Here is a 144,179-nt window from a genome sequence, read left to right on the forward strand (position 1 = left end):
GGGGCTGGAAGAGATTGACCTCCAATGTTCCTTCCAGTCCAGAGACTTTTTGAAGCTGTGTCTCTGTGAACGGATGATGGCAGGCACCAGCCTGGGTCCTGCTGTGTTAAGAGCCTGCCCCCTAAGCCCTTGGCACACTGCACCGCAGGCCTTTCTCTTTCCTGAGGGCAAGGGGATGCACCGAGCCCAGCAGATGGACCACAGGGAAACAGCAGCCCTGACAGATGTCGGTTCTCTATGATTTGCAAACAAAACTGAAGAAAACTAAGGCCCCCCTGGAAAGTCCTCCCTTGGGCATGTCCCTAGGTGTCTCCATGGAGGCTCTTTTCTTCCACCTTGTTCTCAGACCTCAGTTCAGAAAAAAAGTATTCCTAAACCACCCGAATTCCCAAGGAAGATGCACAAGGGTGTTCTGTGACCCTCATCCTCCAGGATGGGATCAGGTCCATCTGGAGGCTCCTCGGGTCTTATCTCATCTGCCTTTGCATCCACCATGAGTGTTCAGGCCCCCACACCCCCTCAGCACCACTGTTTGGTCCTCTGTGTGCCAAGATGAGCTCTGCCTGTGCCATGATTGTCCACACTGGCCTGGAATCTGAACACTGACCCCACTGAGTGGTGTTAAGACAAATTGGTTTTCATGAGAACCTTCCCAAGGAAGCTCACTGTCCCTGGAGAAGGCACTGGTGGGCAAGGGAAGTTTTCCAACAAAAAAAAAAATGGTTTTAAGTCTGCCCTCCTACTGCCTTGAACACGCTTGATCCCACATGATCTCAGAAGCCAGGCTGGGCTAGACCTGGATGGGAAACAAAGGCTGATTTTAATAGAGAATCAAGAGAGTGCCCCGTCACCCTGTTCCCCTCTAGAGACAGCGTGGCGAGTGCTTCACTCCCGGGACAGAGTAAAAATAGCTCTTCTCACCACAGTCAAAGAGAGAGGCTGACGAGGGCCCATAGAGAGACTCTCCCCACAGTTGAATAAGCAGTGAGCAGCACCTGTAGATCAGGCCACATAGCAGTGTCTCACAGGCTGCCTTCCTGTGGTCCCCCTGGACCAGCAACAGTACTGATCACATCTTTAGGAGCACCAGTTAGAGCCAGCACTGAGTATTAAGAATGCAGTGTCCTGGAGGCGATGTCCGTGCAACACAAAAGGCCAGCAATCCGGACCAGGACGACAGCACTTCAGCCTGAGGTGGGATGCAGCAGGAAGCTCCAGAGCACAGGTCTCCTAGAGAGTGTGCAGATGCCAGGGACCGCGGCAATAGTCCTTAGGATAATCAACAGGAGACATCACAATCCACGGGCCCTCTGGCCACCCTGCTTTTGTACATGCTGTTCCCTGTTGTGCTAACACTCTCCCCTCCCTCTCCCCTGGAAAAGCCTTGTCTGGTCCTCAGCCATCCTCTGTGTTCACATCACATTTGTGACTCAGAACTCTGCGTGACTCAGTGATGAGCGAGTATCGGAGGTTCCAGTGGGCTGCAAATTCATTTTTTCTCATACATTTTTATTGAAAAAGTATTTTTCATACAATATATTCTGGTTACAGATTCCCCTCCTCCCAGATCTTTCCAACCTCCCCATCCACCCACTTCCACACCTCCTTTTTTTTCTTACTTTTTAGAAAGCAAAATGGCAAAAAAAAAAAAAATTAAAAAAGAAACACACACAAACAATAAAAATACAAAATTGGAAGCCATGGTATACAAGCAGACCAGTAAGACAAAAAAAAAAGAAAGAAAGGAGAGAGAGAGAGAGAGAGAGAGAGAGAGAGAGAGAGATCCAAAGCAAGATGGGACAAAAATGTCTACAAAAGTACCATTGAGTTTGCTTTGTGTTGGCCATCTACTGTTGGGCATGGGGCCTACTCTTAAGTGTGGTTAATGCACCCAGTAGGGCTCCATTGGAGAACATGAATTTTTCTTTTGCAAGAGGGTATCAATTGCAGATGGCTTCTTGGTTGGGTACAGGAGCCCTCATCCATTTCCCCTCCTCAGTACTGTGGATTCTTAGAACACACACTTTGCTTCTGGTTTTTGGCACCAATTAGGTGTTTGATAAATGCTCAGTAAGTGTTTCCTTGGGAAAACCGAGAGGGCATGTGAAAGCAGGTGGGAAGCCACAAAGCTGCCAGCAGCCATTCCCACAGCATTTGTAGGAGAGTGTTTTCATTTTCCCGGGACTGGCCCTCATGGCTTTACTCAACTCTGCCTGCCACAGCCTGGATAGTGAGAAAGAGAACCCAAGATTCTCAGGAGAGGATCCCAACCCAGGGAAGGAGAATAGCTGACTTGGGGACCACTGAGGGGTGATGATCTTCACAGACATGAGTGACCCTTTTACCAGCACCAACCTCAGTTTATCCTTGAGGCTCTTTAGAGGCATACACCGAGCCTGATCTACAGAGCAACCGCCAAGGCTGCACAAAGAAACCCTGTCTCAGGAAAAAAGAAGAAAAGAAAAAAGAGGGTGTATGCTACATCTGTAGAATGTCACTTGAATGCAAAATTTCTATGTGACAAGAGAAAGGTGATCACCATCCTGGTGACGGTAGGCTCAGGGACTCCTCAGCTGTGAATGAAGTTGATGTTCCCAGATCTAACTGTGGCTCTGGTCTGTTTAAAGGAGATCTGTAACATGAGCTTAATGCTCCTGTTTGACCCAAAGTAACACAAACACACTAAGGCTCCCCCTGTTAATTGCACCCTCACCCACTCAAACAGAGCTCAACCCACAAACCTAACTTCAGGAGCATCTCTCAGGCCCCAGGAGAACCTATTATCTTGTGAAAAAGCTGCAAAATGGCAAGTTTTACTAATTGGGACTAAACGGCACAATGTTTTCTACTGGCAAGACAGGAGCGTGCTGGACTGTCACAGAAAAAACTCATTATCCCTCTCCCTGTCCCCACTTCATATCCCTCTCTGCAGATGTATGCAGCATGCATTTGTGTATGCATGTTTGCATGTGTGGGGACACGTGTGGGGGATGCACATGTGTGTACATGCATGTGTGTACATGCATGTGGAGACCCCAAGTGCACACTGAGTGTCTCCCTCAATCACTTTCCACTTTATTGAGGCAGGGTCTCTCAATAAAGAGCTCACTGATCAGCTATTGTAGATAGACAGCTTGCCCTGTGGGTTCCCCAGCCCTGTCTCCCCACTTCTGGGACTGCAGGTACCTGCTCAGCTTTTTCACAAGGGCCCTGGGTAATCAAACTCCGATCTTCAAGCTCGCACTTTGTCCACGGGGCTGTCTCCTCATCCTGCTTGTGGATTTTTTTAAAAAGAGGGTTGCTCTTGGGGTTGAGTGGGACATGAACAGAAAGCTTGGTTGATTTGGTGGCCAAGGTCAGCAGTGAGGGTCTGGCTGTGAAAAGGAGACCTGAACAGGTCCACAAAGACACTCCACCTGTCTGGGACTCGGGAGATGGCTCAGTCAAGTGTTTGCTATGCAAACATGAGGAGTTTGATCCCCAACATCCAATGAAAAGGCCAGGTGAAGGGGTACCAGGGAGGTAGAGATGGGCGGAGCTCTGGAGCTTACTGGCCAGTGAGCCTAGCCCAGCTGGCAAGCCTCGGGTCCCATTGAGAGACCTTGTCTTAACAAAAAGGTAGATGGCACCTAAGGTTGACTTCCTGGTACATGCTTGTCCAGACACTCACATGAGTAATGTACATATGCAACACACACACACACACACACACACACACACACACACACACACACACACATGCACAAATGTTTCCTCTCTCAAGCAGACTGTAGACATTTGAACATCACTGCCTGGACTAGGTTTATGAGGACTCTCAGGTCTCCTCTGAGCTTGTAGGAAAAACCTCCTGGTGACCAGGGATCACAGATTCTGGATGGGAAGGGCTGTTTGCACATATACACCAACCCTGAATAATAGCCAGCAGGAGCCAGGACCAAGAGAGTGAAGGAAATTATTCAGTGTCATGGGGGATGCTGGCTCCCATTAAGTCACCCACTGCCTGAGAACCAGCTAGAAACCAAACAGTAGATCCCTCAATGCTCTGGCAGGCTCTTCATAGCCCTGGGCTCTGGGAAAGATCCATGTAGCATCCCCATTTAGGGTACATCACTCCAAAGAGATATTAAAATGTTCGAGCCAAACTCACTGGCTATCGCATCTCAGATTAAGCATTGCCCTGTATTCAGAGTGAGCAGCGATCTGAAGTGAGTATTGAATGGTCATTTCAAAATGAAATAGCAGATTACTGTGTTGTTTACATGGTTGTCCAAAGAGGCTGTTACAACATCCTAAATAGTCATTTCCTCCTTGCTCCCAAGTAAGTCGAGGAGCAGATGCACAGCCTTGCCCTGTGCTGCTCCCATGGGAATTGAGAGAGAGCTTGCCACCTGGCTCATGGTGCTTACCTCCAAGAAACAAATCGGGGCTTGGGCAACCGATTGATGCATCCTAGGGAGCCCTTCTTCTCAGGGAATTCACCTGTCTGGAGCTTTGCCAACATTGCCAGATGACTGCCTCCATGACACAAGGAATCAGCCATCATGTTACCCTGGCTGTGCCGGGACCCTGGCAGTGACAACCCCTGCAGCATAGCGGAATTGTAGAGAGGCTTAGGGGAGAGGAACAGAAAGGCAGCCACAGCTAGAATGGCTAAGAACAGCTGTGCTATGTGACCAAGGACAGCAGACACCAGGAGAAAGGTACCTGTGTAGCCTTGCTGTGGCAGAGGGTTGTGGTGAGAGTGAGTGAGGAGGGTTTTATTTAGTTGCTGTGGAATAATCCTCTTATACACTGTATAGATTTGTCACTCAAATTGGTTTAATAAAATGCTGATTGGCCAGTAGCCAGGCAGGAAGCATAGGTGGGGCAACCAAACTAAGGATGATGGGAAAGAGAAGGGCAGAGTCAGGAGTCACCAGCCAGATGCAGAGGGAGCAAGAGATGCTATGGATATCGTTCTGTATAAATAAAACGCTGATTGGCCAGTGGCCAGGCAAGAAGTATAGGCGGGACAAGGAGAGAGGAGAATTCTGGGAAGTGGAAGGCTGAGTGGGAGAGACACTGCCAGCTGCCGCCATGATAAGCAGCATGTGAAGATGCCGGTAAGCCACGAGTCACATGGCAATGTATAGATTTATAGAAATGGGTTAATTTAAGATATAAGAACAGTTAACAAGAAGCCTGCCATGGCCATACAGTTTGTAAGCAATATAAGTCTCTGTGTTTACTTGGTTGGGTCTGAGCAGCTGTGGGACTGGCGGATGAGAGAGATTTGTCCTGACCACGGGCCAGGCAGGAAAACTCTAGCTACAAAGAGATGAACATGCCACGCTAATAAAGGTACCGCCACATGGCAAAGCATACATAGAAATACGGGTTAATTTAAGTGTAAGAGTTAGCTAGTAACAAGCCTGAGCTATTAGCCAAGCATTTATAAGTAATAATAAGCCTCTGAGTGATTATTTGGGACCAGGTGGTAGGGACAGGAAACATCTTTTAACTGAATGTGACAGCACATACTGTAATCCCAGCACTGTAGAGATAGAAGTAGAGACAGAAGGAGTTGGGGGCCAACCTGGACTAACTTCATGGACAGATAGCGAGGGATGCGGAGAGGGGAAAGATGGCTGCAGGGTAGCAAGTTGCCCACTGAACACTTTGCCAATACATTCTCATGTATGTGAACACCAAAGAAACCTAAAAACTGGTGTTGACCATTTTGTTACCTAATAAAAAATGAACTGAAGGGCCATCGAGATGGCTCGGTGGGCAAAAGTGATTTCTGTGCCAGCCTGATGACATGAGTTCAATCCCTAGATCCCTCATGGTAGAAGGAGAGAACCAACACCTGATAGTTATCTTTAAACCTGCACATGCGTGCTGTGGCACAGCCACCTGAACTCACACACTTCATAAACACACACAATAGTAATCAATAGATAAAAATCTTCAACCCTCCACATACATGCTGTGGCACATCCACCTGAACTCACACACTTCATAAACACACACAATAGTAATCAATAGATAAAAATCTTCAACCCTCCACATACATGCTGTGGCACATCCACCTGAACTCACACACTTCATAAACACACACAATAGTAATCAATAGATAAAAATCTTCAAACCTCCACATACATGCTGTGGCACGTCCACCTGAACTCACACACTTCATAAACACACACAATAGTAATCAATAGATAAAAATCTTAAATGGAATGAAGCCATTCCCCTGGAGGCACTTGGAGACTCACATTCCTCCATGACCTCGGTAGCCCCTTCCTGGAGAGGGCATGTGTAGGTACCGCACCTCCTTTATACACAGTGTCATGAGACTCAGATGGCATGCCATACCTCCCAGGAGGAACACCAGGAGCAAAGTGGTGTTAACCTGTTGTAGGAGTAATCCCCTCAGGTGATAAAAGCTCCACTTGACGTTTTTTAAAGCTCAGCGAGAATGTGAAAGTCCATTTTGAAAAGACGCCAATGATCGTCTTTCCAGGAAGATGGCCTCTTAGTTCTCTGTCTCGCCTGACTGAAAGCCGCCTTGTGCCATCAGGAGCCATTAGCAGATGATTGAAGCCTCGGGTATCCCTCTATAAACATTGATTTAACTCAGTGAAGAATTTTTGGTTCCCACTTATCCAGCTCTGGCTGGCCTGGGCTGTGGCCAGATTCTGTTTGCCAACAGGCAGGAATGCATGAAGGTGAAGGGTGTACACCCCAAAGTGGGTTATTCTGCCCCTGCCCCCAGCTCAGCCAACTCCCACCTGGCCTGGCAAGATCCAGACCCTCCCTGGCTGTTTTCTCCTCAGAGGAGTGAGGAAAATCATTGCACCTACTGTATAGAAGTTCTCAGGAGGAGTGAATGAGTCAATAACTCAGGAAATGACCAGCAAATCCCTAGCACAGTGAGTATGTGGGTCCCTAACATAGTGTCTCAGTTAGGGTTTCTATTGCTGTGATGAAACACCATGACCAAGAGCAAGTTGGGATGGAAAGGGCTTATGCTTTCACATCACAGTTCATCATCAAAGGAAGTCAGGACAGGAGCTCACACAGGGCAGGAACCTGAAGGCTGGAGCTGAGGCAGAGGCCATGGAGGGGAGCTACTTACTGGCTTTCTCATCATGCATGGCTTCCTCAGACTGCTTTCTGATAGAACCCAGGACCACCAGCACAGGGATGGCACCATCCACAATGGGCTGGCCCTCCCCTATCAATCACCAATTAAGAAATGTCCTCCAGGCTTGCCTGCAGCCCGGTCTTATGGCAGCACCCCTTAATTGAGGTTCCCTCCTCTGATGGCTTCAGCTGGTATCAGGTTGACATAAAACTATCCAGCACAACTGACCCCTTGTCATCTTGATACATGAACACATCACCATCAAGTCACAGTTTTTCCCTTCCCATTCATCCCCAAGATCTCACATTTAAAACATAAATTAACTTTAAAAGTTCCACAGTCTTGACAAATTCAAACACATTAAAAGTTCAGTCCCTTTAAAATGTCTAGTCTCTTTAAAAATCCAAAATCTCTTTCAAAAGTTTGAAATCTCTCAGTTACGGGCTCCTGTAAAAAATCAAAATTAAGTTAAATACTTTCTTACTTCAGGAGGGAAGAACCAGGGCACAGTCACACTCTGGGCAAAGCAAAACCAAACTCCAATAGTGCAAATAACTCAGTGTCCAATATCTGGGATCCACTCACCATCTTCTGGGCTCCTCCAAGGGGCTTGGGTCACTTCTCCGGCTCCGCCCTCTGCAGCACACACAACTTGTCTTCGAGGTTCAGGCCGGCTCCACTCCACATCTGCTGCTGTCCTTGGCAGCCATCCCATGGTACTGGCATCTCCAAAGTGCTGGGGTCCCTTGCTGTCACTGGACTGCACTTTCACCAATAGCCTCTCGGAGGCGCTCTCCAGGGTCTCCAGCCCTGCCACACAGTGCCAAGCCTCAGCTGTTCTCAATGACCCCTCATGCCTTCAAAACCAGCACTACCTGGGTGACTCACACTCAATTTTGCTTCCAGTACAAGGTCCAACCTTGACCACCTCTGGAACACTGCCTTTGCGTGCCGACCCTGAGAAAACACTTTCCAGAAGATTTCACCTCAATGATAGTGGTCTCTTCTTAATCACAGCTGATTTCTTCAGCCCCAGCTCACCAGAACCACAGATTTTTAACTCAAATGGCCCCGTGGAGTCTTTGCTTCCCGCTGAAACTTCACAAGCCAGGCCTCCATCATTTGTACAGATCTCGACATTTGTATCTTCCATGAGCCTACAGAACATCCCACTGAGCTCTCAACACAAACGGCTTGTCTAGCCTAAAGTACTAAAGTCCTTTCACAACCCTCCCAAACACATGGTCAGGTCTGTCACAGCAATGCTCCACTGTGCTGGTACCAACTTATCTTAGTGAAGGTTTCTATGGCTGTGATGAAACACCATGACCAAGAGCAGGCTGGGGAGGAAAGGGTTTATTCAGCTTACACTTCCACATCACAGTTCATCATCAAAGGAAATCAGGACAGAAAATCAAGCAGGGCAGGAACTTAGAGGCAGGAGCTGATGCAGAGGCCGTGGAGGGGTGCTGCTTACTGGTTTGTTTCCCATGGCTTGCTTAGCCTGCTTTCTTACAGATCCCAGGACCACCAGCCTAGGGATGGCTCCACCTACATTGGGCTGGACCCTTCCCCATCAATCACTGATTAAGAAAATGTCCTACAAGTTTGCCCTACAACCTATCTTTTTTCAATTTTGTATTGATTCTCTGTGGATTTCCCATCATGCATCTGAATCCCACTTATCTCCCCACCTCCTCACTTCCTCCCTCTGCCCACATAACCCCCCCCACTCAAAATAAAGTAAATAAAGGCAAAGATTCTCATCATGGAAGCTGTAATGTGGCCCGGTGATTCACACAGTTTAGCCTTTAGTCCATACATCTTTACTTGCAATTGTTCATTGCTATGACTCATTGGTCTGGTTTGAGGCCTCTGGCTTCAGCTACACTATTGATAATGGGCTCTCTCTGGGGCCCCTCTTGGATATCCTGTTGCTGTCACATGTCATGGAGGTCCTGCTGCTTTGGAACTGTAGGTTTGTCCCCTTCACATGCTCCAGCAGTTCCCAGATGTGGTAGATGTTGGGGTGGGCCAACTCATAGCCCTGGTTCTGGGTCTCAGTGGTAGCTGGGCTGGTCAGCCAGCCAGCTCTCCCTCATTATCAGGCCAGAGAGAGCTCTCCAGCACAGCCTCAGCTGGCTTGCTCAATACTGCCTGCAGCAAGGGGCGGGGCCAGTTCTCCCGTTCTCAGATCTCCACTCACACTCACACCACCAGGGTCGATTCCACTGTTTTGCTCAGGTGAGGTGCAGGGCTCTCTCTCCCAGCTGCTGCAGTGGGTATATGAGGTTCAAGATGCGGGGAAGGATCAGCTCTCCTGCTCTCACGCCATCAGGGCTGGCTCATCTGCACCCCGGACAACAGGGTCAGCTCTAGTGTGCTGTCCAGGCAGGGTGCAGGGCCCACACTCCTTCCTGTGTGCTGCAGCTGGTGAGGGGCAGGGTGACCCTCTCATTCTTATGATCCTAAGGCCAGTTCTCTCACCTGCCAAAGATAGCAAGGGGCAGAGTGGGGAAGGACATCTTACCCTCGCCCATGCCACCACATGGCAGACGAGGGAGATGGGGTCAGCTCTCCTGCTCTCATGCCCTCAGAGTCGGCTCACCTGCATATGGACGATAGGTTCGTCTCTAGTGTGCTGCCCTGGTGAGTTGCACACCTATGATGTGGGGTGGGGCCATCTTTCCCCAGTGTGTGTCGGAGGAGCAGCTCTCATGCTGCAGTATCCAGAGAGAAGCAGGACCATCCATCCCAGAGTCATCAAATGGGTAGGGCTGGCTCAGCAACACCTTTGGATTTCCACTCATGAGGTTCCTATGACCCTCCCACCCACCCCCCGTGCTAAAACTGGCCATGAACATTATCACAGACCCCAGCTGCAGCAGGACCATGAACCTAGATATGGTCCTTGGCAACAGCTCGGGCCCAGAGGTCACCATGGCCCTAGTAGCAGCACAGGCCATCCAGATCAGTATGGCCCTGGTGGCCGCATGGCCCTCGGACACCAACATGGTCCCAGGTGGCTGACCAGACCTTGGGCATCTGCAGAGCCCTCAGTGGTAATAGGAGCCCTGGACATCACCCCAGACCCTAGCCACTGCAGGCAGCGGCCCAGATGTCTTTACGGCCCCAGGTGTCAGCACAGGCCACCCAGATCAGTATGGCCCTGGTGGTAGGATGGCCCTCAGACACCAACATGGTCCGGTGGGTGTCCAGACCCTGGTCATCTGTATGGTTCTCAGTGGTAACAAGAGCCATAGACATCAGCTTAAACAGCTGTAAGGTCATGGACCCAGACATGGCCCTCGGCTGCAGCCCTGGTGACAGTGCTGACAACTCAAGTCAGCATGGCCCCAGTGGCAGCACAGGCCCTGGACACCATCATGGTCACAGGCTGTGCCTTAGACCTCAGGTACCTTGTGGCCTTTAGTGACAACATGGGCCACTGTACATCAACACAGATCCTGGCTGTGGCAAGACCACGGACCCGGACATGATCACCGGCAGCAGCCTGGGCCCGGATGTCACCTTGGCCCCAGGTGGCATCACAGGCCACCCAGATTGGCATGGCCCCTGTGGCAGCATGGCCCTCACACACCATCATGGACCCAGGTAGCAGCCCAGCCACAGACCTCTGCAAGGCCCTCAGTGGCAACAGGAGCCACAGACATCAACGCAGGCCCCTCAACTGCTTCAGAGCCTCGAACCAAGACTTGGGTGGCCCTCAGCAACCCACTGGACTGGGGTGGCAGGCAGGCCATTCACATAAGCCTGTTCCTCAGCACCCTCACCACTTCAGATATGCCTCTCTCCCCAGCCCATCAACAGTTCTGCCTCTCTCTTCCATTGCCCCACCCTGTACTTGCTCACTATAGTGGTCCCCTGATGCCTGATGGGCTCCTGGTTGAGTCATAGGTGGCACTTGGTTGAGTCCTGCCTGCCCCAGCCTCAAGGCATGGTGCACAGATGTTGCTTTTCATCTCCCGAGTGCCAGGGCCTAGAAACCACAGGCTTGGTATGCTGGCTCCGGGATAGTTGTGGTCCCCCCAGACCATGATGTTGGTGAAGAGTCATGTGTGTCCTCTGCCACACAGGCCTGGAAAGTGCCAAGCAGGGGGTGCCTCCAGCCCAATCTTATGGAGGCAATTTCTTAATTGAAGTTCCCTCAGATGACTTCAGCTTGCATCAAGCTGACCTAAAACTATCCTGCACATGTAGTAAGTATGAAGTATGTCAGACAGTTCTGCGATGACATCACAGTTGTCACACATGAGAGCTAACAAGATGGCTTTGCAGGGTCTACTCTCCCCAGGACCTGCATGAGAGGAGAGAACCAATTCCTACAAGTTGTCCTCTGCATGCCCTCTGTGCCTTGAGTGTGCTCTCACACACATACACACATGCACAAGAATACACACACACACTAAATGAGCATATGCAATCAACGCTTTAGGTCATTTTTTCAAAAACCCCAAGGTCTGTCGTCCCTCAAAAGAATCAGAGCACTCAGAGGTCGGGGAGACGTCTCAGTTGGTAAAGAGCTTGCAATGCAAAGCAGAGGACCTGAGTTTGGATCCCCAGCACCCATGTAAAAAGCTGGATGTGGCAGTCATCTATAACCCCAGTGCTGGGGAGGTAGAGACAGAAGGTTCCCCAGGGCTCACTGGCTAACCGATCTAGCCAATCAGTGAGCCCAGTCCCAGTGAGAGACCCTGTCTTAAAAAATAAGGTGACGAGCGATTGAGGAAAGCGTTTGACATCACTCTAACCCCCACATGCGTGGGCACACCAAACAGCACTTCCTCGAAGGACAGCAGTGAGCCCACCAGCTCTGGGGGCTCATTTGTCACACTGCAGTGCCACCACATTCCAGGTGCCCCCACGTCACCTCTTCAACTGTGACTGTAGTCCGAGGGTCCTAGAGCCTGGGGGGAAGCAACTGTAGTTACTCAGACAAGAGGGCCAAGGAGCAGAAGGAAAGAGAAAGGGAAGAGAAAGGGAAGCTCCCACTCGGCCTGCAAACCAACTCTTGAAAGCACATGAAGGGCTGGGGCTGTAACACGGTGACAGAGCATTTGCCTCACATACATAACACCATGACACCCTACGGCCAACCCCAGGACTGACAAAGGAAAAGAGAGGGAAGGAAACAACATGATAAAACTACTACCCAAAGATTAATCGATGGCTAAATAATCATGACCTGATTCTAGAGGGAGAGATCACCCAGATCTCTGATGCCACTCAACTCCCCATATCCGGCCACCTGGTTTATATCTTCCTTACAAAAACTAGACTCCTGTTTGAGAACACAGACCACCCTAAGAAAAGGTGTACACATACTATCAGTGAGTCCTAAAGGTGAGGACTGAGTACCTCTGGGAAGCCTACACTCACACACACATTCACATGTACACTCACACACACATTCGCCTGTACATTCATACATACACGTTCACAAACACCTACTCATATGTACTCAAACTCACATATAAACACACACTCAGACATAAACTCACACACATATACAGACTCAAAAACACTCATGTTCAAAATCTCATGGTTTGTAAAAATGGTATTTGGAGTTGTTTAAAACTATTTTTCATGAATTCTTTGGTCCTTCTAATGTTCAAGTGATAGAGCCTGGGGGCTGGAGTGAGAGCTTTCCCTGAGAGCATGAAGCCTGAGTTCAATCCCAAAGTACCCACATTAGGGGGAAAGAAAGAAGGAGGAGGAGGAGAAGAAGAAGAAGGAGAAACTGAGAGCAGTTGTGCGTGCTTATCATGGAAGTACCGCAGAGGTGGAGACAGAAGACCCCTGGGGCTCATTGACCAACCAGCCTAACCTGATCAGAGAGGTCCAGACCAATGAGAGACGGACACACAAAGAGCAAGGTGGCCAGTGTCTGAGGAATGACAGCCAACGTTGACCTCTGGCTTTCCCATGCATATGTGCATATGCCCCCCCAAACACATTCACACACACACACACACACTAGAGCTCAATCCCCATGCTCTTAAGTGGGCACTATATACATAAGGATTCTCTTCCAACAAAAATGTGGCAGAAAGCTAATATGGGACACTCAAGACGGAGACTCATGAGAGCTTCCCCCTGCTTCTCTCTCCTATATCTTTCCCCCAAGCAAATAGGCACCACGTTGGAAAGCCCCTCAAGCAGCCCTGTGAACAGGGTCAGGAACTGGGCCCTCCTGCCAGTGCCACCTCACACATCCTCCTCAGAGTCCACTGCTCTAGAGCTTCCTAATGGCACCTCATGAAGTCAGAGCCACCAACTTCATCCAGTTGCTTGATTCCTGGCTCATAAAAATCACAAGGTGGGGCAGGAGAGATGAGTCAGTGGTTAAAAGCACTGGATGCCCTTCCAGAGGACCTGTGTTCAGCACCTACATGGCAGCTCATGACCATCTGTAATCCTAGTTCCAGGGGATCTGATGCCCTCTTGTGGCCCCCGTGGACACTACACACACAAGGTGCACCTCCATGTAGATAAAACACCCATGTATGTGGAATAAAAATAAATCTTTAAAAGCTCATGTGGTGACAAAAGTTTATTGTTTGAATACAAGAAGTTTGGGGAGCATTTGTTACACAGCCGTAGATAACCAATACCGTACTTTCACAAGTGAAAGACCCTCTCAAGATCCCCAGACATGAAAAAATGTCTGACTTAACAGTTTAAATTCCCTATGATATTTGAGTATGGTGGTGGATGCTTGTAATCCCATTTCTGGGAGGTGAGGGCAAGAAGGATAAGTTCAAAGCCATAGTAAGACAGTATCTCAAAAGAACAATGACAAATAACCTGTGGCACACAGAGAGCAGCAGTGAACACAGACCCATTCAAAATTCCTAAGGATGAGTGCCAGAACACCAAAGACAAACCAGGCCTCCCAAGAAGCAATAGGACCAGCTCTCTGGGAAGGACCAGGAATGGAACAGCTCATGCTTCACAGCTCGCCAGAAGTAAGAGGACAGTGGTCTCTGCCTTCAATGCTGCCGGAAAATGATATCCAACCTGGACATGCAGCTGAAATCCAATCAAAGATGAGACTAGGATTAAAAACATTTAGAAACATTCAAAGTCTCTAAGCAAATTGACCTCACTTGAGCCATTTCTCTGACGGAGTGTTTCATCCAGTGAGGGACATGGACCAAGTGATACTACCCCTGAAAGGAGGGCCGCCAGGAACTCCTGGGACACTGGCAATGAGAAATCTGAAAATGAGGGGGGTGTGGCTCACAGGCCAGGGACAGGAAGATAGTCTGAGAGATGCATCACCACTATATGGAAAGGGGTCCTTAAAGAGGCTTCCTGATACAGGGGACAATACTGAGAGGCTGTGGAGTGCAATTGAGTTTGGGGAATGATTTGTGAAAGGTATGCAGAAAACTAAACCAATGCTAACTCAGCAAGGAAAATATGAACCAGGAACTGAATGTCATCACAATGCACGGTATGTCGATATTTACATTATAGTAATATAAATGCTGTAGGCTGATGTGTTAGATAGTTTGGAAGTCTGGTAACCCTCCCAGCCCCATTCTTCCTTCCCCCATCTTGTCTCTGAAGGGCACAGATCTCCACTTCCCAAGGAAACAGTAGGTCACAGTAGTCGGGTGTGTGGCTTACTAACCGTTTCTGCATGTGTCTTGCTATAGTTTAGATGCTCTGGTAAATGGTCTCAACCTTTATGTTGGTTTTCTCATTGTTTGTTTCTAGTCTGTAAAATGAATTTATTCTTGTGAATGGACTTTGTATCCAGTGAGCTTCCTAAATGACCTTCTCAACTGTTCACAGGTCCATAAGGAGGCCCTGTTGGGCCTTTCTGCACACAGCCTCACGTTGCCTGAGAAGAACTTCTTCTTCCTTCTTCTCTCGTTCTTTTGTTTCTTCCCCTGTCTGATTGTTCCAGGTAGATGTGATGAAGACAGTAGGTATCTGTTCCATGCTTCCTATCTCCGTGTGTTTTAGGGTGAAGGAATGCAAAACTTGTATGTCTAGAATAAATTCAGCCAGGTCACAATATATCATTGTTCTTATACATCACAGTTTGGTTTAGTTTTGAGACAGGGTCTCACTCTGTAGCTTTGACTAGCCTGGAGATCACAACCAGGCTGGCCTTGAGCTTACAGCAATCCTCCTGCCTCTGCCTCTTAAGTACTATGAGTGCAGTCTTAGGCCACCATGCCTGTCTTCTATCATGGGATCTGATTTGTTGATGATTCAATTAGATTTTTTTTTTTTTTTTTTGGTTTTTTGAGACAGGGTTTCTCTGTGTAGCTTTATGCCTTTCCTGGAACTCACTTGGCAGCCCAGGCTGGCCTCGAACTCACAGAGATCCGCCTGGCTCTGCCTCCCGAGTGCTGGGATTATAGGCGTGCACCACCACCGCCCAGCTTTCAATTAGAATTTTTAATCTACACTCACAGGAAAGATTGGCTCACAGTTGTCCATTTGCAAGGCCCTTGTTGGACTCTGTGGAGGTTATGGTAACCTTGAAAGTGACTAGAGAATTGCTGGAGAGCCCATGAGGGCTTTTTCCCTCCTTAAATGTTTAGAAGCATTTGTTGGTGAAGCCACTGGAACCTGTGGTTTTCCTTGTGGGGAGATTTTTCAATTAAAAATCAATGTCTTTAAATTACAGAAGACCTTTGGCATTCTCTTTCTCTATGTGTCTGTTTTGATGTGCTGTGTTTTTGAAGGATCATCCATTGGACTTCAATTGTTCTATTAATTACACTAGTTCTTTGTTCGTTTTTGTTAGTGTCCATAGGATCAGACCCAGTCAGAATCATTGTTATTATTATTATTATTATTATTATTATTCCAGATTTTGCTGATTTGTGCTTTTTCCCCCTATTTGCCCTTCATTGGTCTGGCCAAAGTTTAGCCAGTTGCTCCACAACTAAACATGGGGTGCAGACACCACCACTGAGTGCCGGCTTTCATTCCTTCTAGAGCACTAGCTAGATCATACGATAGCTGCGTTTTAGTGTTTTGTTTGCTTTTATTTTGATTTGAGGCTGGGGTTTTTCTTGTGTTTCTGTATGTGTTATGTGTGAGTCAGGGTGGGTGGGTACCACAGCGCGTGTGCTAATTTCAAAGGACCACCTCAGGTGTCCATCCTTGCTGCCGCCTTGTTTGAGCCAGGGTCTCTCTGATGTTACTTCATGCTCCAGGCTGGCTGGTCTGTGAGTTCCTGAGGATTCTCTGTCTCTGGCCCACCCTCCCCAGTAGGAACACCAGGATAACAGACACACCCTGCTACTCCTGGCTTCACACGGGTTCTGGGCATCCAAACTTAGTCCTCACGCTATCATGTCAAGCGCTTTACCAATGAGCCACCTCCCCAGACCTCTCTTAGTGTTTTTGAGACAGGGTCTGGCTGATTACCTAGGTTGGTCTCAGGCTCACAGTCCTCCAGCTTCAGCCTCCCAAGTGATGGGACTTTTACCACTCCTCTGCAGTGCGCCAGAAACAGGCTGTAGCTGAGCGTTCTGAGGAAACGCCATACTATTTCCACGTAACTGTGCTCTTTTCTTTTCCCACCAGCTGTGTGCAGGGTTGTTTCCGCCTGAATTCTCACTGGGATTTATTGTGTCCTTGATGACGGCCTCTGGCTGGGGTCAGTTCGAATATCACTGTGGCTCAGCACTTCACTAATGACTGAGAGATTAAACATTCGTCCATACCTATAAATACATTTACATGCATGAATAAAAATACATACATATATATATGTATATATATGTGTGTGTACATATATATATTATATATATATACATATATATATAATATATATATATATACTTTATATACTGGGCTTTTTGAGCCTTTTAGGAAGCTATCTGTTTGGTTCTTTTTTTCCTGTGACAGTTTTTGAGTTCTTGGTAAATTCTGGATGCTCCTCTCCTGCCAGATGATTATCCAACAGAGATATTATTCCATCTTCGAAGCTTTCTCCACTCTTCTGTTCCCTTTGCTGAGCCCAGCTTTTTACTCTGTTGAGATCTCACTTCTCAGTTCTTTTTATTACTTCCTGAACTCTTGGGGTCCTATTCGGTTGAGTTGGTGCCTGTAATTATACCTCTAACTTTCCCCAGAGCTTTCTTCTAGTAGTTTCAATGTTTCCCATCTTACATTAAGGTTTGGGTTAAACCTGAGAATCACGAGGAGAAAAAAAACAAATCCACAATTGCCCAGTTAAAGCAAGCTGTATTTTGGGGTGCACCTCGGACTGGCCAACTGGCTGTCTCACCCCAAGTCTGGATTTGAGAGAGCGGCCCCTGCCAGCCTCTTGAGGCTCTTTATATAGGAGAGATAAGGGTTCACAGAGGGAGACCGTTAGCTGTTACACGCTGTTAGAAAAATAGAATGAAAGGGAAGGATCAAGGCTAAGGATATATGTCATATGAAGGGGGTCCCAAGCAGTTTGCATCAGAGCTAAGAAAGAGGAGCTTATTCTTAATTACAAATAAAAACCTTAGCTTGCAAGAACTTAGCACAGGACAAACAGGAATTTATCCTTTAACTACAAACAGAACGCTTAACCTGCACAGGACAAACAGGAACTTATTAACTGTATAACTGCAAACAGAACCCTTAACCTGCAAGGTCTATTTCTTCTGTTTTGGTCTCCCCCATTAATTTGCAAGGTGTGTTGTTCTGCTTTGGGCCTCCCACTTGGATGTTTTTAGTTGGCTTTGGGGCAGGGTGAGAGACAGGAGTCTAATTTCAATTATCCAAATGCGGATATCCAGTTTTCATAGCACCCTTTGTTGAACAGGCTGTCTCCCCCACAACATGGGTTTTCAGTACCTTTGTCACGGATCAGATGGCTGTGGCTACGTGGGTTGATTTCTGGATCCTCTGTTCTATTTTGGCGGGCTGCGGGCTGCGGGGGGTGTTGGCGCTGGCACCACGCTGCTTTTGTTGCTGCGGCTCTACACAGAGGAGCCTACAGGACTACGACACACACCCCAGCGTTGCTCTTTTCGCACAGAACTGCCGTGGTGGTCTGCGCAGTTTGTGGTCTTCTGCGCTTCCCTGAGACTCCAAGGAATACTTTCTAGCCTGTGAATAACCGCATTGGTACTTTGAATAGGGATTATTGAACCTGGAGACTCCTTTTAGGAATATGGTCATCTTAACACGATTAATTGTACTGGGCCCTTTGCACGGGTGATTGTTCCATCTTCTATTAACCTTTTCGGTTCCTCTCTCAGTCGTTTTTAAAGTTTCATCAAAAGGTTGTTCACTTCCACATGCTTAGACTTATTCCTGGCTCTGTCCTTGTTTGTTTAAGGCTATTCCTAATGGAACTGTCTTCTTGATTTCTTTCTCCAAGAGCTCATTATGGATTTCTAGAAAAGCTACTGAATGACAATTGATGATTGATTGGTTTCATTGATTGATTCTTGGTTTTCACGTGCATATCAAGGGTGTGCTTTTTTTCTTTTCTTTCTTTTTTTTTTTCTTTTTGATAGCATCTTTCTATGTAGGCTGTTTTAGAACTCGCAATGTAGACCAGGCTGACCTTGAACTCACAAAAATCCTCCTGCCTTTGCCTTAGGAGTGATGGGATTAAAGGTGGGCACCACCATGTCCAGCCTATGAGTTATCTTTTCTCTGGCGCCTTCAACTTTGTTTTCTGAGATAGGGTCTCTCATTGGGACCTGATGCTTACAGATTAGCTATAGTGGCTGCAGCTACCCATCGGGGCCATCCTGTCTCCATTCCCCCAGTGCTAGGACTACAAACACATGCCCGGAACTCAAGTTGGAAGAGGCGAGTCCGGTCTCAAAATGGAGGGCCATGATCCAAAGGAACCAGAACAGTTGGGGAAGCTGTTTATTGGTGGTCTGAGCTTTGAAACCACAGATGATAGCTTAAGAGAACATTTTGAGAAAGGGGGCACACTTACAGACTGTGTGGTAATGAGAGATTCCCCTCGACCAAAACGTTCCAGGGGCTTTGGTTTTGTGACCTACTCTTGTGTTGAAGAGGTGGATACTGCAATGTGTGCTCGGCCACACAAGGTTGATGGGCGTGTGGTGGAACCAAAGAGAGCTGTTTCTAGAGTGGATTCTGTAAAGCCTGGTGCCCATTTAACCATGAAGAAAATTTTTATTGGTGGTATTAAAGAAGATACAGAAGAATATAATCTGAGAGACTACTTTGAAAAGTATGGCAAAATTGAAACCATAGAAGTTATGGAAGACAGGCAGAGTGGAAAAAAGAGAGGATCTGCTTTTGTAACTTTTGATGATCATGACACAGTTGATAAAATTGTTGTTCAGAAATACCACACTATTAACGGGCATAACTGTGAAGGGGGAAAGGCCCTTTCTAAACAAGAGATGAAGTCTGCTGGATCACAGAGAGGTCGTGGAGGTGAATCTGGCAACTTTATGGGTTGTGGAGGAAACTTTGGAGGTGGTGGAGGTAATTTTGGTCGTGGCGGAAACTTTGGTGGAAGAGGAGGCTATGGTGGTGGAGGTGGTGGCAGCAGAGGTAGTTGTGGAGGTGGTGATGGTGGGTATAATGGATTTGGAGGTGATGGTGGCCACTATGGTGGTGGTCCTGGTTACAGTAATAGAGGAAGCTATGGTAGTGGTAAACCAAGATATGGAAACCAAGGTAGTGGATATAGTGGTGGTGGAGGAGGATATGATGATTACAATGAAGGAGGAAATTTTGGTGGAGGTAACTATGGTGGTGGTGGGAACTATAATGACTTTGGAAATTATAGTGGACAAGAGCAATCAAATTATGGGCCCATGAAAGGGGGCAGTTTTGGTGGAAGAAGCTCAGGTAGTCCCTATGGCGGTGGCTATGGATCTGGTGGTGGAAGTGGTGGATATGGTAGCAGAAGGTTTAAAAAAAAAGCAGAAAAGGGCTCCAGTTCTTAGCAGGAGAGAGAGCGAGGAGTTGTCAGGAAAGCTGCAGGTTCTTTGAGACAGTCGTCCTAAATGCATCAGAGGGACTGTAAAAATCTGTCACAGAAGGAGCGATGATCCATAGTCAGAAGAGTTACTGCAGCTTAAACAGGAAACCCTTCTTGTTCAGGACTGTCATAGCCAGAGTTTGCAAAAAGTGCAGCTATTGATTCATGCAATGTAGTGTCAATTAGATGTGCATTCCTGAGGTCTTTTATCTGTTGCAGCTTTGTCTTTTTCTTTTTCTTTTCATTACATCAGGTATATTGTCCTGTAAATTGTGGTAGTGGTACCAGGAATAAAAAATTAAGGAATTTTTAACTTTTCAAAACAAACAAAAAAAAACCCACATGCCCACATGCTTTTTCTGTGTTTGGGGTGGGGGTGGGGGTGGGACAGAGCATTCATCATGCAGCAAGAACTTTACTGACTAAGCCATGTCCCAAGCTAGTGATTTGTGTGTGTTTGTGCGCACACATCCTGATGCTTTGTGACTTGGACAGATCTAAACAATTTCTAGTGAAGCCTTAGGATCGTCTAAGCAGATGATGGTATCATCTACAGCACATAATTTCTTTTCTATTTGTATCCCTTTTTCTTTTACTTGTTTCATTGTTCTAGCCTAAATTTCAAGTGCTGCACTGAGTAAGTGTGGTGAGAGTGGGAATCCTTATCTTCTGCCACATGTAAGAGGAAATTGATTCAGATTTTCCCTGTTCAGTCAGATGTTGGCTATGGGTTTGTAATGGAGTTTTAGTATGTAGAGTCATGATCTACCTATTGGTGTAGGACTTTTTTCAGGAAAAGATGTTAAATTTTGACAAAGACTTTTCTGCATCCATTGGGATGATCACATGAGTTTGTCCTTAACTTCCCTCAAATAACTATGGTTGATGTATCTTACATATTCTGCTATGCCGTATCTAATTTTCATTCATTTTAGGACTTTGAAAAATCCCTTCCCTGATTTCCCTAGTCACTGCTTATTCATAACTGGACTGTTTGGGGTCCATGTGTGCTATAGACTCCTTTCCTCTCTCTCGCTGCTGATTTCTGGCTTCACTCCAGTCACATCTGATAAAGAAATGATTTCGGGCGAGGGACCCATTCCCCCACCCCTCGGTGGAAGGGAAGGAGTACAAGAGAGTCCAGATGAGGGCCAACCTTCAGCTTAGTGCTGCCCTCCCCATGGGCAGAGATGCTTCTGTTTCCGGTGGGCGGTAGTTAACGCATCACTGACCAAAGTGCTGAGAATAAATGACCATGGAGTATTCAGCTTTAAATGGAACATCTAGAGCACCCCCTCCAAAACCCAGGGAACCTGACAGAAGAGGGCTCAGGGAGAATGGAAGAGTCTGGAAATGAGAAGGAACACTATGAAAAACTGTCTTCTAGACACAGCATGAGTGTTTCACTCAGGAACTCACAACAGCCGTGTTTATCTGCACAAGACCGTGTGACACTGGGCCCAACAATGTCGCATTGTACATGGGGGCGGGACTAGAGGTGATTAGTGGTTACTGGAGGAGGAACCACAGCCTTCGTTGATGTATTCACTAGTAAGTTGTCCTAACTCAGGTAAATAACCGCCACTACCATGTTTATGTAGGCAACCCTAATTGAATGCATCAAAAGGCATGAAAAGAGAAGACTGACTTGCAGAGAAGACAGGCTTCAGAGAGCAGGAGGAAATAAAAGAGGATTATGTGGGGATTTTAATCAAAGTACAAAATATATGTATGAAATTGTGAAGCTTTAAAAAATTATTTCGGGGCTGGAGAGTTGGCTCAGAGATTAAGAACACCGGCTGCTCTTCCAGAGGTCCTGAGTTCAATTCCCAGCACCCACATGGTGGCTCACAACCATCTGTAATGAGATCTGGCGCCCTCTTCTGGCCTGCAGGGACACATGCAGGCAGAACACTGTATACATAATAAATAAATAAATCTTTAAAAAAATTATTTCAAGTTTTAGGGTTGTTTCTATATTTGCTCAATTTTGCTTTAGAACTTAAAATATCTGTTTGGGAGTAAGTTATGTGAGTAGCTGAAAAGAATGTGTGTCTGTCTCAGTTCTTGTATGGGATGATTTATAGCTGTCTGTCCACTTGATCTACAATATACTTTAACCCTGACATTTCCTTGCTGATTTGGGAGATATTGGAGATACTCATTATTAATATAAATCATGCCCAGTAGTGTTTATAAAATTGAGTGCCCCAACACTCAATGTATAAAAATACAATACACACACACATGCATATACATAATTATTATAGTGTCCTAATGGGTTCTTCACTTTATCACCATGTAGTGACTTTCTTTGTCTCTCCTCACTAACTCTGGCTTGAGTTATACTTGGTCAGATATGACAATAGCCACTCCTGCTTGCTTTTAGGTTCCCCTTGCTTGGAATGTCGTATTCCCTCCCAAACTTTCAGTCAGTGTGTCTATGTCATCACTGTAAAGTAAGTTTCTTGCAGACAGCAACTACTTGGATTTTTTTTTAATTCAGTCAACTATTCTATGTCTTTCAATTGGAGAATTAAGACCACTTACATTTACAGTTATTATTGAAAGGTATGCATTAGTTTGTGTAATTTTGTTCTTCTAGCTGTAGAGAATATTCTAATGCTCTTATATTTCACCCTATTCACCTTAGACTAGTGTTTACTACATCAATAATCTTTGATTCCTCCGATTCTTATCTGTTTATCTGCTCTTCCAGTGAGATTTCTCCTTTACTGAGATCTCATGTCTTACTTCTGTCTGTGTGTGGGATTAAGTATCTTATACTTAATTAACTAAATTAAGTATCTTATACTGAAATCATATACTGGCCTAATGGTCATGAATTCTTTTAGTGTACGCTGATCTTTGACAGTCTCCATTTCTCAACTGATCCTTAAGGATAAGTTTCCTGGACATGGCTGGCTAAGTTAGTAGTTGTTTTTTTCCTAAGGCCTGAAAGATTATTCCATGCATTCCCACTAGACCTTTACAGTGTATGCTAAGGAATCTTTAGCATCTCTCTTGCATCTTTCAGGGTTTTTTTTCCTTTGTTCTTGACAGTTTAACTATAATATGATGTGAAGAGGCCCTTTTTTTAAAAACGGAGGGGGCTTTTAAATCAATACTAACAATTGCTTAACTACATATACATGACTGAAAGTAAGAAATCTACCCAAATGCTCAGTCATGAAGCTGAAAATCCCCGCTCATTTCCAGACAGACTCATGAAGTTCATTCCCAGCGGCCAGCAAGAGGGGCCAGCACTCCCCAGTGTATCCAGTGTGGCTGAGAAGGGAATGCAATCTCGAGCTTGCTTGATCTCCTACTCCCAGCGAAGACCATGATCAGAAAAGAAGTAAGTGGCTCCTGTCAGTGTCTTTCTTAGACGAGGAGTACAGTAGGCTGCTGCTTCTCACGTCCTCCATTCACAGTGGGATCAAAGCCTTCAGTCCAGCTGTGGCCCACTGTTTGTTCAAGGGAAGGTACTGGTGGCTCTTCTGCAACCTTCAGGCTGTACTGATCAGCTGTGTTTGGCTTCTCTGTCATTTTGATCAAAATACCAGGAGAATGTGAGCTCCAACAGGAGATAGGACCAATCAATCCTATATACTAACAAGTTAGACATTGAGGGAGTCATTAAGATGGTCACATCCTGCCCCTTCCTCAGTGGCCTTCTGGAAGTTGAGGATCTCAAGCCATGTATACACAGGCCAGCAGGTGGTGAGTAGCACTTGAGCCTCTCCATACATCTCACTATACTGGTGTGTCTGCCAACAGCTTCATGTTTTATACATCCACAGCAGAACACACTCATCATAGCTCCCGTAGCTAGAATATGCTCCCATGGGGCTGCTCTGGATGCTACTCACATCCATGGAATGTCTATAAGCAAAGGGAGGTCCTCAGGCAGAATCAAAGGGGCTATGCCCAAGCTCTGAGCCCAGGGCCAGCTGCCTTTCACTAGTGGAAACAGACACGCCAAGCATCCTGCTGTCCAGCCTCTCAGAAGGCTATTACTTCCCCCTCACATTCCACCCAGCAGAGCAGCCTTACAGCTCCACCGGCATTTGCCAAGCCTATAAAATCATGGCCAGCCACTGGGCTGTGGCATTTCATGTCCAGGATGGCAGAAGTATCCTTTTTTTGGATCTCAGTCAATGGATTGGCAGCATTGTCATAATTGAAACTATACAGGTAGACTTAAATTTATTGGTAGACTTAAGTTGCTAATATTTCATTAATGGCTTTTGCATTTACATTCTTCTTTATTTATTAATTTTTATTTTATGTGCATTGGTGTTTCACCTGCTTGTGTATCTGTGTGAGGATGTTGGGTGTCAGAGACCAAACATGGACCATGGAAAAGTATTAGCTAGGCCAGAGAACAAGCCCCTGCCCTAAATCAGATGCCCCCAAAGATAAAGAACAGGTCAGGCAGGTCAGGTAGCATAGCAACAGAACAATGGGCCCTGACCAGTGACCTTACCACCTAGCAGCCTCACGATTTGCACGTAGCCCTTCACCTGCACGTACAGCATGTCGTGCACCCCTTCCCTCCTTCCTGCCCCCTCCCATGCTATATAAGCCTTGCTGAGGAGAATAAAATTTGCAGCTTGATCAGAACACACTGTCTTGCTGTCTTCTCTCGTGTCTCCCATCCCTCTCATTCTCTCCCACAGGTGGGTCGCCCCCGTTGACACCCCACTGGCCGGGGCAGTTGGGTCCCCTGGAACTGGACATTCTTGAAGGATACATGTCAGTAAATTTTCTGTAATGTCTCTGTCAGTCTAGACTGTTCTTAAAAAAAATCAAAAAGGATTCTTTCTTGTTTTCTAAAAGTATTGCATTATGGTTGGTATTTTTGAGTGTTTTTAAAAGGTTTTTTTGAGATATAAATTATAGAACATAACATTTACTTTATATATGCATACCCTTTGCCATTTTTATAAGTTCTGTATAGTTACTCCACCATCCAGTTTTAACACATGCCACTTACCCTGTAAAACTTGCCCAGACTCATCTCTTACTCCAGACAACTACTAATTTAGAGATTTACTCTCTAGAAATTGTACACATAGACTCATGTTATCCATGACTTTCAGCTTCTGTTGCTTATTTAGTATGGATTTTCTTAGGTTTATCCATGCTGCAAAATGAACCAGCAGTTTGCTACTCTGCATTGTCCTATAGTGTTGCCCTGGTTGAATATAGTATGCATTTAATTCACCAGTTGATGGATGCTTAGATTGTCTCTGGGTTTGGGCTATTATGAATACAGTTATAGACATTCAATGTCTTTACATCAATATACATTTAGAGATCCATGTTTCCATTTAAATTTGCAGGTCCCTAGAAGTAGAATTGCTGTATTGAATGCATAAAGACCTTTACTCCTTCTTAATAAGAAAACAAGCAACCCAATTAAAAAAAATGCACAGAAGTTTTAAATATACATTGCATCAAAGAAAATAGAGCATGAACATAGCTAATAAACCTGTAAAACTGTACTCAACATCTTCAGTCATTAGTAAAATGCAAATTAATATCATAATGTGTGTTAGCTTTCCACTACTATACCAAAATACCTAAGATGAACAACTGTAAGGGGAGGGGGGAGAGTTCATTTGTGCTCAGAAGTTTCCACATGTGGTAGATCAGCTCTGTAGCTCTAAGACTATGGTGAGGCAGAGCTGGTGGGGAGCAGGTCGTTGACCAAAATTTCTCACTTCATCATAGCTGAGAGGCCAAGAAAGAAGGACTACAGTCTTAATGCACCCTTCAAGGGCTCATCACCATGACTCAACTCCCTGCAACTAGTCCACACCTCATGAAGGCTCCACCACCCACTAACAGCAGTGAGGCTGGGAAACAAGGTTTTAACATTTAAGACTTACTTCTGTAAATCTTACTCTTATTCTGTGGCTTGCTGTGCAGCTGAGAGGCTGGCCTCTGATGTCCTCCTCCTTCCCTGGCTAGGTCGTCCCTTGTTCTTTCTCCCAGATTTCTCCTTCTATTTATCCTCTCTTCCTGCCAGCCCTGTCAAACATTTCTGGGCCCTTGCAAACATTTCTGATCCAAAGGATGGCAAAGAGTTACCATGCTACACACACACACATTATGATGCCTGTAATCAGGAAGACTGGTGATATTCAAGGTTTGGTGAGGATGGGGTTAAACTGGAACCCTCAAATGTTAGTGGTGGGCAAGTAAAATGGCTTAGCCATTTTTGAAAACAGCTTGGTATTTGAAAAGGCTAAACATAAACCTGGCAATTCAACATGTCATTCTAGGGAAAGTACAGAAACGAAATCTGTTTGAACCCAACCCAACCCCAGGGCCTAGGAGTGACCTTGGCAGCTGCCTTGGCGGCTGCAGGTTTCATGTGTGGTGTAGTTGTTTTTACCTCTGATGACCCACAGAGTTATGCAGCTTGTGGCTGTGATGTGTGAACACCTTCCTTACCACAGCAGGTGCTTCTGAAGACAGAAGAGGGCTTAGAAAGGCCAGTTTATGCTAATCTTTTATTCTGTGTTTTGAGCGTATGATAAAATGGTGACATTTCTTAAGTCCAGGGAGAGGACGCATCTGTGTCTCTATCTTAAAGAATCTGCCTAATTCAAAAGAACAAAGTTTTTCTCGTTTTTTTTTTTTCCTATAAGTTTTATAACTGCGGTTTGCAGGGGCGGGGGGGGGGGTGTATGGGTTTGTGTGTATGTACCCATGTATGTGGAAGCCAGAAGTCAAAGTTAATGTGTTGTAGAATATTATTTTAAGGTGTGTTACCTTTGTTTATGTTGCAGTTGTTTAACTCTGTGAAGCTGTGTTACTGTGTCTGTCTAAAACACCTGATGGTCTGATAAAGAGCTGAGCAACCAATAGTGAGACAGGAGAAAAAAATAGACAGGGCTGGCAGGAAGAGAGGATAAATAGAAGGAGAAATCTGGGAGAAAGAACAAGGGACAACTAGCCAGGGAAGGAGGAGGACATCAGGGGCCAGCCACTTGCTGTGAGCAAACCACAGAATAAGAGTAAGATTTACAGAAGTAAGAGAATGGCAAAAGTCCAGAGGCAAAAGGTCGACAGGCTAATATAAGTTAAGGAAAGCTGGCAAGAAACTAAGCCAAGCTAAGGCAGGGCACTCATAATTAAGACTAAGCCTCCATGTGTGATTTATGTGGGAGCTGGGTGATGGACCCCCAAAAAGAGCAAAAAAACACCACAACGTCTTCCTCAGTCTCTCTCCACTTTATTTTTGAGACAGTCTCCCTGTATCTGGAGTCAAATTAGATAGATGGCCAATAAGCTCAAGGAATCCTCCTGCACCCACCTCCCCAGTGCTAGGATTACAGGCATGCAGCATGAAAAAGACCTGGCCTTTTATGGGGGGACCCAAACCCAGGTTCTCATGCTTGCGCAGTAAGCACATTACCAACTGAGCCATCTCCTCAGCCCCTAGCTTTTCAGGTTGGTTTCATTTTTTGAGATGGGACCTTACTATGTAGCTCAGATTGGCCTTTAACTCCTGCCTCAACCTCCCAAGTAGTGGGATTTCAATCATGTGCCACCATGGCTAGTTGCCTTAGCTCTTAAAGGAGGTCACTGTATTGTGAAATAAGCCCCATTCTTCCTGGAGGATTGAATGAGCATGAGGTAAATGACTAGATCCTGTGGCTTCAGTGTCCCCCACCCCCAAAGCACCATGAGCAAAAGAAATGGCCTCCCCTGCTGCCTCTATTCTCCCTTTCCTGGGGGCCTTACCTGTGCTGCAGGCTTATGGTCCCAAACCACACTTATTGCCGTATTAGGACTATTCGGGCAGAGAGTGAAGACCCTACTTCTTACTGATGTTAACTGGTATCAACATTTAAAAATAAGGAATATGGCTTAAAATCTGACTGGCCATCTCTTCCTGAGGAGCTTGTGAACATCTCTGTGGGGAATCCAATTGTGCTGTCACCATCTGGCTGATCTGGCTCTGCGGGGCACCTCATACCTGTCCTTCTGAAGGTCTCCCAGACCATGCAGCTGGTCAGCTGCCTGCACTGGTGATTCCTGCAGCTGCTATCTCTCCGATTGATGTTCCCTGCAGGGTCTCATCCTCAGCTCTCCAGTTCCTATCCCTATTAAGCTTGTGACAGGCTTGATGAGTTAGGATCACAGTATGCACTCTGAATATGAAGATTCTGCCCAAGGGCATACAGCTGCTAAGTGGTGAGCTGGCTTTGAGGCCCTCTCTCTGCCCTCAGATTCATTTCGCTGGGCCCGAGCCCTGAGCCTGGAGGCTGTCCTCAAGCATTGTTGACATAAACTGCTGAGGGCGCAGGTGTATCATTAGTCCCACCATGCACACTTGTCAGAGGTTCTAGGAGCAGTAGAGGAACTGGCACCCATATTCCCTGTGTTGGCATCTTCAGAGGCACTCATCTTCCGAGATGAGGGCTGTTTCATTCATGTTTGGAGGAACAATTAATAAATGGGTGGACTGTCATCTGGGCAGCTCTCACATGGATAGTCATTAATCAAAACAGATTCAACCACAGAAACAATTTGGCTGAGGCATAAAGGAAGAGGAGGACTGGCCAACCAAACCAGAGCCGGTGGTCTTACCATCACAGTCATGTCTTCTAATGGCTGCACACTGAAGGGAGAGCCTTCTGTAAAAAGCCTAAATAATGTTTGAACAGCCATCAGAGGTAAATCTTCTGCAGAGAACTGGAGGAGACCTGTGGTGCTTTGAATGAGAAATGTTCCTGCAGGCTTGAATATTTGAATACTTGGTCCCCAGCAGGTTGCTCTGCTGGATAGTTTTTATCAATTTGACACACACTCAAGTCAACTGAGAAGACAGCCCCTCAACTAAGAAATCACCTTGAGCAGACTGGCCTGTAGGCGTTGCTGTTGGGCATTTTCTTGATTAATAGTTAATGGGAGAGAGTCCAGCCCACTGTGGGCAGTACCACCCTTAGCCAGGCGGCCCAAGGTTGTATAAAAAAGATAGTTGAGCTGGGTGGTGGTGGCACATGCCTTTAATCCCAGCACTCAGGAAGCAGAGGCAGGCGGATCTCTGTGAGTTTGAGGCCAGCCTGGACTACAGAGCTAGTTCTAGGACAGCTAGGGCTGTTACACAGAGAAGCCTTGTCTCAAAAAAACAAAACCAAAAAACAAAAAAAAAAAAAGGTAGTTGAGCAAGGCATGGGGCCAGTAAGTAGCACTCCTCCATGGCCCCTGCTCCATTTCCTTCTTCCAGGTTCCTGACTTGAGTTTCTGCGTTGGTTTTTCTCGATGATCCACTGCAACCTGTAACCAGAAACAAATCCTTTCCTACTACAAGTTGTTGTCAGTTAGTGCTTCATTTCAGCAACAGAAAATCAAACTAGGATAGTGGCACCATTCGGGGAGGTTACGGAACCTTTAGGACAGATTTGCTGGACGGAGTACGCCACTGGGGGCAGGCTTTGAGGGTTTAGAGCCCTGTCCTACTTTCTGCTTCCTGCATATGGCTAAAGTTGTGACCCGACTGCTGCCATGCCTCCTCCACCATTATGAGCTCTCCTTCTGAAACTATAAACCAAGATAAATTAATCCATGAGTCACTTCTGATTGTGGTATTTTTTCACAGCAATAAACAGTACCTAACACAAAATTCACATGAGCTACAGCGTAAACATGGTTTGTCCTCTTGAAACTCAATTGAGGGTCATATTGACAGCTCAAGTACAAAGTGATCCCCACTCAAGCATGCGAACCTGAGTTCAGATCTCCAGCTTCTCTGTTAAAAGGGGGGTGCTGCAATGCATATCTGTAACCTCACACTGGGTAGACAGAGACAAGAGGATACTCAGTGCTCACTGGCCAGCCAGTCTAGCCCAAATGGTAGGCTCTTGGTTCAGTGAGAGACGCTGTCTCAAATAATAAGGTGGAAAATGATAAAGGAAGACAACCCTGTGTCAATCTCTAGCCTCCACACACCTATCATATACACACATACTAACACACAATGCATGCACGCACACACAAATGCATATGCATGCAAACATCATGCACACACACAAAAAGAAAAAGTCATATTGAATTTTGCCATTAGTGGTGTTGGAAGGCAGAACCTTTAACAAGTGATTAAGTCATTGAACAAAATGCCACTCTCAGATTGCATTAATTCTAAGTTCTGGAGAGACAGCAAGCTCTAAACTCTCATGAGGCTACATCAGTTGAGTGGAGTAATTCTAAAGCAAGGCTGCCCCCATGTTTACCTCCTTCTCATGCAATCACTTCTTCCCTCTTCCTGCTGTGCTCAGACAGTACCAGAAGGTTCTTATGGGTTGTACTTATCCAATCTTGAATACTCAGCCTCCAGAACCACAAGCTTAATGAAGCCTGTTCCTTTATAAATGACCTTGGGTGGTAGTTTGAGCAAGAGATGTACCTCATAGGCTCATGTAGTTGGGCTGCTGTCTGAGGAGATTATAGAACCTTTGGGAGGTGTTAGTTGTTGGGTTTTGGTTTGTTTGTTTTGCCAACTTGACACAAGCTAGAGTTATTTGGGAAGAGGAAGCTCAATTGAGAAAATGCCTTCATCAGATTGTCAGTAGGGCATTTTCTTGATTAATGATTGATGTACCACAGTAGGGTAGTGCCACCTCTGGGCAAGTGGTCCTGGGCTGTAATAAGAAAGCAGACAGAGCAAATCACCAGGAGCAAGCCAGTAAGTAGCACTTCTCCAGGGCTTCTGCTGCAGTTCTTGCCTCCAGGTTCCTGTCTTGAGTTGCTGCCCTGACTTCCTGATTTCTCTCAGTATTAGGAGTGTGACCTGAGAGTTGTAAGATGAAATAAACTCTGTGTTGGTTTGCATGAGAATGGCCCCCATCGGCTCATGCCTTTAAATACTTGGTCCCTGGTTGGTAGAAGTGTTTGGGAAAGATTAGGAGGTGTGACCTTGTTAGGTGTGTCACTGGGGCTAGGCTTTGAAGTTTCAAAAGCCCACACCATTCCCAATCTCTCTCCCTACCTACCTCTCTCTCTGCCTTGTGCTTGTAGATTGAGATGTGAGAGCTCTAAACTGCTTCTCCAGTGATACGTCTGTCTGCCTGCTGTCATGTTCCCTATCATAACGAGCATGGACTCTAATCCTCTTGAACCATGAGCTCCAAACTAAACTTTCTTTTATGAAGTTGCTCTTGATCGTGGTGGGTTTTTTTTTATATTTTTGTTTTGTTTTTTGTTTTTCGAGACAGGGTTTCTCTGTGTAGCTTTGCGCCTCTCCTGGAACTCACTTGGTAGCCCAGGCTGGACTCGAACTCACAGAGATCCACCTGGCTCTGCCTCCTGAGTGCTGGGATTAAAGGCATGCACCACCACCGCCCGGCGATCGTGGTGTTTTATCACAGCAAAAGAAACCCTACGGCAGGAGGGGAAGACTTGTATGCCACTGGGGGCTTTGAGGCTTTATGGCCTCACCATACTTTCTGTCATCTCAAGGCTTCCTGCATGTGGACAAAAATGTGGCTGGCCAGCTTCCTGCTCCCACCTGCCACAATGGCACCCCTTGCTATGAGAAACTCTATCCTTCTGGAGCCATAAGCCAAAATAAACTCTTAAGCTGCCTTTGGCCATGGTATTTATCACAACAACAAAAAGATAGCTAATGCACCTTGCTCCAGGAATTCTGATATGTTGTCAGAAAATGGACTAAGACAGTATGAGACAAATTTCATTACATTTTCTCTGAAATGTGTAATTACAATGAAAAATCCACACAAGAGGAAAGGTATGTAGTTTATAAGAAACCTTTCAATGGAATCTTTGAAAGTTTTTTTTTTAAATAAAAACCCTGACCTTTCTTGAATTACTTTTTATATTAGGATTTATGTTTGAAACAATACACAATCTCTATCGAGATATTTTTAGTGACAACATCTTTAAATTTTTCATAGACCACATTGATAAGACAAAAAAGTGTTAATTTTCTTTGCAATATTCATTCAGAAATCTTAACAGTATAGACTTACACAAAAATGCAATAACTGAGATTCCTCCTCTTTTTTTTTTTACCAAGTTTATTTCTGAGCTTTTAATAATATTATGCATAGATTGTTAAACCAATCAAATATTTTTTTAGACCTAATGTTTAAAAAAAAAATGAGATGCCATGATGAAACCCATTGTCTTGTAAGCTAATCTTAAATATTAGTGACAAACGCTAATTTAAAGAACTTGTTTCTTGTGAGGGAACAGACACCCTGGGCTTGGGGTAGCTAAGGACACCAGCAACAGACAAGAAGAATTATCTGATTCATGTTAAACAATACTCTTAGCCTTGCTTGTAGAGGCTGCATAAAGATTCAGAAACCTGTGTGTAAAGGCAGATTTGGGACCACTACCTACACCCCCCCAGGCTTTGCCTTGTCTCGCCGTGCCAACCATTCCCTTGCCTCCCCTGCCTCAGTGCCCAGGGGAATGCACTTGGACATTGCACAGTTCTCTTGGGGGCCCACAGAGCAAGTACCAGCCTTTCCAATCATGCCATGTGCTCCTTTTCTACAGTACACAGTAGACCTCTCTGCTATTCTGTCAAAACAGATGACCAGGGGGTCCAGATTCTCTTTGATTACCACAAGGACTTGAGTTGTTTAGCCACACCTAACTTCTTCCAAAAAGACCCTGAAGAGGAGTTCCAGCTCCCTGGGGTTGGACCTGGCTGTTGATACCCTTAAGCCTTGTGAGGCCTTGGAATCACCTGCAATCCAGGCAGGATGCTCCAACCTAACAGATGCAGGACAGTTCTCTCAGAAGCTCAAATGTGCTGCCTTGAATTTTTAAAAAGTACTGTTGCTTTGACAAGTTGGTTTGTTATCTCAGCCCATTTGAGAACTTGTTCTTTTTTTAATAAATATTTTTATTTTATAATTAATTTAATTTTACATATCAGCCACAAATTCCCCTGTCCTCCTTCCTCCCACCCCCCAGCCTTTCTCCCCAATCCACCCCCTATTCCCACCTCCTCCAAGGCAAGGTCTCTCCTGGGGAGTCAGCCCAGCCTGGTAGATTCAGTTGAGGCAGGTCCAGTACCCTCCTCCTTGCACCAAAGCTGAGCAAAATGTCTCAGCATAGGCCCCAGGTTCCAAAAAGCCAGCTCATGCACCAAGGACAGGTCCCAGTCCTACTGCCTGGGGGCCTCCTAAACAGTTCAAGCTCATCAGTTGTCTCCCTTATCCAGAGGGCCTGGTCCAGTTCCATGGGGGCTCCTCAGCTATTGGTTCACAGTTCGTGTGTTTCATCCCGAGTGAGGTAACCCAGACTCAGAAAGACTCACTCATAAGTGGATACTAGATGTAAAGCAAAGGATAACCAGACTGCAACTTACAACTCCAGGGAGGCTAACTAGCAGGGAGGACCCTGAGAAAGACACAGGGCTCACCCAGCGATGGAGAAATGGATGAGATCTACATGAGCAAACTGGGGGGGGGGGGTAATGGAGGGCAAGGGTCAGGGGGGAAAGCGAGCTTAGGAGAGCGGGAGGTCCCAGCTGGATCAGGAACAGAGAACTTGTTCTTAAGAGAGATGGCCCCCCCAAGGGAGTGGCACTATTAGGAGATGTGGCCTTTGGAGTAGGTGTGGTCTTGTTGGAGGAACTGCATCACCTGGAGGCGGACTTTGAGGTCTCCTATATGCTCAAGTCACACCCAGTGAGACAGTTCACTTCCTGTTGCCTTTGGACCAAGATGTCGAATTCTCCAGCACCATTATCTGCCAGCACACTGCCATATTCCCAGCTGCCATGCTCCCAGGCAAGAAGATAATGGACTAAACCTCTGAGATCGTAAGCCACTACCTCAATTAAATGTTTTCCTTTCTAAGAGTTGCCGTGGTCATGGTGTCTCTTCACAGCAATAGAAATCCTAACTAAGTCGTGGCTCAGGGGTTAAGAGTACTGGCTGCTCTTCCAGAGGACCCAGGTTCAATTCCTAGCACCCATGCAGTAGCTTACAATCATCTATAACTCCTGTTTCAGGGCACTAGGCATACACATGGTACACACACATACATTCAGGCAAAACACTCATATACATAAAATGCATTTTTTAAAAGGTTTTAAGTACAAATACTATCCCCCTCTAAACAAGTGAAATATCTCCAAGGAGCCAGAGTAAGTGAAATATGGGTCTCTGAAATCTTAATCTGGAGGCCACAGACGGCGCCAGGAGCTTAGAACCAGAACTCAGTCTAGAGCCCCATGAACTTGGGCCTTCTACCTGAAATGTGCTGTTTTTTTCCACTGTGACTAGAGGCCATAACCCACAGTGGTGCTGCAGTACCTGTAGCTTTAATTCCGACAGAAATCACAGACGTTCCCACAGCTCATTAGAATTGCTGCAAACATCCCAGAATATCCTATGCACGCATGGCTGCTTCAAGGCACCGTGGGTGATAGACCACTAGGCCTTGTTATTTAATGAGTTAATAGAGAAGCACACAGAAGACAGTATCACAAATTTGCTTTTCTTGCGTTTTGGTAGCTCAGTGTCAATGCAATAGCAATAGTTCTCTTTAACGCTATGTACTTTATTTCATGCACTAAATTAGAGAAGTTCTAAGGCTTCACCACAGTGTAGGCAGAATCCTCAATACCAAGGCTACCAGCTCTCTCTCAATCCATTTGGAAAGCAATGAGGAAGGTGGGGGAGGGGAATCCTGGCTAGTGGGAGGGGCTGACCTGCACTTGGGCTATCTTGTAGTGCTTCCCATCCTGGTTTGGCAATTTCTTTGTCTGTACACATGTGTGTGTTCATGTGTGTGGGTGTGTGCACAGATGTGTGTGTGCTAGAGGCACATGCTTAGCAAGCGCTTTACACTGCGTTGTCTTTTTCTACCTTGCCCAGTTGGGCTCAGAAATATCAGAGGGACTCGCCATGCAGTCTGAGGGCATGGATCCCCTATTTTCAGGAAGTGGTCTGCACCCTTCTGACTAGTAAAAGCAGTTGTCTATCCATGAGGCTAATGCCAAGTGCTCTGTAGCCAAAAAACCACCTGGCAGATCCTGCAGGAGCTCCTTCTGTACCCTGGAAACTGCTCCTCCAGGGGGAGCAGCACCAAGACCACACCCACTGCAGAGCTGGGGCTGCCCAAAGACCATACCCACTGCAGAGCTGGGGCTGCCCAAAGATCACACCCACTGCTGAGCTGGGCTGCCCAAAGACCACACCCACTGCTGAGCTGGGGCTGCCCAAAGACCACACCCACTGCAGAGCTGGGGCTGCCGGTCCTAGGTGCCTGGCAAATCCCTCTGAGCCACATTACCTCATCTGCTGATAAGCAACCACAGAAGCAACCACTCCTGAAGTTCTACCATCCACACTCTTCGACAGGGTGTCACTGCTCCACAATATGAGCCAGAGCAGGAAACGTCAAACTAATTTCACCATAGCACATACCAGAGTTTCCAGAATATAAACTTGATGTTATCTTTTTCAGTGTTGTGTTGAATCAGTTTTGGGGGGAGGAAGTTACAGATTAAGATAAAATTCAGAATCTTAGTGACCCATACCTATTATCCCCAGCACTTAAGAGGCTGAAGCAGGATTAATTGCCATGAGATCAAGGCCAGCCTGGACTACAAAGTTTTTTGGGCTACAGAGTGAGATATCTAAAAAAAAATAAATAAAAAATGAAATTCACACATCATAAAATTCAGCCATTTGGGAAGGGTCACAAGAGTTCACCCCTATGTGAAGATATATGGGCAGTTAATGGTTGCTGGGGGAAGGGAAGAGTCATATTCCTCAGTGACATAGTCACTGGTAAGCTCAAGTAGACAGCTCTCTACCCATCCAGGCAACTCTAAGTGCAGTAGGCACACACACACACACACACACACACACACACACACACACACACACACTCACTCTCTCACACACACAGTAGAAAGAGGACTTGTGAAGGGGTTCAGTGGTAGGGGAAGGGAATAAAATAGTGTGTGGGGGGACTATTATCAAAGTACATCATACATATGTATGAAACTGTGAAAGAACTAAAAGAAAAAACCTCACCCATCTGAAGCATGCAAATCCAATGTTAGTTGTGTTGTGCTCAGAGTGGGACAATGGTCAGTGCCATGAGCTTTAGAATATTTGTAATTCCGAAGATAACTTCCACATTCTTCAATTAGTTCTCCTTCCCCCAACTTCCACCAAGCCCCCAGCAACTCCTGGTATACTTCTCACCTGTGTGGATTTGTCTGATCTGGGCACTTCATATAAAGAATCGCACTTTTTGTGATATTCTGTAGCTGGCTCCCTGTTAGCATGGTGTTTTCCAGGTACTTCCTTGTTGCCTAAGGTGCCTTCTGATTGGTTTAATACAGAGCTAAATGGCCAATAGCTAGGCAGTAGAGAATAGGCGGGACTTCTGGAGAGAAAGCAGACTCTGGGAGGAAGAAAGGCAGAGATGCCAGCGAGAGGCAGAGCAAGTCGGACAAACAGAATGGAAGAGAGGTAAAAGCCATGTGGCAGAATATAGATTAATAGAAGCAGGTTAATTTAAGAGCTAGTTGGGAACAAGTCTAAGCTAAAGGTCATTTTTTCATAATTAATAATAAGTCTCCATGTCATTATATTCAGGCTGATGGCCCAAGAAAATCCAATGAGAAAGCTTACTACGCTTCCTTTTCATCGCCAGTACACTCCAATGCATGGCTAGCCACATGCTGCACATACACTCTTCAATTGTAGACATATAGGTTGCTTCCACTGTGGAGCTGTTGTGAAAAATGCTACTGTGAACATATGTGACTAGCTTTTTGCATGACTTGCTTTCATTCCCTTGAGCATGCCTGGGACTGATGTTGCTGTTCCACAGGCAACTCAACACTTACTTCCTGAAGAACCATCATCATCTGTTTCCCAGTGTCTGCACCATCCTTCATTCCCATAGCAACATGAGTACCCCATTTTCCTCACTGCATCATCAGCACTAATCAGTGCCCATCTTTTCCAGTGGCTGTACAGTGGTATCTCAATGTGGGTTTTAATCTCATTTCCTGGGAGCCAGTGACGTTGAGTATCTTTTATGTGTTTTATTACATGTCTGTAATATATTTTCTTTAGAAAAAGATCCTTTGCTGATGCAATTTTTGTATGTGTATGGTTGTTATGAGCCTCCGACTCATACACTCTTCAGACGTAGACGTCTTATCTCAGCTGAGTACTGAGATGATGTGCACCACTATGCTAGTTACTTTGCTTATTTTTAATAATTTGGGTGTCTTTTTATTACTGAATAGTTTTTATTCTCTACTATACTTTAATACTTAACCCAGTAAGGAGAATTTATGTCCCTCACCAGGAAATAAGGTATTACCCCAGGGGCACTTAGTCCTGAAAGCTGTGGCTCTGAAATCTCTTTTTGGTTCACATATATCTTTAAGAATCTTAACAAAAACCAAATTCCCTGGCAGAAAACCACATGTGTACATGTCTCTTTTTTTATCTGATACCTAAGAATTTCTGGGCTTTCCACTGTTAACCATCACCTGGACTGGGTGCTTTCTTTTTCCAAAAAGATTGTAAACCCACTTTTGATTAACTGTCAAGGGGGGCTGCTGTGGGATGGTCTTTTTGTATGCTGTGAATATGTGTTGCTCTCATTGGTTGATAAATAAAGCTGTTCGGCCAATGGCAAGGCAGAATAAGGTTGGACGGTACTATCAAACTGAAGACAGAGATGAAGAAGGGCAGAGTTGGGACAGATGCCATCAGACACCGAAGGAACAAGATGCCAAGCACCAGTAAGCCATGGGCCACATGATACAAAGATTAATAGGAATGGGTTAACTTAAATGTAAGAGCTAGTTAGTAATAAGCCTGAGCCATCAGCCAAACATTTATAATTAATGTAAGCCTCAGAGTGATTATTTGAAAACTGCTATGGGACAGGGCAGGACAGAGTAAAGCCTCCATTCTTGTGGAGTTAAGTGTCAGCAGTGTGCTGAAACTATCAACATTTCTCTTAGAACAGCATTTCTCTTAGAACATGCTCTAAAGTCTGAAGGCCATCACCCCACCCACACCCAGATTTCCTCTTTGGTCCAGCTTCACGCCCTCATGCCCAGGACCCTCTCAGAACCAGTTCTGATCACACTTCAGCCCTATGCCTTCAACCTGCAACTGTCAGGAAGCAAAGCAGATTCTTTATCAGTTAGGAGAATATTATAATCTCCCCCAACACCTGTCACCCAAACAAATGTTCACCAGGCCCCAGGCAAGCTCAACTTACATCTGCTTCAACCTCGGAGGCACAGAAGCCTTTAGAGTGTTTTCTCCTCTGCCTCTGCTGACAACTCCCTTCTCTTGTCTCTGTCCTGTGTTTCAATGCTCTTCATGACAACTGTTTGTGTCACCCATGTCCTCGGTGATGGACAGCTTGTTCTGCGGTATTTTTCTCACCTGTAACTTCTAATTCTGGACTCAAGGGTATTGTGCAAACAGAAAACCCCTTGCACAGCTCTACCAGATCTTCCTCGTCACTAGGAGTGGGGAGGTGGGACTTGGAGTCAGGAAACCATCACAGAGCAAAAGGCTAAAGGTTATTTCCCACTCAAGACACTTCCATAGTATGCCGTGCCAAGCAGGATGCTGCGTGCTTTACAAATATTACTAAGTTCATTTTCACAAGAACTCTGAGGTCTGCCGGGCAGTGGTGGTGGCGCACGACTTTAATCCCAGCACTCGGGAGGCAGAGGCAGGCGGATCTCTGTGAGTTCGAGGCTAGCCTGGGCTACAGAGTGAGTTCCAGGAAAGGCACAAAGCTACACAGAGAAACCCTGTCTTGGGGGGGGGGGGGGGACGACAAGAACTCCAAGGTCGGCACTCTTTTTACTGCTCTATCTTACAGATGATAAAACTGAAGTGCTGAGAGATTAATTGAGTGGCTCAGGGTTACCTAGCTAAAATGCACTGTGCTAGCATTAGGAGGAGGGTCATCCATTGCTCAGAGTCTATGCTTCCTCTTGGCTCTGCTAGAGGGAGGGCTCCAGGACCCTCCACAGACCATTTTAACTTCCTTATAAAGTGGGGGAAATTACAGCTTCTTAGAATCTAGACACAAATTCATCAGGAATCCAGGACAAGAGGGATGACATAACTCATCTGACAAAGCAGTATCTATAAACACTGAAGGAAGACTTCATCCCCAGACACGGTGGTGCTGTGATCCCAGCACCTACGACAGGGGAAGGCTGCCCCTAGCTACACAGGATATTCCAGGATAGGTTGGACAACATGAGAACCTGACTCAAACATCAACAGCAATGACAGAAAAAAAAAAAGGAAACTTCATCCCTCATCATCTCATTTGGGAACCCTGACCAGTGACAGTTTATAAAACCTGCTAAGAAACAAATTCACTTACTTTGGACAAATTTGGGTAGTAAGAAATCTTCTGAAAAACCAAAGTCTAAGGGACTAAACTACAATCAAAATGTTCTGACAAATTTACACAATAGACTACTTAAGCTTTTACAAGAACACAGTGTAATTCTAAGGAAATTCATAGACCTTCATGAGTCCCTGTGTGTTCCCAGGGACTGGGCTGTCCTTGCTCCTGCCTGTTAAGACACATGGAGACCTTTCATCTGAAGCTTGGAGACTCTGAAATTCCAAAACCCCTTCAGACTAATCTACACAGTACAGCATCTTCAGAGCCTGAACAGTCCCTTTAGAAATATATCTTCACTGGGGGGTGATGGCACACACCTTTAATCTCAGCACACAAGAGGTAGAGGTAGAGGTAGACAGATCTCTGTGAGTTCGAGCCTGGTCTACGAGTGAGTTCCAGGACAGTCAGGACTGTTTCACAGAGAAACCCTGTCTCGAAAAAAAAATCAAAAGAAGAAAGAAAGAAATATATCTTCAGTAACTCCTCTTAACCCCAGTAACATTACTCTCCTCCTACCTAAGTACAAAGGAAGGCCTATGGTCATCATTCTAACACCCACGATGATTGCCCAGTTCCCCCTGTACAGCAGCACACTGTTCAGCCCTCAGGAACAGAGAAGAAGGAAGGCAGCAGAGTAAGGACAGTGCTGTTGGAGGGACATGCTCAGGATGCTGTGAGAGGAAGAGCAGCTCCCTGCCCCTGACCAGTGCACACCACACAGGTGTAGTTGAAAGTTTTCCTGGTCCTGTCTGGCTCCGCATTTTATTAAACCAGTGTACAAAAGCATCATCCCACAGCACACAGGTTAAGACAGCCAAGCCACTGGGTGCTGTGGGGCAAAGCAGCAGTGATAGATTGTGGGAAGACGAGACTAAGAGGAAAGCCTGTGCAGCAGCAGGGGGGCAGCATGTGGGCATCTGAAGGACGACATTTATCACTGGCTCACCACATCTGAGCACCTCCTAGAAGATGGTCTTGTGCAGGGTGTGAGGACCCCACCAGGACCAAGGTAGCCAAAGGTCCTGTCCCCAAGAGGTATAATCCAAGTAACATAGCCTTCTCAGAGGAGGAGCCTACAGAGAAAATCCTTTAGGAAACCTCGGATGAGCAGCTCGCTGAGGGTGGCCCAGTGAGTGTCGTGTGCAGGTCCAGACCATGGAGGCTCTGTGGGCACGACACGTCATTTGGGTTTTATTCTGACTGCAGTAAGAATCCTCCTTAGGTTGCAAAGGAGGAAGCAGTGGCATTTCATTCATGGTCTGAAAGCAGAGCTCTGGGCACGCTGTGAAGATGAATTATTGGTGTCAGGTGTTGGAGTGATACCAGGTGGGAGGCCACACCCAGATTCTAGGTGAGAGTCTGTGCAGTCTGGAACAGGCTTGTGGCAGCAGAAGAGAGCAGTGCGTGGATCTGAGAGAAGCAGAAGCAGCGGGGCCTCCCAATAAACTGGACAGAGGAGATGGCAAGGAATCAAGAGCAACACAGAGGAACCAGCAAACACAAGCTCTGTCCTGAGTTCTCTGCTGAAAATGTGAAGTGTTGGACCCTTCTCAGACCACCAAGTAAAGACATCTCACCAACGCGGAGGCAGCTCTCACTCCTTGACTATGGAGTACACTGGCCTACACACGGTCATAAGAGCTTGAGAACAGAATGGAACATTCTAGAGAAGAGTACGCTAGGTGAGGAAAGCCATCTAGAGCCCTCTGACACACAAGTTAGAAGAGGAAGAGCCAGTGACGGCGAATGAGGTGGAGAGGCCAGGCAGACAGCAGTGGCAAAGGAGGAGGAGAATGACGTTCAGATTAGGTTGTTAATGACCTCCACGGCAGGACAGTAGCTTTTGAGTAAAGAGGGCTCAGAAGAGAGGAGACAAACCAGAAACCATCACTGCAAACAGCTATTTGTGGAAATGCTTGCTGAAGAGGAGAAAATATCTAGAGTAGATGGGCAGCTTTTCTGTTTCTTTTTTTTTTAAAGATTTGTTTATTTATATACAGTATATATAAATACAGTATATATATGTATGTATGTATGTGTGCGTGTGTGTGTTACATATATATATATATACAGTGTAATGCCTGCAGACCAAAAGAGAGCACCAGATCTCATTACAGATGGTTGTGAGCCACCATGTGGTTGCTGGGAATTGAACTCAGGACCTCTGGAAGAACAGCCAGTGCTCTTAACCACTGAGCCATCTCTCCAGCCCTCTGTTTCTTTTTAAAGGAAGAAGAAACACTAGAATGTTTGTGTGCTGATGGGAAGGACCCACTAGCAGGGGGGAATGGAAGGAGCTGGGTCCTTGAGCTGGCAAGTACAGTACATGCCCTCTCCTTGATCTAACTGCATGCTCCACTTCCTGTACTAGTCTGGCTCCCATGATCCTCTGCTGCCCAGAACTCCACTCTCCTCTCAATACACCCTCCTTGTGGCTTCAAATCCTGTCTCCCATCTGACCCTCTCTCTCCTCAGTGTGCAAATGCTAAGCATTCACAGCGGATGTCCCAGGGGTCCCACACACTAAATCCAGCTCTAACCCTATGCCATCCTCTCTTCAACTTCAGAATGGGGCAAAAGCCTCCATGCCAAGGACTTCACCATGACCCCTTCATATACTTCTAGCCAGGCTTTGCACTTAACATGGGAAGAAGTGTAAGAAGTCAGCTGAGCAACTTTAGAGCCCAGGTTTCCACTACATACTTCCTTTGAGGGAAGCTCTGTAGTTACTTTACTTTCAAACTGTATTTAAAAAAAAAAATCTTTATTTTATTAGTACACAGCTATTCACATTTAAGTCAGAAAGAAAAAGTTTTGCTTTGTGGTGGTAATAAATATTCATGTGAGAAAAGTCTGCAAAGTGGTTTATTCTCACAAGTTACCGCTGGAAGAAGTCCTTCAGAGAAGCCAGTGAAACGACCTAGGTGCAGGTTCTTCAGCGCGGCTCTGGCCAGCACCATCTCTAGTGTGACTGTATTCCGAGTCTTCTGTTTGTGGCGGTGCAGGGCTACCCGAGGGCCGTGAACTGCCTCACGGTCCTCTCGCTTTCTCGTCTCAGTTCTTCAATGTGTGCGTCCAGACGCTCTAGAATATGGTGAGACCGTAGCTCCTCCTCCTCCAGAAACCTGGTAGCTATCGATCCCAGAGGAGAGACGGGCAGCGAGCACTGGCAGAGGGACAAATCATGACATGTGTTAGGAAGCAGGGATGAATGCTCTGACACTATTTGTGATATTTTCTGCCTAGCCATGCTAAAAGGGGAAATGTTCCTCTGGAGAGATATTTTCATGTCAATGCCGAGAAAGAAAAAAGGGTAAGTTCCGAAAACACTACACCACAGGTCTCTTTCTTTCTGACCCAAGCAGTGTCCGTGTAAAGTGTGAACAGGTGTAGGAAAGCTTGTCACTAGGCTGAGACTATCTCCGCTCAGATCTGAACGCCTGCCTGCCATGCAGAGGACAACAGAGCCAATGCCTGCCACTTCAAAACTCTGGCTGTCACTCTCGCTTTAAAGCACTGAGAGTCTGCGGAAAACAGATCAGATGCCAGTTAAAAATCAGTATTTTTCCCTTTCTTAAAACTCCACCCCATGGTCTTTGATCTGCAACTCTCGGTTCTAGTAACGTTTCGGATCTCAGATTTTTGAAGGTAATACAGGAAATCTAGCGTATGTAGTTGGCCCTCATTTACAGTTAGGTTTTAGAAGTGACCCTGAATGCTGAGTTAGCACAAATCCCTGTCCTCAGGGTAAATAAACACACACAGTATAGACATACATACAGCCCGGGAGAGTCTCTTCTCTCCATTGGACAACACAGAAACGACTTTCCCCAGGCTACCAGCACACTAACTGGTACTGGAATTAAGGCTCTTACACTACAGGGTGCTACCTGCCATCATCACATGGACACTGCAACAGGAACACGGACAGAGCCCGCCCTGTGCGGCCTCCAGTAGGAACGTGTAAGTCAGCTCCCCTGCTTTGTGCGTGTCCACATGGGCACAGCAGGACCTCAGTAAAATCTAGTGGGCAGGCAAACAGGCCACTGCTGAATAATCAGGATCAACTATGCTGGCCCCGTAGAGTACTGGCACCAACTACTAAGTACTTCTGAAGGAAAATACATGGATGCTCACACTACTCAGAAAAAGTGACATCTATAAAATTCATACCATCACAGGTCAGGAAAGATGTGCTGCCAAACTCAGGAAGAAAGTCACTTTTCTGGGCATTGAGGGTTTTTTGTTTTTGTTTTTAACTACATGTAAGTAAGACAGACATTTATTTTGAAAACTAAAGGGAAACCTTTCCATGGAACTGCTGGCACATTTTTAAAAACTCAAGGGTACTGAACTTTCACAAGCATGTGATCACAGCTGACAACAGGCAATGAATGGCCCAACACAAGTGCTTCCCTACAAAGGGCAAAGAACGTGGAGCCTAGTGGTGGGGACAAGGGGTCAGCACAGCATCAAAGATAGCCTCCACCACCAGGGCCATCGCAGGCCCCCAAATCACGCTCTGCGCACCTCAGAGGCACCGCCCTCTGCCACCTGCCACCAGCCCCTCCCCAACAACCCCCCTCTTCCTTTCTCACTATCCATGCTTTGGGGCTCCCCTGGCATTCAGAAACAGTCCTCGATGCAATTCCTACAACACAGAATCAGCCTTCTCTGGAAAAGGCAGTCAGGAAGGTGCAGGCTAACGTCAGTGACTACCTACACCACAGTTCAGAACTTGAGTTTGAAGTCATGGTGGCTGAATGTGCCTTCACAAGTAAAGCTGCATGGTAGAAATGCGTGGGAATCATAAAGAGTACTGATTGGGACCCAGTAAGAACAAAACAAAACGAAACACCCTCTTCACCTCAAAATTAAAAATAAAAATAAACGTTAACATCAGAATGTTTCCATACCGCAGACACAAACTCTTCTTGGTCATTCATACAGTCAGACAGGATGTCAGAGAAGTTGGCATCGTTTATATCTAGCACTGAAGGCAAAGAGTGAGCATGGCACAGAAAGTTGGAAGGCAGAGACACGGTGGAGCTGTCAGGGCTGGTGGGAGGACTTGGGGGGCTAGGGCCCCTGGCCATGGGGTCTACGCTATCCAACGTTTGTTCTCGAGGCGAGTGGTGACCTGTTTTGTACTGCTCAGTCTGTATTCCATCATGTCTGTGATGGCCATGGGTTGGCCTGGATAGCAGATTAGAAGACAAAATAAATGAAAATTTGTAGCAACTTTTCTTTCCAATAAATGCTGAAAGAATCATGCTCATTTGAACGTTAAATAAGAAGCTAAGCAGCGAGGCTCTATCACTTAGAAATGAGCAGCCCACTTGGAGACAGGTGTTTCTCACTCATTCAAGCTCTGCTCTCATGCTTCCCGCACAGCAGAGGCCAATCTAGCCGCCACTGTGATTCAGAGTGGGCAGGCAGGGCAGCCCCATGCCCAGAGAAGGCACATAATGTCACTGTGGGTGAGAGTGGGGGTGAGGTGCCACCCAAGGCTTCTGTTAGGAAAACACATAAGCTACATAGAACAATGAACTGAAGCCATTAGGCTTCTCATTGAATGGATCTTTCTTATGGTAATAACCTAAAATTAATTGACCAAAAATACAATGGACACTTTTTCTAAGAAGCCAAGTTTTACTTCTTACGGAACAGGTGGGATAAAGGTGGTGGGAGGCAGCCTGAAAAGGCTCAGGGGAACAAGGTGGCTTTTACCCCTACATCCAGAGTGCACAGAACAAAGGCTGTAACCACCTGGGCCGCTTGTGCACACTGCAGTCGGAATGAAACCCACAGCCTGTGCTGACTGCACTTCCCAAGCAGAGGAAATCACACTGCAGCACATACATTTCAAAGAGACTTTTAAGAAACTTTACTTAAACTCTGTGTTCTTGAACTCGGCTGCTCTGCTGCGTGCTGGTTTAAAGATCCTGCCATCTTTTTTTTTACACATGTGAGTAGCATGCTCCAGCTGAGATTTGGTGTCCATCAGATCTTTCTGGAGTTGTTGATTTTCAGACACTAATTTATTTAATGCCTCAATGTAATTCTCTTGAAGGTCTGCTAGTGAAATCTCTTTTGCCTGATAAAGAAAGAATACTAAAATCACTCATGAGTTTGAGGGTACTTATGATCAATCTATAACGGTGCTGGCTGAAATAGTTTCTTTTTTAGTTTTAATTAATATGTAGCTTCACTTAGAGAAATTAAGATTTGTCTTTAGCCGTGTTAAGAAGAACACAGAGAAAGCATCAGTCTGACTAGCAGGAAGGGAGTGGGATGGCTTCCTCCTGTACATGGACATCCAAGAGATGGAAACAGGAGAGGAAAACTTCAAGAATCAGACACAGGGAAAATCAAGAATATAACAGCCATGGCTCTTAAAGGAGAATGAGGGGCTCCCTTCCCACCCTACCCCCACTCACACACAGAATACCTGTGGAAGGAAATCAAAAGAACTAATTCAAAGAAAGTAATTTAAACACAAGGCTCTAAAAAGAATTCTGGCCCTAAGGGGGCTTTTAAATAAGTACCCTCTCATCTTAAGCACTTTTGGCACCTAGGTGTACATAAAGTTAGACGACATAAAAGTAGGGCTCAAATATATGGCAGGAATTACTACCGGGATCTAGTCTTAGCTCAGGATAACACATCTTATTTCTTGATAATACAGGTCTACTTTTTTTGAGATCTATTTTAAACAGCATTCTACAAAATTATGGTGATCTTTACAGTTTAACATTTCATTTTCTGTAAAGAAAAACTATGAAAGCAAGCTGATCAATAAGTGTTCTGATAAACATAGTTTACCTGTCAAGTCACAAATGTGTAAATACACCTGTAAACTAGGAATTATAAGATCTTTCAGTAGCTGCCCAAGTCTGACAACATCTCAGGCATATTTGCAGGACACAAGGCTACACTGTCAACTGCTACCCATCTTTGTATTTGCAGAGCATGGGCTACCCTGTCAACTGCTACCCATCTTTGTATTTGCAGAGCATGGGCTACCCTGTCAACTGCTACCCATCTTTGTATTTGAGGACATGGGGCTACACTGTCAACTGCTACCCATCTTTGTATTTGCAGGACACAGGGCTACACTGTCAACTGCTACCCATCTTTGTATTTGCAGGACACAGGGCTACACTGTCAACTGCTACCCATCTTTGTATTTGCAGGACACAGGGCTACACTGTCAACTGCTACCCATCTTTGTATTTGCAGGACACAGGGCTACACTGTCAACTGCTACCCATCTTTGTATTTGCAGGACACAGGGCTACACTGTCAACTGCTACCCATCTTTGTATTTGCAGGACACAGGGCTACACTGTCAACTACTACCCATCTTTAAAGTATCCAATATTCATCAGAGCTACTGCTTTCATTAACATAATTAGATTAATTTGAAAAAGTAAATTCACCTTCCTAGGTGGTAGCATGCAAAAAGCACTTCCTAATAATTATGTTTTGATAATCTGTACAAGATATCCACACTGTATGTAAGCCTGAAACCACAGAAAGCTAAAACTGACAGGATTTTTACCACTTTGATGTCTAAAATCATTAAATTAGAGTTTCTCAACTGGTGGGCTGTGACCCCCTTTGGCAAACCTCTATGTCCAAAAAATTTATATTAACGATTCATAATAGTAGTAAAATTATAGCTATGAAGTAGCAATGAAAATATTTATGGTTGGTGGTCACCACAACATGAGGAACTGTAATAAAGGGTTGAAGCATTAGGAAGGTTGAGAACCACTGCACATACCTAAAAAAAAGATAATACTTATCTTTGCATGCATCTTTCTGAAATTGCCAAGACTTATTGGTTTACTAACAACTACTCCAGGTCCATGAATGGTAAAGGTAGTATGACAACTGGGTAGCAGACATGTACTTAGCAGGGTAAAGAAGGGTCAGTGTTCCCACTAGGATTCAGAAGTTCAGCTGCACAGAACTCTGGACAGAGTCTGGCTGTGACATTGTGAAAGCTCTCAATTCTGAATGTGAACAAGGAATCACTGTATCACATAAGGGTCCCTAAATCTTTAACACTGACAAATCACACGTTCTTATACGGTTCTGTAGTATAAATCAGATTAGTTCATGAATTACCACTTACTCAGTTTTAGCTTTATCAGGGCATACAAAGTCATTTGGTCCATACTCCCACTCAGTTACCTATCCACTCATCCATTAACCAATCATCCACTAATTCACCCATTTATCGTCCATCCATCCAGTCATTAAGCCAACTAGCTTATTAGTCAATTGGCTTCCCAACCCCTGCCTCCATCCATCTTCCACCTCCTTTATAAAATGATTAGTTAAAGGATTGAGAAGATGGTTCAGTTGGTAAAGTACTTGCCATGCAAGAGGACCAGAGCTCAGATCTATAACATCATGTAAATGCTAGCTGAGTGGACACGGTGGACTGCCTATAATCCCGATACTTGGAAAGAGGAGGCAGGAGCTCTAGAGCAAAGTGGCTAGCCAGATCAGCCAAGTCAGTGACTTCAGGGTTCAAATGAGAGACCCTGCCTCAGTACTTAAGGTAGAGAATGATAGAGGAAGACACTAGTACCAACTTCTAGCTTCCATACATGCATACACATACACACATGTGCCTACACACACAGAAATAAAAGCAAACATGTTTTAAATGTTTGGTTATTGTCTCCTCTTCTATTTTCCCCCCATCCACATGGGTTTGTGCTTTAAAAAACAATTTTCATTATACTATCAAAGGGATGTGGAGTAGGGGCAAAACTGTATGAGTATTTCCATCTGCTGTATTAAATGAGAGCATATTTCACAGTATAATCATAAGTCAACCATTTTAGTAACTGGTTTATTTTACAATACTGCTGTGCCCACTTCTAAACATTTACTCCTACAAGACGGGTTCTTGGGAATGCAAATGCTGAGGACACTGAAGAACATGACTATTAATATCACTGATGTAAATACCCAGGTGTACTTGGGGATGTATGTATTTACAAGCTTGATGTTCATGACTCAGCTGTCCTGAAGGCCGTATCAATATGCATGGCAGAGCCTGTTCTCTAAATACTTGCCAACAGAGGCCATATATTCAATTTTTAAAGCATTATCAAGCTCATTAGAAGAGAAATTTTGTTTTTAAAAATTCTGGTTATTAGGGAAGTTGACCAGCTTCTCTTGCTCACTTGAACTTACATTTCTAGGAAATATTTACTCTACTGCATCTCTTCCCTATTACTCTTGTAGGGCATTCTCATTTGCTGATACTTTATGTCAGCCCGTGTCTTAGATTACTTCTCCTTGTCTCTTCACTTGTGTTTTCCTTCTTTTGCGGTGTGAGGGATATCAATTCAGAGCCCCACGCTAGACAACTGCTCTCCTTCTGAGCTTCACTCCCAGCCCTTTTGTTGTTATTTTTATTCTGAAACAGGGTCTTGCCCAGTTTGGCCTTGAAATCTTGGACCTTCTGCCTAAGCCTCCTGAGTAGCTGGGATTATAAACATGAACTGCCATACCTGGCTTCTATTATTAGCCTTTTTAATGGAGTCTTTTGCCATCCAGAAATTTTACATTTTTATGTTGTAAAATCCTTTATGGCTTCATGATGCTTAGAGACTCTTACCCATCTGAAAGATTACAAAACAACAGTCCCCCATTTTTCTAGTTGAAATTAAGTGTTTTTCTAGCCTTTTGCACCTTCTCCCATCTAAGCCTCCATGACTGTGAAATTGCAACTACTTGGGAGCAAATAGGGAGGCTTGTGTGACTATGCATCTTTCTGGAGGCAGAAAACTCTCTGGAAGTTCAGAAAAAAAGGAGTTCAATCTTCAGATATTTGATCTACATTAAAAAAAAAGATGGGTCAGAATAGATGTGTCATTTTATAAATGATAAGAATTTTATAATAAAATGCTTAAAGAACATCACACTGCCTGTAAACCAATCTTGTTCTCTGATTTCACAGTAGCTTATATATATTTCTCATGGTCTCTACTAAATTACTGTAATGACTTTAGAGTCAAAAATTTGATTATTCATCCTGTGTTCATTCAATCTAGCACTTACTATTCTAGATTTTTTGACTAAATGCAACAAAACTGAATTATTTCAAAGATGACAAACTTTATAGTAAAAAGACACTGTGAGCACAATAACACAGTAGAGCACCGGCATCCATGTCATGCTTACTAACCACACTGTGTTGAACCCTTTGCAGATACTCGACTTGCTGAGAACACAGACTATACACCCATCTTATCACAAACAACAGAAGACTGTCCTACTGCTGCAGCAACCCTCCTCTGGCAGTAGGATATCTGCATCTCATTTGAGACTGTACCTACCACGGGACTGTCCCATTAGTTTAAGTCTAACTCCACCTAATGTCAACATTAACAAAGCTACTTTCAAAGGCTTCACAAGTACAAAAGCTGAAGTGTCTATGTGTGTACCTCATGCAAGCCCAGTTCCAGCTTCATCACTGTTTCAGAAAGACGGCGATTTTCTAACTTGAATGATTCCAGCTGACTCAGAATCTCCTGAAAAAGGAAAATCAAGGCAAAAAACCCACATAAATCAAATATATCTTACAAAGCTTTTCCACAGATAATTTTCACTAGTCTAGCTATTCTAGTCTACATTCTCCATTCATAGACATACTTTTTAAAAGTGTGTACATATAGTCTGTGTGTGTAGTGCGTGCACATGAGGGCACAGGTGTGCCTGCCGTGCATGTATGCAGAGAACCAGAGCCATCGAATTCTCAGAATCTGCCTATCTCTGCTGCGCACCCCGCCCTACCCCTGCCCCCACAATGCTAGGGTAACAGAACAGAACATGCAGCCAACTTGGCTTTTTATGTAGGTTTCTGGGAATCTGAACTCAGGTTCTCATTCTTGCAGAGCAAGTGCTCTTACCCACTGAGCCATTTCCCAGGCCCCACACATCCTTTTTAAAAGAATGTGTCAAAGGTGTTAGCAGGTAAACTGGTATGCACGTGACTAAGTGTCACTCTCAATGATGAATGGTCACAGGCAGACCCTTAGCCACACCCTGCCTCTGGCCCTGATCTTTCCTCTTCCCACACCACATGAAACCGCACTTTCATACACCGCTCGTTTATTTTCAGTCCCCGTGTCCTGCTGAGCTGTGCTGCTTGACTATCTTCATGAACAGACTCCTGCCTTCTTTTGCGCCTTCTTCCTCGGCAGAAGAGGCCTGCAGAGCTTCCTCAGCGCTCCTTTTTGAAAAGCTCCAGCCCACTGTCTTTTATACCAAATTGAGAACTATCCGAAGTCTGATTCAAGTCACTCTTGTGCACACCCTGTTGTCTTTCCATGATAGCCACTATGTCTGGGGAAGCGGAATTTCAAATGTCAACTTCCTGCAGGGACTTCCAAAGCTAAATGGCTAACCCTTGGATACCAGGCTTTCTGTGGAGCTGGCTAACCAGTTTATCTATATAAAAGTCCAGGCTTTCTCTGAAATCAAATGTGCCACACCAATGTCCCTCCACTAGCTTCCCTATCATGTGCATATCTCAGAGACATGCATCATCCTCCCCAACACTTGGACTATTTTCTGTCTCTTTATAGAGCACTATTTGGCTGCCCAAACTACTTCCTCAGTAACAGCTTCTTTCCCTGTTGCTCGGCTATCCTATCAATCACAAAGCCTAGCCGACCGTACCAGCCAAGAGTCCCTAGAACCCATCCACTTCCCTCCACAGCCCTTGCTCACTACTCAGGCCACATGTTCTCACACCTGCTCCACGCGGTTTCTTCCACCCTTACTCACTCTCCACTTGCAGCAGTAGAGATCTTTAAACTGGGAAGTCCCTGGCTGTGCCCAGCACCTTGCCCACCCAGCACTGGGGTGGCCATTTTCCTCATCCGTATCCATCAGACCTCCCCACTCACCCTCACTACACTGCTGGCTGACCAGCCCCAAACAGGGGTCTACTCAGAGTTCACTGAAGTAAATGTGGAAGATACTCCTGGAATGAATTCATCCTTGGAAAACACAAGGGAATACAGAGGAGAGAGCTCGGGTGGCCTTTACCTTATGCTCTGCTGCCTTTTCTTCTGCCTTCTGCATCTCTGCCTTCAGCTGCTTCTCCATGTCTGAGGAAGAGCACTTGGCAGAAGCAATGGTGATGTCTCGCTGGTGTAACTCCCGAGTGAGCTGGGAGATTTCCATCTTCATTCCTTCCAGTGCAGAGCTGTAGGTCTGATCAGCCTGCAGAATCTGTTCTTTCAACTACAGAGAAACACAGAAACACCGAAAGTTCAGAGCAAGTACTTAGAATTCAAGCATGTAGTACATAAAATACACCTCAAAAGTTGTATATATCTGTAACCCTAGCATGGAGAAAGTGGACACAGGTCACCTTGGAATCACTGGCCAGCTAGGCTAGTCAACCAATGAGTACTGAGTTCAGCAAGAGCCCCTGAGAAATCCTGTCTCAAAGAGGAGATGAAAGTGCAGAAATAGACAGCAACAGGCAGACACCCAACATCTACTTCTGGGCTCTACGCACACATATGAACACATGCATGCGTGCGCGCGCGCACGCGCACACACACACACACACACACACACACACACACACACACACACACATACACACACTGACAGGAACTAGGAACCATCTCAAGAAGTAATGAAAAACAGCCGGGCGGTGGTGGCGCACGCCTTTAATCCCAGCACTCGGGAGGCAGAGCCAGGCGGATCTCTGTGAGTTCGAGGCCAGCCTGGTCTCCAAAGCGAGTTCCAGGAAAGGCGCAAAGCTACACAGAGAAACCCTGTCTCGAAAAACCAAAAAAAAAAAAAAAAAAAAAAAAAAAGAAGTAATGAAAAACAAATTAAGCCAAGTATGGTGACACACACCTCTAATGTAAATACTTAGAATTCAAAGGCCAGAGGATCATGAGTTTGAGGCCAACCTGAGCTACATAACAAGACCAAGCCTCTAAATAAGCAAGTAAATAAATGCCAACAAAAAGGGAAGCCAGAGTCCTTTATTAATTTAGTTTGGTATTTTGAGACAGTCTTGTATAACTTTGATTTCCTGTGTCTTCACTTCCCAAGGGCTAGGATTACAGTGCACCAGCACACCTGGGGACAGGACCCTTTAATAAAAATGCTCTGAATAACTCAACAGCCAGTGAGGACACTAACTACATCATCACAAAGAAGAAATACATATTTATCTTTAGCCAATGAGAAAATATAAAATGGCAGGTCACATGATATCTTTTTATAAGAAACAGTATAATTGTTTGGAAATCATCATGATGTTTAAAATAAAGTTTTAGAGTTCAAAGTGAACAGATTTCAATCATATTTTTAATTTACTGTTTCTTTCACAATTTCATATATATACTCAGTGTACTTTGATCATCTCCCCATATCCTCTCTTTTTTTTTTTTTTTTGGTTTTTCGAGACAGGGTTTCTCTGTGTAGCTTTGCGCCTTTCCTGGGACTCACTTGGTAGCCCAGGCTGGCCTTGAACTCACAGAGATCCGCCTGGCTCTGCCTCCCGAGTGCTGGGATTAAAGGCGTGCACCACCACCACCCGGCCCCCATATCCTCTCTTATCCCTTCCTTCTCCCACTGAACCTCTTCTTCCCAGCCAGACTTCTCCAGGTGCTTGTCCACTCCTGAACATCAGTCTTCCTGAAGAAACTTCCCTCACTGACCGTCTCCCAGCTCAGCCCTCGGTCCACAAATACACTGGATTTTGTGACCCGCCCAGGCACCCAGGGTTTCACCTTCTTAATCTCGGTCCTGTACTCATTGTTATGCCCCTCCATTCTCTTCAGTTCTTCATATTTTTCCATTAGTTCTTGGCTCAGCTGTTTACATGTTGCACTCACAGATTCCAAACTGCATGGCAGAAATACAACCACAAATAAATACACAAAATTCCTGAAATCCATAAGATGGATTATCGAAATATACCTTCTTGATGCCCAAGGCACATCTTCCTGATACCGTAAACTTCATAGCTTCGTTAAAAGTCACTTCCAATTCCCCATCCCCGGTGCAGCAAACCTTTAGGTAGCTTTGACTTCAACGTTTACCTCTACTCCTTCCCCTTGACTTAAACTTAACTGGTTACAGAATTATAAAGAAACCAGCAACTTTACTAACAGTTTTACTATAGCGCTATGATTTTTCTCTAACTGTATGAGAGTGGGAAAGCCACCAAGAACTGTCATGACAGGTGCAAACCTCATCACCTCAGCGACACATCCTCAAGAACAGCCTTTAAAGTCCTGACTCATTATTCTCATTAAGAGCCAGTCCTGAGACATAAGAGCCACGGAGGCAACGTGCCTCTCACCCCACTGCTCTTCTCTGACAAGATCTTTTTGCTCCTACATGCTAAACTTTGCTGTCTGCCATGGGCCATCTGCTCCACCTGCCTCCTTGTGTCTATACACACCATCCTTTCACCACAGAGCACCTCCTCCCCCACCCCTTGGTGGCCAGTACCTTCCCATGAACTAGATCAGATCCACCTGATTACAGTCACCCCAGTCCTCATTCCTATAATCACTTTATGTAATTCAAGTTCAATTTTGATAACTTGAAGGTAAATTTTTCTAGAATTTTCTACTTTAAATGTGCTAATTGAAATTCCTCAAGTCCTTTAACATGAATATTTTATCTCTGAAACTAAAATTTCTATGATTAAAATATTTTACTTCTTACTCCTGCCAAACTTAGCCATTAGCCCTTAGTCCTCCAGCACATGCTTCTAGACTGTTCCACAAATGCTTAGTATTATATTGTTTTGTAAACAAAGCCAACTTGCCAGATAACTTATTCAAAAATATCATCTTTGTAGTACAACAGCACAAAATCAATCCCCCCTTTCCTATTTTAGGTGCTATTTATACAACTAAACACCACAAATTATTTACAACAGTTCTTTTGTCCTCTTGGTTTTTCAAAGAAAAAATTTAAGCCATTATTACTGAACACTGTTAATTATTAATCCTAATTTTATTTCCAGAAATTCTAGACTTTTCATTGATTTAGTATTTGTTATATGATTACCATGTGCTAAACACTAAGGGTAACAGAGGAGTAAAGTCAGAGGTCACATCTCCTATACACCCATAGAAAGGCAGGGCCTAAGAGGCAAAAGTGTTCAATGTACAGCAGGAAGTCAACCCAGAGGAATGGCTTCTGAACCTGACAAGGGGCAGTGGCAATTATCAGAAAGGCAATCAGGGAAAAAAAAAACTATGCAAAAACATACAGTTTTATTCATTATCAAAAAACTAATAATAAGCTTTATTTAGCTCAGTGTGATAAGTGGAGCACGCCTTTAATCCCAGTACTTGAGAGGCAGAGGCAGGTGGATCTCTTAATTCTAGGCCAGCCTGGACTACAGAGCGAGTTTTAGGACAGCCAGGACTACACAGGAAAACTTGTCTCAAAAAACCTAATAATAATAATAATAGTAATAATAATAATAATAATAGTTAGTAGTAATAGTAAGCTTTATTTGACTCAGTCTAAAGCATACACATACACCTCAATAGTGATCACGAGTGTCTCACATACTCCAAAAGGAGTAAAGCAGAGGGTGTGTACGAACAAAGCACACCTAATACTAGTGCTTTCCAGAAACAGCCAAGTGAAAACAAAAGGATGGAATGTATAAAGGCAACCTAGAAAGTATAGAGTGGCATTTCTTCTTGTTCTCTGTTTGCCTAATGGCTAATAATTTACTTAAGTATTTCACCTATCCTTTGCACACACAAAAAAATTAGTATATAAGCAATTATGATAAATGAGTTTAAAACAAAATATCAAACTCTTACCAGTAAAAAACCTTCACAAATATGACAAACTAAACGTTTGTAACTATGGCAAAAATAAGCATCACCTGCTACACTATGCCATGCTATGCTACACTATGCCATGCTGTGCTACACTATGCCATGCTGTGCTACACTATGCCATGCTGTGCTACACTATGCCATGCTGTGCTACACTATGCCATGCTGTGCTACACTATGCCATGCTGTGCTACACTATGCCATGCTGTGCTACACTATGCCATGCTATGCTACACTATGCCATGCTACACTATGCCATGCTGTGCTACACTATGCCATGCTGTGCTACACTATGCCATTCTGTGCTACACTATGCCATGCTACACTATGCCATGCTGTGCTACACTATGCCATGCTGTGCTACACTATGCCATGCTATGCTACACTATGCCATGCTGTGCTACACTATGCTGTGCTACACTATGCTATGCTACACTATGCCATGCTGTGCTACACTATGCCATGCTGTGCTACACTATGCTGTGCTACACTATGCTATGCTACACTATGCCATGCTATGCTACGCTACACTGTGCTATATATAACAAATAAATACCACAGTACACTATACCATTAGCCAGCATTCAATGCACAGCCAAGAAAATCTAAATCATACCATAGCAGAGAAAGAAGGAATAACACATGCCCACTGTGTCCTCTCCAAGAACAGTTTAAGTGAGGTAGTGGAGAGAAAAGCTGAACTGAAGGGGACCTAAAAAGGTAAAGGGTAAAGTGGGGGCAGTCAGAATACACAAATCTTGAAGAATTTAATTTTGAAAAGCAGAGAAAGAGGAGATTGTTTAATGTAGATAAAAGGGTTAAAGGGGGTTTAACTGTTTTCAAAATGGAAGAGATCACAGAATACTTTCTGTCCATATAAATCATTCTGAAGAAAGAGCCCAGAGAAGAAATCAGGGCAGGAGCAATGATTTGAGCAATGATTTCAGACATTTCAGCAGACCACAGGCCCTGAGGCAGGTTCTCCTCTGTGTTTTCAATGAATTAGGAAGTGAAGCCATTGCCAATGCTAGAGGGGGAAACCAACTTTATTTTCTACTACTGTATTATTTTACTGAGTCCACATAAAGATCAAAGTTCATCTTAACAACTTGAAGTTTTAAATGTGTAGCTAATTATCTACCTGCCTTCAAGACGAGTCACCTCTGCCTGCAGGAGCTCCTCACTGGTGTGGCTGAAGTCCAACTGTGACAGCACATTGTCTAAGACTCCCTGCCCTGGAGAGGGGTAATTCCTTTCCACCTGACAATCCTCCAGCGGCCTGAGGAGACAGGAGAAGAAGGGATCAGGTCTCTTATTCTGGCAACAAAAACAATGCAAGGCCAGCATGCTGTCCCGACTGCTCCAGTAAGTAAGCTCCTTAGAAGCTCTTAGTTTGTGGTCTGCTTTATGGGGGAAAAAAGGAATCTATACCAGGAGAACAATCCAGGGTCAGCAGCAATTTAATCTTTACTAGGATTTGGCATATTTTTCAAGGGTGAAAGCCACATAAGATAGCAAAACCACTTTGCTGAAACTTGATTCCTAACTGAAAAATTACAAGATGGTCAGGCAAGATGTCTGACTTAAACACAAGTCACTCTATTATTTTTACTATAAACCTGCCCTAACAATAAAATACATTAAAAAAAAAAAAAAAAAAAAAAAAAAAAACCCCAGGGCTGGGGATGTATAGTTTAGCTGATAGAGTACTCCCATACTCCCATGGCATGCATGAAGCCCTCAGACTGGGTTGGTCACACACATTGGTAACCCCAGCACTTGAGAAGCAAAGGCAGGAGGATCCACAACACAGTAATTTTGAAAGTAGCCTGGGATACATGAGATCCCATTTAAAAACATAACAACAATAATAATAATAATATAAAAAATCAGTTCTCAAAAGGGCTAGCTCAGTGGCAGGCTGTTACTGATGACAAGTAGCTACTCCTCACCATGCCCTGGAATTCTAAGGCATGGAGGTTCACCAGACTCAATGAGGAGAGAATAAGGAGTTCCCAATTTTATGATCCTCAGAATCTTAGAGATGCAAATGAAAAGGAGACAAAGCCACCCATACAAATTTTATGACAATGAGAATCTAACTCATAAATTAAAACCAAGTCAGACAAGATGATCAAACACAAAAATGTAAATATTCAATATTAAAATCAGCACTCAATGCCAAACCTTCAAATGGACCAAGAGAATAATATTTAAGACTCAAACAGACCTCATGCTTTCTACTGAGTGATGAGTGTCAACTGCCTTTAATTTTGTTTGTAGTTTCTCCTTTTGCCTTTTTTCCTCAAGGATGAAGTTTTCTTGAGATTGAAGACTTGCCTTCAACTCTTTCTGTTCTTCCTGCAGAGCCTGCAAAACACTCAAGAAAAAAGTCAGATATTATTACAACTTTCCTTCAGCTCTCTCTTTTTCCTGCAGAGCCTGCAAAATACTCCAAAAAAAAAAAGAAAAAAAAAAAGTCAGATAACGTTACAGCATTTCTATTTCATGAGAAAAGCAACCAGGGAGGCTGACTGTAAGTTTTATGACAAGGACAGTATTAATACAGCTATCAGCAGCTGAGCCATCAGCCTCAGCTCAAGGAGGAAGCTCAGCATCCTGGGACACAGTTCTAGGTCAATCAGTCTCGAAAGACTCGCATACACACGTTCCCTAACCTAGACATTATAACACACACCTCTAATAATTTTTCAGACTCTCTCAGTTTCTCCTCCTTTTGCCGCTGCTCCTGCAGGATAGTCATATTGGTCCCCATCAGGTCGTTGACCCTCATATTAAGGCGCTCTATCTCCAGCTCGTTGGAACAGATGGTATCCTTAGCCCGCTCCAGCTTACTGCTCAGGTGCTGGATTTCAGACTGGCTGGACAGTTCTACAGACTCTAATTTCTGTTTCCGGTTAGTAAGCTGAGCCTAGAAAAATATGAATTTTTTATTATTAGGAATTATTATTATTAGGAAATAGGAAAAGAGAAATGATAAAAGAATAACCAATAATTGTACTCACTAAGAAAAAAATACCCATAAGAAGAACTGGTACTATCAGTAGTTTTTGGACACTTTCTAGCTGACAGATTAAACCAAATACAGCACATCTGAAATTAGTTCCTTTCAGTGGCATTATCTATCAAAGTCTACTCAAATAAAACCATTTCAGCAACTGTGCCACAGGCCTGTGGTGTGCAGTGCCTAACCTTACAGCTCTGCATGCCAGTTGGAGTATTTTGCCTTCCCAAAGTCTGCTTTTCTCAAGTTTTAATTCAGTATCCAGACTGGGTTTTCATCTATACATTCAAAATGGACATAAAGGTAAACTTCCCTTACTTTAAACATCTGTTAAGGAAAAGACATACAATTTTATTTTAGAAATTCAAACAGAAATATCTCTGTGGAATTCATCTGCTATAGATTTAAAGGTTCTACTGTATATAGTACAGGACCAAACTCTTATACTTTATATTATGGTGACACAATGTAGCTGCTGAAAGAGAGAGAGGGAGAGAGGCAAAGACACAAACAATGTCTGTGTAAATGAGAGCTCAAGGCTTTAGTGTAAGGCAACTGTTTTGTCTTTTGACCAGATCCCTAGAATGGTGTGTGTGTGACAGAAGAGTCAGCCCAGGTTGACTGCTAACTGCTATGCATGCAATTGTCTCCATACTTTCAAACACAATCTAACCTTCTTCTTTCCAAGAAGAAATCTTACACAGAACTCTCTGAAGAATAAGTAAATGCAGAAATTGGTTGAGAGTAGGAAGGAAAAAAGACTGTGGTTCTTAGCTGAGCCTCAGCTCACCCCAGCCCTACCTATCCACCAGCCTGGAGTTCACAGACCCAGATGGAAACCTCTGTCCAAATGAGCACTCTGGAGGACAGACAACACAGGAAAACTCAACACTGTGATCACTATGAAACACTGTGATCATTATATATAACATCCTGTAATCACTATGTTACACTGTGATCCCTATGTAACAATGTGAGTGTTATGTAACACACTGTGATCCCTATGTAACACTGTGATCAATATATAACACTGTGATCATTATATAACATACTGTAATCACTATGTAACACTGATGGCTATGTAACACACTGATCACTATGGAATCCTGTAATCACTGTTACACTGTGATCCCTATGTAACAATGTGATTGTTATGTAACACACTGTGATCACTATGTAACACTGTGATCAATATGTAACACTGTGATCATTATATAACATACTGTAATCACTATGTAACACTGTGATGGCTATGTAACACACTGATCACTATGGAATCCTGATCACTATGGAACACTGTGATCATTATATAACATACTGTAATCACTATGTTACACTGTGATCCCCATGTAACAATGTGATTGTTATGTAACACTGTGATCACTAGGGAACACTGTGATGGCTGTGTAACACACTGTGATCACTATATGACACACTGGGATCGCTATCTAACACTGTGATCTGAAAGCAAATTCAGTACTGGAGCTTTAGCTGTGTTAAGTAACCATGTAACCAGTTAGTCTAGATTTGTTACTTTAAAATTAGCTTCTCAGTTTTGAAAATTAAGTCTTCTTTTATAGATCTACTATTTCACTCATGCAAAAAGACTGTTTTCATTAACTAGAAATGATACCCCAGGCTGTACTGTGCACCACAGCAGTAAGGGTCACATGTGGAGACTGAGCACTGAGCTGTGGCTATTCTAATTTGAGAAATGCTCTAACTGTAAAATAAACAGGGGGTGCCAACGACTTAGTTTTAAAAAAGCATGTAAATTTTGAACTGATGATATTTTGACATACTGGGTTAAATAAAATATATTAATTTCTTTTTACCTTTTTAATCTAACTACAAAAAAAGGTAAATTGTGCAACTCACATTATACTCCTACAGTGGCACTAACTTCAAGAATACCTCTTCCAATACTAAGCAAGTCAGAAAATCACAGAAACAACTCCTAAAATAATCATTACTTCTCCTAAACAGCTGGCTTTAGAAGCATTTAAAGGTAAATACATTAGAAATCTTTTCATGTACAAACTACTTCAAGAAACCAGAAATTTTCCTTATTCACTAAGCATTCAGCATTCTTTTACTGACTGAAGGGTGGAGTCATCGCAACTAGGCAAACGACAGGGAAAGTAAAGAAACCATTAAAGGCTGCAGCACATGCCTTTAATCCCAGTACTCGGGAGGTAGAGCCAGGTGGATCTCTGTGAGTTCAAGGCCTGCCTGGGCTACAGAGCGAGATCCAGGAAAGGCGCAAAGCTACACAGAGAAACCCTGTCTCGAAAAACAAAAAACAAAACAAAAAATTAAAATTAAAATAAAAAATAAAAAGAAGGCCATTCACATTAGGGAGACAGAAGGCACCTCAAGGCCAAGTGCACTGGGCCGTAGACACAGAAGGGTTCGAGGTGTGCACTGAGCTCAGAGCTCTGTGGGCTCTTCAGGCTGCCTCCTGGGATGCCATGGCCTGCATGGACACATCTGGAGGTGACCCTGATAGGGAGACAGGTCAGAGGCTGGTGCTGCAATGATGATTCCCTAGAAAACCAAAGCCCTTCCAACCACGTTGTTCTTAAGCAATCTCCCCCTCCGTAACAATGGTTTCCTTGAAGCTCCAAAACTACATTTAAAAAAAGAAAGAAAAGAAAAAAAAAAGGACACAGAAAGGATGTTCTCATTTTTCTAAAATGAGCATGGAGTATAGAATGTTAATAGCTGAGTAGAAGAATTCAAGCAAATACATGACTCGAAGAGCATGAAGTTATTTTTGAATCTCGTTTTTAGATGTTAAAAATACTTAAGAATTTTTTCTCATAAGATTTGCCCAATCTCCCAGATTTTCTGCTTTCCTACATATCAACTAAATGCAATGAGTCAAGCTCAACCAGACTCTACTTCAAATAGCCAACTGTGAAAGGCTGATTTTTAGACACCTGGAGAAAACTGTACAGACTGAATATAAAATTGCTATTATTTAATCCTGTTAATGTCATCCTGTCATATTGTAGGGATTTTAAGTCCTTACCTGTTCTGAAATGAGATGATCTCATTTGCTTTGAAACTTTTTTTTTCCCTTTGGTTTTTTGAGACAGTGCTTTTCTGTGTAGCCCTTGGCTGTCCTGGAACTCTCTCCGTAGACCAGGCTGGCTTGCTCAAACTCACATAGATCCACCTGCCTCTGCCTCCCAGTACTGGAACTAAAGGCATATGTGCCACCACACCCAGCCTTCTCTTTAACATTTTAATAACCAAAAATAAAGAGTAAAAGTGTACCCCAGTTTTAGTTTTCCAAGATGTAAAGAATCGGGCTGAAGAGGTGGCTCATTGGATAAGAGCATGGGCTATTCTTCCAGAGGTCCTGGATTCAGTTCCCAGCACCCACACAGTGGCTCACAGAGATCTGTTCCAAGGAATACAATGCCCTGTCCTGGCTCTGTGGCACTGCACAACAGTGGTGCATATACATTAAGGCAAAACACCCATACACATAAGTAAAAGGAAATAAATCAATTTTTAATGCCATGTCTCTCTTGAAAACAAAGAGGGGAAAAGTTCCAAAGAACAACTGCACAAAATGTACTCATGTTGTTAACACAAACGAACTGCATACAGAAAGCCAGTTTAGACGGCCTGGGGTTCAGCTCACTGGCAAATGCTTGCCTAGCATGAGTGAGGTCACGGGTTCAATATTACACTGAAAAGAAATTTAGGTACAATTTCTGTAGTACATTTCTAAGGCCCATTCATACACAAGATTGTCAAGATGATGACAACTATTAACACTAGGTAATGGGCACACAGAGGTTTAATTAAATGTTTAATAAAGATAATCATACAGCATTGACTGACACAAACTGAGTCACAGGAAGCTTTAATTCTTGCTTAGTTTGCCAAAGGAGAAAGAGAACTAGATTTATAAGTAATACTTTTAACTAATCAGATAACTTTCTTTTAAACAAAACTATGAGAAGAATTATTCAAACACCTTTAGTGGGCACAACAGATGTCAGCTCTTTAAAGGTGTCTTATTGTAGCTCCTGTCAAGTAAATGGTAAATAAAAACTCTATTTTTACTAACAATGAAGTTTGAATTACATAGAATTAATCACAATAGTAATTTGATAGCAGTGGCTTAAAGATGATGTAATCAATAAACAACATGAATAAAATGAGGACTGAAAATAAAAACTCAATTTGTTCTTTCCCAGTCTAAGGGCTATAATTCAAATACAGCAGTGTATCATAGTCTTTAAGAACACAGAGCTTCTCAATCAGGTTAAATCCTCACCCTTATCCCACTCCCTCCCCCAATGAGGACTTCACTGTCCCATTTTGGCTGGTAGCTTCTTGATGATGACAATACAGTCTTTATTCTGTGGGATATAGGGCCATCCTGCAAGTCTCAGTGGAGTTACTCATAGCAAAACCATTCACAATAATGTATCAGACAGCTGGTATTTTAGGGGAACAAAGAAGATGAAGGCTTACAAGAAAAAACCAAACGTAGCTCCCTCTAGCTCTTTGAACTTACCAAGTCTGTCCTGGCATTCTAGAAACTGAGATAACTACCAGTGTAGACAGATTGTCATACTACAAATAATATATATAACTGATGAGCATCCAACAGGTAACAGAGGGCGACTATACATACCCCACTCCCTCTGCTCATTCCTCCTGTTTTCTTGATTTTTAAAGGAAAAAGGCGAAGGAGCTGGCTATGTCCCAAGAAGAAGTATCCTAAATTCAGTGTCTATTTAGTTTTTGCTGAAGTCATTAGCTTTTTACAAGTTCCTACCACTATACTAAAAAAGCATGTCTGTAGCCATGAAGACATCACTTTCACTAGGGTGCACACCAGTGCAGTGAGATTCTTTCCGAAGTCAAACTAACTGAGCTCCCTAGCGGAGGCACCTTAGCCAAAGTGCTCAAGCTGTCATGGAGACAGACAAAGCAGAAAGAAGTAGAGCCGAAAAACCAATGGCAGAAGCAGAAAGAAATAGGGAAGCAGACAGACAGAGGGCAGAGGCGTGAGGTGGGGTGAAGAGCAAGGTTAGGAGAGTGAAGACAGTGTGGAAGAAGGGTGACATGGGGAATCTGAGCTCTAGATGCCTAAGAGCTGAGCCACAGTAGAGGAAGATGGGCTTAGCTCACAAAGGTTAGCAGAGACAATCCAAAAAAGACAATGGTGACCGACCATCAGAAGGTTCATGGCAGTAGGTCAAATTCAATCAAAACCCACCTGTCAGACAACTGAGGCCTACCTGGATTATCTCTGACTGTTCAGCGAGAGCCTTCCTCTGTGCTTCCAGAGAAGACACCTGTTGCTGATAGACCAAACGCTGCTTCTCCCAGTCCAGAGATTTCTGTCGGAATTCCTGAGGATGCAATGAAGGTACTTAACATCTAAGTGCTTCCTGGACTGTGATGACTTCTCACTTCGCTTTCCCAGCCCCCCACTCCCTGGGTACAGCTGCACCCTTCTCCTCAGCAGGAGTTCCATTACTCCCTTAGCTGACTGAGCTGCAGAGGAAAACTGAATTTTGCTCTCACTGTGCCTCTGGATGTCTGTCTTTCTAAATTTAACACCCTAATGGTGAAGAGGAAACAGACCCATGGCAGTGGGCTCAGGAGCTTCTTCACAGATCTGCTGCCACCTAAGGGTTATTACTATTTTGTATAATTTTTCAGAAAAATGATGCTAAAATATTTCCCTTGCCATCTAAATTCCTGACATCCAAACCCAGAATTGAAGAGATTCAAACAGATTTCCAAATCAGTAACTCAATAACCCAATTCTCACTTCAAATTCTGCTAAAACAATATTTTTGATAGCCAAAGTTTTATTATTTCACAGAAGAATTGTAAAAGCTTCGAAAATATGCACCACATTTTAACAAGTATTTATAACCCAGAGCCAAATAGTTCAAAAGTCATGGTTAATCAACAGCAATTCCAAATTACACTTCATGAAATGAGCCCGACATTTCTGACAATCAGGCAAACCAAAGGAAAAGATCCTCAATCTTCCCATCTGTCCTCCAGGAATCTTCAGCTTCAGATTGCTCCTTAGATTGTTATCAGTCGGCTTTCTGACAGTCCAGTCAGTCAGTCTGTCTGTATGGCATTCCATCATATGTGCCAGCACTGATTTAGGAAAGTTTTTAATAAATAAACCAAAACTGGCCCCACTGGAGGGTGATAGACATGGCATGCACACTAAATGAATGAGTAAATAAGAATATTAATTGAAATCAAACAGGACATAAACTTTTGAAGGAATTCAAAGAGAAAGCAAACAACCACCTGAATGAAATAAAGTCAATACAGAATAGGAAAGAGAAATTCAATAGAGACAGAAACACTGAAAAAACGTAAATGAAAATCTCATTGAATTAAATAAAAACTCAATGGAAAGCCCCTCTAATAAATTAAATTGAAGACAGAGTTTTAGGGCCTGAAAACAAAGCGGATGAATTAGAGCATTCGAACAATAACAAACATAATAAAGTCGGGACTGGAGAGATGGCTCAGTGGTTAACAACACTGGCTCCTCTTCCAGAGGACCCGGGTTCAATTCCCGGTACCCACATGGCAGCTCACAACTGTCTGAAACTCTAGTTCCAAGACTATAACACCCTTACACAGACATGAATGCAGACAAACACCAATGCACGTAAAATTAAATTAAATTAAATCTTAAAAAAAGATAATAAGAAAGTATGAAGGGAATGTACAAGATCCACAGGACACCGTTACAAGACTAAATATAGATGGCTCAGTACGTAAACATGCTTGCTATGCAAGCATCTAGGCCAGCAATCAGTAGAAAATCTGGGCAAGGCAGCCCATGTTTGAAATTCCAGTGCTAAGGAGGTATTAACAGAAGGTTCCCTAGGCTTATAGGTCAGCCAGTCTTGTTGAATCTGGGAGTGCCAGGTTCAGTGAGAGATTCTGTCTCTAAAATAAAGGTATAGAGTAATGAACACTGACCTCTAGCCTACACACACACACACACACACACACACGCACTCACATGCATGCATGCTCATACATATGCAAGCACACACATAAACAAAGATCAAATCTGTGACTCATTGGCATAGAAGAGTGAGAAGTTCAAGATAAAGGTGCAGAAAATACACTACCATCATAGGTTAAAATTCCCCAAATATAGGGACAGAGCCATCAAGACACAAAAAACCTTTAGAATGTCAAGACCAGAAAAGAACCTTTCTACATCATATTATAGCTAAGACACTAAACACACAAAACCAAGAATACCAAAGCTGCAAGAAAGAGGTACAACTACATACACAGAGGTAAAGCCATCAGAATAAAGGGTTTCTCAACAAAAGCTCTAAAAGCCAAGAAAGCAGGAAACAATGTAATTCAAGCTCTGAAAGACAATACTGCCAACCCAGATTATTAGAACCACTGCAATTATTTGTGCTAGCTGATTTCTATTAATTTGACACATACTAGACATATGTGGGAAGAGGGAATCTCAACTGAGGAGTTGCCTCCATCAGACTGGCCTGTGCACATGTCTGCAGGGCACTTTCTTGATTAGTGACTTGAGGGAGCTGCCATCCTTGGGCAGATGGGTCTGGGCTGTGTGAGAAAGGTGCTTGAGCAAGTCCAGGAAGCAAACCAGAAGACAGCATTCTTCCATTGTCTCCATTTCAGTTCCTCCTGCAGCTCGTGCTTTGAGCTCCTGCCCTGGTTTCCCCTGTTGACAGACTATAAGCTGTAAGCTGAAATAAACCCTTTTCTCCCCAAGTTGGTTTTGGTCATAGTGTTTTACCACAGCAACAGAACGTTACTAAGACACTATTCTTCAGAACTGAAGGAGAAAGAAAAATTGTCCTTGATAACCACAAACTGAAGGAATTCTTGGCCTCACTGTAATAATACTGAAGTAATCTACACACTGAAGAGAAAGCTCAACATCCATGATACGACATGGAAGAACAAACTCTAGTGAACAAATGAGGATTAGGAAAACACCGGACACTAAGAAACAACAAAATGACAGACAGGAACGATACCTGTCATTAAGATCTCTGAATAGTAACGCTTTCAATTCTCAAACCACAGGACACAGACTAGAGCTAGGGAGGTGGCTCAGGAGGTAAGACTGCTTGCTGAAAAAGCAAGAGTCCCTGAGTTCAAATCACCAGCACCCATGTAAAAGGTTGAGCATGGCTATGTGTACCTGTAACTCCAGTGTTTGGAGGAGGAGACAGTAGGATTCCAGGAGCTTGCTTAGCCAGTCACCCCAGCCAAAATGGCAAGTTTCCAGTCTACTGGGAGACCTTGTCGCAAAACAAACTGGAAATTGACAGAAGAAGACAGGCAATTTCTCCCTCTGGCCTCCACATGTGCTCATATGGGCACAACTCTCCCCCCCCCCAGACTAGTTGATTGGATTAAAAAATAGGTGTTGGTGGCGCACACACCTTTAATCCCAGCACTCAGGAAACAGAGGCAGGTGGATCTCTGGGAGTTCGAGGCCAGCCTGACCTACAGTGAGTTCCAGGATAGCCAAGGCTGTTACACAGAGAAACCCTGTCTCGAAAAACCAAAAAAAAAAAAAAAGGATCCATCTATTTTTGTTGCCTGCAAGAAACACACCTTACTAGCAAACACAAACATTGCCTTAGAAGAAAAGGATAAATCATTCACTATGACCAAGTATACATCATTACAAGGATACAAGGATGAGTCAACACACACAAATATAATGCATCATATTGACAGATGCAAGGACAGAAATCACATGATCCTCTTAATTGATGAAGAAAAGACTTTTTATAGAACCCAATAGCCCTTCATTATAAAAGCCTTGAAAAAACTAACAGTAAAGAACTATAGCTCAATATAATAAAGGACACATATGGCAAACCTATAGCCAACATATTAAATGGGGAGAAGCCCAAAGCACTGCCCCTAAATGAGGAATGAGAGGCAAAGACATATACTTTCTCCACCGTTATTCAACAGTCTTTGGAGTCTTAGAGCAAAAAGCTAAAGGAAAGAAAAGGGATATTAAATAAAGGAAGAAATCAAATGATCCTTTCTTTAGACACAATGATCCTGGACTCTAATCCCACCACGAGACAGCTTCAGGAACTAATAAACACCTTCAGAAAAGGAGCAAGATATATGGCCCCCACACAAAACTCAGTAGCTTTTCCATAACCAATAATGGACAACCTAACAAAGAACTCAAGAGTAATCTCATTCACAACAGCTTTAAAAATACTGCAGAATTAAATAAGTATACATATGCACACACATACACATACTGTGGAATAACACAACCAAGGAAGTAAACGACAACGAAAACTTTAAAACATCAAAGAAAGAAATGGAAGACATCAGAGGATGGAAAGGCCTCATGGATTGGCAGAAATAATATGGAAATGGTTATATTATTGAAAGCATCTCATAAAGGCAAGAACTGAGGAATGCTGATAGGAATAAGTGAATAAGACGATCAAAACAGCTAGACAAGAAAGGATGCTAAGAAATGCCAGAGTGTGATATGTGTGATACACTATGTCTGTGGAGGAAACTCTCGAAGATTATGATGAGAGCAATATTAGAGAGGATAATAATGAGCTGGAAGTGAAGTAACCTGGACCAGAGGATAACTTCTGAAGCTCTGTGCTCGTGGTTGGTAGTGTAGGTTGATAAGGATGTGAAGGGCTGGGAGGAAAAGGTAGCAGTGAAGAAGGCTGGAGGGGAAGCAGTATTTGTGTGGTCCTCTGATTCTAAGTTCTAAATCTATAAAAATATTAAAAACAAAAGGACACTAAATATAAAAATTACATTTCCAGACAGTAAAATATACTGGCATTTGTGTGTGACAGAAAAATTTTAAGTAGTCACACAAAGTTGCTGAACAGTATTTCTCAAATTGGGTAAAGTGCAGATTCCTAGATCCCATGCCTACTTCTAGATCAGACTCTCTGAGGTCCCAAAGCACCCCAGGTGACTGTTACAACGCACTGCAGAGCTCAAAGAGAAGAGAGGGAACTCACTGCCTCCTGTCAGTAATCATGGAGTTATAGAGCAAATACAAATTCAGCAGAGGGAGGCAAATCCTTTGTAACGTCCACTCTATCTAAATGGGAACTGAAACTAAACCTCCTGATGTGTAGAGTACTCTCTGCAAGACAAAACCAAGAATTCCCCACATTCACTAACACATACTCAGGTGTGGAGACACAGGATGCTGCTACTAACTTATGGTCACTGTTCTCAGAATGGGGGGTACTGAATACTAGGATCTTCTCCAGGATATAGTCCCAAGCATGTTGGCTACCCCTGCTCCCTGTACCCTAAATGCTAATTTCATGCTCCATCATTTTAACAATAACAACAAACGAACAAAACAAAACCTCCATACATTTCCAAGTGCCCTGTAGGGTAGAACTACCCTCTTGAGAATTATTGATGGCTTAGAACCCCACCTGCCACAGGCAAGCAAGTGTTGATGGGCTGTACTGTGGATCACCCACCCACCACTGAGTAGCTCAGTGGCAGTGCCTTCCCCTAGAAGGCAGGAACTGGCTTCAGGAAAGAGCTCCCCTGGAAACAGCATTTTTCTACGCATCAGCTGACAGTGGCAACTGGGACTATTGCTGTGAACATACCTCTATTTTTCCAGTTAACCTTTCAATCTCAGACCGATCCTCCCGCAGACTTTTTTTAGTTCCTTTAAATTCTCTTAGTTGCTTTTTCTGCAGCTTTTCATAGCTTCTCTTCAGTCTGCCTAACTGTAAAAACAGTTATTTATTACTTAAAATTTAAGAATTAGTAAATTGTGGTGGTCAGAAAAATTGGGATTATAAAGCAAAAGCAGTGCTAAATTATCCTATTGAAAATAGATTGGCAGCATGTTAGAGTTGCAAAGCAAAATAGAAACCCTAAAACTTATAGATAGGGCTGGAATGTAGCTCAGTTGGTAGAGTGCTGACCTAGTAAGCACTGGGCCCTGGGAATCCCAAGTACCACATGAACAGGGTGTGGTAGTAAATGCAATGATCACACAATTAAGTGGAGGCAGGAAAACCAAAGGTAAGGTCATCTTCAAATACATGAAGAATCTGAGGCCAACCTGAGATACCTTATCTCAAAGTACATCCCTGCTTCTATGTATATGTATGAAAAATAAATGCTAACAATGAAATTTCCAGGCCAAAAAAAAGAAAACAAAAAAAAGTTAGTTTTATTACAATTGCCATGCATTCATAGACCCCATGATCCACTCCACAAAGAGAGGAAGCAGTAACTGTTCCCCTCTAGGCCAGTGGTTCTCAAGACATACTCCTAAGGGCACTGATGCACAGTAAACAGGAGACTGACTTCAACAAAAGCAATTTTCCCCAAAGTTAAAAAGTACATTGAATACTATAATAAAATTTTCTTCATTTTAAAGATTTTATTTTTAATTTCTAACTATGTGTGTTTGTCTCTACATGGGTATGTAAGTGCATGCAGGTACAGATGCCCATGAAAGCCAGAAGATGGTATCAGATCCCTCAAGCCAGAGTTATAGGTGGTTGTGAGCTGAATGGGGTCCTCTGCAAAAACAGTACACTCTTAACTGCTAATGAGCTATCTCTTATCTCCCAATTTCCTTGCTTAAAAAAAAAAAGTTTTAAAACATTCCTTTATTTGTGGGAGGTGGCATGTTGGGGTGGGGAGGTGTGTGTACACTACAGCCCACCCAGTGGAGGTCAGAGGACAGCTTGCAGGAGCTGGTTCTCTCCTTCCACCATGTAGGTTCAGGGATCAAATTCATGCCATCCGGCTTAGTGACAAGTGCCTCTACCCAATGAGCCTTCTCACAGCACTTGCTTTTCTTAATGCCAAAATATTTCTAAGCCTTTTGTTTCTTCCAATATTTAAAAATCAGCAACTGAATTAATTTAGAAATGAAAATATTAAGTTTTCTGGTCTCAAGACTTCAGTATTCTACAAATAGAGCTCTTTTTCCTGTAGGTGCTCAGCCAATTGCTGGTTTAGGTAATAGCAAGCATATTCTTTGCCTAGATTCAAGGTCAGAAAGATAGATTTCTACTGCATACTTCCCACAGGGTACCACACAGGCTGTGCACTTCCCACCATATGAAGTAGAAACCAGTTCTCAAGACAACAGCCGAGGACTACAGAGAAAGAACCACCGCATGTCACATCACAGAACTAAAGCCTCACTTCCTCCTGCAGTTTCTTTAACTCCTGCTTATACTCCATGGCCATTTGTTGTTTGGTTTTTTCATGTTCTTCTATCTGCTGATGCAACATTCCAACCTAAAAGCAGAAAAGATAATACAGTTCAATATTAGCATTGAAATGATATCCCTGAGACATAAAAACAGAAAATAATCCTTGTACTTACTTGCAAACTAACGTTCTCAGTGTATCTACATGGTTAGCCTTCTTCCCAGGAAGGCAAAAAAATGGCTGAGTCAATAATCTACATAACAGCTAAAAACATGACCAATTCTTCTACAAATTTAAAGTTAGTTCAAGACTCACACTCTTTGTCTGATTTATTCTCCCCAACCCTTTGGTAAAATAAATAATAAATCCTCACAAAAATAGCAGATACAAAATTTAAATTTTTTGATCATCAAAAAATTTCATTTTTAGAAACCTATAAAACTTGAACAGTAATTTCTGCACATAAAGTACAAGTCAGTAATCTTTGAAACAGGCTGGAAGACAATAGTGGCTCCTACTTACTTCATAATTCCTCTGACCACCCAGGGTAAGGAAGTGAATCCTAATCCATTCTTCAATGATTTGGTCCCAGTGACAACAATCTCATATGTAGCCCTCAACTCTAAGTAATACCCAGCAGTATCTTCCTGACAACCAGTTAGAATTTAACCAGTACGTGGAAATAGAACGGAAGATATCAGGAGTCCAGATAGTCGTGTGTGTGTGTGTGTGTGTGTGTGTGTGTGTGTGTGTGTGTGTGTGTGTGTGTGCGTGCGTGCGTGCGTGTGTGTGTGTTCGTGTGTATGTAGGTGTGCATGCACATGTATAAACATGCCTGTGGAGACCAGAGGTAAATGTTGGGTGTCTTCCTCAATAATTTTCTCCCTATTTTCTGAGCAGGTCTTTTACTGAACTTAGAGCCTATCTGTCCAGCTAGACTGGCTGCCAGCAAACCCTCGAGACGCTGCTGTCTCTGGCCCTCCAGTGCTGATTACAGACGTATGCAGTCATACCTGGAGTTGACATGGTGCTGGGGAATGAACTCAGGTCCTCATGCTTGGGGGGCACACAATTTACCCACTTACTGAGTCATCGTCCCAACTTTTTCTTATTTCTTAAAACAGATATTTAAATGACTGATTTTCAGCCTTCCTATAGTAACATATCTGGAGATACAGATAGATAAAATGCTCTTTAGGCACCATGTGAGGCGCATCCTGTGTTGTTTTTCTGTTTATTTTGGTTCTGTGCTGGGGATTGATCTTAGGGCCTCTGCACATATAAGTACACATTCTGAGCCGGCAGTGGTGGCACACACCTTTAATCCCAGCACTTGGGAAGCAGAGGTAGGTGGATCTCTGTGAGTTCAAGGCCAGCCTGGTCTACAGAGTGAGTTCTAGGACAGGCTCCAAAGATATACAGAGAAACCCTGTCTCGGAAAACTAAACAAACAAACAAACAAAAAAAGTACACACTCTACCACTGTACCATTAATCCAATCCCACAAATATCGATCCACAGGCCACTGAACCCAGGCCTTTGCATGTATAAGCACACTCTCTGCCACTGTTCATTTACCTGACCCCACAAATGTGAACCATAAAAAGTTCATTATCATTCATTATCAAAGCATATTCTAATTTTCACTGTGATTTCTTCATGACTTAAAGGTACTTGGGAGGGTGAGGAGCTAGCTCAGCAATTAAGAGCATTGGCTGCTCTTACAGAGGACTGGGGTTCAGTCCCTGGCATTCACTCAGTGATTCACAATTGTCCGCAATTCCAGTACCAGGGGATCCAATGCCCTCCCTCTGACCTCCATGGGTACCAGGCACACACATGGTGAACAAAGATATATGCAGGTATAACATTCATATTCATAAATAAAATAAACAAATCTAAAATAAGGGTCCTTTAGAAGTGTACTGTTTTTCAAGTACTTGAAAGGTCTTTTAGAAGTATATCGCTTAATTCGCAAGTACTTGAAAAGTTGTCTTTTATTGTGTTGAGTTTTAGCTTAAAACTACTTTGTTACAAAAATACATAATTTAATCTGTGCAGCTGCTTGACAGCAATAAAATACTTCAGTCACTTAAAAAGAACATATTTAAGATTAATTAGGTCAAGTTGATTTTAATCAACTCTCTACCTTAACTGCCTTTCCATGTGCTTGTTCTATTAGTAGCCAGAGAGCTGTGTTAAGACTTCTACAGTTTCCATGAATATAATTTCTCCCTAAATCCTGTGTTTGCTTTGTACATTTTAAGGCTGTTATTAACTACTTACAGCTGGATTATTAGAGTCCCAGAGTAGAAGTCAGAGGATAACCTGTGGGAGTTGGTCCTCTCCCTCCACTCTGTGGGTCCCAGGGATTGAACTCAGGTCTTCAGGCTTGGCAGCAAGCATCCTTACCTGCTAAGCCATCTCGCTAGGCCAAGTTACATCCATGTACTTTTCAAAGTCTTTTCATGGCACAATATTTCCAAATTCTTACTTTCAAATTTTGGTGTATATTTTTAAAATGTCCTTCCTCTAAATCCTTTGGATTTAACAAGCTCTCTTCCTAAACCCCTGAAATAAATCACCACCTATAGATTTTCAACCTATCTTCTCCTGATACTCTTATGCCAATAAATTGTCCTCTTCGATACTATCTGCATCCTGCAACTCCGATTACAGTTCTATCTTGCATTCAAACTATTTTATTTCTATTATGACTTCTCCCAGTCATTCAGAACTTTACTTCTTAATTTCCAAATACACAGATTTTTCAGGGTTACCTTTTTCTAACTTGTCTCTGCTATGTAAGAGAGCTAATCTATGATTTCAAGCCTATGTTTATGGCAAAATGTACTTCATAGCCCAGTACAGAGTCAATTTTGGTAATCATTCAGTTTGTGCTAGAAAAGAAATGCACACTCTGCAGTTCTCTCATGTTGTGTGCTATAGTTATAAGCTGGGTCAAGTTTGCTGATCAAGCTGTCCAAATCTGTATCTTTATGAATGTCCTCCATCAGTTACTAAGAAAAATGTGTTAAAGCTCCCAAGCATGACTGTGGCTTCATTGTTTCCTACTGACAGCCCCGGTACCTTTTGCATACATATAAGAAAGGTTAAAACTATCTTACTGTATTATTGTGTCCTATTTTGAGTTTTCCTAAAAGTACAATCTGAGATGTGGATTTCTGGATAGGTAACTGGAGTGACCTTGGAAAGCACAGTGAGGGGACAGGAAGGAAGAGCCATACAGGGTCTATTCCTGGACAGATGACCACAGTAAGCTGCCGGAGTTGCGTTACTGGGAACCCACTAAGGAAGCAGATAGATGTGTTTCAGAACTGTCTCTATGAACAATGGGAAGCTGCTGACCTTTCTCACCCTCACCCTGCTGAGGTTTGTCCTGGAAAAGTCAACTACCCCACAGTTCTAGATTTAGGGTGAGCAGCTTCCTGAGGTCCTGAGAGGAGCAAGGGCAGTAGGATGCAGATAACACAAAGAGCCATATTTAATGGCTAAGAATGAAATTGGAGGGAAGGAACGTGGTACAGAATGCAAACAGTGTCACGATAATTGCATGTCCTGAGACTGTTACTCCCTCGTGATGAAGCATTGCTGTTCCCTTAGTAATGCTCTTCCCTTCTGCTTCAAGCATGCTTTTTCTAGGAGGAATACAGTTACAGTATCTTTCTCTTCGAGTGTCTGGGTGGCAGGCATTTTTATTTTACCTTGTACTTTCAACCTCCGTGTGCTTTTACAATCATTAAAAATTGTGGTTCATTATTTTCACCTCGTTGGCTAATTTTGGTCTTTTAATTGAGTCAGTGGCTGCATTTACAATTGATGGACTTACCTGGATTTAAGTTTACTATCTTATGTGCTATGTATACTTAATAAATCCTGCACCTTTTTTCCTTACTGCTTGCCCTCTTTGAACTGACTCCTTTCTCATCATTCCATGTTCTCCTTCTACAAACCTGGAGGATATTCTCAACCAGTATATACTTTAAGGTTCCCTCAGACTGACATGGGGATCACTGACATAACAAGTCTAATGTCAGTTGGTTGCCTTTCCAATTCCCTGGTAATCCTGAGACTAAACCTGTAATTAAATTCCACTCATCTCCAAACTGACTTAACTGTGCACATAATACTAAATGTATGATAAGCTGCTATATCTGACCACTATTCACTTAGATTTTCTTCCTGGAGTTCTGGCCGTCTATCTAGATCTCTCATTAATATCTAAATGATGTTCTTTTTTAAAATTGTTTATTTCATTTATTGTGTGCATATGCATGCCATGGTGTATGTGAGGAACTCAGTGGAAAGCTTGCAGAAGTCAGCAAGCTCCTTACCACTGAGCTATCCCCAACCCTCAGTGGTCACTTTAAATATCACTTATTTCTATCAAGGTGGTCTCAGTATTCACAGCAATACTGGCATAGGGGTCATGTCCCCACTTTGTACATGATGAAGCAGGCTGAAGTTTCTTGTTCAAAAACTTTCAGCTGAAAAACACAAAAACATGAGCTGGAGAGATGGCTCAGAAGTTAAGAGCATTGGCTGTTCTTCCAGAGGTCCTAAGTTCAGTTCCCAGCAACCACATGGTGGCTCACAACCATCAATAATGAGATCTGGTGCTCTCTTCTGGAGTACAGGCATATTGTATACTTAATAAATAAATCTTAAAAAAAAAAAAAAGAAAGAAAGAAAGAAAGAGAGAGAGAGAGAGAAAAAAAAACACAGAAACAGGGCTCTAAATTCTCACTTGTTCCACTAGGTCAACTTGTCCCACGGGGAGTTAGAGACAACAGTGGCAGAAACGCCATCAAAATCAACCCTATCTCAACTCTCCAAAGAGAAATACATTAGCTAGCAAAATGACTCTTACACTGGTTCTCCTCCAAGCATGGTCTGCAAGCAGCTAGTGCCGGCCAAAACCAGCAGCTCAGCATGAGATAAGGAGCCTTCGACAGGGTGTAAATCAGTCATCCATGAAACTCAAGCTTAGTGTAAATGACATCCACACACAATAAAACATTCTCACCAAAGACGCGGTGCACAGATTCACACTCTGCCACAAGCTTTCCATCTCATCAGGCACCTGTCCTTTGAGGAGCACAACTTCTGCCTGTACCTCTCAGACAGAAGACAAAAACTTAAAGAACTATTTTCTAGTTGTCACAACATGTGAGATTATCAACACATTAGAAATAAGTGGGGTTTTTTTTGCGTGTGTGTGTGTTTTCTCATATGTGTGGGTGCACACACAAAACCTGCTAGAACACACCATGTGGAGCCCCAAGATTGACATCAGGAGTCTTCCCCAACTGCCCTCTACTTGACCAGTGAAGAAGGATCTCTAGGTTGAACCCAGAGTTTGCCATACAGCTTAGTCTAGCTAGCCAGCTTGCTCCAATGACCCCATCTCTGCCTTCCAAGAGCTAGGAGGGCCACCATGCCCACCTGGGATTTAAGTGGGTTCAGGGGATCTGTACTCTGGTCTTCATGCTTGGACAGCAAGCACTTTATCCACCGAATCATTACCCCAGTCCTAGAAGTAAGTGTGTTCATGAAACAAGATTTCACAGACTCTGGACTAGAGCCCATTATTGATATTTGACAGAAGTACATAACGTCTAGAAACTAATCAAGGAAGCAGCAAGTCAACTAGACATCTGCAATTCTAAATTTCCTGGATATCCCATGCCAAACTCGAGATCTTAAAATCCTTACCTAGGAACCTGCCATTCAGTCCACTTTCTCTTTGAAGCAATTACGTAACGGTAATAATGCCCGTGGTATGAAGACTAAGTAAGCCAGAGGATTAAGTTCAAACTCAGCCTCAGAGTGAAGAAATAGTCTCACGATCACAAATGTGAGTTTCTTTGGTAGATTTTAACAAAATAAACAACTTAGAAATCAACATATACTGTGGTTTTCTGAACCAAGAAACCACTGTCACTTCAATGACTGAGTATAACTGCTCCATCTTACCCCAGGAGAGGTGAAGCAGCCACGGTAGTTCCCAGGAAAGGATCATGGGTCTACTCAAATTGTGTCATTTGTTTGGTTGTCTGTTTGTTCTTATACGTGTATGGGTGTTTTACCTGCATGTATCTGTGCACCACACGCATGCCTAGTGCCCATGGAGGCCAGGAGAAGGTGTCAGATCTCCTGGGACTGGAATTACAGACAGCTGTTAGCCACCATATGAGTGCTAGGAATTGAACCTGGGTCCTCTAAAAGAGCAGCCAGTGCTCTTAACCACTGACCTATTTCTCCAGTCCCACCAAACTGCTGGGGGAGGAGGGTTGTTGTTACTTTCGTTAATCCAGTGTGACTGTCATTTGGTGTTCTTTCTCATCACCTTCCCTGTCTGTGTGTAAACTGTGTTCTTAAAATCAATCTACCTAAGCTTTAGAATAAACTCTAGATTGGCAAATACAATTTGCAGAAATCTAAATTTGATAGAGCCGATATACTTAAGTGATATTGACTCTAAGTGCAAATGGCCAACCACTAGGAGATAATTTTTAATTCTTTGAAAATTTCATACACGTATACAGTATCTAAAGTCACAATTTCATGTTGCCAGTCTTGGCAGTATACAGGGCATAGCAGCCAACTCACCCCGATGAGGGCAAATCCCACGTAGGCAAGTCTGGCCGAATGAGCATGAGGTTTGGGGTTAGCATCTACCTACAGCTCTTGTCCTTCCTTCCCAGACTAATTGGTATGGAACGTAGAGACAATGCTTCCACCTGTAATGCTCCTGCTTCCCTTCCAGTATTCAGTGTCCTTCTTCCATTGTACCCCCGGTCCTCAACTTTGTTTTTTACCTAACCTTACAAATGAAGACAAAACCAATCCCTATTAAACTTGGTGATGTTCATACGGACATGTAATATGATGAAAGCTATGCAGACACTCTGTAACCCTTCTTCCCCTTTCTTTGTGTGCTAGGTTACAGAGGTAACCACCACTCAACTTTATTACATGAGCTCTGGGGATGCAAACTCAGAGCCTTAGCTTACACAGTAAACATTTAACAAAGCCATATCCCCAGTCTCCTCTGACGTTCTCTTACATAAGGTGTGTATTACATATAGTGTCCAAAGTAAAATGGTCCCTGAAATAAGTATTAATATTATTACACTTTCATATTTTCTCCTAAAGGAAAGAATAAATATTATAATAAACACAAAAAAGAAAAAAAAAGAAACTAACTTGGTGAACAAATGCTTTCTTTTAACAAACACTTAAGAAACATGTTTAGTACAAAAGATTCAACTATCAAGAGTGAATCAAGGGTACTGGGACATGGGGTTGCTCCAAGTGTATCACAGTCAAGCCTGAACACGCTCGAACCCTGCATAATTTAAAAACCAGAGGTGACAGTAGCAGGAAGAGTGAAGCAGCCCTTTACCTCTTTGTGCTTCATATCCAGCTGACTCCTCAGAGTCTTCAGCTCTCGATCACGAATGTCCAAACAAGTCTCCAGGGCGTGCGTCTGCCCCTCCCACTCAGATTTCTTATGAGCCACCATTATATCGATCTGTTTCATGAGCTCTTGCAGTTCTGCTTCACAGGATGTTAAAAATCCCCTACAAACACCAACAGACCAAACACAACTTATGCCTAAGTGCCTTCTCCTCTTTCACAGATAAAAATATCACAGACTGAAGCTATCTGAAGAACTGAAACACCAGAGGCAAAGAGCAGGACATCTGCGCCTTGCTTTTCATGCTGTTATATACTATGGCTGCTGACTCCACGGAATATTTTGCTCTCCTCTAAGGAGTAACCTAAAGCTGAAGCCACTTGGTGAAACACAGATGGATGTTTTACATCTGGCTCTCCAAGTGAGACTTTCAATACTACTAACCAAGTCTTGTGGAATATTTTAGGGACACTTCTGGAAAATTCAGGCAAGCCTAGGTCATATCTCTTTCAGCCAAAATGAATGGCCTTGGCAGCAAATGGGCTATTGTGCAGGAAAAAAATACTATTAAAAAAAATAAATAAAATAAAAGCTGTTTCAAGAACTTCATCCTTGAGCAAGATCTATTGCTATTTCTTCCAACTGAGCAAGATCTATTGCAACTATTTCTTCCAACTGTTATTGGGAACACACTGTAGCCTACCTCACTGCTCTCAACCTACTGATGCCTTCTGAGCTGCAGGAGAAAACTCAGGCTAGGATAGGAGCAAGAGTACACCCTGGTACTGCTAAGCCAAATGATGTAGGGAGGGATGCCGTCCACAAATGTGTGGTGGCTCAGCTTAGTATCTGCTTAACAGAACCAGATAAGCTTTTAAACTGCACTGAGAAGCTCACAGTCAAAGGCAAACTTACCCACTATGCCCCCGATTTTGTATTCCTTCCAACAAAGCCTCCATCGCCAAATCTCCTTTGTTTTGGCAACTGGGGAAAAAAAAAAGAAAAGGAAAGGTGAAGAGAGAGAAAAGTCACTGTTCTGAATTCCAACATTCCAACCTAATGTGAGTGACAGCAAAGAGTCACAGTGAGAAAACACAGAGCAGCGTAAGATGGCTGTACAAGCAAGGAATATCATTTAAGAAATGCTAGCACCAAATACATTCTAAAAGAAAACAAAATCCTAATTGCTTCTGACACTACCCTGCAAAATCAATGAAACATCTCATTATTCTAGGCCTTTTTATTTATTGTTGGATTTAACTTAATTTTTCAGACAGGGTCTCATTATGTAGTCCTGGCTGGCCTGGAACCAGCTATGCTGTGTAGACCAGACTGGCCTTGAACTCAGAGAGGTCCACCTGCTTCTGCCTCCTGAGTAGCACCACCACGCCTGCCTTTCTCTCTTTTGTTGTTTCTGTTGTCAAGATTTATTTTTTTTTAACTATGTGTGTTTTTACATAGGTGTGTACACATGTGTTCAAGTGCCCACAGAAGCCAGAGGCACTGGAACCAGTAGATCTGGGGGCTAGGATCCAAACTCTGATCATCTTCAGAACAGTGCATGCTCTTAACTACTGAGCAGTCCCTCTAGCCCCTCTATGCTACTTCTTGAAGAATGTAAGGGCAGAAAGTATTTTCTCTCAAGGGACATTTACACAGACCTCTTGACAGAGCGAGAGGAGTCAATTGGGACACCGACGAGAGGAAAATGGTTTTCACTCACACAGCACAGGAGGGGGCGGGGGGGGGGGGGGTTTGTTTGTTTTTAAGCATATGTTTCTTGATTTTCAAAACTAGAACCATTATAACGAGGTCAAACTCCCTGGTCAGGAGTTGGAGAGATGACTAGTAGTCAAAAGCACTTGCTGCTCTTGCGGAAGACTTGGGTTCGGTTCTCAGAACCTACATGGCTACTCACAGCTGTAGCTCCAGTTCCAGGGGCTCCAACACCCTCTTTTGGCCTCTGCAGGCAGCAGGCATGCACATGATGAACATACATGCAGGCAAAACACCCATACTCATAAAACAAAATAAGGAAGTCTTTAAAAAAATTAAGCTCCCAAGTCAGCCACAGACCCCACTGACTCTAAAACAGAGAAAACTTCCTGCATCATCCACTGTTCCCTGAAACATAAATACAAGGTCAACAGCACTTCACAACTCCTTGTCTTTGACACACACCCCCATTCTTCACCCCAAATTACACAGAATTTGAAAATAAAGGTTTTGCACTCTCCTCCTCCTCCTTTCTAGACCACTGGTCTCTCGAGGACAGAAACCCAATGTGATCATCTCTGCAGTGGAGCTGAGACCAGCGTTTCAATGTGGCAGTGCTGCAGGCCTTGGGCTGACCCCCTCTCCCCTTCCCCCATCGTGCAGACTGTGACAGCCCAAGGACTGCCGAGAAGGACAAAGGGAGGAGACAGAAGAGAGAAATTCACACAAAAGAAAAAGAAAGACCCTTAAATTCAGAAGCGTCGTGAGTTGTGTGTAAGTTTCTCTTCTTCATAAATCCTCAAAATGTGGCTTGGCAAACCACCTTTCATTCCTTAGAAAGTATCCTATTGGGCAGGAGAGAAAGCTTCATGGTCAAGAGCACTTGTAGTTCTTGCCGAGGACCCAGGTTTGATTCCCAGAACCCACATGGCGACTCCTAACTATCCATAACTTTAGTTTTAGGGGATTACTAGGCACGTGTGTGGTGCAGATAAACATGCAAGCAAAAAGCTTATACACAGAAAATAAATTTTAAAAAAGAAAACTGTCCTCTTTCCTTAAACTTTCAAAGTTTCAACCCTGAATTAGCCAAAGGCTAGGGGGTAAAGATTCGGTCCCTCTGTCCTAATGCTTTACCAAAAATTGTATTTCTCAGAGAAGCAGATTACTTTATTCAACAAATTCAGTGTTGTACAAACTGCTCTCTAGATAAAAATAGTAAAAGGCATGCTCCTTCCCAAGAAATACCCCAGTGTAGGACTGAAAAAGAAACAAAAATGTTGACCATCCCCTGGCAATGAATGTAGGACAGAGACACACAGAAGACTCCCGAGACAGAGATGAGATTAGAAGACTGGAGAAGCACAGCTGTGTGCTGTATCTGCACCTAGTTCTATACATCCTAACAAGGACTGTGGGCTCTTCATGCACAATGTGGAGGAGAAGCACAGCTGTGTGCTGTATCTACACCTAGTTCTATACATCTTAACAAGGACTGTGGGCTCTTCATGCACAATGTGGAGGAGAAGCACAGCTGTGTGCTGTATCGCACCTAGTTCTATACATCTTAACAAGGACTGTGGGTTTTTCATGCACAATGTGGCGGAGAAGCACAGCTCTGTGCTGTATCTGCACCTAGTTCTATACATCCTAACAAGGACTGTGGGTTTTTCATGCACAATGTGGCGGAGGGCTCCTGCCTCCAGCGAGTGTTCTGATATATTTCACCATGACCCAAAGGAAAACCCTAAAGGAAAGGACCCTACATTCAACTCCACTTTCTTCCAAACCACAGTGACAGTCAAATTACAACACCACACAGGCCCGCCTTTGCTCTGCTCCAGAACTGGGAGGTAGTAGAGTTCACTCAACACTAAACAGAGGCCCATAAAGCAGTTCTGCTCTGCAACTAACCAGCTAGGTGTTGTCAGACTTTGGTTTTCCCATCTGTAAAATGAAGGTATAAACAGTAACTACCGAAGTCTTAATTTCATCTTTATAATTATTTCTCAAAATTAATCCTACTAAAATTTTACCTCTTTAGGTCATGTTATTCTTAAATAGTAATCTACTTAATTATATACAGTTTGTTGGCATTTACGTATCACACTTTCAATAACTAACAATGTGTATAACAGATGCTAAACTTTCGTGACTGTTCACCTTATCTGCCTGCCTCTCACACTTTCTATCTTCTGTACCTCATAAAAGACAGGTGCTAGGGCTGGAGAGATGGCTCAGCGGTTAAGAGCATTGACTGCTCTTCTAAGGGACCTGGGTTCAATTTCCAGAACCCACATGGCAGCTCACAACTGTCTGTAACTCCAGTTCCAGGGGACCTGACACCCATGACCAAACAGCAATGCACATAAAATATATATATATATATATATTTGAGGAAACACGCTTAGAGGGTGAGATGATTTGACTACGTAAAGCTACAGGTTATATTCCTGAAGTTCAAATCCAGGCAGTGTGACTCTCCGGTCCAAGCAATGTGCCATCTTTTATATTGCTCTACCTTCTTATGCTAACAGGATTTTCTGGGTGGGAAACAGAATAAAACTGAAGCATAAGGCCTCTTGGCCACAAGGTGGCAGCAGCACCGTGATGAAGCTGTTCAGGTTGAGGAGAGCCACCCGCTCAAATTGAAATCCTAGAGCTGAGACAAAGAAATTCTAGTTGTAAACGGGCACAGAAGAGCAGCAACACAGCCTGAAAAAAAAGCCTGTGAATGTGAGGTGTGTTTCTTTAGCAACACCCTCTGCACCAGTTCCCATCCTCTAGGGTCAGATAGATTTCCTGTGGACACTTGGTTGTCTACACTTGCTCCCAGCCACGATTCTGTCCCTAACTAACATGGCCTTCGTTCACTTCAGACGCGTTACTTGTTTCCTCTTTGATGATGCCGTGTGACACAAGACTGTGTAGCAGAGTAGTCTGTGTTCCTAACAGTCAATACAGACTTCATAGAAACTGTCTGATGGTCTGCCACTCCTCTCCACTAACATCAAACACTAGCATGGACTGCACAGCCAGCCAACAACAGGCAGAACTCGGTATTCACAACAGCCTTTGGGCTGAAGGTTGAAAGGAGAAGTATGGGTTCAGGACCCAACAAGACCAAGTTCTCAGCACAAAGGAGATCTATTTGCCCCAAAGGGACAGAGCGCAAGGAATAAGAGACAAAGACAGGAGACAGAGGATGAGGGAGAAGGGGACAAGGGAGAGGGGGAAGGGATATTTGTCCCAGAGGACAAAGGACTGCCTCCGGACTCCGGATAGAGAGGAGACAGACGTGCCCCATAGGCAAATGGTGATTTATAAAGGTAAAAGGGGAAACCCTGAGTTAGGATGAGGTGTTTAATTTTAATTGGGCATATTAATTAGGTGAGCCATAGGGGGCTTTTGATTGCTGGACTTCAATACTTTGACAGCTGGACCTTAGTAGTCAGTCTCAAGAGGAGGAAGTGGCCAAAAGAGGGAACAGACCTTGCTGTCTTTAGAAATATAATCTTAATGGTTTTTAGCAAGGCAGAGAGAATGAGAGAGAAGGGCAAGGCCTGCCAGAGCCACATGCTCCAGTGGGCTAGTGTCTCTTCAAAGGCTGTTTTCAGTCACTCAAATCTGGACCTGAATGATTAAAGGGGATGCAGGTTTTTATCAAGTCCAGGGAGCAGGAAACACACGCTTTAAGTGTTGAGGGGGGAAGAACAGAAATAGGAGGCCTGATCATGCCAAATCTTTTAAATTCATTAGCATATTGGGACTTAAGGGACAGAAGGCACCATAGGCCTCTAGTTTAACTTTTTCTCTTTACAGGTTAATGGGAAATATCCAACATATACACCAAAGATCACACTATAAAATGGAACACAGAAAGAAAAAAACTATGAGTAAACGTGTAAATGTGTGATGCTCAGAGAAGGAGCACCTTAAAGGAGAAGAAGGTGTGCAGTCACTCTGCCTGCCTTGGGATCCCTATCGACTGTTCCTTGTTTACCAAAAAACAAAAAACAAACAAAAAAACACCCTTTAAAGGTTGGGGGGTTGTAAACTAGAGAAATTTTTCAAAATAAAGATGAAAGTTTTAAAAGGCTGTCCAAACTGTGACCAAAATCAGAAAGTAGCCGGGTGGTGGTGGCGCACGCCTTTAATCCCAGCACTCGGGAGGCAGAGCCAGGCGGATCTCTGTGAGTTCGAGGCCAGGCTGGACTACCAAGTGAGTTCCAGGAAAGGCGCAAAGCTACACAGAGAAACCCTGTCTCGAAAAAACCAAAAAAAAAAAAAAAAATCAGAAAGTAAAATTACAAAGACTAAGAAATATGACTACTTAAACTTTTAAATGGAAAAATGCCACAACAGAGGCAGGAGGATTTCTGAGTTCAAGGCCAGCCTGGTCTACAGATGGAGTTCCACAACAGCCAAGGATACACGAAGAAACAAAACAAAACAAAAAAGAAAGAAATAGTTTTATCACAAAAGGTAATTACTAAACATATAAATAACTTACAAAAAGCAAAAAAAAAGCTATAGGAAAATGTGTAGAAGATGGGAACAATCAGAACAGAAAAGGAAATGCAAATGTCCTTAGTTTAATGAAAAGATGCTCAGTCTGGCACACTGGAAAAATACAAAATGAGATATATAAAGGGCATTCCCTGCAGCATTATTTATAAAGTAGGAAACTCACTACATATCCATTCACTGAGGGAATACTATGAAGCTATAAAAAGAGGTAACAGTCACTGCATCCTTTATGGAGGGCTCTGTTATAAGGTAAAAACAGCAAGATACAAAACAGTAAAAAGAAGGAAGTGTGTTTGCCTTGGGGTGCTTGTTTTCTGAAGAACAAAGTGAGAAACACTATACCTCTAAAGGTAACCTGCCTCAGCTAAGTCTGGGTTTGTGTGTTTTATAGGGACTGTGATGATGTTTGATAACTAACACAAAAAAAGAAAACGAAGCAGTACTGAGCTGGACATGGTGGCTCACACCTGTAATCCTAGCACTTGGGAGGTAGAAGCAGGAGGATCATAAGTTCAAGATCATCCTTGGCTACAGAGCAAGTTCAAGGCCAGCCTGGACTACATAAAATCCAGCTAAAGCAAAACTAAGAGGAAGCTATCAAAACTATGGGTCTTGAAGGGTTCCAGTGGGCTAAAAACAAAACAATTTAGGGTATCAAAAAATTGGAATATCTTCAAACAATTTAAACCCATTAAAGTTTCTTGGTTTGTTTTTAAAGGTAATGCCCTCAGGTTATCTCTGGAGGTTGCTTGGCCACAGCTTTAAACATATTAAAGTCTATCTGTTGGTTTTAAAGCTAAAGCCTTCAGGTTACCTTTGGAGGTTGCTAGGCCACCAATTCATTGCTGTCGTCTGAAAAGAAAGGAACAGAGTTAAGCATTTTTCTTGCCATTCCTATACCAACTGTATTTCGGGTAGTCAGTGGTGGAAGGCAAATTCTTCGTAAGAGTGCCAGCTAAGCAAGCACTTAAGACATGGCAACACCAGAAAGCACCCTGCTGTGGCTGTCATGCAGTAAGAGACCCAGGCACTGTTAGCCAGGAAAGATCTCCTAGTAACTAAAAGACCCGTGAGCAATTTCATGGTGGTCAACTGAGCTGACAGAGCAGGAACCACTACACAGCTCAACTGTAACATCCCAAATGAGATGACTCAGACATTACATGTCTCCCTGATAATGAACGCAACAGATAATTTTCAGAATATAAAGCCTACACCTATGGCATTTTTCCTGCACCTCCCATCAAAAAAAAAAAAAAAAAAGATTGAATCTAACACTTCTGATCATTGTATTTCAACAGAACTTTCTGTAATTATAGAAACTTTTTTATCTGCATTACTCAAACAGTATCCACTAGGCAACCTGTGACTGCTGGGCATTTCAAATGTGGCTAATTCAACTGGGGAACCAAACTTTTATTTCATTTAAAATAGCATGGCTATCCGATGACTACCACACTGGGCAGTGTAATTAAAGACTTGGCCAGTGGAGGGGAGGCCATAGAGGAAGTAGAGGCACGTATTCAAAAATACACACAACCAGCTAAATTTTAAATGGTAAAGAGAAAAGGGAGTTAAAAACAGTTGATTAGAGGATTTAAATGCCTAGCAACCATATGCAGCAGACAGTTCTCTGCAGAATTTTGGTCCAAACAAGGTATTGCAAGGACATATGGGGTAGTTGAAGAAACCTGATCCCACTGGATATTGACACTGTGTGTTTTTTATAAATTTGTACTGATATAAAAATAGTACTGTGGTTTTGTAAAAGCAAATCTAGCCCTTGGCATGGGAAGCACCTTAGCTATGACAGTGAGGGGGGTGGGGAACATATTAGCTATGACAGTACGGGGATGGGGACTAATGCTGTCACCGTCAGCTCCTATACAGTACTTGAGGGCAGGAAGATAGGCTAAGTAAAGGTCCTCTACAACTCCACAGGAGGAAGCAACATTGGCATAATTAACAATATCTATACCGTAAAACTTGTGTTGTTTTTCGAGACAGGGTTTTTCTGTGTAGGCTTGGCTGGCCTGAAACCATGCTGGCCTCGAACTCACAGAGATCCACCTGCCTCTGCCTGCCAAGTGCTGGGATTAAAGGTGTGCGCCACCACCGCCCAGATTACAGGCCTAGAGTTTGAGGCCAGCCTATCTACACATAGTGAGTTCTTAACCAGTTAGGGCTTCTTTGGGGAAGTGGAGGAGGAGTGGATGTTTGTTTTTCCGAGACAGGGCTTCTCAGTGTAACATGTTACAGCCCTGGCTGTCCTGGAATTCGCTTTGTAGACCAGGCTGTCCTGGAACTCAAGAGATCCACCTATCTCTGCCTCCCAAGTGCTGGGATTAAAGGCGTGCAGAGTCAGGGCTTCCTAAGACCCTGTTTTGATGGAGAGCAGGCGCTGGGCGGGTAGGGTATACTTTGGGCAAGTAAGTGTACCGTCTTTAAATGAAACAACAGTTTGCTCTAACTCCACGAAAGCCCTATTGCAGTCCAGATTCACTGTCAAGTGTCTCCGTGATTAAAGCATTATAAAACTGCCCTTTCAAAACTTTCACTCTACCAATCTTGTTTCCTTCCGATGCTTGACTTGAAGGCACGAGGCCATCTGCAAATCCTCTGCATCAGGGTTCCCGCCACGTTTTGGCACCTCTCATACTAACATTACCAGGGAAGCCCATAGGCTTCCCGCTGAGCTGCTAACCCTAAAGCCTGGTCCTCCGCCAGCGGCTGCAGCAGCCGGCAGCCTGCCGCCCTCCCGCACGCCTCCGCCGAGGCCGCAGCACCTTGCCGGCCAGCACGGAACCGCACATGGAGCAGTCGGAGAGACCCCGGGGTGCTGCGCCGGGGCAGCCGCGGGCGGGCAGTAGAGGGCCTGGCTGCAGGCGGGCAGCGATGGACAGCGATGGGCAGCGGCCGCGGGCCATGCGGCCTGCAGGCTAGCGGCACCACGGTGGCCAGGGCCGCGTCTACCCCACAACAAGCCGCGGCTCGCCCGTCTTTGGGGGACGCAGGCGGTTACAGAGCGCGTCCCCGGCCGAGCGCGCCCCCAGGCTTGCTCGCCGTTCCTCGGGAGCGCGCACGCGTCACAACAAATTGACGTTCGTCCCGCCTCCCACAGCCGCGAAGGGACTCACCCACATACGGGGTATAAGAGCGCCACGCGTCACGTGACCCCGCAGGAGGGCGGGCCCGGGAGGAAGCCGATGCGCGCTCGGTGGGTAAGGGATTTTTTTTCGCGCCAACGGCCCAGGTTTCGGAGGGTGGCCAAGCGTTCGCCCTAGGCTTCAGGCGTCCAGTGCTTCCAGAGGCGCAGGCAGGTGCTCTCAACCGGCCTTCAGAGCCACTTCCTTATGGCACGCCGCGCGGAGTGCAAGGGAGCCCGCATGGCGACGCTCCACCTCCCCTTTGCACTTCCGCATACGGTAGCGCCAGCCTTCGGGCCGGAAGCGGCGCCCCGGGCGACTCTGCGTCTAGTGATCTAGGATGGTGGCCCTCGAGGACCAATTTTAGTATAGGGGGGCCGTGCTTTTAGCTTAGAAATAGATTTACAAAGCTATTGATTTCGAAAATGCATAAAACGTGCTCGTCTACTATCTGGAAAGAGATGTCTAGAACAGTGTGAGAGGCTCCCCTGTTGTCACGCATTGTGCCCAGAGATCTAGGGGACTTGGGGTGGGGTGGGGGCGCTAGAAAGAGAAGAGTACGTGTGTAAAAAATGTTTAAGAAACCCGGAGAGGTTCTGCTATGCGATAAGGGCTTGGGACGGTGGCCGTTGTCTGGGCATTACCTATGCTTCCTTCTTTGTTCGTGTAAAGGGGGAGAACCCGAGTGCCTTCCCCAAAGATTTGTCATCCGTGTTGTGTTTGGAAGGACGGCCAGGCATTCTGAGCAAGAAATGCAGGAGGTGGATGAAAGGCTTGCCAAGTTGCAAGCGTGAAGAAGAGGGACATGTTACAAAATATTGAGGCCAACTTGTGGAAAGATTGGGAATCATTGGTACGGCTTTTATACTTTACCACTGGTGACAAAAGTACCCTGCCAATCAGTCATAAAGCTGACCTAACTTGTTTCATAGGTTAGTTAAGGCAAGCAGCAAGCATTTGAGGACAGAAAGTCTACTAAAGCTAGAGGGAAGTCAGAACACTTCAGGAAAAAATAAAGGAGCAATCTGTAAAGACCTGGGAAAATCAGCAGAGGAAGTGTGACGGTGTAGCCCAAGGCACAGCTCCAAGAACAAATGAGTGACAGGAAAGTAGGAAAACTTGTCAGATTCTGCAAGTGTGACTAGAACTGACAGGAAGGACTAGTTATACATTTCTGCAGATGGGATCCCTCCGCTAGCTTTGCATTGTCCACTGGCTAGATGCAGTTAAATCTGAGTAAAAATGCTAAGCCGACACCTGGTTCCCAGGTGGCAGTAGGAGCCGGCCACCTTTTGCTTTAATGTGTGTGTATGTACAGGGAACGATGGTGGTGGAGGTTTGTGCCTAGAGGTGGAGTGGGGGGGGGGGGGGATGGAGACCAGAGGCCAACATCAGTGTCTTCCTCCATCACTTCCTCTTTGAATCTTTCACTAAACCTGGAGCTTTCTGATTCAACTAGCCTGCCTAGCCTGGCAATCTCCCAGAGATCCTCCTGTCTCTGCCTCCCACCCCTGGGATGGCAAGTGTGTGCCATTGTGCCCCACTTCTTTTTTTTTTTTTTTTTTTGGTTTTTCGAGACAGGGTTTCTCTGTGTAGCTTTGCGCCTTTCCTGGGACTCACTTGGTAGCCCAGGCTGGCCTCGAACTCACAGAGATCCGCCTGGCTCTGCCTCCCGAGTGCTGGGATTAAAGGCGTGCGCCACCACCGCCCGGCTGTGCCCCACTTCTTATGTGGATGCCAGTGATCTGAATTCGGGTATTCTTGCTTGCAGAGACTTCACCTGCTGAGTTGTCTCCCAGGCCCCTTCTGTCTAATTTTCTAAAGTAAAAGCCCTTCCCTACCCCCAAACCAGATAGACAGTGCTAGCTTGCCTTTAATACTGTTGGGAGGCAAGCGCATACCTGTATGGCAAAGTTAGACTCCAATGCCAAGGGTTGTTTCTTACACGAGTTTCTCTTCTCTCAGAAATGGAAGAGTCCCTGAGAGAGCCACTGGTGCTAGTAATTTCAAGGCCTTTGGGTTGCCACTTTGTAGCAGGGAACACAGTAGGGCGGGTTTGTGATAAGGAGCAAACTTGGAAGCTGGAAACCCAGAAGTGCTCTGTGATGACCAGTCTTGTGAGTTAGATTACAGCTATTTCAGGAAGAAAATGAGGGATGATCTATAGTCAGGGAGCTAAGCAAGCATCCCAAGCACTTAAACCAGGTACTGCAGAGGGCCAGCAAGATGGCTCAGTGGTATAAAGGCACTCCCTGCCAAGCCTGGCACTGAATTCAACTGTGGGACCCACCTAGTGAAAAAGAGAACCATCTGCCCCAAGATGTCCTTTGAATTCCACATGAACATACACAAATCAATGTAATTATTATTATTATTTTTTTTTTTTTTTAGGAGGAAGAGGGAATTGGAAGTGATTAATAGCCTGGTGATTTGCGTTATCTGTTGGGCCAGGTCATATCAAGTTCCTACAGTCAGTACCTGAAGTGGCTAGTAATCTAAATGACCCGTACAGCCAGGGACTCCCCAAGCTCCCACAACCAGGATGGAGGATACCTACTAGTCTAAATGACTCTTACATTATCTGTATAGCCAGAGGCTCCCCCAAGCTCCCACAACCAGGACCAGAGGTGGCTAATAGCCCAAATGACCTCCATGCTAGCTGTATGACAAGACCTGGCCAGACCCTTCCTTAGGCCCTTAAGCTAGTACAAGTAGCCTATCTCTAGAACCCATCTTCTTGGAAGAAATGACATGTACCCTGAGTCAAGTCGTGCTGTGATTACGCTTCCTTGTGCACTGGGGATTGTTTTATATCAGGGAACTTGTTTCCAGATTATGCTGTTTAAATGTGCTGGGAGTAAACCACCTGGCATCAGACTCCCCAAGTCTGATTCAGGTTGATGAAGTGAGTCTGAACTGCGTTTTCATTCTTACCTCTTACAGTTTGCTTCCCTGCCTGGACACCTGCAGGGTCCCCCTCAGCTGGGCATGTAGGTCAGTTGATAGGGTGCTTACCTAGTATACACAAGGGTTCAATTCCCAGTACCTCACAAAGCAGATATAGCACACGCCTATAGTCCCTTTGGTGGAGGCAGGAGGATTAGGAGCTTAAGGCTGCTTTTGGCTACAGAGAGAATTTGAAACTCTGTCTCAAAAAAAAAAAAAAAAAAAAAGGAGGGCCCAGTCATGGTGATACACGCATTTAATCCCAGCACTCGGGAGGCAGAAGCAGACTCTATGAGTTCGAGGCCAGCCTGGTCTAGAGTGAGTTCCAGGACAGCCAGGACTACACAGAGAGTATACAAAAGCAAGGGAGAGGGAGGGAGGACAAGGAAGAGGTGGCCCAGAGGGACACAGAACTCAGAACTGCCACTGCTGATCATGGCATGCTGCTTTCAGAGCTCAGTCTGGATGCTTTTTTTGTTTTTTCGAGACAGGGTTTCTCTGTGTAACAGTCCTGGCTGTCCTGGAACTTGTTTTGTTGATCAGGCTGGCCTTGAACTCACTGAGATGGATGCTGTTTAAGAAAGGAAGTGGTTTCCGGGTAAGCCCAGCTGCCCACATTGTCCCTGCTTTAAAAGATTAGCAGCTGGTCTGTGGTCCGTTACTTTACACATTCCAGCTCAGTGTCACCCTGCGTGTTCCCTGAGCTCCTGTGCCTTAAGAGCGCCGAGGTTTGAGCCAAGGTGGTTGGAAATTTGTGCCAAGTAATGGGAGAGGGCTTAAGGAGCCGGAGATGAGACTCAGCAAAGGCATTACAAACAAGGAAAGGTTGTATATGATTGTAAAGAAAGCTACATTTAGATACAGTGCCTTCCAGGGCTTTGTTCAGAAACGTGTTGCTGTTACACTAGGAACTTGTCCGTCAACTAGACTGTGTCTCTGCACCATCGAGCACCTGTCAGCTGAAGTGAGAAAAGAACTATGGTCTTTTATGTTGTCACCTGACCCACATAAGATTATGTTTCTTTCCTGGGGTGGTGTTAAGAAACAAAACAACAACAAAACCAGTTTCAAGCTAAAAGTATGGGGAATCCTGGCACTGGATTACGGTACCCTCGTGCTGAAGCAATGACCTCTTTGGCTTACAGAACTGACGAGACCAAAGCTGCAGGAGAATGGACAGCGAGGTACAACGAGATGGAAGGATCTTGGATTTGATTGATGATGCTTGGCGGGAAGACAAGCTGCCATATGAGGATGTTGCGATCCCACTGGTAGGTTGTGATCCGAACTCGGGACAATGAGTCAGAGATGTAATGTGGGGAAGCCTAGTGGAGGCTGACGGGGGGTGAAATACTAGGGCCCAGAAATCCACGCTGTGGCATCCTCTAAATCTAGAAGCCTCTGGAGAATAGTTAGTTCATTTCTTCATGGCTCAGAGAACTGGCTGGTGTAACCACCTTAGTTAGGGGTCATTCCAGGGCTGGAGCCTAGATTTTCGGAGCCCTGTTGTGGTATCTATCACCCCACCCAAAGCCAGAGGTGAGCCAAGCGTGAGTTCAGTGCATCCACGTACAAAGGAAGCATGGGTGCCCTCTTTTCCCAAGTCCAGTGAATCATGAAGAGGAGCAAGGAGCATGTGTGTCCTCGCTTCCCTACTGGCTTGTCGGTCTTTGGTTTTAAGATTTATTTTGTTTTTATTTTTGTGTATGTGCATGTGGGTGTCTGCCACTGATGTGCAGGTGGGAAGGACAGAAGAGGACATCAGGTGGTTAAAAGTCACTTGATATAGGTGCAGGGAACCAAATTTGAATCCTCTGGAAGAGTAGTAGGTGATCTTACCACTGAGCAATCCTCCCAGCCTATTTCTATTTGTGTGTGTGTTGTTGTTGTTGTTTTTGGCAGGGGGAGGGGGCGGGGGGCATGTAAGTGCAGGAACCCTCAGAAACCAGAAGAGGGTGTTGGATACCTTGGAGCTGGGGTTAATGGCAGATGTGAGCCACCCAAAGTGAGTGCTGAAAACCAAACTGTCCTCTCTAAGACCAGTATGAACTCTTAACCACTGAGCTATCTCTCAGGCCCTCTGTTGGCATTTCTGAAACTGTGGAGTGCACACATAGGCTAACTTCCAGGAGGTGCTTAGAGACTACCTAGCATTTCTTCTTTGGCCTTTAGACATACAAGCTCTCAGAACACCTCTCTTTGCTGGTCTTTGGAAAACTCCCTTGAAAGGCGATTGTTGAACCTTATGTGATAAGTGACCCCTCACTTTTGCTTATATTGGTTTTTATGTTTGTTTTTGCTTTTGTTTTTCAAGACAGGGTTTCTTTGTGTAACCATGGCAGTCCTGGAACTCACTCCATAGACCAGGCTGGACTTAAACTCAGAGATCCGCCTGCCTCTGCCTCCCAAGTGCTGGGATTAAAGGCATGCGCTGCCGCTACCGCCACCCTATGTACATTTTTTTTTTTTTTTTTAACTCTAATTGATGCCACAGAAGCCTAGCAAAGAACAAGGACAGAATCTGGGCTTTCTCTATTCAGCATGCCACATGCTCTACAAGAGCAGCTGACACCGGATGACTTCCAGGAACACTGCCTGCCCCTTCGGGTTTACAAAGAAACTGCTCAGCTCACCTGCACTCTCATTCAAGTGTGAGAGGAGGTGGTAATGTGTTCAGTGACTACCCAAGTTCAGGGCAATAAAATAAGAAAAAAGAATTGTAGCTGCCGTTCGTTACCAGTTTTAAGCCATAGACTGAAGAAGTTAAGGCTTCCGTTATCTGTAATTCTTAAGACAACCATACAGGGGAGGTGGTGGTATCTCCACTTGGCAGGAAAAGAACAGCATCATAGAGGCATGCTTGACCCTATTACCTAGTAAGTCAGACTTCATGCCTTGGTCTGCAAAGCTCAGATCTGTAAGCTTCCATCCATCCATCCATCCATCCATCCATCACTTCTCAAAAATCTACTCTGTGCCCTAAGATTATATGAGCATAAGATAAAGTTTCTGTCGGGGTCAGGGATCAAGAGAGGCAAGATGCTGAGTAACTAATTCCAGTACCAAGCAGGGGGAATGAATAGCCAAGTGGGGAGTGGCTGGAGGCCTGACTGGCATGCAGCAGAAATGCTTCAGAGAAGATGCAATGCTTAAGAAAGAACCACAGGTTTAACGGTGCTAGATAGGGCACTGCCGCAGAGAGGAGAGGCGTGTGACAGGCCCAGGTTTGAAACACGGTGGGAGACAGCGAAGCAGGGGCCAGCAGTTACATTTGCAGTTCGGAGGCAGAAAGCTGGGGACAGCTTTTGAGAGGGTGTTTGTGGTCCACTTAGGTCTCCTCCTTGAGGCCTCTAGGCATGAAAGGTCTGCAGAATGAGGCTGCCATGCTCAGATTTGTCTCTCACAAAGTGGGGTTCAATACAAATTCATAGAGACAGGAAGATCAGATGTTATCTCAAGATAGAGAAGAAAGGAATATAGAGCAATGATTTCCTAAGTACAGAATCTCTGTTTTATGTGATGGAAAAACCCCACAAATGGACAGTAGTATCAGGACATAATATCATGAATGTAATAAATCAATACAATTAATATAATTAATGAGTATCATAAATATAATTATGGAATGAATACTGCAAATGTAATCAATGAATACCACAAATGTAATTAATATCATGAGTGTACTTAATGAATATCATGAGTGTAATTAAAAAATAAATTAAGCCGGGTGGTGGTGGCGCACGCCTGTAATCCCAGCACTCGGAAGGCAGAGGCAGGTGGATCTCTGTGAGTTTGAGGCCAGCCTGGACTACAGAGCTAGTCCAAGATAGGCTCCAAAGCTACAGAGAAACCCTGTCTCGAAAAAAAAAATAAAATAAATAAATAAATAAATAAATTTTTAAAAAAAGAAAGTGGGGTTCACAGCACCGATGGAGACAGCCTGATAGAAGAAAGGGGCAAGGGGCCCTAAGTAGGAGGCTGCTGCAGTGCAGCAGTCTAGGCAAGGGGGAAAGCCAGAACACCACCAAGAAGTGTGGCGACTTGAACTCCGTACACAAAAATTAAGGGACCATCTCTATGGTAGGGAATGAAGAAGAAGGAAATTCCTCTGCTGACTTCCTGGTGGCAGCCTGAGCCTGTTGCCCATCCAGGGAATTTTGTGATTCTAAGGGAATGTGCATATCAGTTAGCTTTTGCTGCATGACAGGTGGTCCTGAAACTTAGTGGCTTACAGTACAACTGTTGGGTCATGATTTTATAACTCAGCTGGGAGTTCTGGTCCACGCCAGTTCAGGCAACTAATGCTGGGCTCGCTGCTGTGCTGTGCTGTGCTGTGCAGACTAGCAGGAGCTGAGTGGTGCAGGGAGGTTCACATGTTTGGTGGTTAACAGGATGTTTCCAGGAGGTAGAGGGACTGGGAGCTGGCACTCGTGATCTAGCATGCTCTCCTGGGACCTGTGCCTCGGGTTCAACAGAGGGAAGTGCAGAGTCTTAGAGTGCAGGCCCAGAACTGCCCCACTGCTGCAGTCCACTGATGAGAGCAAGTCACTGGCCAATCCAGATGTGCAGTCAGGGAATAGACTCTGCCGCTAGGCAGGAATAGCTGCATAAGGTGTGCTTATGGTACTTTGTGTCAAGTGAGCATGTTTTGTGCTGTTTTACGTGGTGGTGTTCATTTAAGAAGTCACCAAGTGAAGGATCCATCATTTTAGGAAGCCTACCATGCTCTTAGAGGAAATGAAATTAAAGCAGTGTCCTACCTCTTGAATTAAGTAGTTCTTTTTGATTTTTCAAGACAGGGTTTCTCCGGGTAACAGTCCTAGTTGTCTTAGAACCTGCTTTGTAGACCAGGCTGGCCTCGAACTCACAGAGATCCGCCTGCCTCTGCCTCCCAAGTTCTGGGATTAAAGACATGCATCACTACTGCCCAGCTGAATTAAGTAGTTCTTAACCAAGGGCCTGTTTATTCTTTGTGGCCTCTAGATAATTATTAAGGTCAGATTTCTAAATTGACTAGAGAATGACCATTCTTTGGCTCTGTATAGGAATATTAAATGTCAATTTATGTTTGTAAAACAGATGCAAATGATGCAAACACATCTGGGTTTTTCTTGTGTGTGTGTGTGTGTGTGTACCTGTGTGCTGTGACACACATGTAGAACTCAGGTCATCAGCCTTGGCAGCAAGTGCCTTTACCCACTGAGCCATTTCACTGGTCCCAGTTCAAATACATTTGTACATATTGTAGATAAATATCACTTAACTACATGTTGAACATAATTTTAAAGAGAAAAACACCTCCATATAGTGTAAATAAGAATTCAATGGGAGCCAGGCGATGGTGGTGCACGCCTTTAATCCCAGCACTTGGGAGGCAGAGGCAGGTGAAACTCAGTGAGTTTGAGGCCAGCCTAGTCAACAAAGCGAGTTCCTGGTCAGCCAGGACTGTTACACAGAGAAACCCTTTCAGTGGGAAATCCTAACTGAATATTAAGCAACAAAGTGTAACTTCTGGTAACTGCACAGAAATACATGGTGAACTCTGGAGCCCAGCCCAGATTCAGCAGTAGTAAGTTCACATATATCAGAGAATGATACCAGATTTTGTCTAGTGCAGTCCCATGGTTTATCACTTAGAAAACAACTATTGGGATGTGAGTTAGTCTTTACTGTGTTTTCCCACTAGGGGGAGGTCTCGACTGTTACATTGTCTGTGTCCCTCATCCAGCCCATATTAATTGTCACATAAGCATTTTGAGTGTAGCATTTTTTGTTGTTGTTGTTGATACATGTCCTATATTTAGAAACACATTCCAGCAAATCTGATATGCCTTTAAAGCACTTTCAAAAAGGTTCCGAATTGGCTCTTGTCAGTGTTCTCAGCCACTCATACTAGTGAGTGCCATGGAGCACTGGACACCCTCCACGGTGCCAAGCACTGATCTAAGGTCCTCGTTCTCTCTTTACCAAAGTCTGAGGTGTGAAAAAAGCTATTTTTTTCCTCCCATTTTCGAGAAGGGAAACAAAGATCTCATGAGTTTGAATTATCTCACCCAAATAAGCCAGCAAATGAAGAGTAGTCTGGGGCTCCAGTCTCTGCCCTTAGCCCTTCTGCCTTTTGTAAGAAAACCAGAGTCACAGTGTCCAAAGGGGAAGTAAGCCACGCTGAACAGAACCTCTGGTATTTTCCATACATCTGTTTATTTTGACTTTCTTTAGAATATGCATATCAGCTATGCTGGCTGTTCTTAGGACCTCACAGGCTTTAATTCCTAATGTTCTTGTGTTTTCAGAAGTAACTATTCAACACTAGGTCCACACCTGTAATTCCAGCTCCTCAGGGGCAAAGGAAGATAGGCTAGAGGTCAAGGTGATTGGCTGAGAATGTGACGCAGTGGTAGGACGCTTGCGTAGCCTGCACAAGGCCCTGGGCTCAGCCCTGACCAGTGCAAAAGCAGGATTCAAGATGACATAGTGAGTTTGAGGTCAGCCTAGGCTACCTGAGACTCATCTCAAAAATGTACAGAAAGAGAAATTTCTCATGGCTGCTGTGGGTGTCCTTCCCTTTCAGAGTGAGCTTCCCGAGCCTGAGCAGGACAACGGTGGCACCACAGAGTCTGTGAAAGAGCAGGAGATGAAGTGGACAGACCTGGCCTTGCAGTGCCTCCACGAGAACGTCCCACCAGCTGGAAACTGACACTGGCTTGCTTTCCCATGGGTTTTCAAAAATATGTAGATAAAGCATGTTTCCTCTCTGTCTCCGAATTCAGATCTTTGAGTAATAAATCAACACTCAAAAACATACGCCCACTTGATTTTTCAGCAGCAGAGCGCAGTGTGAAAATGTTGTGAATGAGAAACTGAGACTTCTCAGGAATGCAGACTATGTGGCTCTCAAGCCTATGGTGAGTCATTCACTCACTAGTGTTTGAACACAGTCGATAAACATTTGCCTTTCGCTCCAGTTCTGCTTCTGTCAACGTTTACCACTTCCCAGCTACTCCCATGTGTCCTCTGGCTCAGGTAGTTGAAAACATGAGTGGAAAGACAAAGAGGAAGCCAGATGGGAAGAGAATCACAGACCTGTATTTCCGTGCCTGAGAAGCGTTGGAGTGGAAGTTGCCTGTAGGTGCATGTGCCTCAAGCAGACACCCCCACACACACCCCTCACTGATGACAGGCATTCCTGAGATTCCCAGGCTGTTTTCAGACTTTGCATAAATGTACAGATTTAAAAAGTTATCTCTGAGGAGTTAGGGGGTGGCTTAGTCAGGACCTAAGTTTGATCCCTAGGACTCCAGTAAAAACTGGGCTTGGTAGCATAGTGGTGTGTGCTTGTAATCCCAGTTAGCTGTTAGTTACCTCTGCCCCCTGTCTGCGGTTGTTGCCCTTGTGCCCCTGGCAAGGGTCTCCATGAATGGAGTACCCCTTTATTCATAACAGTAATGGCAGCTCATATCTCAGTGCCCCTTCAAATATGCAGCACCTTGGAGGCAGTGGCCAGGGCTAGATTTATAGAAGAACTTGCTGAGGCTGGAGAGACAGCTCAAGTGGTTAAGAGCACTTGGTGCTCTTGCAGAGGACCTGGGTTCGGTTCCTGGTGCCCACATATTAGCTCACACCTGTCTGTGACCCCAGTTCCAGGGGTTCCCTTCCCTCTTCTGGCCTCTGAGGAGACTGCATATGTGAGGTGCATATGCACACATGTAGGCAAAGACACACATACACATAAAAATAAATCTTATTTAAAAAAAGAATCCATGGTTTGCCAAAATACCCACCAGACTTATTTCTTCTCACCCCTCACTGGCCTTTGTCTTTAGAGCTTTCAGAGGAAAGAGTGTATCACAAAACAAATGAAACTGCATGTATGATTTCAACCAGAAATTTGGTTGTAGCAGCTTTCTTATGACCCACAGGCATGTAGTCTCACCTTCTGCCTCAGTGGCACTGCCTGGGAATCATCAGAAGTTAAGAGCCCATGGCACCATCCATCCCTTCAATAACTAGACAAACAGTTACCTAATTGTCTGGGGATAAAATTTTCAACTAAGGTAATTTCAAAAACTTAAAGAATCCAGTACTGACTTGCAAACGAAGACAAAAGGACTAAAGAGTGAAGACACACCACAGCTTCCACAATGAAACTCTTTTTTTTTTTTCTTTTTCCCTTTCTTCTTTCTTGTTTTGCTTTGTTGGTCTGGTTCGGTTTTTGGTTTTTCTTTTAAATTTTGTTTTGTTTTGGTGGGGAAGTTGCAAGAGCAGAGGGCAGATGGGGGGGGGAAGATGGGTGGGATCAGTCAGGATGCATGATATGAAAACAGCAAAGAATCAATAATAAAAGTTAATTTAAAAAAAATACAGTCCTGAGCCTGGCAGTGGTGGCACATGCCTTTAATCCCAGCACTCAGGAGGTGGATCTCTAAGATTGAGACCAGACTCTGTGGTGCTGCCTGGTTTACAGAGTGAGTTCCAGGACAGGACAGGCTACACAGAGAAACCCTGTCTCAAAATAAAATAAAATAAAATAAAATAAAATAAAAAATAAATAAATAAATCCAGTGTATAAACTGAGGGTTTCAGCATCAGACATATAACCTGAGGACACAACCGTGTCAAGGTATGGCTGAACAGGGAAGGATTTTACTGCAGATATGAGAGAGAACAGCCAGAGGTATCTGGAAGAGTCCGGAGCAGAGAGAGAAAATATTACACTGAACATGGCCGGCAGACTGGACTTGATTGAGAGGAGAGAGAGGAAGAGAAGGAGACAACCCAGAGAGAGGAGACAAAAGAGAAGCATAGCCCAAATACTCGTTATAAGGGAATGAGAAGTGGGGTGAGCTGAAGTTTAGGGTAGGGGGTAGGGTGGGAGCCTGGAAGACAGCGTGTGCTTTGATATGCTAATAAAGCCATAGATAACTTTTTGTCCCGAGTTTCTTTTGGACCTGGCATCTAGCCTTTCCTGGCAATATTGGAGTGCCATTAAAATGAGAGTATTACCTTGATTTTGACTGTAATGGGATATAATCTCTATAAGACACCTTTTGATTGGTCTGATTGGCTTCTGGCTCATCTGAGGCGGGCCTCCATGCCCAGGAATGACCTGATTGGCTAGATTGACCTGATAAAAACAGAATTGTGGTTCCTTATGTCCGATTAAGTGACCTAAACAGGGCCAGCCAGAGACTGCTAACTCTGACTAACTAAGGAATTTGAGGGGAACAAACAAGAGAAGACAAGCTGAAGCTGTAGGGTGGCTTTCTCTCCCAAACAGCCAGAGGGGAAAGTGTCTATTGATGGAGGTTAAGAGGCGCTGTGACCCTTGGCGTCAGGCACCTTCTCCATTGTATGCACGAATTCAGATTGACACTATTGTAGTCATCTTGAACCATAGCCACTGTGACTGCACTCAGTAACCCTAGCTGGTTTTCCCTGCAAGGCTTTCTAGCAAACTCTAAGTAGATAAAACCATTCGTTATCTGGAGCTTTATACCTAGACCCTGGCTCCCAGGCTGGACCTGACCCTTGCATATTACCTTGAGAAAAACCATGTACGTTCCTGCCCTGGCTTTTATCCTAAGTGACTTTATATGAAGTCACTTTTATCGTAAGCCTAAATCTGCCCCCACCTTCTCACCCAACTTTCAGGAGCCACCTGGGCTTGCTGCCACCAGGAAGCATGCTTCCGGCATTCAGTTCCCCAGTATACACTGCACTCCACAGTAGTGGATCTCTGACTCTTTCCAGTCTCACTAAAGAGAGAAGTGATCTTCGCTCCGGACCTTCAGATACTAGGTCTGGGTTTTTCAGGAGCACATATAGTATTCTCTATACTTAGTGCTAGTAATATTGCAATGGAAAAAAAAAAGCATGAAGCCAAGCACCTTTAATCCCAGCACTCAGGAGACAGAAGCCAGTGGATCTGTGTGAGTTTGAGGCTAATCTGTTCTATATAGCAAGTTCCAGGTCACCCAGAGCTATATAGTGATGAATGAAAAAAAGGCCCCTGTTTCTGTGGGATCTTTGTTTACTTAGGGATACATAAATATTAAACTAATAACTATACAGACTATAGATTCAGATTGGATATATCTAGAAAAGATAAAGGATGGGAGCGAGTTTGGGCCCCTAGAAGCAGAGCCCATGGTGAGGTTTCCTGTGCAAGTATGATGAGTCAAGAAGCTTCCAGAAGCCTGGAAGAAGTGGGGCAGACCAGGGAGAGCTGAGCAAGAAATGTTTTCAGGGCAGAGCCTCAGCCTGATCCCACAAGGACCCTGGATCATACAGCATCCAGCTCTCACTTTGGGGACAGAGGTACTGCGATGACTTGTTAGTTATTGGCTTCCAGGCATCCCTTGGAGACAGTATCAACACAGCACTCCAGAGGACATGACCTGGGCACCCTCGACAGCCAACACACAGAGACACAGTGGCTAGAGAATGGGTGAAAAAATAGAGAAAGGGGTATTGCTGGGGTACGGCAAAGTAGACTCAAATGGATTTCATTTGCTTTAAAGAAAATGTGACATTTCTTATGCCCGCCTTGAGTTTGTACACCAACACCTGACGTATGAGCCAAGTGGACAGGGGACATGATGAGAGGTGAATATTGACCACAGAGCAAAAACTGTACAAAGCCCTAAGTGGAACTGGTGTTACAAGCAAGGGACCTGGGTGGACAAGAGGCGTCTCAACATTTTCCTGAGTCATTGAAAGGTTTGATCAGAGCTAGGGGACTGCTTGGTCTTTTGCTTTGTTTCATTTTTTCAAGACAGGGTTTCTCTGTATAACCCTTGTCCTGGAACTAGCTCTGCAGACCAGGTTGGCCTCGAACTCACCGAGTGCTGGGATTAAAGGCGTGGGACATCACCAACCAGCTTTGGTTTTTGTTGTTGTTTGTTGTTTTAATATAAGTTACCATGATGTATGGATTTCATAAAGACAGGAAGTGCAAAATCCAAAGAGCTTTACACTGAAGGAGATTCTGGTCGCTGGTGGCTTGGACCAGCAAGGTGAAGGAGGAAGCAGAGGAACTTGGGATAGCTCTTCCAGGTAGGCTTGCCCAGGCTTGCTCACTGCACAGTATTTCCTGCAATGCGAACCCTGGATTGTGGCTGTATGTTTCTAAAGAGACTCATATGTAGTGTGAGCCCTGTCTTAGTATCCAGGAACGACTTCTTTGAGCCAGACACAGGCCTGCAGATATAGCCTCTGGCCCCAAGAAAACAACCAGAGTCCAGGAACTGCCCATCATCCGAAGCCCCGTTTAGGTCTGTCCCTTTGTGGTATCGTAACAATAGCAGCTGGGATCGATGGAACACTTGCGTGGCTCAAGGATCTCCAGCCTTGCCTTCTCTTTTTAGCTGGGTGTCACTGTCCCCCTTTGAACAGGAGACGGCAACTTAAAATTTAATGTCACAGCTGGGCGGTGGTGGTGCACGCCTTTAATCCCAGCACTCGAGAGGCAGAGGCCGGCGGATCTCTGTGAGTTCGAGGCCAGCCTGGGCTACTAAGTGAGTTCCAGGAAAGGTGCAAAGCTACACAGAGAAACCTTGTCTCGAAAAACAAAAAAAACAAAAAATAAAAACAAAAACAAAACAAAAAAAAAATTTAATGTCACTGCAAGTTAAAATTAGCCTGTTGCAGGTTAAAAGACAAGTCACCCAAATAATAAGTGTCTTCCAACCCAGACTGTCACATTTCTAAACCTACGTCCTTCCAAAGGCCACATTAGTGCCCTAGAAAATCCCATCAGAATTCTTAGAGTTTTCTCATTTGTCTTATTTCTAGAATGGAGACAGACTTGAGATAATTCTTATTAGAGACCTTAGATACACGAAACATTAGATATTCCTGTTTAATTACCAAAATAATATGATTACCTCCCCCAAAAAATCACATTCTCACTGGTTTCGAGAGTCTGGTGTCAATGCCTCTTGGTACCCAGCAGGGGCCGCCCAACTCCTTTTAAAAAGCTGGCGTTCACTGAAGAAAGAACTTGAAGATGATATCAGAAGATGGAAAGATTTCCCATGCTTATAGATCGATAGGATTAATACAGTAAAATGGCCATCCTGGGGGGAGGGCGGGGGGGGGGGGTGCTGGAGGAGGGAGGACAGGGGAATCTGTGGCTGATATGTAAAATTAAATCAAATTATAACAAAAAAATGGCCATCCTACCAAAAGCAATCTACAGATTTAATTCAATCCCCATCAGAATTCCAAAATAATTCTTCACAGAAAATTTGCAGCTTCAGCTTCATATGGAAACATACAGACACACACACACACACACACACACACACACACACACACACACACACTACTACTCCTGAATGATAAAATAACCGCTGGAGGTATCATCATCCCTGATCTCAAATTGTACTACAGAGCTATAGTAATAAAAACAGCATGGTATTGCCACATAAACAGGTATGTCTATCAATGGAATGAATACACACATCTATGGACACCTGTTTTATTTTTTGTTTTTTATTTTTTTACAAAGTAACCTATATACGGTGGGGGGAAAACAGTATGTTCAAAAAATGGTGCTGGTCAAACTGGACATCTGCATGTAGAAGAAAGCAAACAGATCCATAGCTGTTACAACGCACAAAATTCAACCTCAACGTAAGGCCAGATACACTAAATCTGATAGAAGTTAAAGTGGGGAAATGCTTTCTAAAGAAAACACTTATAGCACAAACACTAAGAAGAAAAAAAAAAGTTGGTGTTTAGTTCCTAGTTCCTTCCTGTACCAAAGTCCTTCGGTAAACCCAGTGGAAATCAGCAAGGCATGAGGGGCTGGCCCAGAAGGGCAGCTGGGACCCAGGTGGTGGATGCCTCCGGCCTCTACCTCTGAGCTAACCAGGACTGGCTCCATGAATGTGCACCTCCAGAAGCATGCATTTGGGTTAATGCTTGACCCTTCTTATCTTAAATGTCTCAATGGCCTTTAACTAAGGGCCCACGTCTTCATGTGGCAATAGATTCCGAACATTATGTAGTTAATCCATGGCAGCCATCTGTCGGGGTTCCACAGTAGATAGAGAGTAACTCAAATGGTACTACGTTGAAAGAGTGAGCATTTAAGGTCCTGTATCAACAAACGTTAAAGCACCAGAAAACCAGGCAGGACCCAGAGAAGCAGAGCAGAGAGCTGGGATGAGCATCCTTGCAGCCTTGTGGGGCTTCTGGCTTCTCTCAAGATCTCCAGATGTTTGCCAACTGAACTCTCTCAGGTAGTGCCTTTGAAGCCTTGCTTAAGTGACCGTGAGGGACAGGCAGGTGCAGAGATTCTGTAAGCCCAATGAGACAGGTGTGTGAGGCTAGGAGCACTTGAGGCCAGCTTATCAACCACCCGACTCCAGGGCATGTCCTTCCTGCCGTTTGCCATGGCTCAGAGCCAGTGACTCTGTACCCTTCCCTAGCCCTGTCTCACAACAGACCCTTTGACCCAAACAAGGTATCAAACGCATGATGACAGCTGGGGACAGTGTTTAACTCCTCAGTCCGTTACTCAGTAGGATAAAGACTTTTTACCTGTGCTTTTATTTGGGTTGCTTCCCCAGCTCGTTGACCATATATAAAAGCAATTTTTGTAGTTCAAAATTGGCCAAAGCATAGCAGTTTCCTTTGTTTTCAGCTAATATTGTTCTGAGACTGGATTGTACATATATAGAAAAATATGCATGAACACACACACACACACACACACACACACACACACACACACACACACACACACACACACACACACACACACACACACACACAGCCCAGATTTGCTGGGGGCAGGAGAAGGGGACTATGGGTGGAGAATTCAAAAATACCAAATGACTGGAGAGGAAGTAAGGGAGGGTGACGTAAAAGCCCATCCCTGTTATCCATGTCTTCCCTGGTGACTCAGACCCCCTTTATGGAGAAGCCACCACCCAAGGGCAAAAAAAACGATTTCCCTCCGCCCTGTCTCTGGTCTGGTCTTGGCTCTTTTGGCCGTTCTGCCCCCCGCTTCCACCCCACTGCCGGCCTTCTCTCCCAGAATGCTACTCACTCTAACTGGCACCCGTGCTGGTACTGGAGGACTTCCTGCCGAGGAAAGGGGCAGCTGGGCCCCCGCCTCTTCCTCTTCGCCAGTGAGTTTACCCGCACACGTGCCCTTGACTGAGACCCCTCACGGTCTAACCTATCGTCTTTCAAGGCTCATCTTCATGGCTCTTGCATTCCCAGCCTCGTTCCTCCCAGCCCCTATTCTCAGAGCTGTGGCAATGCTAGGAGGTGCACCTGCCCCTCCACTCATCCTGCTCTTACCCAGGCTGGAGGGGAGGGAGGGGTCTACAGGCACCAAGGCATCAGAGCCCTGGGCTGGATTCGAAGGACTCATGGCGGAAGTGGAGGGAGGGCTGGTTCCTCTTTTCCGGTAGACTTTCACCTGGTAGCTTTCTCTCCATCAACACAGCCCATCATTCCATGTTCCCTTGTTTTCTCTGTCATGTGCTTCTTTTATTGTTGTACTCTTACTTAAGCATCGATCTTCACATCTAGAAGCATTTATACCTCTCCCCGTCTCTGCTTTCATATTGTGAAGTCTCTGAAATAGACTTCATGTCAAATTCACAGCTCATTTGTTTCACACAATAGTTGTTTATCTAATACTATGTTTGCATAAAATGCACAGAGTATAGTAACTAAGTGCACAGACCTTGAAACAGAAGGACTTGAGTTCAAAACTGAAAGCCAAGCAACACTCCGGCTGAGCATCTGCTCATGGATTATCACTTTTCTGAAGCCAGCTCTCGTGGAACTGAGTACTGCCTATAGCATATGCCTCTCAGAAGGTTCAATGAAGCAGTGCAGGTGATGTGCTTAGAACAGTTTGGGACCCATGGCAAACACCCATAAACCTGTGATCACTTATCAATAAAAAGCATTTCTTTTGATTTATTTACTTATTATGTATACAGTGTTCTGTCCACACATATGCCTGCAGGCCATAAGAGGGCACCAGATCTCATTACAGATGGTTGTGAGCCACCATGTGGATGCTGGGAATTGAACTCAGGACCTCTAGAGGAGCAGCCAGTGCTCTTAACCATTGAGCTATCTCTCCAGCCTCACAATGAGCATTTCAAAGGCATCCTACATTAAGCACTGGAGTCAAAAATAATTTCATGACCTTCAGAGATGGCAAGATAAAAACAACAATGAAGCAGAAGACTTGGGTTCAAGTTATCTTTTTTTTTTTTTTTTTGGTTTTTCAAGACAGGGTCTCTCTGTGTAGTTTTGGTGCCTGTCCTGGATCTCGCTCTGTAGACCATGCTGGCCTCGAACTCACAGAGATCAGCCTGTCTCTGCCTCCCAAATGCTGGGATTAAAGGAATGTGCCTAGGCTGCCCGGCTCAAGTTATCTTTTAAGAAAAACTGTGCTGGGAGTTGAACCCAGGACCTTCCATTATACTCAACAAGCACTATCCCACTGAACTACATTCCCAGCCTGACTTTAGCTTAAGTCCTAATTGTCCCCTTGCTGACTCCAGGACCAGGAGCAGTCTGTCTGCCGACTTCTCCGAGCCTTCCAGGATCAGAGAGTAAATAAAAATGCATTCAAAACTCCTTTGTAGCTTAAAGAACAATAAACATTTAAGTTACTCATCCAGATTCCATTTCCTGAATGAATTCATAGGGTTTTCTCACATTCATGTTTTAACAGCTCTTAGTGTCTGTGTGCTAATTTGGTAGATGTCTGTGTGGGCATAGCCGTCTATGAATCTACATAAACCTGTTTTATACACTCTTGGAAGGGGACTACTAGCAAGGGTCATATCTAGGGACAAGATCTGACAGGCTGAGGAAGGAAATTCTACAATTAGCTTTCTGAAAAAATAGTAACTCTTTGGGTAATTTTTTCAGATAATCATATAAATACTGCAAAACTTAGAAAAGTATTATTTATTTAAAAAAACCTCTTCTCACTGCTTTTGAATGAGGATCTGGGACATGGGTCAAAACTCTTATCTGTATTCAGCAATTTCCATCCTGCTAATATTTAGCAGCAAGCAGCAGATACACAAAGCACTCTGGGAAATGCAAGTAGAGAATAAATCTGAAGTTGGGGCTCTGCCTGATAGTACAGTGTGTGAAGCCAAATAAGACAGTCATGTAACTAGTACAATATAAAAAGAGCTTAGTGCACAGTTAATGCTCAATAATTAATGGATAAATGGGCTGCTGGTTGGATGCATGTGTGGATACAACAGATGCAAGGATACATGGGTGGACTGAGATGGACCTGGAGACCATGCAAGAGGAGATGCAGAAAGACAAAAGGCCTCTGGCAGTTGAAGGAACTTAGGAAAGCTTGGCAGAAAAGGTAGCCTTCGAGAGCCTGGCTATGGACACCTGGACTTTGGAAGGGGAGTTGAGACGATGCCTTATAGTAATGGCATTCTGTTTGTTTCTGATTCAGTCTGTTTTCTCCTCCCTCCCTCCCTCCCTCCTTTTCAACTAAAGGACCAGAATGGTATGCTTAGAAGCATGTGAGAACATTTTTTTTTTTGGTTGTCCTGAATGGCATAGGAGGTAGGTAGGTGTCAGGGAGTACTAATGTATTTAGTGGGGTGTTAGCCAAGATCATTAAACACATTGCAACAAAGAACTGTTTTAACCAACTTTTTTTTTTCTTTTTAGATAGGGATTAACTATGTAGCCCTGGCTGGCCTGGAACTCACTGTCTCCATCTGGTGGACTTCAAACTTTTACTCCTTTTTCTTTTATTTTTAAGATTTGTTTCTTTATGTATTTATGTTTATGGGTGTTTTGTGTACATGTACATCTGCACACTAAAATAGGACTGTAGCTGGAAGTTTTCCTGTGTCCTGCCTGGCCTGTGGTCAGGACAAATCTCTCACCCACAATCTCACAGCCTTTTATAAAATAATCACACAGAGGCTTAATATTAATTATAACTGCTTAACCATAAGCTCAAGCTTATTACTGACTAGCTCTTACACTTAAACTAACCCATAATTCTTATTTATGTTTAACCATGTGACTTGGTACCTTTTCTCAGTTCTGCCTTCATATCTTGCTTCCCCTGTATCTGACTGGCGACTCCTGACTCAGCCTTCCTCTTCCCAGAATTCTCCTTGTCTTCTTATCCCACCTATACTTCCTGCCCGGCTACTGGCAAATCAGCATTTTATTTATCAACCAATCAGAGCAACACACTCACAGCATACAGAGCGACATCACCCGTCAGAGGACATTGGATCCCATGGGACTACAATTATAGATGGTTGTAAGCCACTGTAACATAAATCTTAAAAGGTCTTATTAAAAAAACAAAACAAAACTGGGAGCCAGATATTGGGGTGAAAGCTGAAAGATAAGAGGCACAGAACAAGCCACAGCCAACCTCACCTTCCCTCAACAACTCCTCAGTCGATCCTGTTTCCACAAATCCTCAGACTGAAAACCTCTGAGTCTTCACCCCTGAGGATCTCAGGTGAACTGCTGCTGCCACTAGCTTACCTCCAGAAAATCCTCAGTCTAAAAAGCATTAAGTTCCTGTTTCCTCACACCTTATATACCTTTCTCTGCCCTGACATTACTTCCTGGGATTAAAGGCGTGTGTGCATACCAAGCAAAGACATGAGATCTCAAGTGCTGGGATTAAAGGTGTGTGCCACCATGCCTGGCTCTGTTTCTAGTGTGGCCTTGAACTCACAGAGATCCAGAGATCTCTGCCTCCTGAGTGATAGGATTAAAGGTGTGTGCCACTGTGTCTGACCTCTGTGTCTAGTCTAGTGGCTGGCTCCGTCCTCTGATCCCAGATAAGTTTATTAGGGTACACCTTAATATATCACCACAAGCCACCATGTGGATGCTGGGAATAGAATTCTGGACCCCTGGAATAGCTGCCAGCACTCTTACCCATTAGGCCATCACTCCATCCCACTAGCCAGCTTCTAATGGAGACTACATGGAGAAGTACCAATAGGTGAGGGGAGCACCCAAAGGATGTCCAACGGTGTAAAGAAGTTGCTGGTGTGGATATGTGCTTTGGCTTCTGCTATCCAATTCCTGTGATGTGTTTTCTCTCCTGTACACATGAGCAGGGACATAAGATAGCAAAGGCCACAGGTAGGGGACTGGGGTCAGATAGGTAAACACAGGACTGGTCAACAGATTAAACCGTTAATGATGAGGAAGAGCGGCCCAATCAGGCCTTCTGAGTAGGATGGTTACCTATCACATTTATACTTTGGGAATGCCAAACCCATCTTTTTAAGGCTTTTGGATAAGCAAAAAGTGTGAAGTCATCAAAATTAACTATTGTTAGGTTTTATCAAGGGGAAAAAAGGCTTGAGAAAAAGGAGAGAGGTTGTCCTATCTTTTAAAACATTCTGTAGGTTTAAACTATTTTTTTGCAGGGGGCAAACAAATTATTCAACAAATTATTCAAATTAAGCTAGCTGAGACAATTTGTTCTCCACTGGGGTGGGGGTGGGGAGAGGCAATTTTAATCTAGATCCCTGGGTCTACCACACATTACACTTGATCTTAGACAAAAGGCTGAGATGTGATTGCACCATACAATAGAGAAAGTTTTAAGAATTAAACATGAAATGTCTATAAGGCATTATGAGGGCTGGTGAGATAGTTCAGTGGGTATGGGAACTTGTCACTAAGCCTGATGATGTGAGTTCAATTCCCAATTCAATACCCTCTGTAGAAGGGAAAAGTCAACTCCTGAAAGCTGTCCTCTGACCTTAACACCTATACACATCACACATCATTATCATCATCATTTTTAAAGTAAAGAATAATTATGATTAAATATAGTTGTATCCAGTAGAAACACTGAGGTGGAGATGCCTTCTTACAATACAAAACCTAGGAACTAGAAAAATAAATGTAAAATACCTACATGACAGGAAATGTAAGTTTAAAGAAATAGATGATTATTGCAAATATAATTGTAGATGTAACCAACCGTCTTATTAAATAAGAAACACAGAGCCGATTCAGAGAAGAAAGCCAAGAGGTCAGAGCTAAGAGCCTTACCTTTCCTGCTTCAGCGGAGAGCTCTCCGAAAAAGGGGCCTACTTCCTGTGTGTATGTCTTTATATAGTCTAGCTGTTCTGCCTTCTCATTGGTTGTAAACCCAAACACGTGACTGCCTTGTCACTGCCTGTATGTACAGCCCTCCAGGTCCTCTATGGTATTGAGATTAAAGGCGTGTGTCTCCAATGTTGGCTGTATCCTTGAACACACAGAGATCTACCTAACTCTGTCTACCAAGTGCTGGGATTAAAGGTGTGCACCACCACCGCCACACTCTTGCTATGGCTCTAATAGCTCTGATCCCTGGGCAACTTTATTTATTAATATACAATTAAAATCACATTTCAGTACAAGTAAAATACCACCACATATAATAGCTAAAATTATTTTCCAGGTAACACATAAAAACATCAATAAATCAAGTAGGAAAACGTAACCCCAGTAGAAAAGTAGACAAGAGTATAATTGAGCAATCCATTTGAAAATGATATAAAACACAAGAGCATGATTATGTCACAGATTTCAGACTGGCTCAGCCCATGCCCTCCATCTTGCAGCTCACCTTCCTACTGCTGGAATGTGGATGGCAAAGCTTTCCTCTCCAACCTCCTCAGAGCTTTTACATCTGGCTTGATACATTCTGAGTGGTGTCCCTCAAGAGCTAGCTACCAGCTCCGCTGGCAAACAAGGTCTAGAACAGCATTTCTCAACCTGTAAGTATTGACCCCTTGGGGGTGGGGGGGGCAAACAATCCTCTCATAGGGGCCTCTAAGACCATCAGAAAACACTGATATTTACATTATAATTCATAACAGTAGCAAAATTATGGTTATGAAGTAGTAATGAAAACAATTTTATAGTTGGGGGGCTACCACAACATAAGGAACTGTATTAAAGGGTCGCAGCACTAGGAAGGTTGAGAATCACTGGTCTAGAAGGTGTGTGTGCGTGCACACATGCGCGCGCATTTCTCTGCATCCATAGGTCTCCAGCTCCGTGGATGTGCTTGATAGAATGTAGGCATCCATTGTTTAGCTCAGATAGCACAGTCATGGAGACAAAGTATGGCCGAGGCTTCCTGGCTTCCTGTCTGCCACATCTGTGATTAGGTCCCAGGTTCTCAAGTCCCCAGCTTCCAGATCATGACAGAAGGGGGCGTTGCATCCATGGGTCTGTAACTGAGATTCAGTCATGGAATCTCAACCTGGAACCTTCTATTCCATCTGGTTTGACGTAATTTTAATCAACTGATTTTTCAATAGTAAACAGTTTTCTGTTATCTGAAGCTGAGCTAAGACACATTACTAATAATTAAATACAGATTATCAACAATGCTGTTATATCTCGTTCATCAGTGTGCACACTTTTTCAAAGACTAGCGGAGGACCTCACACTGGTGATGCTGTCTGTACTGACGGCTGTGTCTTGAAGAAACCATTGTCTAGCACAGTTTGGTAGTAGACACCTGGAAGTAACAAGTTTATCTCATCAGGGATTGTACCTAGAGGATGCTGTCAAAGAGAAAAAGGGCACGTGTCCTTAAGGAAACACTTCCCATTGTTGACAATTGCATCACTGTGAGGAACGGAGAAGGGATAATAAAGGAAGAACTGAAGCCCCTATCAAGAGGGACAGCCTAAAGAATCATTCTAGAGTCATTCCTGGGAATTCTTGGCAGGAGTCAAAGAACAAGACAGAGGAACCCACATGATGGAGAAGACCTTCGCTGCAAGTGAGAAGTAAACCACTGACCAGCAGGTGGAGTGTGACCTCATTTGCAACTGAAATCATGCTTTTTTTTTTTTTTCCTCAACACATGCGCTTGCATAAACATTGAGGAAGGTGAGAAAGGACACAAGCGAAGCTGCCTGGGGAACAGTGAGGGTGGCAGGAGAGCCTATCTATGCACGGCTTCCGCTCATGTTCTCTCTCGTCTAAACTCTATTGTTTGACTGTCTTATGGCAGTCTACTCACACATCACATTAGCATACAATTAAACTCTCTAGGGAGCAAGATTCAAATTTTCCAATGTCTAAGAAAAGATATGTGTGGATATTTCCTAGAGGAAGCTGGGAGAAAGAGGAGGCAGGACAGAACGTAGAAGCACTTCCTGGATCTAGGCAGAAGGATGTGAATGTTCGCTGAGCTAGTCTTACAACTTGAATTCTTTTCATAACGTACAATAAGAGCACAGTAAATAAAAGTCCTTGGACACACACCGTTTTCCTGCATAAGCAGATTTTTCCAGATGTGGAAGCGAAGCCTGTGGCTTGCTCAGCTGTAATTACGGCCAAAAGCTATTGGTATTCCTCCATTCCCTCCCCCACCCCAGCTGCTTAGAGTAAGCATGTCCTCACCCCTGTGGCCAGTGTCTTGCAGAGGCCACAGTAGACAATGACTGGTGGACAGGCCCTCTGGGGGCTAGGCCCTGCTGGAGAGCAGACGCCAAGCTGGCCTTCCACTCTCTCTTCTTGACCCTTTAATTCAATACATGTCCCCCAGGTGTGTCTGGACTCTAGCTGGTGACAGTGTACAGAACGCATGTCCCAAAGAAAATGTGATGCCTCCTAGCAGCCTCAGGAAGAGCCAGGTGGTCCTGTCGGGAAGATGCCATGGAAGTCCCTTCGTGGCCAACCAGAGGGCTCCGAACAGACCCTATTCATCGGACTTTGCTCCTTAACCTGGTGTTTATTTTTGAGATAGCAGTCTGAGAAGAATGGGGGAAAAAGGAATTGCAAAAGTGGTGGGGGGGGGGGGGGAGGCGGAGAGCTGGAATTTTAATGAGAACCATCTGGAGTGTTTTCCAAGAGTGCAATGTTTGGAACGAGAAAGTAATTCCTCAGCTCAAATGAAGAGGAGAGAAATGGGGGAGATTGTTATATTGTGTTTACCCTCAAGATGCTGCCAAACAGAACTGCTTAAACCGGGCAAGTCACCCCGGAGCGGGGCCAGGGTGGGGGCTTTCGGAGGGGAACAGCGGCGTCGCCTCTCGCTCTGACGGCTCTGACGTTGCTGCAGGGAGAAGGAATGCTTTCTGTCTGCCAGGGAGACTTTGAGGGATGGGTTGTGGTGGGCCCCGAGCCAGGCCCTGGAATCTGGGTAACTATGGAAACGGGCTAAGGATGACAACAAACACAGGATGGAATTTCAGGCTTTGCAGCAGGCCGGGGAGGAATGGAAAAGTTCGGGAAAGACTCGCTCCTTTCTTTTCTCTTTCCCCTTTCTTTCCTTTCTTTTCTGCTTTCCTTTCCTCTATTTTAAGTTGGGGGAAGAAGGAAGGCAGCCCCTCTTGCCCCAGCAAGAAGCAAAATTCTCCAGAAGACTCAACTTTTTTTGCTATATTCTTTCTTTTATGTTTAGCCTAGTGTATCTACTCAAGCGTTTTACAGTCACTAAAGCCACTCCAGGGAGGCATCTCTGTCCAGTGTCTAACGGGTGGCAGGCCATCCTAAGGACAGCCACCCTCCTTGGGGACTTCTGTGCAGCTCCTCAAAGCATCCTCACCACAAACCTGCAGCCCAGATGGTAGGGCCCCTGGCCTACTGATGGGGTCAAGAAACTCGGAGGCAAGATCACCTGGAAATCAGGGGCCAGCTGCCTAGGCCCAAGCCCAGCAAGCCATCATCCTGACAACTTTTCTTCTGAGAAAATAATAATAATAATAATAATAATAATAATAATAATAATAATAATAATATGGCAGCCAAATTTTATGAAAGAGAATTAAGCTGCTTACAGAGATGGGGGTGCAAATGTCAGCGTCTAAATGGCCGCAGAAGCTGCGCAGGCCCCCACCTCAAGTATATGGCTGTGAGGGGATAGGAAGGAACGTGTGAGGGAAGCGGGAGAAAAGTTAGAGAAACAGTATAAATTCTGGAAACTTCTCTCAGGTCTAACTTAGAAACAGAATAGCCAGTGTCTGTTTAGGTATAACAAATCGATCCTTGTCCTCCAGATAGAGAAACCCAGCCTCTATCAGAACTTTCATCTCAGAGTTCTGCTGCTGACTCCAAGTTGTTTTCTTGTATGGGCGAGGGGTCTAGAAACAAGCTCCTGGCTCTGTGCCTTGGAGTGTCAGTGGGTTAGGTAACTACTGCTTAGAGCAGAGGGTTGAGTCTGGGGTCAAAAGAGGAAACAGGGCATGGGGGACAGGCATTCCTCAAGATTGTGTCAGGATGGTATAAAATCCACTCAAGTTCACCATCAGGACCACGTCAGCAGCTAGGAAGGAGCCTTTGTCCTGCAAGGAGCGAGAGACTCAACAGCTAAGGATTTAACCAAGAAGATTACTCTAAATCGGTAAAGTCACATAACCTTTCCACAGTTTCAAGAAACCATCTTGCAGCTTCATTAGGAAAAAAAAAAAAAAAAAGAAAAAAAAAGGTCCTAAATAAGCCAGCAGGAAGTAAGAAGCACAGGAATTTCTGGAAACGGGAAAGTGGTTTTTTTGTTTGTTGGTTTTTTTAAATGGAAAAAAAAAGTTTTGAAGGAAAAAGGAAGTCCTGACCCACATAAAGATAGAGTTTCAGTAAAGCTAATTTGAGACCAAGAGGACCGATGTGAGATGCTCGGCAAGGCAGTGCGGGCCAGGCCCTCAGGGCTGTCTGTGGAGCCGATGTTACACACTAAAGGCAAACCTTTACCAAAATGCAACCAGTCTGCAGGAGATTGTCCACGGCCCTGGTGAAGTTTAACTGTGGAAACATTTTAAAATTGCTTTAGCATTTGGCAATCCTGGAATGCTTGTTATTTATCCTGAAATAGTCGATTTTTCTCTAAAGCTGCTTTGTAAAATTGCATCCTGAAACCCCCCTGGAGGGAGTGTCACTCGATTCTCAACTATTTGTGTATTGGAGTATGTAGGGGAGGGTGTGCCTGTATGTGTGTGTGCATGTGCGTTCATATGTGCTGGGGTGTGTGTGTGTGTGTGTGTGTGTGTGTGTGTGTGTGTGTGTGTGTGTGTAGAGGCCAGATGTCAACCTCAGGCATTTCTCTCAGGAGCTGTCCACCTCGTTTAGTTTATTTTGTTGTTATTTTGGGGGTGAGGGTGATTCGAGACAAGGTTTCTCTGTGTAGTCCTGGCTGTCCTGGAACTCGATTTGTAGATCAGGCTGGCCTTGAACTCACAGAGATCCACCTGCCTCTGCCTCCTGAGTGTTGGGATTAAAGGCGTGTGCAGTAAGGGTTCCACTTTGTTTTCGAGACAGGGTGTCTCACTAGGACTTGGGGGTTGCTGGTTAGTCTAGAGTGGTTGACTAACGTGCCCCAGGGGTCCTCCTTTCTCTACCTCTCCAGTTCGGGATTAACAGAGGTGGGGGTAGGGTGTCTGTGCGTGGTGTATACATACATATGTACCAGTGCACATGGCCATGCTTGTGCATGGAGGCCAGAGGAGTGTATCCTGTGTCCTCTACCTTTTGCCCTTGAAACAAGGGTCTCTCGGTGAACCTGGAGTTGGGCTGGGGGCCAGAGATTGGAAGCCCGAGCAACCTTCCTATCTATGCCCTAACGGCGTTGGGGTTACAGACACATGTGCCTCCATGCCTGGGTTTTTATGTGAATGCCAGAGACCAATTCCAGGTCTTCATGCTTACATGACAAGCACTCTCTCAACTGAGCGTCTCCCCTTCCTCTCAACAAATACATTTTAAAATTTAAATTGCATTATTTATTTCTGGGTATATGTGGGCCCTCCATCAGAGGGCAACTTGAAAAGAGTCAGTTTTCTCCTCTACCACATGGATCCTGGGATTGAACACAAGATTATCAGGTTTAGCAGCAAGCACCTTTACCGGCCAAGCCATCTCGCCAGCTCAACAAATACTTTTAACACTATGCCTATCCCTAAACAAGGTGCTATTAAGTTATCAGATTATTATTGCTTCTTGGGCCGAACACCATTTCTAAGCTTCTCATTTTAAAACATAGAACGACCTGTGACTCCATGAGTCTCCCATTGGGTGCTGCGTTTTCTACCTTCAAATACCTTGAATACTTCACAAGCTTTAGGAGGCCACTGCTCCTTCCTAATGAGAATCTTCTGTCTATGATTCACAGATTAAACTCCTATAAATGGTTTTATGTACATGCTCAAAATATGTGGATCTGCAAGAAGTCTGGGAGTACTCATTTAAGTGTGTATCCGCTCGTGAGAAAGTGTGTGTGGGAGGGAAGGAAGGAGCAGAAACTGCTTTCATTTTAAAAAGCCAGGAGGGTAAGCAAAAACTACTGATAGACATCATCAAAGAAGTGAGAACACAGGGCACCAGGAGGGAAGACAGCCATGTGTGTTCAAATGGCCATGCCTTTCATCCTTCAAGGCAGTGGTTCTCAACCTTCCTGATGCTGTGACCTTTCAATACAGTTCCTCATGCTGCAGTGACCACCCCCAACCATAAAGTTATTTTCGTTGCTACTTCATAACTGCAATTTTGCTACTGTTATAAATTGTAATGTAAATATCTGTATTTTCCAATGGTCTTAGAAAGGGTTGTTAGACCTCAAAGGGGTCACAGCCCACAGGTTGAGAACCATTGCTTTAAGGCGCTGTTCCTTGATGAGAAACCATGAGTTGATGGCAACCTGTATTGAGAGCAAGGTCCCCTCTGCTGGTGGGCTCCACACCTATACACCACACACTCATTTCATGCCAGCCTGACTGAGAGGGAAGGAGCCGTGGAGATCACCTCAGCCCAGGGTGTGCACAAGATTGTCACGACAAGTAAACATGTTCTCCAGGCCATCATGCCTCTTTCTGGTCCGTTCAAGATTGTTTCGTTGGATGAGCAGAAGCTTGATGACAGACATGCGGCAAGTCAGGATCACGTTCCAGATCCCTTCATCTCTCCATCACTCGGGTTCCCATGGCTCTCATCCAGCTTTCGTGAATGGGGCTAACAAATATCACTCCTGTTTCTGCCCAGATGCCTCTGAAGAAAGCTCCGAAGCTGAGCTCTACTTTGCACAGGGCCATCAGTGACAGATGATGGATGAGCCGGGCAGTGGTGGCACATGCCTCTGGGAGGCAGAGGCAGGAGGATCTTTGTGAGTTTAAGGCCAGCCTGGTCTACAGAGCGAGATCCAGGAAAGGCGCAAAGCTACACAGAGAAACCCTGTCTCGAAAAACCAAAAAAAAAAAAAAAAGACAGATGATGAACACAGAAGCTAGATCCAAGAAATGGGGTGATGGAATCCACTGGAACTTTTGCTTTGGTTAGAAGATTTAAACACTATAGGCAACTATTATTTCATATGATAATAATATGATATTTCAACCCAGATCCAGGATTGGTGAATTCAGTGCCTAAATGATACCACAGAGATCCTGGTCCATCTTTAAGGTTCTTGAGTCCTAAGCTCTCTGTTGTCATGGTTACAGGATGAGGTTCACAGCTCTGGGCAACCTCTGCTCAATTCAAAGCAGAAAAAGGCCTATCTTCTCTCTGTGGTTAATCTGGGCCACTGAGAACTTAGCCTTGTAGGCCACCATCTTGTGACCATGTTGTGATGACATATCTAAGGGCAGCTCAACTGTTTGAGAGAAAGCCAAACCAAGAGACAGGTCACATCTGCACAAAAATGTCAACCTGAGCCCACAAAACCTCCTGGACTTCTTCCATGACCCAAAAGCTTTCTCCTCAACGTGGTTGCCTGTCACTGGTAGCCCCAAGGACCTACTCACATGCTCTACTTGTAAAAAGGAAAATCTGTTGACCTTAAGCTCCAATGCCCATGTGGAGACTGGATGAAAACTTTCTGGAGTTGGTTCTCTCCCTCCTCCATGTGGGTTCCAAGGATTGAACTCAGGTCAGCAGGCTTAGCGGCAAACATCTTTATCTGCTGAGCCATCTCACTGGCCCCAGTGGCGGGTTCTCTTTAGAACTACTGAGATCATGATCAAAAAAGTAAGATGAGAAATGGTCACAAGCTAAGCAGACTAGATAGCTACATATGAAGAGATATCCGGGGCCATTCCTGAGGTAGAAAATGAATCCTGGGAAGGCGGGTAGTGAAATGCAAATAAAGAATCCAGTTTACAGTTCTGCGTCTATGTTAATTTCTTCCTTTTGACAAACACTGGGCTTTTCAGATGATGTGAGGAAGTGGAGTGGCTTAGTCGGGAAAGTGTTTTCCATGGAAGAGTGAGGACCCGAGTTTGACCCCTAGAACCTACATACAAAAGTTGGGTGTGGTGGCACATGCTTACAATCTCAGATCTGGGGAGGCAGAGATCCTCCGGGCTCACTGGCTGGCCATTCTAGCCAGATCAGAGCACCAGGCCAGCAAGAGAGCCTGTCTCCAAAGAACAAAGACAGAACCAACCAGCAAACCAAGATGGATGGCTCCTGAGGCATGATACCCAAGGTTGAACTCTGGTCTCTACACACATGCACACACATGCACAATTACACAAGTACCTCCCCCCCACACACACACACATACCAGCACACACACACACACACACACACACACACACACATACACACACACACACACACACATACCAGCACACACACACACACACACACACACACACACACACACACACACAAAATGATATGAAAGATACAAAGGAAGTTTGAGTAGAAACTAACTTTAGGGAAAGCTGCCTATTTTTGTCACTTTTCTGTGATTCTAAAATTATTCCAATTTGGGCTGGAGAGATGGCCCAGCAGTTAAGAGCACTGACTGCTCTTCCAGAGGTCCCAGGTTCAATTCTCAGCACCCATATGGCAGCTCACTTTCCAGGGGACCTGACACCCAAGGCAAAACACCAATACACATAAAATATAAAGAAAGAAGAAGATTTGCTTAAAAAATTATTCTAATTTTTTATTTGTATACTTTATTAGCCACTAATGCTTTTAACTCTCATAGTCAGCAGGCCAAGCTGAGTTCTTCAACTCACAGTTAACAACACTAAGTCCCAAGGAGTTAAGGGACCTGCTCATGGCACCTGGCGATTCCTGTCAGAGCCAGACCTGGGACCAACTCTTGTCACCTGGGTGGATGATTCATGCAGCCCAGGGATGCTGGGGCTTTCTCACAGAACTCTGTTCCCATGGAAACAGAGCTTTTATAAACATACTCAATTCCCTTATGGTGCTCACCACACTAGCTCTGGATTACTACATTTCAAAGTCCATTTTTCACATTGATAAATTACACAATTATAGCCATCCAAGAATGAGCTGTAGCCTCACACAAATGGAATTTGTACTAGAAATTTACACTGCCATATGGCCAGCGGATTAACGTTAACCGTAAATAGAAGCCACCACACACTCTCCGGTGCTTGCCAATCACACCCCTCTGAATTAAGTATTTTCTGAAAGGCAATAGCTGAACATGGTTGATGCAGAATAACCCATAGCCACCGCTTTCCTAAGGACATTTTAAAGGGGTTGTGCTTCAAATCACGTAGGTGGGGGTGACGGTGACGTACTCTGGAAAAAGGCTATATTAGCTATATTAGATGATTCAAGAAGTGGCTTCAGCGATGACAGATGTTGATGTCAAAGACTCATTTGTAAAGTGTGGGTAACATGTGTCCCATAAAATGTGAAGGAAAGAAATGAGATCCACGCCAGCTCTCAAGGGTCATCCCTGTTTTCAAGACTTCTGCTGCATCCGTTCAGATTTCATAACCCAGTGTCGGGATGAGACGATGTTCCCAAATGAGTGTGAGAGAGAGTGTCCCTCATCTGCTTCCTTTCCCCAAATTCATCCACTCCTATCCTTCAGTGTCCCCCTTCTGCCGAGCTCTGTCACCCATGCCCTGGTCCCCTGTGCCAACAGCAATGTCATCTGCAAGTGTTAGAACCCTCCACTCCTCTCCCCACCCAGTAATTACCTCTCTCCCATCCTGTGGGTGCCAGGCCCTTGGGCAGAGTCCAGGCATCCTGGAATGCCGATCGCAGAATGTCAGAACCCAGGGGATCCCTGAGAAATGCAGACAGAGATGGCTAATGAGCACTCTTTCCTGTAATTGCCCTGACTATTGGAATTATCTGATCAGAGCTACACCACTTCTCTTCCTCAGCACAGGGACACGCCTTTCAATAGAGGGAAAAGCCACACGCTCAGATGTTTGCCACGGTCTCCTTCATTAGCTGATGGTTATGTGACAGAAGATAAAAAAAAAAAATGATCTTGACAGAGAAGAGTGATGGGCCCCAAATTATAAAAAGTAACGTAGAAAGAATGTAGGCAGCTCCCTACAGTTAAGTTCCAAAAGGGCCCTGAAGGGACTCAGGGGGGCACTGTGTGACAGAGGCGGGAGCTGAGATCCAGTCCTTGGGAGCAGCAGGTCCTTCCTGTCCCAGCCAGCCCTCCAACTAGCTGGCCCTACTCCAACTAATGACTAGCTTCCCTGGATCTGAGTTTCTTCATCTGAAAATGATCGTTCATGTGCTCTCCAGATTCAAGGAATTCTCTGCCAACACCAGGAGAGCCGAATAAATTATGGGGCATCCTCATGATAGAATATCATGCAGCTGCTATGAGTCCATTTCCGGAGAACACTTGATAATGTGAGAAAGTGTTTTGCTACATGGTGTGAGCTAAAAGGAAAAATAGGGGGAAAGAACTAAGTGTGGCTTATGATACAAAAGGAAAAACAGGCCTGAGGGGTGGGGTGGGGGGCGGGCAAACATGTTAGTACAAAAAGTACTAACAGTGTTTACTATGGGCAGTTGGCATTAGTTTTTATTACTCAAAGAACTCAAAATTGTATTTATTAATACAAAAGAAGCCAATCCCTAGTTTTAAAATTCCAACCATACACAAGTGCAAACAGCAGAAATTATAGGCCCTAGGTTTAATCCCCAGCGTGGAGGAAGAGGAGAAAGAGGAGGGAAGGAAAAAGAGGGGGGAGAAGAGAGGAAAGAAGGGAGGGAAGGAAAATAATACAGTAAGCCCCACTTGCAATGATTTAAAGGGTGTGGAAGCGAGAGGCGGGAAGAGGGCCGAGAGAGTCAGCACACAGGCATACCTACTACCTTGGAGTTATTGCATTTCTTTATTAAGTATAGTCTCATAATGTAAAGATTATAAACTTCAAATGTAAATTTTAAAAACAAGTTGTGACTAAGTCAAGGAAGCTTGGGGGAAAAAAGAAGCTGTTGTGCCAAGCACAGGACTTGAGGCCACATACAGCCAGCTAGTGGGAACCAGCCTAAGAGTTGCCAGACTTGGCCGCTCAGCGATCACTCACAAAGAAGCCGGTTGTGGACTTCAGCATAGCGCAAGAACGAAATGTCCCAAAGACAATGCTCACTACCAGACTCAACCTCCTACTCCTCGGCAGAAGAAACCTCAGTGGACCACATGACCCACAGAGACGTACCTGTGAGGATCGCAACCAAGTCAAACAACTGCTGGGGCAGGCCAGAGGGTTGGGTGAGTCAGTGTGCAAAGTTGACGCTCTACCATTTCTGGAGAGAGCTCCACCACCCTCCCCCCAGAAGATTCAAATCCATGCCAGGGCCAGTGAGCCTCCGTGGTAAAAGCAAGTTCCCCACAAACCTACCTGACCAGCTGAGTTTGATCCCAGGAATGTACAAAAGTCCAGACTCAGCGCCTCACATCTGCAATCCTAGCACTTCTATGGGAGATGGGTGTCAGAAATAGGAGATTCTCCAGGGAACTGGTGGGATGGGTAACCTGGAGTACAAAGATCAGCAGAAACAGTAAGAGAGACCCTGCCTCAACCAGTGACAGGAAAAAATGAACTCCTGAGAGTTGTCCCCTGTTCTCCATAGGCATTCCCAGATGTACACACATAATAGTAATTCGTTTAATTTTTTAAATCTACACCAATTCTCTTTTTTAAAAGATTTATTTATTCATTACATATACAGAAGAGGGTGCCAGATCTCATTACAGATGGTTGTGAGCCACCATGTGGGTGCTAGGAATTGAACTCAGGACCTCTGGAAGAACAGTGGGTGCTCCCAACCTCTGAGCCATCTCTCCAGCCCATTTTATTTTATTTTATTTTTGGTTTTTCGAGACAGGGTTTCTCTGTGTAGCTTTGCGCTTTTCCTGGATCTCGCTCTGCAGACTAGGCTGGCCTCAAACTCACAAAGAACCGCCTGCCTCTGCCTCCCAAGTGCTGGGATTAAAGGCATTCGCCACCACCGCCTGTAATCTACACCAATTCTTAAGTGAACTAAAAAAGGAAACTAGATTGTCAGATTCAAATCAACCCTCTGTAAATGAGTGTGGAGGTTAAATTCCTGATCCTGTTGAAGAACTCAGAGCTCACACCTGTGACCTTGGCCGTTCTATATTTTTGTTTGTTGCTTCTTTTTGTTTGTTTGAGACAGGGTTTCTCTGCATAGCCCTGACTGACCTGGAACTCACTATGTAGACCAGGCTGGCCTCAAATTCACAGGGATCTGCCTGCCTCTGCCTCCTGAATACTGGGATTAAAGGAGTGTGCCCAGCTCAATCTTGACCATTCTAAGTGATTGAAATTCTAGGAAGAGTACTTAAATGATACACTAAAATGAAAGTAATAACAAGGATAAGAACAGGTAAGTTCAAGTACTAGTACTTTCTCAAATTTTTTTTAGGTTTTATTTTCAATGTATTAGTGTTTGCCTACATGTGTGTCTGTGTACGTCATGCATGCAGTACCCGTGGAGACCAGAAGAGGGTGTCAGATTCCCTGGAACCAGAATTATAGAAGGTTGTGAGCTGCCATGTGGGTGCTGGGAATTGAACCCAGTTCCTCTGGAAGAGCTGCCCATACTCTTAACCACTGAGCCATCACTCCAGTTCCAACCAGCACTTTCTTAAGTGACTTTAATTTAAGTTTAATAATCCACCTTACAGACACTGTGATCTTTGGGATGGTTTTGTTTTGTGAAGTACTTAAAGAATGTAAGAAAATTTGATAGGACAGATTGTAATTCTAGGATGTCAAAAATGGCAAAAACTAATTTTCAATCAGTGGGAAAATAATTGGAGATTTAGATAAGTTTAAGTTAACAATAGTGTAGCTATTACATGAATATGCAGATAAATATGGAGCATTTTCAGTTATCAGAATGTGACTCTGACAAATTCAGAATATTAGTGAGTAAGTCATTAAACAGAGAACAAGAACAGTAATTATCTTCTATCCTCAAAAGCCCTCAGACATAAAAGGCTTGCTTAACCACAGCCTGGAGCAGCAGCTATATTTGTTTGAGGACTCCAGTGACAGAGCCTGGATGTAGGAAGGAAGGAAGCAGAAAACTAACCTCTATCTTGACTGTCAGAGGTGACATCCTCAACAAGAGGCCCAGTCCTAGACAGTGTGACACCCCTCTGCAGTGAGGGGAACAGTGGCATCTACTCTGGGGAAGTTCCAGAAGAAGGTCTGAATTCTACCTCTACCCCAAGTACCATGCAGTGTTGCCACCAAAGACGCCTCACATGTTACCCTTTGAACACTTTTGGTTCATCCAGGTGGGGTGGAACCAGGACGAAGGAAAATTTGAGCCAAGACTGGAAGCTCTACGTCGTTAGTTGGGGAACTAAATGGAGAAATTTGACCTCAATTGTCCCGCCATACTGTTGAAGTGTGGTAAATTGGTTGCTTTCAAATCTGTGGTTGAATTAGAATGCTATCATTTAGCCCCAAAGCTTTTATTTCCCACACACACACCCTCCCCCTCCTCCCCTTTCCAGGTGGCTGGTACATTTCCAATCTGGGCAACCAGAGCTCCATGCTCAGGACACCTGTTCCTGATCCAGCCGCTGTCCCCTCCCTGTTCCACCAGCAGGAAAAGAAACAGAACAGCCACAGTCAGAACATCAGAGTTAAACTCTGACGGAGTTTGGAGCTTCGGGGCTAGATTAAACTCTACACAAAGGGAGACTGAGACAAAGATGTGAGAAGCCAGCCTGTGGACCAGTCCTGCAGCATCCTCTGACTCGCCAGTTGCATGAGCCAAGAAGTCCATTTTGTGACTCAAACAAATCTGGAGACTTTTAAGAATCTGGGAACTTCACTGGGAGAATATCTTAGGAGCTGGAAATGCCATCCTAGGGAAGAAAAACTATGATTACGCCAGGTGGTGGTGGCACACACCTTTAATCCCAGCATTTGGGAGGCAGAGACAGGCAGATCTCTGTGAGTTTGAAGAGTTCCAGGACAGCCAGGGCTGTTACACAGAGAAACCCTGTCTTGAAAAACCAAGAGAGAGAGAGAGAGAGAGAGAGAGAGAGAGAGAGAGGAGAATGATGGTTACGACTCTCTTCAAACATAATTTTGATGAAGAGAAATAGGCAAGTGAGCTTTCTAGAAACTAAAGTTGTCACATAGGAGACCCAGTTTCTTCAGACTTCTTTAGTTGAGGACTATCCCATTAGTGAAATACCGTAGTCAAGACTGGATGAGCTACTGACAAGGATGTTGGCATGGGGATTCCTTAAGTGGGTGGGGCGTGTGAATGGCAAACAGTGCTTCTACTGTAACTGGCAACAGAATGTAGAGGAAACAATCGCCAGGGGAAATGGGTAGGGCGTGCCGCGAGGCTCTAGAGAGCCTTGGTGTGACCAATGAGAAGATAGGATATTAGTTCTTGGAATCTGACTTGATCATCACCATCACTGCTAGGTGAAATGGTTCCCATGGGAGCCAAAGGCATTTCGGGGAAATGTAGAAGGCTACAAGGCTGTCCTTCCGCATCACGTGAGCTGTTTGGTGGGCATGCTCTAGTTATAAAGCAACATCCTTTCTGTCCTGTTCACTTAGCTAACGTGAGAGTGAAATATGGATGAGGCCACCCAGGAGCTTGAAGAGGATGGGGGATTCTTGATATACCTGCACGATTGTGAGACCAGAACTAAAGTCCTCTCAGGTCTCACAGCCCATCAGCACTGCACGTTCCTCACAGACAGGCACCTAGATTAGGCATCATGAGACAGAGATGGCACGGAGTCTGTCGTGTTAGCATTAGCACTTTGGTTTGGTTCTATCCACATCGTCTGCCTTTCTTCTGTGACTTCTTCCTCTCTCCCCCAGTCCACTGTCCTTTGGCCACTTGGCCCTTCCTTTCTTCCTCAAAGACACCTTGCTCATTCCTGGTGACTCTTGCACTCCCACCTACCAGGAGAAGCCCCCCACCCTGACACACACACACACACACACACACACACACACACACACACACACACACACACACACACAAATCACCACCTACAACTGGCTTCCTGAAGTTGTTCAGCTATTAGCAGGGATGGTATCTCCTTGATAAAATCTCTCCTGACTACCAAGCCACATCAGCAAGCCATGTCTCAACCCAACGAGTCCCCTCTGGTGCATCACAGTATCCCGATCCATTCACTTCCTAGAACTCCTCACTATTAGAACTGTCTTTTCTATTTACTGCCCGCCCCCACCCCATCCATTAAAACACTCAATAAAAACAGAGACCATGGCTGTTCCGCTCCATTGTCTTCTCTGCTCTTCGAAAACTTCCTGGCAGGAGGCTGGAGAGACGGCTCAGAGGTTAAGAGCACCAGCTACTTTTCCGGAAAGTCCTGAGTTCAGTTCCCAGCAACCACACGGTAGTGCACAAGCATCTACAGTAGGCTCTGATACCCTTTTCTGGAATAAAGGTGTACACGCAGAGAGAGGACTTGTATACATAATAAATAAATAAATCTTTAAAAAGGGACTTCCTGGCAAATGGTGTCCATAATCGTGAATGACGGTTGAATCAATCAATGACTGAACAGACATATTCTTTCTGCCTTGATCTTAGAGCGGTTCCTCCTCTCTAATGTATTCCAGCATGCAGAAGAATGGGTAAGAAATTCAGAGGTAGAGACCATGGTTGAAAGTACTTATCCCTCGTATGGAACTTGCCCTTTAATTGACTCAGAGTCCTAGAGTAACTAACAGAAAGGGAAGATGGGACTTTATTCAGAGGCCAGCCCCCTTTATGAGTGCTCCTAGCACATTCTGCAAATGCCAGGCAACCTTATTTTTTTATTGGGCAATAGCCTAGTGATGGTGGCCTACCGCCTCATCAGCTCTGTCTGAAAAACCAGCGCAGCCTCCCCACTCCACCTCCGTGAACGGCCAGCAAGCCTTGAGTTGGACTTGGCTCTCTGGCATGTCTATTGTTTTTCTTCCCAGGATTGACAAATAGTGACTTGCCAGCTTGCCCAGTGCCTGAGATAATTGACAGAAGATGGTTTTTAAGTTATGAGTACGTGTCATTAAAGCTGAGTTTGAACCTCCCTCTGAAGGACTTTGCCCCCTGGGGGAGTTCTTTCCGAACCTAGCAGGAAGAGACCTGAAATTAATTTCAATGAAAGAAGGCAGGGGAGGAACTCTCTGGAATGTCACCTCACAGGCTTTCCTGGAGTTAGGTGTAATCTCAAGCACCCTAAATATGTTGCCTAAGTGGCTACAGCTGGCTTTAGCCTCTTGGGGAAGTCTGCATGCAGTGGGTGTGGTAACCAGCTTCCCACGGGGAGAAAAGAAAAGCACCTGGCATATAGGAACAGGATATCAAGGTCGGGGCCACTGGACCCTGCCCATTAAAAAGAGGATCATGGGTCATTTGCTTCAGGCTAAAATACTGAATCTGGGGGATGGCTTTTATTTCTTGGTTTGTTTTCACAGTTACTGGAAGAAATTAGGATGTGGTCCACCCTACACTCACTTCTCTCTTATTCACCAACCAGCAGGTTTGATTACCTGTATTTTACATACCATCTCTGGTACCAGGGAATGGACTCTGTTTTTGTTTTTGCTTTTGAGACAGAGCCTCACTGTATAGCTATGGCTGGCCTGGAACTCACTATGTAGCCCAGGCTGGCCTAGAACTCACAGAGAGCTCTGCCTGCTTCTGCCTCCTGAGTGCTGGGGTTAAAGGCATCATACAGAACCAAGTTAGCTTTGGCATTGTTATCACTATTATCCGTTCTAACCAGCTGAGCTAAGTAGCCACATAGCCAGGCTCTTCTGGAAGGGGAGCAGTGAGCACTTCCCTCCCCAGCTGACCTCCTTCCCAATACTCTTGTTGAAACTCTCTCATTCACATGCTCCCATTGCCATGGTTTCTAGGCAAAGGTGAGCATCTCCATCAGCACAGCCCGTGGCCTCCAGTGGAGACAGTAAGGGAAATAAAGCGAAGATGGGCACAGTAGGACATGGGTAGGTTCCTCGAGTTGGGGAGATGTCAAAAACATTGTTAAAGCTCCACTGAGCCCAGTTATGGCTGAATGGACCAAAGGACAGGAAAACAGAGATTAGAAAGACAGCAAGCCTTACCCAGACAGTGCTGCCAAGGAGAAGAGAAGGGGCTGGGTATCACAGACCACAGCAGTTAATGAACCAGTTTGGGAGATTCAAGTAAGCCGGTCTGCCTGATCCTCACATCCTGGTAGCTCCACACACAGTCTAACATCTTACCGTAGCCAGTTCTCTGTTGCTATGAAACAAAACACCCACAGCTGGGTCGTTCTGGAGGCTCAAGAGCACAGTGATGGCTTTTGCTCAGCTCTGGTTAGAGCCTCATGGGAGATGGTGTCACAAGAGTGGAAGTGTGTGCAGAAGTGTGTGCACATGCCAGGCCCGTTGACTCACCCAGTCCTTCCCTCCAGAAAGCCAAAGAGATAGCATGGTAAGACTGAAAGAAAGAGAACCCAGAGGGACCACGCTAGCTCTTTGGAACATTATCCATTCTGCACGGCCAGCTTAATCTTTTCCAGGAATGGTGGTCCCCATGACCTAAAATTATTGTCCACTAGGCTCCATGCTAAAAAAAAAAAAAAAAAAAAAAAAAAAAAAAATTTTTTTTTAAGCCACGTGCTTGTAATCCCAGTGTTGGGGAAGTAGAGACAGGAGGATCCCTGAGCTCATTAGCCAGCCAGCCTAGCCCACTTAGTGAGTCTCAGGCCAGTGAGAGACCCTGCCTTAAAAAATAAAGTAGACAGCACCCTAGGAGCAACACCTCACATCAGGTTGTCCTCTGGCAACACACAGAGACACATGCATGCCTGCTGCACACCCACCAAAGAGTCCACTGAACTAAAGTGTCTGTATCTAAGGTCCATAGATTAACACGGAATGAAGTGGAATACTGACTCAGCAAGAAGCATCTCACGCTCTCAATACCTCACAGGTTAAAAACATGCAAAACCTGAGCATCAGTTCTTTCAGTTAATGGCATCACAGAGGGCCTAGGAAAGCCTGTCTCCATTGTCCGGGCTTTGTATTAAGGTGGATGAGTGCTGGGAAAAGGAAGTGATGGAAGTAGATGAGTGATTCTGGTTCAAGATCAAGAGCGAGCCACCTGCCTTCCTCCACCCCATCCCCAAACGTGGTGAACGAAATGCTACATAGCATTACAGGGCAGAAGGCTCCTTTCAAGTCCCACTGAGTGTCTACTTCCTTGTTTCTCTTTCTGTTTCCATGTGTGCTTTGAGACGCTCTTGTTAATTAATGTGGTATCCATAACAGTTGTCCCGGGGAACTATGGAACAGTAATAAATCATTTACATTGTTCTTCGATTTGGTCATAAGCTTAATTTACTATGCTTAAGAATCTGCGCCTCACTGGGCATGGTGGCATGTGCCTATAAACCCAGCATTTGGGAGGGAGGTGGCCGGAGAATTAGAAGTTCAAAGTCATCCTCAGTTACATAGAGACTTAAAGGCCAGCCTGGGCTACCTGAGACCTTGTCTTACAAACAAAAACAAAACAAAACAAAACAAAAAAGGATGTAGGCTTCTACTTGCATTCTTGGCCTGAGCCCCACAAATGCTCAGGATAGGCCTGGGCAGTAGTACCTTGGTTACCAAGCAGATGTCAACAGAGGGATCAATGGGAAGCAGGCCACAGTTCATGAAAACATTCCAGTGCCCAGAGCAGCACTCTGTATACACGCCCAGAGGTACTGGGGCTTACAGCCCACCTTGCTCTGTGGGGTGTCAGTGGTGTCTCTGCATCTCTGAGGGCCGCAGCTGGGGCACCAGGAGGAGGCTCTGGAGCCCTTAGCTGTAGAGGAAGAACTTGGTATCTTGGTCCTCACCACCCCCACCCCCAGTTCAGGGGATTAGGTCTGCTCTTTTGAGGTTTCTAGTGGCTCCCAGGTGCCATCCATACCAGAGTGCAGCACCAGTGTCTTTGTGTCCATGTCTCTGATGCTGCCTTTGACTAGGCTTTCTCAGAGTACTGCTCTAGGGCTCAGTGAGGACCTGGTCTCCTTGCCTGTCTGCAGTACTGCTGTCTCCAAGTCTCCTGCAGAGAACCCCTGGGCTCTGTCCTGACAGTGAAGACCCATTGCACGGACTTCTACCCAGAGCCCAGACATCTCCCAAGGACAGGATCCTCTCACACACCATTTGTCTGGCTGGCCCCCTTCACTACACCCACTCTCCAGAAGCCTCCAGCAACACTCTAGAGTCCACATGGGACATATATGTCCCCTCCCATACCAGCAGGGACAGGCTAAATGCTATTTTTCAAATAAAATAGTCTCTAGGTCCCACATGAGCCTTTGGAAAGAATCATTCTTGTCTTTGACAAAGGTGGTTAGCTTTGAAGGTGCCCCTTTCAGACCAGTCTAATTCTAAATTATTCTCTCAATGTATATGATATCCACATGCTGTACATTTTATGCACACAGTAAAGAGGCCATAATGATGTGTTTTCATCTTCTTTACAACTTCACTTTGAATGCTGTCTGCAGGATTTTCAGAAAAATAAATTGAAGACTAACATTCAGATCATAGTTATCTGAAATGAAAAAGTATCCATGCATACTTGGATTAAAGAAAAAAAAAAAGACAGACAGATCAGCAAGCTATCTCAGCAGAAAAGGATGCTTGTTGACAAGCCTGATGACCTGAGTTTGATCCCCAGGACCTGTACGGTGAAAGGAAATAATCGGCTCCAGCAAGTGGCACAGCACACACACACACACACACACACACACACACACACACACACACACACACACACTTCATGAATGCCTGTGCACACACATACTCATGGGGGTAGACAAACAAAAAAAAAACAAACAAATAAATAAATGTAAAACATTTAAAGAAGAAAGGAAAAGGAAGAGGCTATATGAAGGACCACTTCCCACAACACTCTTTTTTTTTACCCCCCCCAGGCAGGGTTTCTCTGTGTAGCTTTGGAGCCTGTCCTGGAACTTGCTCTGTAGACCAGGCTGGCCTTGACCTCATAGAGATCCGCCTGCCTCTGCGTCCTGAGTGCCACCACCTCCCGGCTCCTACAACACTTTAGTACAAATCCAAGTTCCCATCACCATCCTCTCATACTAACCCTGCTGCCACTTCTAATCTGTTAGAGTTGGGGAACCATCAAGAGGGGAGGACACAGTCAACACTTACCAGATGTCATATACGTCTGGTCAGGAAAGAGTCCTGGAGCCTAACTCAAAAGGACACAGGCTGCCTGCACACACACACATCAGAGATGGTGTTGAGTTCAATTCTCTGGTTTTGCAGGTGGGGAGGACAAACTGACCCAAGGTCAGTCGTCAAGTCAACAGCAAGGCATGTGCTTGTGTGGCACATCAACCTGTGGCACTTTCCATCACAGAGGAACTGTGTGCTCGGCTCCCAGGAGACAAGCCTACGCTTCTGGGATGAGTAGAAAGGGACTTCCAGGGCCTTTTTATCTGTCTGAAGGAGGGAGGAAGTGTGGGCAGGAGACCTGGGGCAGTCATCAACGGAGTGGCTAGCCCCAGACATGTTTGGGTCTGGCAGAAGGAAGTCCAAAAGCAGAGGAGGGGCAGAGACAGCAGGGACTCTCCAGTCCTGGCCATGGTGGCATCTGCTCACTCCCCCATCCAGCACCCACACTCTCCCTCATCCACTGCAGCAGCTGTTCAGGGCTTCCTCACCGTCACACCTCCTGGGATTCCTTCTGAGATCAAGGGCAGGGGGAGAAGATTCATCAGAAGGGGAGAAAGTGGATGATCAGGAGATCGGAGACATAGAGCACCCACTAGAGATCCCCAGGGAGAAATGGTGCCAGCACTGGGGACAGAGGACCTCAGAGCTCTGTCCTCAGCTTCAGCAGCACCCTGGCAAGGCCCAGAGAGTGCACAAATACAGGTACTTAGGGCCTGGAGAGATGGCTCCGTGGTTAAGAGCACTGGCTGCTCTTCCAGAGGGCTGGGGTTCAATTCCCAGCACCCACATGGCAGCTCCCTGCTGTCTGTAACTGGTTCTGAGGGATCCAATCCCCTCTTCTGGCCTCCATGGGTGCTGCACACACATGGGACACATATTTACACACAGACTGAACACCCGTACACATAAAATAAAAAATTTTTAATTTTTTTTTTAAATAATAGCTCCTTTAAGATTTTTTTTAAAATACAGACACCTGGGGCCACAACACAGACATATATTTCAGTATTTCAGTATTATTATTCAGTAATATGAAAAATATTTTCATATTTTGCAGACTGTACATCAGGATTTTAAACACTCTCTTGATTCTAACCTAACCTAAGGTTGAGATCCATGTCGCAGAAGGAATCTTAATTTACTGCATACTAAGTTTTCTACTTCAATAACAAAAAAGAATCTAGCCTAAGGTGATGGTCCATCCCTAGGACCCCAGCACTTGAGAGGTAGACAGAAGGATGAGAAATTCAAGGCCAGCCTCAGCTACACTGTGAGTCTGAGGATAGCCTACCTGCAAGCCATCTCAATAAAGTAACAACAACAAAATTAACTAATAAATACAGGTAAGCAAAAAAAGAAATGTTTAGATTTTTTTTTTTGAGGCAATTAAGTAAATTCTTTTCTCATGCTATCCAGGCCTGCACCCCACAACCCCCTTGTCCCAGTACAGAGCTGTCAGGTTCCCTCTTATAATTCCTTCCCCAGGGTCCTAAGCCCCTTCTCCCACATCAGATCTGCAGGCCTCAGATTCCTCTGGGTCCTTTCCAGGTCCCATTTCATTTGCTATGGCATGCCAAAGAAAAGTTTAAGGTTGCCACTGCTCTAAACAGGACTGGAGAGATGGTTCAGTGGTTAAGAGCACTTACTGCTCTCAAAGAGGACCCAGGTTTTGTTCCCAGTACCCACATGGTGTCTTTCAACCACCTGTAATTTCAGCTAGAGGAGAACAGATGCCCCATCCTGGCCTCCACTGGTACTGCATGTACATAGTGCACATACACACATGCAGACAAACATTAATACACATGAAATAAAAATGTCTTTAAATGTGATCATCAAGACCTTCCTCTACTGGTTAGGGTGAAATCCCCAGGCTGACATTGGCTATGTGCAAGGAGCCACTGTCACAGTGTGGAAGAAAGAGCACAGGCTGAGCATTGCAACCTTGCCAGGCTAAGCAGGCAGAGGCTGGAGTCAGAGGAGTCTCCTTGAGGATGGAACTAAAAACCAGATGTGAAAGGGTAGAGTGAAACCCCACAGGACTGTACAAAGAAGAACTTGGACTCTGACTGTGGCACAGTCCCCAGAGCCTGCACAGGCTGTGAGGGAGTAGAAATGCCATCATAGAGGAGAGATGTCATTTAACACCACTGAACTCAGTGAGATCCCAGAAAGGGCTTCATTTTTGTGCAAGACTATTGTGGGATATTTGATCACACTGTGTAAAGATGTGTCTGTTTTACTCCATTTGCCTAAGGCACCTTCTGATTGGTTTAATAAAGGTTTGAACGGCCAATGGCTAGGTAGGAGAGGATAGGCGGGACTTCCAGGGAGAGAGAGGAACTCGGGGAAGAATCTGGGAGGTGAGGAATTTGCCACCGAAATGAGGAGGAAGTCGGATGTACAGTATGGAGGAGAGGTAAGGAGCCATGTGGCAGAATGTAGATACTATAGATGGGTTAGTTTAAGTTTTAAGAGCTAGTTGGGAACAAGCCTAAGCTGAGGCCAAACTTTCATACTTAATAATAAGTTCCATGTCATTATTTGTGAGCCAAAGAAAGTCTGACTACACAAGACTAAGTAAAACATACCGTAGTGGTTTGACTGAGACATCTCCCTTAAGTCTGTAGTATTTGGTCCTAGTCAGTAACCCTGTTTGGGAAGGCTTAGGAGGTTTGACCTTGCTGAAGGAAGTCTGTCGCTCAGGGACAGGCTTTGAAGTTTCAAAAGCTGTCTACCGTTTCTAGTGTGCTCTCTCTGCTTCCTGTTTGGGACTCAAGATGTGAACTCTCAGGTCTTCTCATTACCATGCCTTTGCTTGGCCATCATGGGCCCTAACCCTCCAGAACTGTAGGTCCAAAACAAACCCTTCCTTCTCTAGTTGCCTTGGTCATGGTGTTTTATCACAGCAACAGAAAAGGAAATATACAGAGACTTAAAGCAAAGGTTACTTCAGACCTTTCTCAGCAAAGTCTCACAGCAAACTTAAAAAAGCTGAGCTCACCTCAAAAATTTTTACGAGCCCATCAAAACAAAATTCACTATTTTCGAAAGGTAAAAGCAAAACACACTGTATTTGCTTATTTTCTATTGCTGTAATAAGACACCATGACCAAGCCAGATGATGGTAGTGCATGTCTTTAATCCCAGCACTCAGGAGGCAGAGGCAGGTGGATTTCTGAGTTCAAGGCCAGCCTGGTCTACAGAGAGAGTTTCAGGACAGCCAGGGCTAAACAGAGAAACCCTGTCTTAGAAAGAAAGAAAGAAAGAAAGAAAGAAAGAAAGAAAGAAAGAAAGAAAGAAAGAAAGAAAGAAAGAAAGAAAGGAGGGAGGGAGGGAGGGAGGGAGGGAGGGAGGGAGGGAGGGAGGGAGGGAGGAAGGAAGGAAGGAAGGAAGGAAGGAAGGAAGAAAGGAAAAAGAAAGGAAGGAAAGCCGGGCAGTGGTGGCGCACACCTTTAATCCCAGCACTCGGGAGGCAGAGCCAGGCAGATCTCTGTGAGTTCGAGGCCAGCCTGGTCTCCAAAGCGAGTTCCAGGAAAGGCGCAAAGCTACACAGAGAAACCCTGTCTCAAAAAACCAAAAAGAAAAAAAAGAAAGGAAGGAAGGAAGGAAGGAAGGAAGGAAGGAAGGAGGAACTCAGTAAGAACTTAAGGAGGGTAGACAAGATTGTGGAGTATGTAGAGATGCTTGCTGCCAAGTCTGATGGCCTGAGTTTAATCCCCAGGACATACATGGTCGAAGGGGAGAAGCAACTCCTCTGACCTCTACATATATGTTGTAGCATTCATGTGTGTGAGTTCACACATACCAATAAATTAGTGTAATTTTCAAATTAAGAAAAAAACATCAAACAAAAAAGAAAATAAACCAATATGGAGAAAATATTTGAACAGACATCACCAAAGAAGATATATAAGTAGTTAAAACCACATGAAATGATGCCCAACATCTTTAGCCACTAGGAAGTACAAAGTAAAACCATAACACACACACACACACATACACACACACATACACACACACACACACACACACACACACACACACACACACGCACGCACAATCAGAATGGGTAAAGTTTAAGAGCTCACAGAGCAAAAAATGTGAGGCAACCAAAACCCTCATAACACTGCTGATGGGAATGTTAAACAATAAAAACACTCGAGAAAACAACAGATAGCTTCTGATCAGTTAAAAATACACTTATTCTAAAATTTAGCAGCCTCATCTTCAAGTATTTACCCAAAAGAAATGAAAACACTGTAGAAGCTTAATTTGCAGTAGACAAATGCCATGAACAACTTAAATGTTCATCACCAAATAAATACACAAACTCATTATGACATATCCAATATGATGGGATACTACTCAGCAATAAAAATGTATACACACACACACACACACACACACACACACACACACACTCACAAATGGACCATTCTCAACAGCATCATCCTGAGTAAAAGAAACTGGACAGTATATATTTTACAATTCCATGTATATAAAATTCTAAAAATGGTTCAAGATCAGGGTATAGCTCAACAGTAGAGTGCTTGCCTGGTTCAATCACCAAAACTTCATAAGCCAGGCCTGAAGATGGGTAGTGGGAGGTTCTCATTCTCTCTCTCTCTCTCTCCCTCTCCCTCTCTCTCTCTCTCTCTCTCCTCACTTGCTCACTCCTTCCTTCTGTGTATGAGCCAGAGCCTCATGTATCACAGGCTGGCCCCACCCACAATCAATATCTCTTCATGTGCCCTGTGTACAAGATCCTCTATGTAAAAGAAGTACACAGAAGATTCTACATAGGAGTCCCTCTGTGTGAGAGTCCCTCCATGTGGGAGACCCTCTGTGTGGGAGACCCCCCTTCATCCTTTTCCTGCATCTTCCATAATAGGGAGGGCTTATAAATGAATGGTCATGGTGGTTCCCTCAAGATCAATAATTTGGGCTTTCATTTAAGGTCTCCCTTGGTGACAAAAATCAATGAAAAACCACCTGTGCATCTCAGCAAGACCATTATCAATGATGTAAGTCACCCAGAGTTCCTTGCACAAACTCTGCAGGATTGAGCCCTGCTCTTTCAATGGGTGTGTTGCCTCCCGTGGGGCGTCTCTTTCTTTCCTTACTTAACTTACCCTTTCTCTGGTTACTCTGGACCTCAGAGCCCACTCATCCCTTCTCACTTTCCCCATTTTTCCAGCTACATCTCTCTTACCTGTTGAAGTCTCTCGGTGGCTCTGGCACGCCCATGGCCCTGGCTGCACTGCTGCATGTGAAGTTCAGTGAGTCAGTGAGCAGAATGGAGAAGGCGGGAAAGCACACTCCATCTGCCTCTAGGCTCCCTCCTACCTCAGCCTTCCCCAGAGGATTATCCTGCAGGGCTGCAGGATGAGACCCTCCTGAAGGAGAGAACCCGCACCCCGGGACAGCAAATCACACCCCAGACTTCCAAAATACGTTTAAAAAGACGAAAAGAACCTTGCAATTGGGCTTAATTGAACATGTTTCCCAAAAAGGCCATTTTAAAATGTTTTGCTGAGGGCTGAGGAAATAGCTCAGTTGGTAGAGTGCTTGCTTGCCTGGGAAGCTCTGACTTCAACCCCCAGAAGCATGGGAGGAGGGATGTTTGCTTCCTGGGCATGGTACTCAAAAGGCAGAGGCAAGAAGATCACTGCAAGTTCAAGGCCAGGCCAGCTAGGATTAAAAAGCTAGACAGACCCTGTCTCTAAACAAAACAAACGAACAAACAGCAAACATTTTCACTATTAGCACTGCCTTGAAGGGAATGGTCATTCTGCCTGTGAGAGGGTGTCCTAGGGGCTTCTCTTCTTTGCTAATTTCATATCCTAGGTCAGGGGGAATTGCTCATGCGCAAGGCAGTTCTTCTGCTGAAGCTGGCTCTCAGGAGCTTCAGTTTTTCCCACTGCGGCACCTAACCACCCATGCTAATCATTCACCCTGAACCCCGCCCAGCATTCCTTATCATTGTCCCTGAAGGCAGACCTCAAGGGCCAACTACTGTGAGTTTTAGGAAGACAATAGTTACAGAACCCCTGTGGGCTGGGAGCAGTACTCAGCAGGCGTCTGTATCCAGGTTCAAATGTTCACACACAGGGCCTGCAAGGGACAAAGAGCTTCAGGCCACCTCTGTCAGCATCTGGGACCAAATAAGGGCTTCAGAAGTGGTTCTCAGAGCTGTTCTTTATGGCTTTGCAGATAAGAGGCTCTCCTTTGCACTTCTCCAGCTATTTCCCAAGCTAATCTGCCCTGAAGAGAGTCTTACTGCTGGTGTAGGCAAGGCTTGAATGACGCTTCCAAACAGTGATGAAACACTGAAAACCAATCTTGGTTTCACCTGAACAAATCCCTTTCACAGCAACCCGACACCTGCCCAACTGTCAGCTTCCGTGACCCCTAATTGTTCGTCACAGAACCCGGCCACCTGCCACCATCTGCCTTGGACCACCTCACACCTGCCCCTCCAGATGTTCACCTCCTCTTCAAAAGCTTCTGGCCCCCATGCTCTCCTCCAATTCCTTTCATCTTCCCTGACCTCCAGAGTCCTGGTGCATGAAGCAGAGTTAGAGGAGGTTCAGTCCTGGAAAGAAAGATGATGGCCGCCACAGATCCCTCTTCAGAGCAATCAGCAGGGTTCTGGTTGTGTTGCAGAGAAAGTGCCTAGAGGCCCTGCCCAAGGGACCCTCTCATCTCCTCCACGTGAACCACTAGGCAAGTGGGGCTCTTCTTCTGCCCAGCTCCATTTTCCACAAAGCCTTCTGTGAGTATGTACACAGAGTTCCTGCCATCCTCCATAGGCCTTGGCAGGGGGCAAGAATGCTTCAGGGTAGGCTAGACAGGCATGCTTACACTGAGACTCTTTTTACACCAAGAAGCAGCCATTTGGGTGTTCCTAGACCCTCCAGCCATTTTTACAGCTCCTATGCCCATTTTAGAACATTTTAAAGATAATAATAATGTTATTAATTCTTTGAGAATTTCATACAATCTATTTTAATCCTATTCACTTCCCTCCCCCATCTCTTCCCAGCTCCAACCTCATCTTCCTTCCCACTTAACTTCAAGTCTTTTTTTTTTTTTTTAAGAAAAACTCATCAAATCCTATTTGTACTGTCTAAATGCTACCCTGGAGTGTGGTTGACCTACCAAGGGGTCACAGCCTTAAAGAGAACTAGCTATCCCTTTCCCAACAGCCATCAGTTGCCAAGAACTCCTCAGCTAGGAGTGGGACTTCCTGCCCACCTCCCCTCTCCATGCTGGGATTTGGTCTGGCCTGATCTTGTGCAGGTGGTCTTGTAGATGCTATCATAACCACTGAGTTCTTACATGGAACTGCCCTGTTGGGTCCGGAAAACATTGATTTGCTGTAGTTGTCCACAGCCTCTGGCTCTTACAATCTTTCTGCCTCCACTTTTGTGATAATCCTTGAGCCTTGGGGAGAGGGGACAACACCTTTTGCTTTTTGTTTTTTGTTTTTCTAATGACTCATAATTGCCTGTATTGATGGAGCACAGGGTGCCATTTTGATACATGTTTACCCGGTGTAAAGATCAGATCAGGGTAAGTAGCCTGTCTGATGCTATCTCCGGAGCCTCAGGTGCTTCCCCCTCCTCCTGGCCTGCTTGGTCCCTCTTCCTGTTCCCACTGCATTCCACGTCTCCGCCTCCGGTCTCTGAGCGCAACCAGCAGACAATCCAGCCCCATCTTTAATCATCTCCAAACACTCAGGATGCTAAGTGCTAGGGGCAGGTGGTTGGGGTAACGTTGGGCCAGCCCCTAGATAAATAAATATGGCTGGCTGCTTGAAAAGAGGCTTCGCATGGGCTGCGAGAGGGCTCAGTGGGTAGCGGTGTTCATTGTGCAAGCCTGATAACCTGAGTTCAGATCACTGAGACCCACATAAGAAAACAGTCCTACAAAAATATAAGGCGTGCTACAAAGCTGTAGTTCAGCACTCCTATGATGGGCTGGGAGGAGGAGTCCGGGGAATCACCTGGAAGCTCACTGGTCAGCTAGCCTGGAGTTCATACTGAAGAGGTCAAAACAAGAGAAGACACCTGGTCTAAAACAAGGTGGAAGGCTAGAACCAACTTCCAGAAGTTGTTCTCTGACCTCTACATATGTGCTGTGGCATCACACACACACACACACACACACACACACACACACACACACACACACACAAGCTTTATGCTCTTTAACCCAGTCCCATCACTCCAGAACGTCTCTCCATATGTCACCTAAAAATTCTGTCCATTAGAAATTGCACCTGGGCGGTGGTGGCGCACGCCTTTAATCCCAGCACTCAGGAGGCAGAGGCAGGTGGATCTCTGTGAGTTCAAGGCCAGCCTGGTCTACAGAGCAAGATCCAGGACAGGCTCCAAAGCTACAGAGAAACCCTGTCTCGAAAAAAAAAAAAATTGCAGAGCAATTTTATTTTCTTGGCTGCTGTTCTGTCTAGCTAAAGGAGGCCAAGGTGGCACCGTGTGACCTGGCCTGTCATAAAGATGCTGCTGTAGGTTGCAGCTGTTAGAGTCACCAGGGATGTCCTCAAGACATGGTGCACAAGAGTGTCTGTATGTCTGTGTCCTGTAGGCACTCTAGCTGTCACTGTGATTATAAAGTGTGGGGGCCCATGAAGGTCCCACCTGTTCCAAGTGGCTAAAGCATAGTCTTCAGGTCACCATAGGTGTTGGGGTCAGAGTCTGGACTCTTACAGCCCTAACATGCTAGGCTCAGCCTCCTGTCCTCAACAGGTTCATTAGACAGACAAAAATCAGTGGAAAGCAGAGAGAGGAGAGTTAATCATTGTGACCGCACTGGGAAGAGGACCGACAAGGTCCAGGGCTTGCACACTGCCACCACCACACCTCTCCCTGGCAGTCCCTTTCCCCAGGGACCTGATAGGATGCATAACTAAGGAGTCTCAGTCAACATAGGGTCCAACCCTTCACCATCTCCTTACAAAGGGCTCTGAGCTGTATGAAATCTCCTTCAGGGAGACAAGGTCGTCCTTTAGCTGGCCCCAGGACCCCAGGCTTTTCTTTCTTCCAGTGTGAGAGTCTAGAGAATTCCATTCCTGGGGCCTACTGACCCAGGAGAGTATCTTCACTCCTGTCAGGACTGTTACATTCTGGGCCAGGCCATGTTCTGGTATGTATCTGATGGGGGGTGGGTGGCAAGGGGAGTCCTTATACCATTACCGTGGTTTTCCAGACGACAGGCCTGAGAAGCAGGAAAGCTAAGTTGTTTTCCCAAGCATCAAGAGGCTGAGGTAGCTGGATTGGGAGGCCCACACACACACCCTTGGCTATATTCCTGCCCTGGCCATTGCTCACCCCAGGCCTGGTCTCCTCTATTCTGGATCTGAGTGGGTTCAGTGTCTATGAAGGTAGAGCCTGGAACCTCCAGTCAGTGACGCGTTGCTTTAATCCCAGCAGCTTTTCTGGTACCCAAGAAGACTAGTGTCCTGTGTCTTCTGGGGGCTCTTACAGGGAAGCTACTGGAGAGCCCTGATGGTGATGTGGCTCTTGGCCCCCCCCTCTCTCTCTCCTGCCAGGCTGCACTTCGCTCTGAGAAGGGGCGATGGGCTCCATTCAGGTTATTCACGAGACAGGGCTTCCTGGCAGTGCTGGCTGGCTGATCGACGTGGCTGCCAGATGGGACCGCTTAATCCCGGTACTCGGGAGGCAGAGGCAGGCAGATCTCTGTGAGTTCAAGGCCAGCCTGGTCTACAGAGCAAGTTCCAGGACAGGCTCCAAAGCTACACAGAGAAACCTTGTCTCAGAAAGGGGTGGGGGGGGGAGGAAAGAAGGAAGGAAGGGAGGGAGGGAGGGAGGGAGGGAGGGAGGGAGGGAGGAAGGAAGAGGACCAAAAAAAGAGGTCAAGTGAGCCCCAATCTGTCTTTGGGCATCCTGACAGAGCTTCAGGTTTAAACAGACAGCAAGAGCTGACACCCATCACTGACCCATCATTGTCTTGGCTCTGGTCTACCCAGAAAAATGGTCTGAGAAGTTGTCAGAACTGAGTGACATTTCTTTCTGTGAGGTAGGTTCTTCTCCTGGATGACACCAGGCATCAGCATCTTCCCTACCCCTACCCCCCATGGGATTCCTGGAGACATTTTCCTTCTTTGGGGTGCCTTGCTTCAATACTCTGAGAGCTGACAGGAGGGGCACCAGTGTCAGAATTTCCTTCCTCCAGCCAGGAAGGTTATCCCAGGACCTGGGGCTGCATCCTAGTTATCTAAGAACTAGTCTCAAAGCAAAGCTCTGAACCCCCAGGGCACCCCTATCCTTGATTCCCTCCACTCCCCTCTGTTGGGGCTCCCCAACCCTCAACTAATTCAGAGTTTGTAGCGAGTGGCAAGAAATGCTTGTCTCAACAGGTATGGTGGAGCATGCCTTTGATCCCAGCTCTTAGGAGGCAGAGGCAGGTGGATCTCTATGAGTTCATGACTATCCTGGTCTACAGAGTAAGTTCTAGGCCAGCTAGGGCTACCTACCGAGACGCTGCCACAGAAAATGAAGTCTGCTTTTCCTCGCTGTTTCGAGTCCTCTAGGCCTAGATGATATGATGTTTAAGGGCAGGAGGGACACTGCTGTGTCTTGAGGATTGCTGTGGGCTGGGACACAAAGCCTGGTGTATAGTAGTTACTCCATGAATACTGGAAAGATGACAGCAGATTGGACAGAAGGGAGTTAGAGAGCTTGTGACACTTTGAAATCCCATGGGAGTTTGGTTTTCAAGCTGGGCTGTGTCTGGGAACTATGGAAAGCTGATGCTCCATTGAGGTGGCTTTGGAAAGGAAACTGTAAGACGAAGCCATCTCCAGGAATGTGAAAGCTTCGTTCTGGGGGCCCCTGACTCACCTTCCAGACATAGCACTGACGTTGGTCTTAGCCAAGGTGTTCATCACTCCCAGGCATGACTCCCCTGGCCTTGGATGGCTGAGATGACTCAGGACACACTCCATCCAGACCTCCTGCAGTGGCCTGTGGCCATGCCAGCTGGGCTCCAAAGCCCCAGTGCTCAACTGTCAAGGGCTGAGTTCACCGTCTCCATGAGTGTCTAAGTCCTGACTCTGCTCTCAGTCACTGGGGCACTTTTTAATCCTTCACCAAAGATGGATAATTTGTCACTTATTTTTAATTGCTTAGTTTGTTTTATGTTTTGAGACAAAGTCTGGATATGCTGCCCAGGCTTGTCTCAAATTCCTGGACTCGATCAATCCTCTAGCTAGATAGTTGGAAGTAGGTGTGTACCAATGTATCTAGCCACTTCCCTCTCTCCCTCCCTCCCTCTCTCCCTTCCTCCCTCCCTCCCTCCCTTCCTTTCTTTTCTTTCTTTCTCTTTCTTTGAGAGCATCTCATGTATCCCAGGCTGACCTCCAACTTGCTATATAATCAAAGAGAACCTTGAATTTATGATCCTCCTGCCTCTACATCCCAAGTGCTGGGACCACTGGCCTCTACCATCACATCTGGTTTAAGAGGTGCTGGGTATCAAACTCCAGTTTTTGTGCATGCTAGACAAGCACTCTACCAAACAAGCTGCATCTTGATCCCTTCTTCTTTTTTTTTTTTTTTTTTTTTTTTTTTTTTTTTTTTTTTTGAGACAGGGTTTCTCTGTGTAGCTTTGCGCCTTTCCTGGAACTCACTTGGTAGTCCAGGCTGGCCTCGAACTCACAGAGATCCGCCTGGCTCTGCCTCCCGAGTGCTGGGATTAAAGGCGTGAGCCACCACCGCCCGGCTTGACCCCTTCTTGAAGGAGGCAACTATAGCCCAGAGAATCAGACCAAAGAGGTCTAATCCTATGTGCTCTAACTGCCCCCCTTTTTTCTGATTCCAAGAGCCAGGCAGGCCAACCTGTCACTATGAGACAGCCTGAACCTCCCTGAATGTCACTGGCCAGAAAGTCTCAGGAAAACTTTGGAAGAGGCGGGAAAGACCAGAATGAGGGAAGATCTTCATGAGCATCATTTAAGATGGTCAGGTGTGGCTGTGTCCAGAAGGCTTTGCCTGCTTAAAATCAGCTTTTGAGGTCCAGCTGAAGTGGCTGGTACAGCCCAGTATAGTCAGGGATGTGACCGTAGATCTCAGGTCGGAGCGAGTGCACTATCCTTCATACTCCTGGATGGCATTCTCCTTATCCCATCTTATTTTGCTCATCTTCACCTAGGAAGGCCTCTAGAATCCAACAACTTCCTCTTCTGAAAGATGCCTGCAGGAAAGGCCATGTGGTCCAGCAGGGTGGGCGTCCAGCTTCAGGCCAACACACATGGGCTTCCCCAGATGTTCCTATGGCCTCAAAGTACTATTATCCTCAGGACATCACACGACTGACTATGGTCCCTGGAAAATAACCAGGGTCATGGGGACGCAGGCCAGCCTCTTGTTTACAGTGAGGAAAACTAAGACCTTGTCTGTATGGGCAGTGAAAGAGCAAGCTAAACCTAAAAGCAGGGCTTATAATCCCAAGATGGGAAGTCTCCCTTTGAACTCTCTGAGTGACCTTGAGTGCCACCATTCAACTTTGCTCAGTGACCAGTTGTGCTGCATGTTATATGCCTTGTCCTGGGGGGGTGTGACTAAACATCTGTTTGCTCCACATGGGGCACCATGGCAGATCAAAGAAACACTTCCACCCAAGTCTAACAGAGTGAACCAATGAGAGTGTTGGGGTTACATGGAGAAGTGTGGGTGAGGGGTTATTTACAGGGGATGGGTGACTCACAGGCATTGGTGAAAAGCTCACCCCAGCATGGGTGATGACTCACAAAGGCTGCATTCCCCAGAGCTTCCTGCACAACTTGCAGACACCCCCTCTCCAGCAGTTTTTCTGCTTATACAACCTTGGGGGTGGGACTTGGGAGTCTTGGTTTTTTTTATGCCCTGGTCCTTGTGAGCCTTGGTCCTTCTCCCAAGAGGGAAGGTTTCAACTCGGAGGAAGCAGCTCCGTGGCAGTGCACCTGGACCAGACAGGCTTAAGATGGGGTTTGGGAAGAAAAGGAGGAAAGAATGAAAGGAAGGCTTCGCCATGGCAGGATGGCTGTTTAGACTTTTCTCTACCAGACAAGAGAGCCGCTCCCCTGAAACTCCGCACGGGAGCTGATCAGAACATTCCCAGTCTTCACCCCTTAGCAGACAAGGCAACCAGCTCAGTCTTGAGTCCTTTGTGATTAACTGAGAGGGCATAAAGGACAGAGGAGTTGGACTTCTTCAATTCTCTCTACCTATCACTTGTCTAATAGTCCTCTATATACCACCCGTCTACCTATTTACCGTCATTATAGGCATCCATCGTCTGTCCATTCTCTGTCGGTGGCTTGTTTCACCGAGCCTCCAGGTGGCTCTGCTCTCTCCTTCCCTCTGCCATTCTCTTCCAATCACACCACTTCACTGGACAGAATTTAGAACCGAGAACACTCTTTTGCTTTTTTATTTTTAAAGTCGCTACATTTTCTTTCAAGTCCTCATCATTTTCTTGTGGTTTCCTTTTCTGCTAATGGATCCTACTGATGCTCTTCCCTTTGGACAATGTTGAGGGCATGGGGATGTTATACTCGGCAAGATCCCTGGTGTCTGGGGGCCCATCTCCAGTTCCCTGTAAGGTGTGAAAAGACTGTGCCCATGAGGGTAAAACATCTTCTTCACTCACGTCCCGCCTCAGGGTGTACCCGCAGATGTTGTCCCAAGCAGCCCCAGCACTCTTTATCTTCACCACTTTAATAAACTTTGGTTTCCCTGCAGGCCCGGGATCCGGTTGCCTGGGTGCTGAGCTGATGAGTTCACTGTGACTGCAATCTGTCACTCAGCACCGCATTAGGGACCAGGTATTTCTCTAGGCCTGATATGCGGACATCCCTTATCTTTTATCAGTGGATACATGGCAACCTCTACGGATGCAAACTCCCAGACAAGCAAACAGGTCTCGTGTCCATGTGACAGAGACAGATGTGACAACACACAGTCATGGTTGGCATGTAGCCAACTGCGTCCTTGCTCCAGAGCAAAAGGACTTTTTGTTTATTGTTGTTTGGTGCGTATGATGTGGGAGGGAGGTGTAGCAGGTACGCCATGCTCACATGTGGAGGTCAGAGGACACGTTTGTGGGGTCAGTTCTTTCCTACAGGGGTTCTAGGGAAAGCACTCAGGCCGCCAGGTTTGTGCAGCAAGCGCCTGTATCTGCTGAGCCATGGGGTACACTGGGGGTTGATGTGACC

At 44.9% G+C, this 144,179-nt stretch overlaps 3 protein-coding genes across 15 annotated transcripts; 2 read left to right on the plus strand and 1 right to left on the minus strand.

Moving 5' to 3' along the window:
* Positions 1–18,934: 18,934 nt before the first annotated feature.
* LOC128105428 (heterogeneous nuclear ribonucleoprotein A3-like) lies at positions 18,935–20,067 on the plus strand. Its single transcript, XM_052730580.1, has one exon. It carries the CDS (start codon positions 18,961–18,963, stop codon positions 20,065–20,067), a length of 1,107 nt encoding a protein of 368 aa, XP_052586540.1. The 5' UTR covers positions 18,935–18,960.
* A 22,313-nt stretch (positions 20,068–42,380) lies between these two features.
* Positions 42,381–87,628, minus strand: Cep63 (centrosomal protein 63). 9 transcript variants are annotated; one of them, XM_052718360.1, is made up of 16 exons: positions 87,518–87,628; positions 85,187–85,224; positions 79,042–79,110; positions 78,112–78,289; positions 70,674–70,769; positions 69,110–69,232; positions 63,710–63,823; positions 58,113–58,346; positions 57,645–57,784; positions 56,556–56,693; positions 53,330–53,444; positions 51,618–51,815; positions 50,009–50,095; positions 45,425–45,630; positions 44,450–44,729; positions 42,381–42,699 (listed from the first exon to the last, which is right to left on the minus strand). In XM_052718360.1, the coding sequence occupies exons 2-16, from the start codon at positions 85,213–85,215 to the stop codon at positions 42,541–42,543; spliced, it is 2,166 nt and encodes a 721-aa protein (XP_052574320.1). In that variant the 5' UTR covers positions 85,216–85,224; positions 87,518–87,628; the 3' UTR covers positions 42,381–42,540. The 9 variants fall into 9 exon arrangements, with proteins under 9 accessions (XP_052574320.1, XP_052574313.1, XP_052574308.1 ...); XM_052718353.1 differs by having other exon boundaries at positions 87,510–87,619; XM_052718348.1 differs by lacking the exon at positions 87,518–87,628 and adding an exon at positions 87,159–87,467.
* Positions 87,480–97,266, plus strand: Anapc13 (anaphase promoting complex subunit 13). Of its 5 annotated transcripts, none has more exons than XM_052718424.1 (3): positions 87,480–87,589; positions 91,610–91,735; positions 97,036–97,266. In XM_052718424.1, exons 2-3 carry the CDS (start codon positions 91,637–91,639, stop codon positions 97,159–97,161), a joined length of 225 nt encoding a protein of 74 aa, XP_052574384.1. In that variant the 5' UTR covers positions 87,480–87,589; positions 91,610–91,636; the 3' UTR covers positions 97,162–97,266. The 5 variants fall into 5 exon arrangements, with proteins under 5 accessions (XP_052574384.1, XP_052574378.1, XP_052574393.1 ...); XM_052718418.1 differs by having other exon boundaries at positions 87,495–87,593; XM_052718433.1 differs by having other exon boundaries at positions 87,574–87,688.
* The last annotated feature ends 46,913 nt before the right edge of the window (positions 97,267–144,179 follow it).

Source organism: Peromyscus californicus, unplaced genomic scaffold (genome assembly GCF_007827085.1).
Source record: "Peromyscus californicus insignis strain IS unplaced genomic scaffold, ASM782708v3 Scaffold_11__1_contigs__length_118956290, whole genome shotgun sequence".
Lineage (NCBI taxonomy): Eukaryota > Metazoa > Chordata > Mammalia > Rodentia > Cricetidae > Peromyscus > Peromyscus californicus.

Excerpts from the sequence above, each read along its gene's own strand:
- Anapc13 (XM_052718424.1), top strand. The coding sequence starts at position 91,637 with ATGGACAGCGAGGTACAACGAGATGGAAGGATCTTGGATTTGATTGAT. Across the intron at positions 91,736-97,035 it reads AGGATGTTGCGATCCCACTG|AGTGAGCTTCCCGAGCCTGA; the intron begins GTAGGTTGTGAT and ends CTTCCCTTTCAG.
- LOC128105428 (XM_052730580.1), top strand. The coding sequence starts at position 18,961 with ATGGAGGGCCATGATCCAAAGGAACCAGAACAGTTGGGGAAGCTGTTT.
- Cep63 (XM_052718348.1), bottom strand. The coding sequence starts at position 87,299 with ATGGCCCGCGGCCGCTGCCCATCGCTGTCCATCGCTGCCCGCCTGCAG. Across the intron at positions 51,816-53,329 it reads ACAGGACCGAGATTAAGAAG|TTGAAAGAACAGATTCTGCA; the intron begins GTGAAACCCTGG and ends GTTTCTCTGTAG. Across the intron at positions 44,730-45,424 it reads TTCAAGAACACAGAGTTTAA|GCCAACCCATGGCCATCACA; the intron begins GTAAAGTTTCTT and ends TCTGCTATCCAG.